The sequence below is a fragment of the Cetorhinus maximus genome, chromosome 7, assembly GCF_964194155.1.
Source record: "Cetorhinus maximus chromosome 7, sCetMax3.hap1.1, whole genome shotgun sequence".
NCBI lineage: Eukaryota > Metazoa > Chordata > Chondrichthyes > Lamniformes > Cetorhinidae > Cetorhinus > Cetorhinus maximus.
This window is the reverse complement of record NC_135885.1, coordinates 3064152-3208330: the sequence shown is the minus strand read 5'-3', so window position 1 is coordinate 3208330 and position 144179 is coordinate 3064152. Positions and strand designations below refer to the sequence as shown.

Here is a 144179-nt window from a genome sequence, read left to right as displayed (position 1 = left end):
TTTATTCCTAAGCTTTACTCACAAAGCTTCATTCGATGCCCCCTCCAAGATATCATCTCTCCTTACTGCAGTAACTGACTCCTTAACTAATAATACAGTGCCTCCTCCTCTTTTACCCCCTCCCCTGTCTCGCCTGAAGATTCTATATCCCGGAATGTTGAGCTGCCAATCCTGCCCTTCCCTCAACCACATCTCAGTGATGGCTACTATATCACAATTCCACATGTCAATCCTCACCCTTAACTCATCTGTTTTACCTGTAATACTCCTGGCCTTAAAGTAGAGGCCATCCAGCCTTGCCTTACTCCCTTGAAACTTATTGCAGCTGTACTCCCTCTGACTTGATTGTTTTACTGTATTATGACGTGTCCCTATTCTGCTAACATTCTATGTCCCCTCCCCCTGCCGAATTAGTTTTAACTCCTCCCAACATGACTAGCAAACCCGCCCGCAAGGATGTTAGTCCCGATCTGGTTCAGATGTAGACCGTCCCACTTGTACAGGTCCCACCTTCCCCAGAAACGGTCCCAGTGATCCAGGAATCTAAAACCCTCCCTCCTGCACCAACTCTTAAGCCACGTATTCATCTGCGCTATTCTCCTATTTCTGAGCTCGCTAGCATGTGGCACTGGGAGTAATCCAGAGATTACAACCTGAGAGGTCTTGTTTTTTAGTCTACTGCCTAACTCCCTAAATTCTTGATGCAGGACCTCATCCCTCTTTCTACCTGCGTCATTGGTACCAACATGTACCATGACCTCTGCCTTATCACCCTACCCCTTCAGGATGCCCTGCAGCTGTTCAGTGACATCCCGGACCCTGGCACCAGGGAGGCAACACACCATCCTGGAGTCATTAGACCCCTGTTTCCCTAACATTTCTGGGAAATTATTTGTGTCCTCTTTTGTGAAGACAGAACCAAATTATGTGTTCAATTCTTCTGTCATTTCTTTGTTCCCCATTATAATTTCCCCATTTCTGACTGTTAGGGACCTACGTTTGGCTTCACTAATCTTTTTCTCTTCACATATTTATAGAAGCTTTTACAGTCAGTTTTTATGTTCCTTGCAAGTTTCCTCTCATACCCCATTTTCCCCTTCTTGATCAATCTCTTTGTCCACTTTTGCTGAATTCTAAACTGGTCCCAATTCTCAGGCTTGCTGCTTTTTCTGGCAATTTTATATGTCTCCTCTTTGGATCTAATACTATCCTTAATTTCTTTTGTAAGTCATGGTTGAGCCAACTTTCCTGTTTTATTTTTGCACCAGCTATTACACAGGACTACTTGTGTGCGAAACAGCGAAAGCAGCAAGTGACAGACATAGTTAAGCGATTGCACAACCAATTGATCAGATCTAAGCTCTGCAGTGCTGTCACATCCAGTCATGAATGGCGGTGGACAATTAAACAACTCACTGGAGGAGGAGGCTCCTCAAATATCCCCATCCTCAATGATGGGGGAGCCCAGCACATCAGTGCAGAAGATAAGGCTGAAGCATTCGCAACAATCTTCAGCCAGAAGTGCCAAGTGGATGACCCATCTCGGCCTCCTCCAGCTCACATACTGAAGCAGTCCATCTACAAATGCAGCAAGACCTGGACAATATCCAGGCTTGGGCTGACAAGTGGCAAGTAACATTCAGGCCACACGAGTGTCAGGCAATGACCGTCGCCAACAAGAGAGAATCTAACCATCATCCCTTGACATTCAATGGCATTACTGGATAAAAAATAAGAGGTCATCTAAAACTCTGTCCTAAGTCACACCAAGCCCCCTGTTTCTCTATCACCCCATGTGCTCACTGACCTACACTGGCTTCTGGTCAAGAAATGTCTTTATTTTAAAATTCTCATCCTTGCTTTCAATTCCCTCCATATCCTCACCCCTCCCTCCCTATCTCTGTAATCTCCAGCCCCACAACCCTCCGAGATCTGTGTGCTCATCTAATTCTAGCCTCTTGAGCATCCATGAATTTTTTCATTCACGGGATGTGGGCTTCGCTGGCTGGCCCAGCATTTATTGCCCATCCCTAGTTGCCCTTGAGAAGGTGGTGCTGAGCTGCCTTCTTGAATCGCTGCAGTCCATGTGGTGTAGGTACACCCACAGTGCTGTTAGGGAGGGAGTTCCAGGATTTTGACCCAGTGACAATGAAGGAACGGCCGATATATTTCCAAGTCAGGATGGTGAGTGGCTTGGAGGGGAACTTCCAGGTGGTGGTGTTCCCATGTGTCTGCTGCCCTTGTCCTTCTAGATGGTAGTGGTCGTGGGTTTGGAAGGTGCTGTGAATTCCTGCAGTGCATCTTGTAGACGGCACACACTGCTGCTACTGTGTGTTGGTGGTGGAGGGAGTGAATGTTTGTGGATGGGGTGCCAATAAAGTGGGCTGCTTTGTCCTGCTCGGTATCGAACTTCCTGAGTGTTGTGGGAGCTGCACTCAACCAGGCAAGTGGAGAGTATTCCATCATACTCCTGACTTGTGCCTTGTAGATGGTGGACAGGCTTTGGGGAGTCAGGAGGTGAGTTACTCATCACAGGATTCACAGCCTCTGACCTGCTCTTGTAGCCACAGTATTTATATGGCTGGTCCAGTTCAGTTTCTGGTCAATGGTAACCCCCAGGATGGGGGTAATCACTCCACGTGCCTTCAGTTGCCTGGGCCCCAAGCTCTGGAATTCCCTCCCTAAACCTCTCTGTCTCTCCACGTCTCTCCCCTCCCTTTAAGACACTCCTTAAATCCAGCCTCTTTGACCACGCTTTTGATTATCTGACCTATATCTCCTGATTTATAATCTTTTATAATGTTCCTGTGAAACTCTTCGGGATATTTCATTATATTAAAGGTGCTATATAAGTATAAGTTGTTGTTGTTGAACAGGACCAGCTGGGTCCCAGCGACCTGTCCATTTGGGTGGCGGAGGTTTCATTTGGATTGTGCGGAACCTCATCTCTCCCTCCACCGTGGGGTCCCGGTCCTGCACGGTGATTCTGGGCGCTAATCCCTGTGGAATTGGAATCCAAAGACTACAAGCCCAGGAAAGGGGAGGGAAAACTAAGATTTTCTATTGAGTTTTGGCACTGTCATTGCAAACATAGCTGTGTGATGGAACTGTCTCCCCAGTGGAATGGGCTGCTGCAGTTTTCTGGTGGTACCCTGTTCTTTGAGAGATAGGATTGTAGCTCCCAAAACACTCAAGAAACTGGACACCATCCAGGACAAAGCAACCGCTTGATTGGCACCACATCCACAAACATTCACTCCCTCCACCACCGACGCACAGTAGCAGCAGTGTGTACCATCTACAAGATGCACTGCAGGAATTCACCAAGGCTCCTTCGACAGCACCTTCCAAACCCACGACCACTATCATCTAGAAGGAGAAGGGCATTCAGACACATGGGAACACCAGCACCTGGAAGTTTCCCTCCAAGCCACTCACCATCCTGGCTTGGAAATATATCGCCGTTCCTTCACCGTCGCTGGGTCAAAATCCTGGAGCTCCCTCCCTAACAGCACTGTGGGTGTACCTACACCACATGGACTGCAGCGGCTCAAGAAGGCAGCTCACCACCACTTTCTCAAGGGGCAACTAGGGATGGGCAATAAATGCTGGCCCAGCCAGCGAAGCCCACATCCCGGGAATGAATTAAAAAAAAACAGAACTCCAGATCAAACACACAGGAATAGCGTGTATGAAATATAGAGCAGGAGGTTTTGTTTATTGTCCTGGTGTAGACAATGACCTCGAATCACTGCGAAGCACATGTACTATCTGCCAAAACTGTGAAAAGAGCCACAGAAAAGCCTTTGCAGTCATGGTCATGTCCAACTCAATCATTTCAAAAAGCTTTAGGTAGAGTTTTTGTGAAAAGGAAAATGATAATTTCTTGGTTCTCATTGACAGTAACTCGATGTGGATTGAAGTAAAGCAACACACCAACACAGAACGGCCACAAGGTGAGTTATGGTCTATTTTTGCTTCTCATGGATGAGCTGAGGAGTTTGTTTCAGATAATGGTCTTCAATTTCATCCTACTCCATTCCAAAATGTCTTGAAGTGAAACGGTATCAAAGAAACCCTCACTCGTCCTTACTATCCAACATCAGCTGGTGTAGCTGCAAGATTTATTCTGATAGTTAAAGAGACATTCAAAAAACAAGTGCTGTGTGGGTCTTCAAAACTCAGTGTGAAACAGCGGCCGCCTGATTCCCTGCTGTTGCGTTGGACAACCTCACACTCCTCTACAAGGTATAAACTGCTTAGCTTTTGATGACGAGTTGGTTAAGGGCTCATTTCAGTGTGGCCCGACGAAACTTGACTGTTAGATTTGAACGCAAGTCGGTCAGTATGACACAAAGCTCTGGAACGCTTTCACCAAAGGCACCCAGAGTCCGTCAGGAGAATTCATCAGCAAAACATAATCACAAGTTACTCACAAACAACGAGGCTCTCCATCCTGCTGGGCTCAGCAGCATAGACGCCACCCTCCAGAAAATTCAACTAAAATGGGCAGACCATGTCTCCCACACAGGTGACTACAGAATTTTTAAAAATTCTTTCACGGGATGTGGGCTTCGCTGGCTGGGCCAGCATTTATTGCCCATCCCTAGTTGCCCTTGGGAAGGGTGGTGGTGAGCTGCCTTCTTGAACCACTGCAGTCCATGTGGTGTAGGTACACCCACAGTGCTGTTAGGGAGGGAGTTCCAGGACTTTGACCCAGCGACAGTGAAGGAACGGTGATATATGTCCAAGTCAGGATGGCAAGTGGCTTGGAGGAGACCTTGCGGGTGCTGATGTTCCCATGTACCTGCTGCTCTTGTCCTTCTAGGTGAGAGAGGTCATGGGCTTGGAAGGTGCTGACAAAGGAGCCTTGGTGAGTTGCTGCAGTGCACCTTGTACAAACACGTTCTGATTCCCCAAAGCCTGTCCACCATCTACAAGGCACAAGTCAGGAGTGTGATGGAATACTCCCCACGTGTCTGGATGTGTACAGCTCCCACAACACTCAAGAAGCTCGACACCGTCCAGGACAAAGCAGCCCCGCTTGATTGGAACCCCGCCCAGCACCTCCAACATCCACTCCCTTCACCACCGATAGGCAGTGGCAGCAATGTGTATCATCTACAAATGCACTGCAGCTTTTCACTGACTCACACACTGCTGTCACTGTGCATTGGTGGTGGATGGAGTGAATGTTTAAGGTGGTGGTGCCAATCAAGAGAATGGTGCTGAACATTGTGCAATCATCAGCGAATATCCTCACTTCTGACCTTATGATGGAAAGAAGGTCATTGATGAAGCAGTTGAAGATGGTTGGGACTAGGACACTACCCTCAGGAATTTCCGCAGTGATGTCCTGGGACTGAGATGATTGCCAAGTTAGGTACTTGTTTGACCAGCGCAGACTCGATGGGCCGAAGGGCCTTTTTCTGTGCTGCAGACCTCTATGACTTCAAGACTCTATTACCTCCAACGACCACAACCATCTTCCTTTGTGCTCGGTATGACTCCAACCAGTAGAGAGTTTTCCCCCTGATTCCCATTGACTCCAGTTTTGCTAGGGCTCCTTGATGCCACACTCGGTCAAATGCTGCCTTGATGTCAAGGGCAGTCACTCTCACCTCACCTCGGGAGTCCAGCTCTTTTGTCCATGTTTGAACCAAGACTGTAATGAGGTCAGGAACTGAGTGGCCCTGGTGGAACCCAAACTGAGCATCAGAGAGCAGGTTATTGCTAAGCAAGTGCCGCTTGATAGCACTGTTGATGATCCTTTCCATCACTTTACTGATGATCGAGAGTAGACTGATGGGGAGGTAATTGGTTGGGTTGGATTTGTCCTGCTTCTTGTATACAGGACATACCTGGGCAATTTTCCACATAGCTGGGTAGATGCCAGTGTTGTAGCTGTACTGGAACAGCTTGGCTAGGGGTGTTACAAGTTCCGGAGCACAAGTCTTCAGTACTATTTCTGGAATATTGTCAGGGCCCATAGCCTTTGCAGTATCCAGTGCCTTCAGCTGTTTCTTGATATCACGTGGAGTGAATCGAATTGGCTGAAGACTGGCATCTGTGATGCTGGGGACCTCCGGGGGAGGCCGAAATGGATCATCCACTCGGCACTTCAGGCTGAAGATTGTTGCAAATGCTTCAGCCTTATCTTTTGCACTGATGTGCTGGACTCCTCCATCATTGAGGATGGGGATATTTGTGGAGCCTCCACCTCCAGTGAGTTGTTTAATTGTCCACCACCATTTACAACTGGATATGGCAGGACTGCAGAGCTTAGATCGGATCCATTGGTTGTGGGGTCGCTTAGCTCTGTCTATCACTTACTGCTTATGCTGTTTGGCATGCAAGTAGTCCTGTGTTATAGCTTCACCAGGTTGACACCTCATTTTTAGGTGTGCCTGGTGCTGCTCCTGACATGCCCTCCTGCACTCTTCATTGAACCAGGGTTGATCTCCTGGCTTGATGATAATGGTAGAGTGGGGAATATGCCGGGACCATGAGGTTGCAGATTGTGTTTGAGTACAATTCTGCTGCTGCTGATGGCCCACAGTGTCTCATGGATGCCCAGTCTTGAGTTGCTAGATCTGTTCAAAATCTATCCCATTTAGCACAGTGGTAGTGCCACACAACATGATGGAGGGTATCCTCAATGTGAAGGTGGGACTTTGTCTCCAGAACGACTGTGCGGTGATCACTCCTACTGATACTGTCATGGACAGATGCATCTGCGGCAGGCAGGTTGGTGAGGATGAGGTCAAGAATGTTTTTCCCTCTTGTTGGTTCCCTCACCACCTGCCGCAGACCCAGTCTAGCAGCTATGTCCTTTAGGACTCAGCCAGCTCGGTCAGTAGTGGTGTTGCCGAGCCACTCTTGGTGATGGACATTGAAGTCCCCCACCCAGGGTACATTCTGTGCCCTTGTCAGCAGGTTGTCTATGGGGAATTGTTTCCAGGCAAACAACATCAGGTGGTCAGTACAATCGATTCAAGGACATCTGGAGAAAGAGCCTTACAAATGTCTGCAGTGCAGACCACCTCTCCTGGGAAAACACAGCAGCTGATGGCCCACAAGGAGCTAAGCACTGAAATCTCGTTCAGCGGGTTTCAGGGACTATCTACGCCAAATCTCAACGTCCAACATGCCCAGAGGAGGGCCAGAGGCTGTGCAGTTATAGTTATATATATAAAAGCTATGGCGTAGAAAGAGGCCATTCAGCCCATTGTGCATTTCCCCCACTCCAAGCAACAACTTCGACAACACGAGCTGCCAGTTCTGTGAATGTCCAGGCTGATTCCACATCAGCTTCTCCAGTCACGAAGTGACCCAGCCAACATGAAGAAATCTCTTACAGCTTGGACATACTTGAATAACAAGTCTAGCACCATGACACAAGATAAAGCAAACAGGTACAGACAAAAGGGGTCTGTTTGTGCTCCATGGCCCCAGCTACAGCTTTATTTGCCCATGTGGATAGGCAGCAATGAGACAGGGTCTGCTGGAGGAGGTCTTTCCGATTTTTCAGCTGTTTGAAGTTCTGGTTAAGAGTTTAAACAGCTCATCAGTAAACAGAACTACTGTACAATCCTTGAGTTAACAATCACCCTGGAAATTTAACATATAATCAAAATTCAAGCTTTGTGAGTTCAATGCGTTATTGTGTCATTTTGATTTTTATACTATTGCCCATGCCTTAAATCCAGAACTAAGATGTCAATAAATATGGCATATTAAGTTAAATATAATTTCTAATTCTGACACCATTACACCAATGACATTAACATGGTTGTTACAGATGATAGGGATGAAAGGCATTTAAGGGTCTGGAATGTGGGCCTCCATCAATGAACTCCCATAGATCCACTTCTCTCACATTATCAACATAGTTATTACTCAATAATCCCAAAACTGAAAGGTCTGAAGGTGGATAAATCCCCTGGACCAGATGAATTACACCACTTCAGAGTTCTGAAGGAGATAGCTGAAGAGATAGTGGAGGCGTTAGTGGTGATCTTTCAGGAATCACTCGAGTCAGGGAGGGTCCCAGAGGACTGGAAAATCGCTAATGTAACCCCCCTGTTTAAGAAGGGAGTGAGGCAAAAGACGGGAAATTACAGGCCGATTAGCCTGACCTCGGTCGCTGGTAAGATTTTAGAGTCCATTACTAAGGATGAGATTTCAGAATACTTGGAAGTGCCTGGTAAAATAGGGCAAAGTCAGCATGGTTTCATCAAGGGGAGGTCATGCCTGACAAATCTGTTAGAATTCTTTGAGGAGGTAACGAGTAGGTTAGACAAAGGAGAGCCAATGGATGTTATCTACTTGGACTTCCAGAAGGCCTTTGACAAGATGCTGCACAGGAGGCTGCTCAGTAAGATAAGAGCCCATGGTGTTAGAGGCAAGGTACTATCATGGATAGAAGATTGGCTGCCTGGCAGGAGGCAGAGAGTGGGGATAAGGGGGTCCTTCTCAGGATGACGGCCGGTGACTAGTGGAGTTCCACAGGGGTCAGTGTTGGGACCACAACTTTTCACTTTATACATTAATGATCTAGATGAAGGAACTGAGGGCATCCTGGCTAAGTTTGCAGATGATACAAAGATAGGTGGAGGGACAGGTAGTGTTGAGGAGGTGGGGAGGCTGCAGAGGGATTTGGACAGGTTAGGAGAATGGGCAAAGAAGTGGCAGATGGAATACAACGTGGGGAAGTGTGAGGTCATGCATTTTGGTAGGAAGAATAGAGGCATAGACTATTTTCTAAATGGGGAGAGAATTCAGACATCTGGAGTGCAAAGGGACTTGAGAGTCCTTTTCCAGGATTCTCTTAAGGTTAACTTGAAGGTTGAGTCGGTAGTTAGGAAGGCAAATGCAATGTTGGCATTTATTTTGAGAGGACTAGAATATAAAAGCAGGGATGTGCTGCTGAGGCTTTATAAGGCTCTAGTCAGACCACATTTAGAATAGTGTGAGCATTTTTGAGCCCTGTATCTCAGGAAAGATGTTCTGGCCCTGGAGAGGGTCCAGAGGAGGTTCATGAGAACGATCCCAGGAATGAAAGGCTTAACATATGAGGAACGTTTGAGGATTCTGGGTCTATACTCGATGGAGTTTAGAAGGATGAGGGGGGATCTGATTGAAACTTACAGAATACTGAAAGGCCTGGATAGAATGGACGTGGGGAAGATGTTTCCATTAGTAGGAGAGTCTAGGACCCGAGCCTCAGAGTAAAGGGAAGACCTTTTAGAACAGAGATGAGGAGATACTTCTTTAGCCAGAGAGTGGTGAATCTATGGAATTCATTGCCACAGAAGGCTGTGGAGGCCAGGTCATTGAGTGTATTTAAGACCGAGATAGATAGGTTCTTGATGGGTAAGGGGATCAAAGGTTACGGGGAGAAGGTGGGAAAATGGGGTTGAGAAACTTATCAGCCATGATTGAATGGCAGAGCAGACTCGATGGGCCGAATGGCCTAATTTCTGCTCCTATGTCTTATGGTCTTATATGTATGATAAAGCACTTCTTTGCCAGTGGCTCCCTCCAGGGCTCCACTGGGGACCTGTGCAGCACCTCCCAGTCAGCGACACACAAGTACATCTGGGAGGTGACAGGTGCCCTCTTCAGCAGAGCGCACCAATTTGTCCAAATCTGCCTGGGTCCCGAAAGCCAGGCTGCAAGAGTTTTGGGATTTCCAACAATCGCAGTTTTCCCCCAGGCACAAGGGGCTGTTGACTGCACACATGTGGCCTTGAGAGCTCCCTGACACCAGCCAGTCACGTGCATCAATAGGAAAGGTTTCCACTCTTTGAACGTGCAGCTGATTTGTGAACACAGGAAACAAATCCTGCATGTTTATGTTCAGTTCACAGGCAGCTCTCACAACGCCTACATTCTGACCCACTCCCAGCTGCCACAGGTTTTTAAAAGACTGAAGGGCTGGCTCCTCGGGGACCCGGGATTTTGTGAGTGTGCGGCCTGGCCATGCATCATGCAGGCCATTACTTGCAGCTCACCATGCTCTGATCTCTGAAAATGTATTCATCGAGGTCGCTGCATCTGCTGCTGCTGTTGCTCTGATGTGAGATGTGGGTGGATGCCCCGAGTACTCGAGGGGAGTTCAATTTGCTGTGTGAGTGGCGAGGAACAGTGTGGATGCAGCTTCAGGGCTGAGAGAGTGAAGCTCTACACTCTCTTCTTAATGGTAGAAAACCAGAGGCTGCCCAATGTGCCTGGGGGAAGCTGTGGTGGACACGTCCAATCGTTACTGACCATCCTTGGCGATTTGTCATTTTGAGCTCACATGCAGGTGAAGGCTGCAGGAAGGAGACAACGAACCCATTAGCTTTGACTGCTCGAGGGATTGAGTGTTGGATTGAAGAGGTGTGTGTGCAGTTGACTGAAGCCTTTGTCAGACCTCACTGGAGATTTGTTTGGCCTGCTCATCTCCTGGCATTAGACCTCGTGTAAAGGGTTTGCAACCAAAGTGTATCATTGATGGACCGGGGTTTTGGTGCATGAGGAGAGAGAGAGTGGAATAGGCCTGTGTGCTGGACTGTGCCAGGAATGTGAGGCTGTCCATGTGAAGTATTAGCAGCTCTAACAGGCCCATGCAGGGTCTGTGCAGGAAGGATGTTGACCTTGGCTAGGGTGTGCACAGTGACAGATCACAGTCTCGCGCTAATGCTAGGGCCGCCTAGGGCTGAGACTTGTAGGAGCCTCTCTGATTGAAGGGTCCGGAGTGGCTGCCACTCAAGAACCCATTACTGTAGGTGAGGGACTCTCAGTGAGTGGACTGCAAAGTAACCTCGAAACTTCTGGGCATGATGAAGATGTGAAGGGATAGGGGGTTATTTTGGGCCAGTGGAGGTCGGGGGGCAGGAACACCGTCTTTCCTGATCCATCTGCATGGAGAAGCGATCTTGAGGGGCCAAATGGTGGTCTCACACTGCTCCTCCCAGTGGACCCATCTACCTGATTCTACCTGAAAGAGCTCTCAGCCAGGGTGACCCCCATTGGAAGCATGTGTAAGGGTGACATCCCTGCCGAGGTTAGATCTCATGTTGCTTTCAATGTGCCATCCAAACAGACTATGTGAGGGCAGGGAATACATTTCAATCCTACTTACAGGTGCCCCAGGTTGCTGGAGGGTGGAGTGTTGTGCAGGTTCTCATGAGTGCAGTTAGCACCAGGGCTCTGTATCTCAGAGATAAAAACAAAAAGCTAAAAGCCACTGCGGATGCTGGAAATCCAAAACAAAAACTGATTTCTTCTCCACCGATGCTGCCAGACCTGCTGAGTTTTTCCAGGTAATTCTGTTTTTGCTCTGTATCTCAGCGCAGTTTGGCTCCTACAAAGGATCAAACCACTAGCAGGGCAGACGTTAAGTAGTGCCATTTAATTCAGATACCATACAAAAAGGTACATTAGATCAAAGGGTAATGTTGGTAACCAAAAAGGGGCAGGGGCCTGCAGCCAGAAAACCAAATAATAAAGACAGTGTTTCAGCAGCTTACTGTGCCTGGAATCTGTTAACTATCAGGTTAGCACGGGTCTGTCTGCTGAGTCATTCCCCCGCAATGGCCTCGTCATGTGGCTCAGCGACATCCCAACCCTCACCAGCACCATCCCCTTCACCATCCTCATTGTCGGGGGAGACAGCTCGCTCCTCCATGTCTCCCTCAGCCAAGACATCACCCCTTCGATGAGCAAGGTTGTTCAGGGCACAGCCCAGACAACGATGATCCGGGGCACTCCCTGTGGTGAGTATTGGAGAGCCCTGCCTGATCGGTCTAAGCATCTGAACCTCGTCTTTAGGAGGCCCTATTGTCTGCTCAGTCAGGGACCTGGGTGAAGCATGTGTGACGTTGTACCTCTCGTCAGCAGCACCCTGTGACCGGCGAACTCCTGTCATCAGCCAGATGTCCTGGGGGTATCTCTTGTCCCCGAGGAGCCAGCCCTTCAGTCTTTTAAAAACCTGTGGCAGCTGGGAGTGGGTCAGAATGTAGGCGTTGTGAGAGCTGCCTGTGAACTGAACATAAACATGCAGGATTTGTTTCCTGTGTTCACAAATCAGCTGCACGTTCAAAGAGTGGAAACCTTTCCTATTGATGCATGTGACTGGCTGGTGTCAGGGAGCTCTCAAGGCCACATGTGTGCAGTCAACAGCCCCTTGTGCCTGGGGGAAAACTGCGATTGCTGGAAATCCCAATGATCTTGCAGCCTGGCTTTCGGGACCCAGGCAAATTTGGACAAATTGGTGCGCTCTCCTGAAGAGGGGCACCTGTCACCTCCCGGATGTACTTGTGTGTCGCTGACTGGGAGGTGCTGCACAGGTCCCCAGTGGAGCCCTGGAAGGAGCAACTGACAAAGAAGTTTAAGGCGGCGGTGACCTTTAATGCCACCGGCATGGGATTGTCTCCAAGCTCTTGGGGTCGCAGGTCATTGTGGAGAAGCTGGCAAGTGTGAGCAACCACATTCTGGGGCACCCCAAAGCTCCTCTAGCATTGCCTTTCACTCTTCTGTAGATAGCTGCACCACCCGTGATACACATGTGGTCGGGCCAATGCCCATCGTTGCAGGGGACCCTGTTTGCCAGCATCCTGATCTTCCTGAGGCCTCGCTGCCCCTTTGCTGCTCAGGCCGTTGCTCCTCCTGCCCCTGTGCCAACCTGCAATGGGTCCTCCACCTCCTCATCTGGACAAGAGCCAATAGAAAGGCAGGGTTGCCTAGAGGCTGCATCATCTGGGCCTGGGTGGATCTGTGAACAAATTGCAGCAATCAATCTGCTGAGCATATTCCATTCAGGGCTGCCTCCATCTCAGAGCCACCAAGCCAGTGCCAAGCCCTGTGCCTGGCTTCTGTCTAGACATGACGTCCTCACCCCACCCCATCTATTTGGCAGATCGTCTGGTTGGCTCTGATGCAGTGGGAGGTGGGGGAGGGCCTTGCCGATCTAGATCATCGATGTAGGCCACCATGAGCTTGCGTCTCTCCTCCGGTACACACTCCAAGAAAGGTGTCCCTTTAGTTGGCCAATTGTGCTCACATCGAACTCCACCCACCTGAAAAGACCCTCCTCCCACTTCAAGGCAGGTTTCAGATCGACAGTGTTGTGTAGGCAAGAGTCACAAAATGGGGTGCGTCACATCTGAGACTCGCTCCACAACCTTCTAGTCTCCCCCTGTCACCCACCAACTTTCCCCCATCACCCTTGACCCACCCAACAGAACCTTTCCTCTCCCCCCTGACACCGTTGAACCTCCCTCTGTTACCTTTACACCTGGAACCATCACCTTCCACATGCCTCTTCTCTCCTCTGAGCCCACACCTGCTACCATCCCCGTGTCCACCCTCACCCTGACCACCTGTTACCATCCCCATGCCCACACTCACCCTGACCACCTGTTACTGTCCCCATACCCACACTCACCCTGACCACCTGTTACTGTCCCCATGGCCCACCCTGACCCTGACCACCTGCTCCGTCCCCATGCCCACCCTGACCCTGACCACCTGTTACCGTCCCCATGCCCCACCCTCACCCTGACCACCTGTTACTGTCCCCATGGCCCACCCTGACCCTGACCACCTGCTCCGTCCCCATGCCCACCCTGACCCTGACCAGCTGTTACCGTCCCCATGTCCACCCTCACCCTGACCCCTCCTGTTATCTGAACCACCTGTTTCATCCACCTCCATGACCGCCTCCCCCTGCTACGAAACTTTCACCTACCCGACCATCACTCTGGACCTACCCCCCGACTGCATCCCACTGCCCCCTCTGACTGTGACCGTGTTCTCTGCCGCTCACTGCTCTCAGTTCAACCCCCCAGGACCCCACAATCAACAGCACCCATCCCGCCCTCTAGGACCATCTCTCCCCCACCGTCCCTGCCCGGAATTCTCCCTCCCCCTCCCCCTCCGCCCAACCACAGGACCCCCCCAGACACGAGAAGCAAAGCGCCTCCTCCCCCACACCGGTCAGTCTGTTTGCCTTCCCCGGACAGAATCCCTTTCCCCTTTAAGCCTGCCTCCCGTGTCCAGCCTCTGCGTGGTTTGGGCTGACCGCACCCCCGGTCTGAGTCAGGAGGCTGAGATTGGTGAGCGGTCCCCGAGAAGGCCAAAGCAACGTCCACTCTCTCCAACGTCCGGGAAGAGCTCGACCTCGGCAGGCGCACACCGTTTATATAGAGTCGTAAACGTCAACGTTCTAATTTCTCGCTGGCGGGGAGCTTAATTTTGGAGGCGGGGGGCTTCATTCCGGCGAGGTGGCCTTTTAATGAACAGGCACGACAGGCTAACGGGTGCAAAATGGCTTCCCGGCATTGTCCCATCGGGAGGGAGGCTCAACCCGCCTTTAACCCCTCTTCAAAATCCCGAGACTTGATTCCTGAAGTTCATCCCGATGTTGGGAAGCTGATGTTGGGCCTCACGCCAAGTTAAGTTCCCCCTGGTTGCTGGCGCACCGGAAGATTCCGTCCCCAGAGTGGGACCCACGCCCACAAAGATTGGACTCAGAGGTGAGGGTTCTCCCCACTGGGCCATGGACAAACCCAGAGGCTGTGGGGTCTGCGTATGATGGAAGTACATTCAAAATTAGCCTTCATAAGTAATATCTCAGTGAGCGAGTGGTCAGTCTGTGCATCTTCCTAGACAAAGTCCTTCACTGAGGGCAGGGAATGGTCAGGAGATTCACCCCTTCCCTCACACTCTCCCCTCCCCCGCTGCCCTCACCCAAACCCTGAACCACATCCCCTGGTTCAAAGGTTACGGGGAGAAGGCAGGAGAATGGGGTTGAGAAACTTATCAGCCATGATTGAATGGCGGGGCAGACTCGATGGGCCGAATGGCCCAATTTCAGCTCCTATGTCTTATGGTCTTATGTTCCCTTGCTCCCCCACAAACCCCCATCCACATCACGCTCCCTCGCATCAGCCAAACCCCTCACCCTCCTCCCTCACCTTTCCCACATCCCAGTGCCCCTCCACCTCAGCCCATGTGCTCGTCATAGGACGGCTTCAAGATCAGAAAGCTCACCTGTGACTGTCTCTCTCTCCCCCCCCGCCCCCGCCCAGCGGCCACCCTCTGCGAGACCTGCCTGTCAGTCGGAGGAGCAGGCTGGATGGAATTAAACAACTGTGGAGCGATACAATGGTTTCTCTGTGCCTGAGCAGTCACAATCCCCCCAGGCAGGAAAGTTCCAGAACCCGTCCTTCAACTTTCTCATCTTTGTTGGTTTTGATTTTCTGCCTTTACTGATGACACCGACTCACGGAGGGAGCGCTGCACTGTCAGTGGGTCAGTACTGAGGGAGTGCTGCACTGTCAGAGGGTCAGTACTGAGGGAGTGCTGCACTGTCAGAGGGTCAGTACTGAGGGAGTGCTGCACTGTCGGAGGGTCAGTACTGAGGGAGTGCTGCACTGTCAGAGGGTCAGTACTGAGGGAGCGCTGCACTGTCAGAGGGTCAGTACTGAGGGACTGCTGCACTGTCAGAGGGTCAGTACTGAGGGAGTGCTGCACTGTCAGAGGGTCAGTACTGAGGGAGTGCTGCACTGTCAGAGGGTCAGTACTGAGGGAGTGCTGCACTGTCAGAGGGTCAGTACTGAGGGAGTGCTGCACTGTCAGAGGGTCAGTACTGAGGGAGCGCTGCACTGTCAGAGGGTCAGTACTGAGGGAGCGCTGCACTGTCAGAGGGTCAGTACTGAGGGAGCGCTGCACTGTCAGAGGGTCAGTACTGAGGGAGCGCTGCACTGTCAGAGGGTCAGTACTGAGGGAGGGCTGCACTGTCAGAGGGTCAGTACTGAGGGAGGGCTGCACTGTCAGAGGGTCAGTACTGAGGGAGTGCTGCACTGTCAGAGGGTCAGTACTGAGGGAGTGCTGCACTGCCAGAGGGTCAGTACTGAGGGAGTGCTGCACTGTCAGAGGGTCAGTACTGAGGGAGTGCTGCACTGTCAGAGGGTCAGTGCTGAGGGAGCGCTGCACTGTCAGAGGGTCAGTACTGAGGGAGTGCTGCACTGCCAGAGGGTCAGTACTGAGGGAGTGCTGCACTGTCAGAGGGTCAGTACTGAGGGAGTGCTGCACTGTCAGAGGGTCAGTACTGAGGGAGTGCCGCACTGTCAGAGGGTCAGTACTGAGGGAGTGCTGTACTGTCAGAGGGTCAGTACTGAGGGAGTGCTGCACTGTCAGAGGGTCAGTACTGAGGGAGTGCTGTACTGTCAGAGGGTCAGTACTGAGGGAGTGCTGCACTGTCAGAGGGTCAGTACTGAGGGAGTGCCGCACTGTCAGAGGGTCAGTACTGAGGGAGTGCTGCACTGTCAGAGGGTCAGTACTGAGGGAGTGCTGCACTGTCAGAGGGTCAGTACTGAGGGAGTGCCGCACTGTCAGAGGGTCAGTACTGAGGGAGTGCTGCACTGTCAGAGGGTCAGTACTGAGGGAGTGCTGTACTGTCAGAGGGTCAGTACTGAGGGAGTGCTGCACTGTCAGAGGGTCAGTACTGAGGGAGTGCTGCACTGTCAGAGGGTCAGTACTGAGGGAGTGCTGCACTGTCAGAGGGTCAGTACTGAGGGAGTGCTGCACTGTAAGAGGGTCAGTACTGAGGGAATGCTGCACTGCCAGAGGATCAGTGCTGAGGGAGTGCTGCACTGTCAGAGGTGTTGTCTTTTGATGAGACATTAAACTGAGGGCCATCTGCCCTCTCAGTTCAATGCGGAGGATCCAACGGCCACTGTTTCAAAGAAGAGCAGGAGAGTTCTTCCCGGTGTGCTGGACCAAAATTAGTCCCTCAATCAACCTCATGAAAGCAGACTATCTGGCTATTATCACGTTGCTATTTGTGGGATCTTGCTGTGCACAAATTGGCTGCCATATTTCCTACATTGCAACAGTGACCACGCTTCTAAAATTACTCCATTGGCTGCAAAGCGCTTTGAGAGGTTGGGTGGTCACAAAAAAGCGCTATGGAAATGTAAATCTTTCTTTCTTTGGTTAGCTGATGGTCCAAGGGCTGAGGTCACAGATTGAAGGTTTTGGGGAAGAGATGCAGAGGGGTGTGAGGAAGAATGTTTTTACACAGCGAGTGGTAATGACCTGGAACCTGTTGCATGTGGGGGTAGTGGAAGGGGAGTCAATCAATAAAGTCGGAAGCAAATTGGATGGGCACTTGAGAGAAATAAATTTGCAGGTTTACTGGGATAGAGCAGGAGAATGTGACTGGCTGGATTGCTCTACTCTGGACTCAATGGGCTGAATGGCCTCCGATTGTGCCCATAATGACTTTATGACTCTCGAGTTAGGCCTCAGCTGGAGGACTGGCCCCGACCTGTCCTGGGACAGGATTCCCATTAGCACGTAGGAGGGGTTCTAGTCGGGAAACCCTCCCCAAAAACTGCGGAGATCTGAATCCCCAGCTAAAGGATGTTTATCAACAGGCTCCCAGCATAGAAACCATTCTGATTGACAGGCCTGGCTCCTTGTTGGGCAAGGAATAGTCCTGTAGAGGGAACGGCCCACAAATAGGTAAGTTTCCCAGGTTTCCAGGTAGGTTTGCTGTGCTAGAGCCGACGACATTGGGTGTGTGTGGATGAGTAAGGCATGACTTGTAGGGTTGGCGAGGGGTCATTGCTGGAGGTCAAGGAGAAATCGGGAGCAGACAGGGGGGCGATTGGGTGGATCCAGTGATCGGAGTTGGGGAGGTCAGCGTTTGAGGGGGAGGGTCTCAGTGATCATATGGAGGAGGTCAGGGTGGGACAGTCAGCTGGCTGGGTCGATGACATCATGGGGGGAGGGATCCGATTGCGGTGAAGGTCTAAATGTGAGAGGGGGGAGGTTGGGAGGGGTTGGATGTACTCCTGCTCCTTGGCCCACAAGCAGTGCTGGGAAAGCACTTACCCTTTTCCAGGCGGGATTCCTCACCATCCTGTAGCTGACGGATTTCCCAAGGCTCAGGATTCCTGATTGGTCAGATTAAAGTTGGAAGCAAGATAGAACCTGAGGCACATCACCTCATGAAAATGTTTAGTTAAGTAACTCATCTCCTAGGATCTGATTGGTCCCCCACACCTCAGCGCCCTGACTCTGTTAAAACCGGGTTTGAGGCAGGTTGGCTTCAGGTTTGAGACTCTTAGATTCCACCTGACCCCGGGTCGACCCGCTTTTAGATGTTGAAGGTGGCAGGACAAGTTGAGAAGTGGACAAAGAAGCTTCCAGACCCTGGGTTTTTATAAATAAAGGCATAGTTCACAAAAGCAAAGAAGTTGCGTTAAACTTCTATAAATCACTAGTTAGGCCCCAGCCGGAGAGTTGTGTCCAATTCCGGGCACCGCGCTTTAGGAAGGATGTCGGAGTCTTGGAGAGGGTGCGGAGGAGATTTAACAGAATGGTCAAAGGGAGGAGGGACTTCGGTTAATGCAGAGAGACTGGAGAAGGCGGGATTGCGCTCCTTGGAGCAGAGAAGGTTAGGGGAGATTTAATAGAGACATTCGAAATCATGAAGGGTTTTGATAGGGAAAATAAGGAGAATCAGTTTCCTACGAACACATGAATCAGGAGCAGGAGTAGGTCATTCGGCCCCTCGAGCCTGCTCCGCCATTCATTATGATCATGGCTGATCTGATTGTACAACCCCACATTCCTGCCTGCCCCCGATAACCTGTAACCCCATCGTTAATCAAGAATCTATCTACCTCTGTCTTAAAAATATTCATTGACCCAGCCTCTCTGGGGAAGAGAATTCCAGAATCTAACGACCCTCTTAGAGAAGAAAATCCTCCTCTTCTCTGTCTTAAATGGAAGACCCCTTATCTTTAAACTGTGCCCCACCCACCCCCCCAAGTTCTAATCACCCCCGTAAGAGGAAACATCCTTTCAACATCTATCCAGCCAAGTCCCCTCAAGATTTTATAAGATCACTTCACATTCTTCTAAACTCCAATGGACACAGACCCAGCCTGTCCAACCTTTCCTCATTGGATAACCACCCCCCCGCCCCGATCTTAGAAATCAGTTTCAAATGGCAGGAGGGTCGGTAACCAGGGGGACACAGATTGAAGAGAACCAGTAAAAGAACCAGAGAGAGAGAGAGAGAGACGAGGAGAATTTTTTTTGACACAGCGAGTTGTTGTGATCTGGAAGGCGCTGCCTGAAAGGGCGGTGGAAGCAGATTCAACAGGAGCTTTCAAGAGGGAGTAGGATAAATATTTGAAAAAGAAAATAAAATGCAGAGTTATGGGGAAAGAGCAGGGGGAGTGGGGCTAATTTGGATCGCTCTTTCGAAGAGCCAGTACCGGGCAAGATGGGCTGAATGGCCTCCTCCTGTGCTGTATGATTCTACGAAATGATTTGAGAAAGTGCCAAAAATATACATTAAAAAAAACACACACACGCACCCAGATAAAATCAGCATGTTCCTGTCCAGACTCTCAGTTTTGGTGTTACTTGTTGCGAAAAAGTATTTAAAGCAGGGAAAAGGTGCTAGATTCAGGAGGGAGGGAGGGAGGGAGGGAGGTGGTGGAGTGTGGGGAGAGAGGGGAGAGTCACTTATTTCCATAACTCCCTCCCATTCGACTATAATATCCTCTCATTATGCAAACGGCATGCAGTTGGTGCCTGTGAGTTTCGGGGTGATGTGTTCCGTGGGCTTCAGTCAGTGCCTTTCCCAGGATGTCAGGAAGACACAGGAGATAAGCTGAGACCCGGCACAACTGCTCATGAACTTTCAAGGCAGGATCAAGGTCTCTTGTGACAAGTCGCACATTTCGAGAGAGGAGCCTGCAGCTCCGGGTGAGATTTAATTTAACCCTTCGCAATGCAAGACAACCAGCCAGCGCTTTAATTAACAGGGAGAGAGAGTTGTTTTAGATTTAAAGTGTGAAGAATGTAAGTCGAGGGGGCCATCAGCACAAAAACAATCATTAATAAATCCAGCTCAAGCGGAATTCAGGGGAAACACCTTTACTCAGGGTGCGGGCGAGATGGTGGGACTCACCACTGCAGGGGAGTGGTTGAGCTGTATTTAAGGGGAAGCTGGATGAACACAAGGAATAGGAGGAAATGGTGTTAGGGCGAGATCAAGAGGGGGTGGGAGGAGGCTCATGTGGAAGAAGAAACCTCAGCGCGTTGAGCCGAGTGGCCTATTTCGGCCCTGTAAACCCGATGTAATGAAGCAATGCATTTCTACAACACTTCACCTGACTTCACGACGTCCCTGAATTCTTCAGAGCCAGTGAAGTACTTTGGAAGTGTAGTTACTGTTCTAATTTAGGAAACACGGCAGCCAATTTGCACACAGCAAGATCCCACACACAGCAATGTAATAACGGTCAGAAAATCTGTTTTTAGTGAGGCTGGTTGAGGATTAGCTCTTGGCCTCAGGACAGTGGGGAGCACAACCCTGCTCTTCTTGGCTGTGGGATCTTTATTGTCCACCTGAGGAGACAGGTAGGGCCTCAGTTTAATGTCTCATTTGAAAGATGGCACTTCCGATAGTGCAGCACTCCCTCAGGACTGACCCTCTGACAGTGCAGCACTCCCTCAGTACTGACCCTCTGATAGTGCAGCACTCCCTCAGTACTGACCCTCTGACAGTGCAGCACTCCCTCAGTACTGACCCTCTGATAGTGCAGCACTCCCTCAGTACTGACCCTCTGATAGTGCAGCACTCCCTCAGTACTGACCCTCTGATAGTGCAGCACTCCCTCAGTACTGACCCTCTGACAGTGCAGCGCTCCCTCAGTACTGACCCTCTAACAGTGCAGCACTCCCTCAGCACTGACCCTCTGACAGTGCAGCATTCCCTCAGTGCTGACCCTCTGACAGTGCAGCACTCCTTCAGTACTGACCCCCTGACAGTGCAGCACTCCCTCAGCACTGACCCTCTGACAGTTTCCCTCAGCACTGACCCTCTGACAGTGCAGCACTCCCTCAGTACTGACCCTCTGACAGTACAGCACTCCCTCAGTACTGACCCTCTGACAGTGCAGCACTCCCTCAGTACTGACCCTCTGACAGTGCAGCACTCCCTCAGTACTGACCCTCTGACAGTGCAGCACTCCCTCAGTACTGACCCTCCAACAGTGCAGCACTCCCTCAGTACTGACCCCCTGACAGTGCAGCACTCCCTCAGTACTGACCCTCTAACAGTGCAGCACTCCCTCAGCACTGACCCTCTGACAGTGCAGCACTCCCTCAGTACTGACCCTCTGACAGTTTCCCTCAGCACTGACCCTCTGACAGTGCAGCACTCCCTCAGTACTGACCCTCTGACAGTGCAGCACTCCCTCAGTACTGACCCTCTGACAGTTTCCCTCAGCACTGACCCTCTGACAGTGCAGCACTCCCTCAGTACTGACCCTCTGACAGTGCAGCACTCCCTCAGTACTGACCCTCTGACAGTGCAGCACTCCCTCAGTACTGACCCTCTGACAGTGCAGCACTCCCTCAGTACTGACCCTCTGACAGTGCAGCACTCCCTCAGTACTGACCCTCTGACAGTGCAGCACTCCCTCAGGACTGACCCTCTGACAGTGCAGCACTCCCTCAGTACTGACCCCCCAACAGTGCAGCACTCCCTCAGTACTGACCCTCTAACAGTGCAGCACTCCCTCAGCACTGACCCTCTGACAGTGCAGCATTCCCTCAGTACTGATCCTCTGACAGTGCAGCACTCCCTCAGTACTGACCCCCTGACAGTGCAGCACTCCCTCAGCACTGACCCTCTGACAGTTTCCCTCAGCACTGACCCTCTGACAGTGCAGCATTCCCTCAGTACTGACCCTCTGACAGTGCAGCACTCCTTCAGTATTGACCCCCTGACAGTGCAGCACTCCTTCAGTACTGACCCTCTGACAGTGCAGCACTCCCTCAGTACTGACCCTCTGATAGTGCAGCACTCATTCAGTATTGACCCTCTGACAGTGCAGCACTCCCTCAGTACTGACCCTCTGACAGTGAAGTGCCGTTTAAATGCTCTCCAATTTTAGACTCGGTGATTCAGCAGGGATATTCAAGCCGTCCGATCAGACATGTGATTAGATCTGCAGCAGACCTGATACTGACAACGAAATGGGTTAAAAATAGCCGGGGACGGATTTGGACGAGAGGGAAATGGTTGGTGGGGAGGATAGTCAGAATGCGAATCCTGAACTGCCCCGTGGGTTCAGCCGATCTGTGAACATGGGTTTTAGTGTGAAAGAGTCCCAATTGGCAACCTTTAAACAAAAACTGTTCCCAGTGTCAATGCATCTCACATTTCTGCATTCCAGTGAGCTCGGGAGCACGCTAGTCAGGTTGAGTTTCTAGCTGCCTGACAGCCCATCTTTTTGTCAGATTGATGTGGGCTGGGTTTCCATGAGCAATCACAGTCAGTTTGACTTCCTGTAAGTAGTCAGTTTCACTCTCTAGGTCTCTGCGCCCCCCTGAGAGCTGCGAGTATATTAAATTTGCAGCGAGTGTAGAACCAGGCGGGTTGTCCGCAGGATTCCTCACCTATTTTTGGATGTCAACCTGTCACTGGATCTTTAAAGTCTGTCAAACGCCCTCGTCGCTTCCACAGTCGCCTGCACCAAACCAGACCTGGAAAGATCAGCGAAACTTCCCTTAGGTGGTCGGAGTTTGAAAAGGAAGAGGGGAGCTGAGGCTGATAGCGTGGAACAGGAGGAGCGCTGAGGGAGTGCTGCACTGTCGGAGGGTCAGTACTGAGGGAGTGCTGCACTGTCGGAGGGTCAGTACTGAGGGAGTGCCACGCTGTCAGAGGGTCAGAACTGAGGGAGTGCTGCACTATCAGAGGGTCAGTACTGAGGGAGTGCCACACTGTCAGAGGGTCAGTACTGAGGGAGTGCTGCACTGTCGGAGGGTCAGTACTGAGGGAGCGCTGCACTGTCGGAGGGTCAGTACTGAGGGAGCGCTGCACTGTCGGAGGGTCAGTACTGAGGGAGTGCTGCACTGTCAGAGGGTCAGTACTGAGGGAGTGCTGCACTGTTGGAGGGTCAGTACTGAGGGAGTGCTGCACTGTTGGAGGGTCAGTACTGAAGGAGTGCTGCACTGTCAGAGGGTCAGTACTGAGGGAGTGCTGCACTGTCAGAGGGTCAGTACTGAGGGAGTGCTGCACTGTCGGAGGGTCAGTACAGAGCGAGTGCTGCATTGTTGGAAGGTCAGTACTGAGGGAGTGCTGCACTGTCAGAGGGTCAGTACTGAGGGAGTGCTGCACTGTCAGAGGGTCAGTGCTGAGGGAGTGCTGCACTGTCGGAGGGTCAATACTGAGGGAGTGCTGCACTGTCGGAGGGTTGCTATTGAGGGAGTGCTGCACTGTCGGAGGGTCAATACTGAGGGAGCGCTGCACTGTCGGAAGGTTGGTACTGAGGGAGTGCTGCACTGTCGGAGGGTCAATACTGAGGGAGTGCTGCACTGTCAGAGGGTCAGTACTGAGGGAGTGCTGCACTGTCAGAGGGTCAGTACTGAGGGAGTGCTGCACTGTCGGAGGGTCAATACTGAGGGAGTGCTGCACTGTCATGTCAGCATTAAAGATCCCATGGCCACTATTTCAAAACAGAGCCAGGGTATTCTCTCCAGCATCCTGGTTAATAATTATTCCTCGACCGACATTACAGAAACAGATTATCTGGGTCAGTATGACATTTCTGTTTGTGGGATCTTGCTGTGCATAAATTGGCTGCTGTGTTTCCCACCTTAGAGTGGTACAAAATTACTCTGTTGGCTGTAAAGCCTTTTGAGACATCCTGGGCTTGTTAAGGCCCATGGAAATGTTAGTTCTTCGTAATTTTTTAAAAATAGAATAAAGAACAAAGAAATGTACAATCCAACACGTATTGCCAAAGCTGCCTGGCAGGTTTCTTCACTCTGTCACGTGGGAATGAGCAGGTAATCTGTGTCACTCAATCATTCTACCCTTGCCAGGGCTGAGAGAAGAGACACCCTGGAGTCTCCTTCAGTAAGATCCCAGAGACCAACTCCACAGCCTGTTCCTGTCAAACTGTCCCAGCAAAACCAGATCCACAAATCCGCAACTTCAGGCTGCCTATTTCCACCTCCATAACACCCCTCGGCACCCCTGGGTAGCAGCGACTACAATATGATTGAATTTAACATCCAGTTTGAAAGGGAGAAGAGTGGGTCTAAGACTAGTGTCTTAAACTTAAATAAGGACCATTATGTGGGGATGAGAGCTGAGCTGGCTGAAGTGAACTGGGAAACTAGGCTAGAGGATAGATCAATAGAGGAGCAGTGGCTGACATTTAAGGGGATATTTCAGAGTATTCAGAATGAGTATATTCCCACTATAAAGGAAAATTCTAAGGGGAGGACCCACCATCCGTGGTTAACTAGAGATGTTAAGGAAGGCATCAAACTTAAGAGAAAAGCATACAACTCTGCAAAGATGAGTGGCAGGACAATTGATTGGGCAGAATGTAAAGAACGGCAGAGAATGACTAAAAGGTTAATCAGGAGAAAGAAATTAGAGTATGAGAGGAAGCTAGCTAGAAATGTAAAAATGGATAGCAAGAGTTTCTACAGATATTTAAAAAGGAAAAAAGTAATTAAAGTGAATGTTGATCCTCTAGAGAGTGACAGTGGGGAGATAATAGTAGATAATAAGGAAATGGCAAAATAAATGAACAAATATTTTGCTTCTGTGTTCACTATAGAGGATACAAAAAACATTCCATAATAGCTGCAAATCAGCAGGTGAATGGGAGAAAGGAACTTGGTGAAATTGAAATCACTAGGGAAATGGTACTGAGTAAATTGATGGAGCTGTGGACTGGCAAGTCTCCGGGTCCTAATGGACTACACCCTTGGGTCTAAACAGAGGTGGCTATTGAGGTAGTTGATGAACTGGTGTTAATTTTCCAAAATTCCCTAGATTCTGGAAAGGTTCCATCCGATTGGAAAGTAGCAAATATAACCCCTCTATTCAAGAAGGGAGGGAGGCAGAAAACAGGAAACTATAGGCCAGTTAGCTTGACGTCTGTTGTGGGGAAGTTATTAGAATTGATCATTAAGGAGGTTATAGCTGGGCACTTAGAAGAGCTCAAGGCAATTGGGCAGAGTCAGCATGGTTTTGTGAAAGGAAAATCATGTTTAACCAATTTATTGGAGTTTCTTGAAGGAGTAACATGCGCAGTGGATAAAGGGGACTCTGTAGATGTGGTGTACTTGGATTTCCAGAAGACACTTGATATGGTGCCACATCAAAGATTATTACCGAAAATTAAAGCACATGGTATAGTGGGTAACATATTAGCATGGATAGAAGATTGGCTGGCTGGCAGAAAGCAGAGAGTATGCATAAATGGGTCTTTTTCCGGTTGGCAGAATGTGACGAGTGGAGTCCCACAGGGGTCTGTACTGGGGCCTCAACTTTTTCCAATTTACATCAATGACTTAGATGAGGGGAGTGAAGACTTGGTAGCTAAATTTGCAGATGACACAAAGATAGGTAGGACAGTATGTTGTGAAGAGGACATGAGGAGGTTGCAGATGGATATAGATGGGTTGAGTGAGTGGGCAAAGATCTGGCAAATGGAGTTTAATGTGGGAAAATGTGAAGTTCACTTTGGCAGGAAGAACAAAAAAGCAGAGTATTACTTAAATGGAGAATGGCTGCATAATTCTGAGGTGCGGAGGGATCTAGGTGTTCTAGTACATGAGTCACAAAATGCTAGTCTGCAGGTACAGCAAGTAATTAAGACGACTAATGGAATGTTATCCTTTATTATAAAAAGGATTGAACATAAAAATAAGGATGTTATGCTTCAGTTATACAGGGCATTGGTGAGACTGCATCTCGAATACTGTGTGCAGTTTTGGTCTCCTTGTTTAAGGAAGGATGTAAATGCATTGGAGGCGATTCAGAGGAGGTTTACTAGATTGATACCTGGAATGAGTGGGTTGTCTTATGAGGAAAGGTTGGACAGACTGGGCTTGTTTCCACTGGAGTTTAGAAGAGTGAGGGGTGATTTGATTGAAGTTTACAAGATCCTGAACGGCCTTGACAAGTTGGACGTGGAAACGATGTTTCCTCTTGTGGGTGAGTCCAGAACTAGGGGGCACTGGTTTAAAATTAGGGGTCGCCCTTTTAGGACAGAGGTGAGGAGAATTTTTTTCCCTCAGAGGGTTGTGTGGCTTTGGAACACTCTGCCTCAGAAGGTGGTAGAGGTGGGGTCATTGAATATTTTGAAGGCAGAGGTAGATAGATTCTTGTTAGGCAAGGGAATCAAAGGTTATTGGGGGTAGATGGGAATGTGGAAATCGAAACGCAAGAAGATCAGCCATGATCTTACTGAATGGCGGAGCAGGCTCGAGGGGGCAAATGATCTACTCCTGTTCCTATTTCTTATCATCTGTTTCTGCCCCTGTCTCAGCCGATCTGATGTTGAAACCCTCATTCAGGCCTTCATTACCTCGAGACTCGACTATCCCAACGCACTGCTGGCTGCTGTCCCACATTCTACCCTCCGTAAACCTGAGGACATCCAAAATTCTGCTGCCCGTGTTTTTACTTACACCAAGCCCAGTTATTCTTTCATGGGATGTGGGTGTCGCTGGCAAGGCCAGCATTTGTTGCCCATCCTTAATTGTCCTTGAGCTGAGTGACTTACCTGGCCATTTCAGAGGGGCAGTTAAGAGTCAACCACATTTCTGTGGGTCTGGATTTTTGTAGGTAAGGATGGCAGATTTCCTTCCCAAAAGTGGCATTAGTGAACCAGATGGGTTTTTACAAAAATTGATGATAGTTTCATGGTCACCATTACTGAGACTAGCTTTCAAATCCAGATTTATTCATTGAATTAAAGTTCCACCAGCTACATTGGTGGGATTTCAACCTGTGTCCACTGAGCGTTTGCTTTGGCCTCTGGATTACTGGTCCAGTGCCCAGTTCTAGTGCCACTACACCACCATCTTCCCAATGCCCCACTGCTCCCTGACCTACATTGGCTCCCCATCTGGCAACCTTTGATTTCAGAATTCTCATCCTTGTTTTCAAATCTCTCCATGGCCTCACCCCTCCCTTTCTCTGTAATCTTCTCTAGCCCCGTAACCCTCTGAGATATCTAATACGTCCTCCAATTCTGGGCTCTTGAGCATCCCGGATTTCAATCGCTCCACCATTGGCGGCCTTGCTTTTAGCTGTCTGGGCCCCAAGCTCCAGAATTTCCCTCCCAAAACCTCTCCGTTTCTCCCTCCTCCTTTAAGTTGCCCCTCAAAACTGACCTCCTTGACCAATTTGGTCACCTGCTTGAATATCTCCTTATGGGTCATGGGGTCAAATTTGGTTTGATAATCACTTCCTGTGAAGCACCTTGGGATGGTTTTACTACATCAAAGGCGCTATCTAGATGCAAACTGTTCTTCTTCTTCTTGAGGCAATGGGATGCCTCATCTGCAGGGCTCTGGCAGGGGCTGGGATGAACTGGTCCCTGACATCGCAGTCACAAAAAGGAAAATTAGTTTTTTTAAAAACCCGCTGACGACCTGAGCGAGATCAGGGAGAGGGAGATAGAAATACCCTCAGTGTTTCCAGGTTAATGAAGAGGCAAAGGATGAGCCCAGGTTTCCCTCACCTCATCCCGACATCAGGGTTAGCATCATGTTAAACACATATCCTCCGAATTTCAGTTCCCTATTTATTCTTGGCATTTTAGAAATTAGAGGGAAACTGACTCAGAGACAAGACAGGAACTGATAGTGTGAAAGCCACAAACTGTTTGGTTTGTCATTTTAACTCTGTCAGTGTGTGTGTGTGTGCGTGAAGATGTGTCTGGGTGTCTGTGTGAGTGTGAATGAATGCGTGAGCGGTAGTGAGTGTGAGTTTATGAGTGTGAGTGAGTGAGTGTGTCTGAGGGTGTGTGTGAGTGTGTGTGAGTGTGAATGAGTGTGTGCGTGTGCGAGTGGGTGTGTATGTGTGTGTATGAGTGTGAGTGAGTGAGTGTGTGTGAGGCTGTGTGTGGGTGTCTGTGTGAGTGTGAATGAGTGTGCTTGTGCGAGTGGGTGTGTGTGTGTGAGCTTGTGAGGATGCGTGCAGGTTTTTTTTATTCATTCACGGGATGTGGGCTTCGCTGGCTGGGCCCAGCATTTATTGCCCATCCCTAATTACCCTTGAGAAGATGGTGGTGAGCTGCCTTCTTGAGCCGCTGCAGTCCATGTGCTGTAGGTACACCCACAGTGCTGTTAGAGAGGGAGGTCCAGGATTTTGACCCAGCGACAGTGAAGGAACGGCGATATATTTCCAAGTCAGGATGGTGAGTGACTTGGAGGGGAACTTTCAAGTGGTGGTGTTCACATCTATCTGCTGCCCTTGTCCTTCTAGATGGTAGTGGTCATGGGTTTGGAAGGTGCTGTCTAAGAAGCCTTGGTGAATTCTTGCAGTGCACCTTGTAGATGGTACACACTGCTGCTACTGTGTGTCAGTGGTGGACGGAGTGAATGTTTGTGGATGTGGTGCCAATCAAGCGGGGCTGCTTTGTCCTGGATGGTGTCCAGCTTCTTAAGTGTTGTGGGAGCTGTACTGATCCAGGCAAGTGGGGAGTATTTCATCACACTCCTGACTTGTGCCTTGTAGATGGTGGACAGGCTTTGGGGAGTCAGGAGGTGAGTTACTCACCGCAGGATTCCTAACCTCTGACCTACTCTTGTAGCCACAGTATTTATATGGCTAGTCCAGTTCAGTTTCTGGTCAATGGTAACCCCCAGGATGTTGACAGTGGGGGATTCAGTGATGGTAATGCCATTGAACATGAAGAGGCGATGGTTGGATTCTCTATTGTTGGAGATGGTCATTGCCTGGCACTTGTGTGGCACGAATGTTACTTGCCACTTGTCAGCCCAAGCCTGGATATTGTCCAGGTCTTGCTGCATTTGGACATGGACTGCTTCAGTATTAGAGGAGTCACAAATTCACAGAATTCGCTGAACATTGTGCAATCATCAGTGAACATCCCCACTTCTGACCTTATGATGGAAGGAGGGTCATTGATGAAGCAACTGAAGATGGGTGGGCCGAGGACACTACACTGAGGAACTCCTGCAGTGGTGTCCTGGAACTGAGGTGACTGACCTCCCAACAACCACAACCAGCTTCATTTGTACTAAGTATGACTCCGAACAGCGGAGAGTTTTCCCCCTGATTCCCATTGACTCCAGTTTTGACTCTTTTGTAAGTGTTAATGAGTGCGTGTGTGTGTGAGGATGTGTGTGGATATCTGTATGAGTGTGTATGAATGTGATGAGTGAGTGAGTTTGTGTGTGTGAGGATGTGTGTGGGTGTCTGTGAGTGTGAATAAGTGAGTGAGTGCGCGAGTGAGTTTGTGGGTTTGTAGGTGTGTAAGTGTCTGAGTGTGTGTGTGGGCGTGTCTGAGTGTGTGTGTGGGCGCGTCTGAGTGTGTGTGTGTGTGGGCGTGTCTCTGAGTGTGTGTGTGTGTGGGCGTGTCTGAGTGTGTGTGTGTGGGCGTGTCTGAGTGTGTGTGTGTGGGCGTGTCTGAGTGTGTGTGTGTGGGCGTGTCTGAGTGTGTGTGTGTGTGGGCGTGTCTGAGTTTGTGTGTGTGGGCGTGTCTGAGTGTGTGTGTGTGGGCGTGTCTGAGTGTGTGTGTGTGGGTGTGTCTGAGTGTGTGTGTGTGGGCGTGTCTGAGTGTGTGTGTGGGCGTGTCTGAGTGTGTGTGTGTGGGCGTGTCTGAGTGTGTGTGTGGGCGTGTCTGAGTGTGTGTGTGTGTGGGTGTGTCTGAGTGTGTGTGTGTGTGTGTGGGTGTGTCTGAGTGTGTGTGTGTGGGCGTGTCTGAGTGTGTGTGTGTGGGCGTGTCTGAGTGTGTGTGTGTGGGCGTGTCTGAGTGTGTGTGGGTGTGTACGTGTCTCTGAGTGTGTGTGTGTGTACGTGCCTGAGTGTGTGTGTGTGTGTGTGGGCGTGTCTGAGTGTGTGTGTGTGTGGGCGCGTCTGAGTGTGTGTGTGTGGGTGTGTCTGAGTGTGTGTGTGTGGGCGTGTCTGAGTGTGGGCGTGTCTGAGTGTGTGTGTGTGTACGTGCCTGAGTGTGTGTGTGTGTGGGTGTGTCTGAGTGTGTGTGTGTGGGTGTGTCTGAGTGTGTGTGTGTGGGTGTGTCTGAGTGTGTGTGTGTGTGGGCGTGTCTGAGTGTGTGTGTGTGTGGGCGTGTCTGAGTGTGTGTGTGTGTGTGTGTGTGTGGGCGTGTCTGAATGTGTGTGTGTGTACGTGTCTGAGTGTGTGTGTGTGGGCATGTCCGAGTGTGTGTGTGTGTGGGTGTGTCTGAGTGTGTGTGTGTGGGCGTGTCTGAGTGTGTGTGTGTGGGTGTGTCTGAGTGTGGGTGTGTCTGAGTGTGTGTGTGTGGGCGTGTCTGAGTGTGTGTGTGTGGGCGTGTCTGAGTGTGTGTGTGTGGGTGTGTCTGAGTGTGTGTGTGTGTGGGCGTGTCTGAGTGTGTGTGTGTGGGCGTGTCTGAGTATGTGGGTGTGGGTGTGTGTGTGTGGGTGTGGGCGTGTCTGAGTGTGTGTGTGGGCGTGTCTGAGTGCGTGTGTGTGGGCGTGTCTGAGTGTGTGTGTGTGGGTGTGTCTGAGTGTGTGTGTGTGTGTGTGGGTGTGTCTGTGTGTGTGGGTGTGTGTGTGTGTGTGTGTGTGAGTGTGTGTGTGTGGGTGTGTCTGAGTGTGTGTGTGTGTGTGTGGGTGTGTCTGAGTGTGTGTGTGTGGGTGTGTGTGTGTGTGTGTGTGGGTGTGTGTGAGTGTGTGTGTGGGTGTGTCTGAGTGTGTGTGTGTGGGCGTGTCTGAGTGTGTGTGTGGGCGTGTCTGAGTGTGTGTGTGTGGGTGTGTCTGAGTGTGTGTGTGGGTGTGTCTGAGTGTGTGTGTGTGTACGTGTCTGAGTGTGTGTGTGTGTGTGTGGGTGTGTCTGAGTGTGTGTGTGTGGGTGTGTCTGAGTGTGTGTGTGTGGGTGTGTGTGAGTGTGTGTGTTTGTGTGTTTTTCCTTTTCAACTATTTATCCAATTCCCCTTTGAAGGTTATTATTAAATCTGCTTCCAATGACCTTCCAGATCACAACAACTCGCTGCATGAAAAAAACTCCTGATTTCCTCCTCTGGTTCTTTTACCGATTCTCTTCAATCTGTGTCCCTATGGTTACGAACACTCCTCCACAACAGTCTCTCCTCATTTACACTGTCAAAACCCCTCATGATTTTGAACATCTCGATTAAATCTCCCCATAACCTTCGGTGCTCTAAGGAGAACAATCCTAGCTTCTCCCAGTCTCTCCTCATTAACTGAAGTCCCTTATTCCTGGAACCATGACAGTAAATCCTTTCTGCGCCCTCTCCAAAGGGTTGACATCCTTACTAAAGTGTGATGGCCAGAATTAAACATGATTCTCCAACTGAGGTCTAACCAATACTGAGGGAGCAATGAACAGTCAGAGGGTCAGTACTGAGGGAATGCTGCACTGTCAGAGGGTCAGTACTGAGGGAGTGCAGCACTGTCAGAGGGTCAGTACTGAGCGAGCACCGCACTGTCAGAGGGTCAGTACTGAGGGAGTGCTGCACTGTCAGAGGGTCAGTGCTGAGGGAGTGCTGCACTGTCAGAGGGTCAGTACTGAGGGAGTGCTGCACTGTCAGAGGGTCAGTACTGAGCGAGCACCACACTGTCAGAGGGTCAGTACTGAGGGGAGTGCTGCACTGTCAGAGGGTCAGTACTGAGGGAGTGCTGCACTGTCAGAGGGTCAGTACTGAGCGAGCGCCGCACTGTCGGAGGGTCAGTACTGAGGGAGTGCTGCACTGTCAGAGGGTCAGTACTGAGGGAGTGCTGCACTGTCAGAGGGTCAGTACTGAGGGAGTGCTGCACTGTCGGAGGGTCAGTACTGAGGGAGTGCTGCATGCTCGGAGGGTCAGTACTGAGGGAATGCTGCACTGTCGGAGGGTCAGTACTGAGGGAATGCTGCACTGTTGGAGGGTCAGTACTGAGGGAGTGCTGCACTGTCGGAGGGTCAGTACTGAGGGAGTGCTGCATGCTCGGAGTGTCAGTACTGAGGGAATGCTGCACTGTCGGAGGGTCAGTACTGAGGGAATGCTGCACTGTTGGAGGGTCAGTACTGAGGGAGTGCTGCACTGTTGGAGGGTCAGTACTGAGGGAGAGCTGCAGTGTCGGAGGGTCAGTTCTGAGGGAGAGCTGCAGTGTTGTATGTATTGTCTTTCAGATGAGATGTTAACCCCTGGCCTTCTCTGTCATGTCAGGTGGTTATAAATTATCTCACAACCATCATTTAAAAAAGAAGAGAGTTCTCCCCCAGTGTCCTGTGCCAGTATTTGCCCCTCAATCAGCATCACTGAAACAGATGATCTGGTGATGAACATATTGCTCTTTGTGGGGTCTTGCTGTGCACAAATTGGCTGTAGCGTTACCTCCATTACAACAATGACTACGCTCCAAAAGTATTTCACTGGTTGTAAAGCACTTTGGGACATCCTGAGGTTGTGAAAGGCGATATAGAAATGCAAGTTCTTGTGTTAATTTCTGGTCGAATTTCTTGCAGGCAGAGTGGTAATCGCCTCCGGAGGATGGTGACCATCAAGGTGATGTTGCTGGGCAATGAGCTGGTGGGAAAGACGTCGCTGATTGTCTGCTTAACCACGGGCACCTTCCCCAGAGACAGTGTGCCAACTGTCTTTGACACGGTCAGTACCCAGGTAACAGTGGACGAGCGGATGGTCATCCTGAACCTGTGGGACACGTCTCCACAGGAGGAGCACCGGCTCTCTATCCGCCAGTTCTATTACCCCCAGACCGACATCTTCATCATCTGCTTCTCCATCTGTGACCCAGGCTCCTTCGACCATGTCTGGAACGACTGGTACCCTGAGGTGAAGTGGCATCGTCCCAATGTGCCAGTGCTGCTGGTGGGCACAAAGAAGGACCTCCGGCATGACCCGGCCACTGTCCTGAGTCTACTCAAGCGGGAGTTGGCACCGGTCAGTTACCAGCAGGGTGCCAGTCTCGCCCGGAAGATCAAAGCGGTGAAGTATGTGGAGTGCTCGGCGCTGCTTCGTGAGGGGGTTGTCGAGGTGTTTGAGGAGGCTACTCGCGCAGTGCTGCACAGAAACCACAGAAAGCGGACCAAGAGCTGTGTGCTGACATAACGGCACCGGGCGACATGACACAGAGCCAATGCCTTTATCATTTTGCGTTGCACTAAATCCTTAACGGGCGGGAAATCTTTAGCGAAGCCTTTGGACCAGACGATGGCCTGGATCCTTCTAACCCAGGGACATCTGTGCCTCTTCTATTGGGCTCCAGGTTGAAATTCCCCGAGGCAGAAACATCTGCTGCCATTTCTCTGCTGGTGTGTCACCCCACCAAACTCCAGCAGGGAGGCTCCTGACCAGCAGAGTGATTCCTGCCACCGGCCGTTAACTGATCAGACTGCAGTAGTTGTTCAATTACAGTTCCAGCCTACAGCTCATGTCAGCTTGACTTAACCAGTTGTCTAATTGGGAATGGACAGCTCGAGCACCCGGCCTTGACCAGCGGTGGAACTGGTCAAAAGTCAACGGACACCATGAGCCACTGGGTTCTCAGCAGTGAGGGACACGAATCCTGAAACAATGCCCAGCTCACCAGGGATAACCAAGCGTCTAGAACTACCCTGGAGATTCCGGAATTAAAGAATTAATTAATCTCCAGGAAACTGCTGACAGGAAGATCCAGGGAGAAAATTCATTCAGACATTAAAAATTATCTTTGTTTCTTAATTATGAAAATATTGGACATGGGTGTTGTTGGGAAGTCAAGAATTAGCCAAATGACTGATGAAGATTCTTCTTAACAGCAAGAGCATACAAATTAGGAACAGGAGTCATCTATTCAGCCCCTCGAGCCTGCTCCGCTACTCAATAAGACCTTGGCTGATCTTCTACCTCAACTCCACCTTCCTGCACTATCTCCAAATCCCTTAGATTCCAAAAATCTATCGATCCCTGTCTTGAATATACTCAATGCCTGAGCATCCACAAGCCTCTGGGGTAGAGAATTCCAAAGATTCATAAACCTTTGAGTGAAGAAATATTTTCTCATCTAAGTCCTAAATAATCGGCCCCTCATCCTGAGACTGTGACCCCAGGTTCTAGATTCCCCAGCCAGGGGGAAACAACCTCTTGGCCTCTACCCTGTTAAGCCCCTTCAGAATTTTATATGTTTCAACGAGATCGCCTCTCATTCTTCTAAACTCTAGGCCTAGTTCTCTCAACTTGTCCTCATAGGACAGTACCTTCAGCCCAGGAAATTTTCTCTAGTTGACTGTGGGAGTGCTTACAACATAGAAGGAGGTCATTTGGCCCATTGTGCCTTTTCCAGCTCTTTGAAATAACTGTCCAATTAGCCCCACACCCCAGCTTTGTTCCCCTTTGGTCCAATCAACTCCTGCTGCTCTGCCCCTGCACTCCCATCATTGGTCGTCTGACAAGCCCATTGTTATGACGCTCTGCCTTCCCAACCAATTAGAAAACAAAATCCTGCTTACCTGATTGAATGATATTCTCAGCCAATCAGCAGTTCTCTCCCCAGCCACAATCTACAATATTTTTTATCAACCAATGAATTGAAACATTGAAGAAAGTTAAGAACTATTTTGAATGCACTCCCCTCCTAATGATGTTTCACCTTTGTTGCTCAGAACAGTGTCCAGACATGATGGGCTGAATGGTCACCCCACTGCTGTAGCAGGAGATTAATCTTCAATTTCTGGAGATTCTAGGACATCCTTGGAAAATTGGCAACTGCCCAATGTCTAGTTGGAAAAGCGATCAACCAATGAAGGCACCAGTTTATAATGTTGAAGAAATAGGGATTATTATAGCAAAATAATTTTACCAATCTGTCACTCATGGGATTGTCGAGGATTCCACCCCTGCCCTCCACCCTCCCCCAACACAACCTCAGTCATTGACCAATCATGGACATCTCCGCCAATGCTAGTTTGGAGCAGGCAATGGGATGTTAGGATTGGCTGAGACCTTCAGAGATGAGCACTGTGATTGGGTGGAAGCTTCCAAAAGGCTATCATGATTGGTCAACAGCTATACCTCAAATAGAGTTTTATGATTGGTTGGCAGCTTGAAGTGGTGCATTGTGATTGGCTAATTAGATTAATAATTAGTTGGAGGGGGTCGGGGGGTGGGGGGGGAACAGCTCCAAACGTGATGATTGGCTGGCCAGATCCAAGAGCTTTCTTGAATCCGACCTGGGAGAAACCATTTCTGGTGGAGGGGTGTGGGGGGGCAGGGAGCAGGGTTTCACTCGTCACCACTACAACAAAAACAACATTTATATAATCATTTAATCCAAATGAAATGCCTTTAACAAAACAGCAAAGGAAATTTAAAACCCTACGAATGAATGACTTTTCTTTTTATTAAACATGATTTGTACCTGTACTGTGCAGAGTGGCCTCTTTATTTCCAGTGATTTTCATTGTTAGGTTTTGCCAGGTTTGGTGTTGAGGAAGAAGCAAAATGGAGCGAAAACTGGGTTAAAATCAGACCTGAGATTCACCTGATAAAGGGAAGAACTCTGACAGAATTAATAAGCAGATTTACCAGAACGTTACTGGGGTTGCGAGACTTCAGACCTTTGGAGAGACTGGATATCAACACCAGCAATAACGTTCATTTATGTAGCACCTTTAACATAATAATGTCCTTCAGGGAAGGAAATCTGCCCTCCTTACCCGGTCTGGCCTACATGTAACTCCAGACCCACAGCAATGAGGTTGACTCTGAAATGGCCTAACAAGCCACTTAGTTGTATTAAACCGCTACAAAGTCACAAAAAGGAAATGAAACCAGGCGGACCACCCGGCATCGACCTGGGCACTGGAAACAACAACGGCAAACTCAGCCCTGTCAAACCCTGCAGAGTCCTCCTTACTAACATCTGGGGGCTAGTGCCAAAACTGGGAGAGCTGTCTCACAGACTAGTCAAGCAACAGCCTGACATAGTCATCCTCACTGAATCATATCTTACAGATAATGTCCCAGACTCCACCATCACCATCGCTGGGTATGCTCTGTCCCACCGACAGGACAGACCCAGCAGAGGTGGCGGCACAGTGGTATACAGTCAGAGGGACTTGCCCTGGGAGTCCTCAACATCGACTCCGGACCCCATGAAGTCTCATGGCATCAGGTCAAACATGGGCAAAGAAATCTGCTGCTGATAACCACGTACCGCCCTCCCTCAGCTGATGAATCAGTGTTCCTCCATGTTGAACACCACTTGGAGGAAGCATTGAGGGTGGCAAGGGCGCAGAATGTACTCTGGGTGGGGGACTTCAATGTCCATCACCAAGAGTGGCTTGGTAACACCACTACTGACTGAAATGGCCGAATCCTAAAGGACATAGCTGCTAGACTGGGAACCAACAAGAGGGAAAAACATACTTGACCTCATCCCCACCAACCTGCCTGCCGCAGATGCATCTGTCCATGACAGTATCGGTAGGAGTGACCACCGCACAGTCATTGTGGAGACCAAGTGCTGCCTTCACATAGAGGATACCCTCCATCATGTTGTGTGACACTACCACCGTGCTAAATGGGATAGATTTCGAACAGATCTAGCAACTCAAGACTGGACATCCATGAGGATCTGTGGGCCAACAGCTGCGGCAGAATTGTACTCGGACACAATCTGTAACCTCATGGCCCGACATATCCCCCATTCTACCATCACCATCAAGCCAGGGGATCAACCCGAGTTCAATGAAGAGTGCAAGGGGTCATGCCAGGAGCAGCACAAGGCATACTTAAAAATGAGGTGTCAACCTGGTGAAGCTATAACACAGGACTCCTTGTGTGCTAAACAGCATAAGCAGCAAGTGATAGGCAGAGGCAAGCGATCCCACAACCAAAGTATCAGATCTAAGCTCTGCAGTCCTGCCACATCCAGTCGTGAATGGTGGTGGACAATTAAACAACTCACTGGAGGAGGAGGCTCCACAAATATCCCCATCCTCAATGATGGAGGAGCCCAGCACATCAGTGCAAAAGATAAGGCTGAAGCATTTGCACAATGTTCAGCCAGAAGTGCTGAGTGGATGATCCATCTCGGCCTCCTCCAGAGGTCCCCAGCATCACAGGTGCCAGTTTTCAGCCAATTCAATTCACCCCACGTGATATCAAGAAATGGCTGAAGGCACTGGATAGTGCAAAGGTTATGGGCCCTGGCAATATTCCAGCAATAGTACTGAAGACTGGTGCTCCAGAACTTGCTGCACACTGAGCCAAGCTGTTCCAGTACAGCTACAACACTGTTATCTACCCGGCTATGTGGAAAATTGCCCAGGTTTGTCCTGCACACAAAAAGCAGGACAAATCCAACCCGGCCAATTACCGCCCCATCAGTCTACTCTTGATCATCAGTAAAGTAATGAAAGGGGTCATCAACAGTGCTATCAAGTGGCACTTGCTTAGCAATAACCTGCTCACTGATGCCCAGTTTGGGTTCCGCCAGGGCCACTCAGCTCCTGACCTCATTACAGCCTTGGTTCAAACATGGACAAAAAAGCTGAATTCTCGAGGTGAGGTGAGAGTGACTGCCCTTGACATCAAGGCAGCATTTGACAGAATGTGGCATCAAGGAGCCTCAGCATGGCTGATCATCCAACTCAATAGCCTGCTCCCGCTTTCTCCCCATACCCTTTGATCCCTTTCACCCCAAGAGCTATATCTAACTCCTTCTTGAAACCTTACAATGTTTTGGTCTCAACTACTTTCTGTGGTAACGAATTCCACAGGCTCACCACTCTGTGGGTGAAGAAATTTCTCCTCATCTCAGTCCTAAATGGTCTACCCCATATCCTCAGACTGTGACCCCTGGTTCTGGACTCCCCCACCATCGGGAACATCCTTCCTGCATCTACCCTGTCTAGTCCTGTTAGAATTTTATAGGTTTCTATGAGATCCCCCCTCATTCTTCTGAACTCCAGCAAATATAATCCTAATCGACTCAATCTCTCCTCATATGTCAGTCCCGCCATCCCAGGAATCAGTTGGGTAAACCTTCGCTGCACTCCCTCTATAGCAAGTACATCCTTCCTCAGATAAGGAGACCAAAACTGCACACAATATTCCAGGTGTGGTCCTGTACAATTGCAGCAAGACATCCCTATTCCTATACTTGAATCCTCTCGTTATGAAGGCCAACATACCATTTGCCTTCTTTACTGCCTGCTGCACCTGCATGCTTACCTTCAGCGACTGGTGTACGAGGACACCCAGGTCTCATTGCACATTCCCCTCTCTCAATTTATAGCCATTCAGATAATAATCTGCCTTCCTGTTTTTACTACCAAAGTGGATAACCTCACATTTATCCACATTACACTGCATCTGCCATGCATCTGCCCACTCACTCAGCTTGTCCAAATCACACTGAAGCATCTCTGCATCCTCCTCACAGTTCACCCTCCCACCCAGCTTTGTGTCATCCGCAAATTTGGAGATATTACATTTAGTTCCTTCATCTAAATCATTAATATATATTGTGAGTAGCTGGGGTCCCAGCACCGATCCCTGCGGTACCCCACTAGTCACTGCCTGCCATTCGGAAAAGACCCACTTATTCCTACTCTTTGTTTCCTGTCTGCCAACCAGTTTTCTATCCATCTCAATACACTACCCCCAACCCCATGCGCTTTAATTTTACATGCCAATCTCTTATGTGGGACTTTGTCGAAAGCCTTCTGAAAGTCCAAATAAACCACATCCACTGGCTCCCCCTCTACTAGTTACATCCTCGAAAAACTCCAGTAGATTTGTCAAGCATGATTTCCCTTTCATAAATCCTAAATCATAAATTTTGAATTGAGTTGTTTTAATTCAAAGTTATATGTAAAAAGGTGTAAGGAAGTGAGATAAAGATAGGGTAAGTTTGTTTTTACAAGTCTAAGAGCTAAAGTAAAGAACGATTTAATCAATTCTGGGGAAAAAGAATTTCTGAAGAGACTGGTTGAGACAATGGAGAGATCAAAGGGAAGGTACACATTTAAGGAAATACTGAAGCCTATGTGAGGGGGTAGTGGCTTAGATCTTCTAGAAGGCAGCAGGGTAGCTGGTCAGAACTCCCAGGAGACAGCGTGAACAAGGCCAGACCGAAAGAAACAGTTGCTGTCAGCCTCAGCGGACACCCCAAGGAAAAAGTAGTATGTGGTTAAAAATTACTGGAATTCTGTACATTCTAAAATCAATAAGAATAGTTGATGAACAGAAAAGGGGAAGGTTAGCTCTGAGGGTAGTTAAGTTAAGATTTGTGGAACTGTTTTAAAGTGCTGTTTACTGTGCGAAGCCACTCGCGTGTTCAAGTGTAATTGTGTTTATTTGTTTTGCTTTTTTTAAATAAATGTTTACTTTACTATAAGATCATCACAAGTAGTCAGGGACATTATTTCCTGATTTCAGGACCGCGCCTCATACTACACAAATTGCAAAAACCATTTTGGCAGCTGTTTCAAGTTTTCCCCCTGGGATTTGAGCAGCTCGGTATTTACCATTTGCTGTGCTGTAACAAGGCTGCGAGGAGGATACAAAGAGGTTGCAGGGGGGGTGCAGACAGTTTGGGTGAGTGGACAAGAACATGGCAGGTGGACAATACAATGTAGCAAAGTGTGAAATTATCCAGTTTGGTGGGAAAAATAACAAAGCAAAATATATTTTGAATGGTGAGAGATTGAATGTTTCTATTCAGAGGGACATGGATGTACTTGTACAAGAATTACAATGTGAACACGTAGGTCCAGCAAACTATTAGGAAGGCAAAGGCTATGTTAGCTTTCATTACAAAAGAATTTTGTGACCCATCTGGTTCACTAATGTCCTTTAAGGAAGGAAATCTGTCGTCCTTACCTGGTCTGGCCTACATGTGACTCTAGACCCACAGCAATGTGGTTGACTCTTAAATGCCCTCTGAAATGGCCAAACAAACCACTCAGTTGCATCAAACCGCTACAAATTCTAAAAAAAGGAATGAAAACAGACAGATCGCATAGCATCGACCTAGGCACCAGAAATGGCAATGGCAAAATCTGCCCTGTAGATCCTGCAAAATGCCCCTTACTAACATCTGGAGGCTAGTGCCAAAATTGGGAGAGCTGTCTCACAGACTAGTCAAGCAACAGCCTGACATAGTCATCCTCACAGAATCATACCTTACAGATAATGTCCCAGACACCACCATCACCATCCCTGGGTATGTCCTGCTGAGCAGAGGTGGTGTCACAGTGGTACACAGTTGGGAGGGAGTTGGGAGTTGCCCTGAGAGTCCTCAACATTGACCCCAGAGGGTGGCAAGGACACAGGATATGATCTGGGTGGGGGACATCAGTGTCCATCACCAAGAGTGGCTCGGTAGCACCACTATTGTCTTTTCTGGCTGAGCCCTAAATGACATAGCTGCTAGACTGGGTCTGCGGCAGGTGGTGAGGGAACCAACAAGAGGGAAAAACATACTTGACCTCATCCTCACCAATATACCTGTTGTAGATGCATCTGTCCAAGACAGTATCGGTAGGAGTGACTACCGCACAGTCGTTGTGGAGACGAAGTCCCGCCTTCACATTGAGGATACCCTCCATCGTGTTGTGTGGCACTACCACTGTGCTAAATGGGATAGATTTCAAACAGATCTAGCAACTCAAGACTGGCCATCCATGAGGCACTGTGGGCCATCAGCAGCAGCAGAATTGTACTCGAACACAATCTGTAACCTCATGGCCCGGCATATCCCCCACTCTAACATTACCATCAAGCCAGGGGATCAACCCTAGTTCAATGAAGGGTGCAGGAGGGCATGCCAGGAGCAGCACCAGGCATACCTTAAAATGAGGTGTCAACCTGGTGAAGCTATAACACAGGACTACTTGCATGCCAAACAGCATAAGCAGCAAGTGATAGACAGAGCTAAGCGACCCCACAACCAATGTATCAGATCTAAGCTTTGCAGTCCTGCCACATCCAGTTGTGAATGGTGGTGGACAATTAAACAACTCACTGGAGGAGGAGGCTCTGGAGGTCCCCAGCATCACAGATGCCAGTCTTCAGCCAATTCGATTCACTCCACATGATATCAAGAAACAGCTGAAGGCACTGGATTCTGCAAAGCCTATGGGCCCTGATAATATTCCAGCAATAGTACTGAAGACTTGTGCTCCAGAACTTGCTGCGCCCCTAGCCAAGCTGTTCCAGTACAGCTACAAAACTGGCATCTACCCGGCTATGTGGAAAATTGCCCAGGTATGTCCTGTACACAAAAAGCAGGACAAATCCAACCCGGCCAATTACCGCCCCATCAGTCTAACCTCGATCACCAGTAAAGTGATGGAAGGGGTCATCAACAGTGCTATCAAGCGGCACTTGCTTAGCAATAACCTGCTCACTGATGCCCAGTTTGGATTCCACCAGGGCCACCCAGCTCCTGACCTCATTACAGCCTTGGCTCAAACATGGACAAAAGAGCTGAACTCCCGAGGTGAGAGTGACTGCACTTGACATCAATGCAGCATTTGACAGAGTGTGGCATCAAGGAGCCCTAGCAAAACTGGAGTCAATGGGAATCAAACTCTCCACTGTTTGGAGTCATACCTAGCACAAAGGAAGATGGTTGTGGCTGTTGGAGGTCAATCATCTCAGTCCCAGGACATCACTGCAGGAGTTCCTCAGGGTAGTGTCCTCGGCCCAACCATCTTCAGCTGCTTCATCAATGACCTTCCGTCCATCATAAGGTCAGAAGTGGGGATGTTCACTGATGTTTGCACAATGTTCAGCACCATTCACGACTCCTCAGATACTGAAGCAGCCCAAGTCCAAATGCAACAAGACCTGGACAACATTCAGGCTTGAGCTGATAAGTGGTAAGTTACATTCACGCCACACAAGTGCCAGGCAATGACCATCTCCAACAAGAGAGAATCTAACCATCTCCCCTTGATGTTCAATGGTATTACCATCGCTGAATCCCCCACTATCAAAATCCTGTGGGTTACCATTGACCAGGAACTGAACTGGACTAGCCATATAAATACTGTGGCTACAAGAGCAGGTCAGAGGTTAGGAATTCTTCAGAGAGTAATTCACCTCCTGACTCCTCAAAGCCTGTCCACCATCTACAAGGCTCAAATCAGGAGTGTGATGGAATACTCTCCACTTGCCTGGATCAGTGCAGCTCCCACAACACTCAAGGAGCTCAACACCACCCAGGACAGAGCACCACATTCACAAACGTTCACTCCCTCCACCACTAACATACAGTAGCAGATGTGTGTACCATTTACAAGGTGCACTGCAGGAATTCACCAAGGCTCCTTAGACAGCATCTTCCAAACCCACGACCACCACCGTCTAGAAGGACAAGGGCAGCAGACACATGGGAACACCACCACCTGGAAGTTCCCCTCCAGGCCACTCACCATCCTGACTTGGAAATATATCACCGTTCCTTCACTGTCACTGGGTCAAAATCCTGGAACCCCTTTCCTAACAGCACTGTGGGTGTACCTACACCACATGGACTGCAGCGGTTCAAGAAGGCAGCTCACCACCACCTTCTCAAGGGCAACTAGGGATGGGCGCTAAAAATGTTGGCCCAGCCAGCGACACCCACATCCTGTGAAAGAATAAAAAAATTTGGAGTTTCAGAGTAAAGGAGTCTTACCATATTTATACCGGACATTGGCGCGACCACATCTGGAGTCCTGTGTCCAGTTTTTACCTGAGCAAGGACATGCTTGCTCTCAGCAGAGCACAATGAGGAGTCACCATATTGGTTCCTGGCATGAAGGGATTGTACATTGAGGAGAGTTTGAGTAGACTGGGGCTATGTTCCCTGGAGGTTAGGAAGATATGAGGTGATCTCAGTGAAACATATAAAATTCTGAGAGGGTTTGACAGGGTAGATGCTGAGAGATTATTTCCATTGGGCGGTGGGGGCGGGGCACAATCTCAGGATAAGGGGTCAGCCATTGAGGACCAAGGTGAGGAGAAATTTCTTCACTCAAAGGGTTGTGAACCTTTGGAATTCTCTACCTCACAGGTCTGTGGATGCTCAGTCATGGGTATCATTGGAAACTGAAGGAGTGCTGCACTCTGCTTTTTGGATGTCATGAGGTTGTGAAAGGTGATATAGGAATGTAACTTCCCTTAGTAATATTGAATGGATTGTAAATCTTACTGGCTAGAAGTCAAATATGCTGGTCACTGTACCTGAACAAGAATGAGGGCCTGGAGTAGGCCATTCGGCCCCTTGAGCCTGTTCCACCATTCAATAAGGTCATAGCTGATCTTTTACCTTGACTCCACATTTCTGCCCTATCCCTGTATCCCTTAATTCCCTTAGTGCCCAAAAATCTATCGACCTCCGTCCTGAACATACCCAACGTCTCCATGGATACATTCACAATGGTTATGGGCTGGTTACCATGAGTTGCAATCCAAGGGCGGTGTTCTGTGCATTGGGTTCTGCAAACATTTTGTGATACAGCTCCACATGTGCATGTTTTGCCACATTTAATAATAAATGCTTGATATTAAGGACTGTTCTTGTCAATGTTATTAACAGCACTCACTATTTGTACAGTGGAATCCTCAGCGTGTGAAATCGCAACAAGGGTGAAATCCGTTCACGTTTCACCGAGTGTGATCAGTTTCGGTTCAGTGTCTGTGTTACTGTCTCCCACACCAACACTTTCCAAAGCCGGTCCCTTGAAACTGGGCAGGACTCAGAAGGCCCCCTCTTCTTCGCAATGTGTCATGGGATCTTTTACATCCACCTGAGAGGGAATAAGGGGCCCCGGCTAAACATGTCATCTGAGAGACAGCACCTCTGACAGTGCAGCACTCCCTCAGTATTGACCCTCTGACAGTGCAGCACTCCCTCAGGACTGACCCTCTGACAGTGCAGCACTCCCTCAGTACTGACCCTCTGACAGTGCAGCACTCCCTCAGTACTGACCCTCTGACAGTGCAGCACTCCCTCAGTACTGACCCTCCGACAGTGCAGCACTCCCTCAGTACTGACCCTCCGACAGTGCAGCACTCCCTCTTTACTGACCCTCCGATAGTGCAGCACTCCCTCGGTACTGACCCTTCGACAGTGCAGCACACCCTCAGTACTGACCCACTGACAGTGCAGCACTCCCTCAGTACTGACCCACTGACAGTGCAGCACTCCCTCAGTACTGACCCACTGACAGTGCAGCACTCCCTCAGTACTGACCCACTGACAGTGCAGCACTCCCTCAGTACTGACCCACTGACAGTGCAGCACTCCCTCAGTACTGACCCACTGACAGTGCAGCACACCCTCAGTACTGACCCTCCGACAGTGCAGTGCTCCCTCAGTACTGACCCTCCGATGTGCAGCACTCCCTCAGTACTGACCCTCCGATGTGCGGCACTCCCTTAGTACTGCACTGGAGCATCAACCAAACTGTTGTGTTTAAGCCTCTGCAGTGGGGTTTGAACACCTGATCTTTTGACTTAGAGGCAAAAACATTAGCCACTGAGTCACAGTCGACACAATTGAACCTCATGAGTTAACAGAAAGACCTGCTCTAGCCCCATGTTTGCACCACAGCCCCGTGTTGTTTATAAAGTAATTGGATTGTAAATGTTTACCAGGGATAGTTGATCCCTGCGAACACAGTAAGCTGTAGATGTCCTGAAGTTACTGATAGGTTTAATTAAGATGTAACTCGGGCTGGGACGTGTAAATAATCTATCTGGCTGTTCAGAGGAAATATAACTGTCCTCGTAGGGTATCTGTTACTGCACGGATTCTTCTAGTCATTCATGGGATGTGGGCTTCGCTGGCTAGACCAGCATTTGTTGCCCATCCCTAGTTGCCCTTGAGAAGGTGGTGATGAGCTGCCTTCTTGAACCGCTGTAGTCTATGTGGTGTAGGCACGCCCACAGTGCTGTTAGGGAGGGAGTTCCAGGATTTTGACCCAATGACAGTGAAGGAACGGTGATATATTTCCAAGTCAGGATGGTGAGTGGCTTAGAGGGGAACTTCCAGGTGGTGCTGTTCCCATGTGTCTGTAGCCCTTGTCCTTCTAGGTGGTAATGGTCGTGGGTTTGGAAGGTGCTGCCTAAGGAGCCTTGGTGAGTTCCTGCAGTGCATCTTGTAGATGGTACACACTGCTGCTACTGTGCGTCGGTGGTGGAGGCAGTGAATGTTTGTGGATGTGGTGCCAATCAAGCGGGGCTGCTTTGTCCTGGACGGTGTCAAGCTTCTTGAGTGTTGTGGGAGCTGCACTCATCCAGGCAAGTGGAGAGTATTCCATCACACCCCTGACTTGTGCCTTGTAGATGGTGGACAGGCATCTGGAGAGACAGGCAGTGCACAGTCTAGGCAAGGTTTTTAATAATACATAAATATGCCTCTACATTGATCACTGGTCCCACACATAAACCAAGTTTCTCCAGTCTTCCCCCATAACTTGTTTTTTATTTATTCTTTCATGGGACAATGGGCATCACTGCCAAGACCAGCATTTGTTGCCCATCCTTAATTGCCCTTGAACTGAGTGGTTTGCTCAGCCATTTCAGGGCCAACCACATTGTTGTGGGTCTGGAGTCACATGTAGGCCAGACCAGGTAAGGCCGGCAGATTTCCCTCCCTAAAGGGCATTAGTGAACCAGATGGGTTTTTACAACAATTGATGACAGTTGCCATGGTCAATGTTACTGAAACTAGCTTTTAATTTCAGATTTATTAATTGAATGGAAATTCTACCAACTGCTGTAGTGGGATTTGAACCCATGTCCCCAGAACATTAACCTGGGCCTTTAAATTACTGGTCTAGTAACAGGTCCACTGTACCACCAATGACTTAGTCATGCCAGTCAGTTTCTCAATCCCATCCAAACAGTTTCCAGCACCAAATAGACTGCTCGCCGCTCCCTCTCCGCTCTTCATCCTATTTCTCCCTTTGTATACCCCCCGCTTAACCTCGTCTCTCCCTCCCTCTCTCTCTCTCCTTGCTTTTCTCCATCTCTCGCCCTCCTCACTTTCTCTCTCCCTTTCCCACTCTTCCCTTTCCTGTCCCCCGCCACGCTCTCCTCCACTCTCCCTCCCTCTCTATCTACCTCGTGTTCCCGATGATTTCAGTTCCTGGCTTCCTGAATTTATGATGTGGGATTGGCTGAGTCGGAGGAGAGCTTTCTATCCTCCTGGAGGCAGTGTTGGGTATGGACACGCTGCTGTTGGGAAAGAGATATTTGGTCTTTAATTATGTAGCCGCGAGTTGAATCCTTTCGAGCCATGAATGTTTTAAAGATTCTTGCAGAAGCTGCTCTGTTATGTCTTGTTTAACATTAATCTATGTTTGCTGTGAGTAAGATACCCTCTCCTTGTTAATTATGGAGAATCAGGGTGACAGGATGTCAATCACTCTCTGAATCATTAATTAAAGACAGAATCCACATAATTAAAAGGCAATTAATAAAGTTGTTTTTCCTCTGTCAGTGCCCCTGACTCAATGTGGTACCGAGCCATATCGTTTTATTCTTACATGGCATGTGGGTGTCGCAGGGATAGCATTTATTGCCCGTCCCTAATTGCCCTTGAACTGAGTGACTTGCTCGGTGATCCCAGAGGGCAGTCACTAATACAGATCTTAAATAAGTGAGGCCCCAGCACTGATCCCTGTGGCGCTCCAATAGTCACAGTTTGCCAATCTCAATCTGACCCATTTATCCCGAGTATGTGAATATTTATAACTGCATGTGCACGTGTTTCTTTGTATAGTTTTAAAACTACTTTACAGGATGTGGGCTAGCATTTATTGCCCATCCCGAGTTGCCCTGGAGAAGATGGTGGTGAGCTGCCTTCTTGAACCGCTGCAGTCCATGTATATGTATCTCTATGTTTTTGTGTCTGTATATCTGTGCACACATGAAAGTGCCTCTCTGTATCTCTGTCTCTGTGTTTATTTCTGAGAGGTGAGTTTATTTATTCAATTTGCATTACATAAATTAGGTTAAATTCCATAAAACCACATTGGGGGCAATTAACTGAAACTCACACTCTCTCAACAGAAGTTTTTGATCGTGGATTTTTGATGAGAATCCACGTCAGCATTGGGGGCAAGTCCCCGGCCCACTGACCTCTGAACCCTGACACCCCCAGCCAGTCCTTGCCCAATACAATCCAGCAGGGGTCACTGAAAAGCAACCAGGAGCTTCAAACCCGTGTCAACCCTCTTCAGGTCAAAGGGGCTAAACATCAAAACTTCGGCTGAGATTTGGTGACAAACCTGTCTGGAAATGTAACATTGGATCTTCCTGGCTGTGACCTGGAGAGGGTGGCCTGGTGGTAATGTCACTAGATTAATAATCCAGCAGTTTGTGTTGATGGCCTGGGGACATGGGATTAAATCCTACCATGGTAGCTGGTGGAATTTAAATTCAATTAATAATTTGGAATTGAAAGTTAATCTCAGTAATGGTGACCATGAAAACTATCATCAATTGTCTTTAAAAACCCATCTGATTCCCCTTTAATGGGAAGGAGAAGGAAATCGGCCATCTTCACCCGGCCTGGCCTACAGGTCACTCCAGACCTCCAGCAATGTGGTTGACTCTTAACTGCCCCTCTGAAATGGCCCAGCAAGGGCATTTAGAGAAGGGCAACAAATAGTGGCCTTGCCAGTGACACACACACCCTACGAAAGAATAAAAAAAATATTTGCCTTGGAGTAGGAACAGCGCAGATTCACCAGGATGATACCGGAGCTAAAAAGGTTAAACTATGAGGACCAGTTGCATAGATCTCCTATTCCCTTGAGTTTAGAAGATTAAGGGATGATCTAATCGAGATGTTTAAGATGATTAAAGGATTCAATAGGGTCAATAGAGAGAAACTATTTCCTCTGAGGGGTGGGAAGTCCAGAACAAAGGGGCAGAACCTTAAAATTCGAGCCAGGCTGTTCAGGGGGGGATGTCAGGAAGCGTTTCCTCATACAGAGGGGAGTGGAAATCTGGAACACTCTCCCCTAAAACAGCTGGAGGAAGCCAACCAGAGTTTAAGGCTGAGATTGATAGATATTTGTTGAGTAAGGGGATTAAGGATATGGATAAAGTACATGGAGTTGAGATACAGACCAGTGTTACAACCACAGCAGGTGTTATCGCTGAGCTAGCCAAATCCCAGAGGGAAACTTCTTTTACTGATCGTAGCATTTTTTTTTCTATTTTGAAAACAAGGGAAATAACTACTGATCCCAGAAGCTTAGAATCCTAGTAACACTTTTAGGATTTTACAATTAAAAGATTTATTAATAAGAAGAAAAAAAATTAAGCACACAAGATTAAAGTTACACAGTTAAAAGAGTCTTACAAAACCTTCTCAAAAGAACCCACTTGGGCAGAACACACAAGTAAACTCCTTCTTGGCAACAGCTCCCTTATAGATTTTTAACCATAAAAATCCAGTAATATTACCCAAGGCAAAAACTGCTGTCACTTCGGTAAAGGTATGCCACACAACATTTCACTCTCCTTCGCTCTGCTCTGGAAACCCAAAAGAGAGTTCAGAAACAGACTGCTTTCTGAAAACAAAGACTTTTCTGGCTTGAAACTGGATGGCTGCTTCAAATTCAAATCCTTCATATCTTTTCTCCACAGAGAGCTGGTCTCAGGACGTCTCACCCACACAGCCACACAACTCAGCTCAACAACTTTCCTTAAACATTCTTTTTCCCTTTCATCTTCAATTACATTGTCCTCAGCACCTCTTTGAATTCAACTTTTCCAAAATATAAAAATTTTGCATGTTTTCCTATTACCTCCATTTTCAGGTCAAATAAAATTGAATAACCTTCCCTTGCTTACTTATGAAACCCATGTAAGTCTCTTACCTATGTAAAAGTCCCTTGTCACTTCTAAACTACCCTTTGAAATTGAACAGCTGAAAAGTCAAGTCCCTACGAATGCAAATTTTAAAACCCAACCTACTTACTTGTACATTCATCTTCACCATAGCCTCTCATTACAAATGCATGCATCCAGCTCACCTCTCAGTAAAAACACAGATACAGAGAGGCACTTTCATGTGTGCATAGATATACAGACACACAAACATAGAGATACATAAATGAGAGGGAAAAAGGATATTTAAGGAAAGATGTTGAGCTGAGTTGTGTGGCTGTGTGGGGGAGATGTCCTGAGACCAGCTCTCTGTGGAGAAAAGCTATGAAGGATTTGAATTTGAAGCAGCCATCCAGTTTCAAGCCAGAAAAGTCTTTGTTTTCAGAAAGCAGACTGTTTCTGAATTTTATTTTGGATGTCCAGAGCAGAGTGGAGGAGAGTTAAATGTTGTGTGGCATACCTTTACTGAAGTGACAGCAGTTTTTGCCTTGGGTAATATTACTGGATTTTTATGGTTAAAAATCTATAAGGGAGCTGTTGCCAAGAAGGAGTTTACTTGTGTGTTCTGCCCAAGTGGGTTCTTTTGAGAAGGTTTTGTAAGACTCTTCTAATTGTGTAACTTTAATCTTGTGTGCTTACATTTTTTTTTCTTCTTGTTAATAAATCTTTTAATTCTAAAATCCTAAAAGTGTTACTAGGATTCTATGCTTCTGGGATCAGTAGTTCTTTCCATTGTTTTCAAAATAGAAAAAAAAATGCTACGATCAGTAAAAGAAGTTTCCCTCTGGGATTTGGCTAGCTCAGCGATAACATCTGCTGTGGTTGTAACACTGGTCTGTATCTCAACTCCACGTACCTTTACCTTTCATCTGTCTGCTCCCACAGACAAGCTGTCTTTACAAACCTTCCCCCAGTTTAATTTATCACGGAGACACTCGCAAACACAGAGTCTTCTTTACAGAATATTCCCCAAAATATTAAATAATAACATCCATCCTCACATCAGCTATGATCGAACTGGTGTCAATGCAAAGAGTAAACCGAAGGTTGGTGTAGAACAGGGGGGTGATTACCCCTTTCACCTGAACCAACCCTGTTATGGCTAAGTATTTTTGCCTTATTAACTTCAGAATTTTCCAGAACATTTAAGTGACTGCTGTGTCAAGTGATTGATGCCAAAATAGTTTCAATAGTTTAATTGGGGAATCCTCTTATCGAATAGCAAGATTGCAAAACAAAGGTTATATAAGATGATATGTAGGTGTACTACTAGAAATATGTATACTTCATACCAAAGTGATCCTTTCCTATCCATCTCTCTCTCTCTCTCTCTAGCATTTTTTCCTCTTTTTTTCTTCTTATTTCTCCCAAGGCAGCCATTCTTATGGAACATGTTCATTGGTTTTTCTTTGGAGTGACGCTCTTTATGAATTTTGGTAAGGGGAGTGAAGTAAGTGGTGCAATGATTTATAGAAGAGGGGCTTGTTATGATCCTGGGTCAGAGCCCGAAATTTTGCTACGAACCTGTTAGGGACCAATAACGTTTTGTTTAAAGTAAACAACATTTGAGATCCCAGGTACTCACTAAGAGAATAAAGCCACAAGGTTTCATGGTTTTTAACCAAACCAAAATAAACTTTACAAAGTCGGAAAAGTAAAACAATTTACAATATCTATCTTTTACTCAAACATTTAAAATTAACATGATGTAAATATGAATTAACAGACAAACTGTGGTAAAACACACTACACTGCACAATAAATGGCAGATAAGACCAAGTCAGATCCCACAGATTTCTCAGCAACCCATCCAGATGTCAGTGTCCACTGTGAATTACACAATCTTGTTAAAGTTCTGTCTCCCTCATGAGGGATTTCCAGTCTTCACCTTTGAAGATCTAAGCTCTGAATTCCCTCCAAAGGTCATCCCCTCAGTGACTGCCTCCATGACTGCTCACCTCTTGATGGTTTAATCTCTTCTCCTGAGACTACTTTCTCTTGGATTCCCAAGGTTGCACTCCAGCACCGACTCATGGGCACAATTCCAGCTCTTCAGCTACACTGAGCAGGACCCCGCTGCTGCAAAGGGTTCCCATTGCCCCAACAGCCCACAGCATGGAGTCAATGACCTTCTGCTTTTTCAGCTCTCCAGGGCTTCTCTGAGCTGGACCTGTATGGACCCAACACAAGGCATCTCTTTCATTGCCTGGAGCCTCCCTTCACCTCTCTCTCTCCAGCGGTTTCTCTCCTTCTCTGGGTCTTCTTCCTGCTGGTTTTTCCCTCTCTTGTGGCCCTTGCCCCAATGGTTCTTCTCCAGTGTCTCAGGACCCCCTCCTTTTATGGCTACATACTGGAAACTGAGATTGGGTTTTTGTGCCATTCTGCGCTCCGAGCCCTTTAACTGCAAGGGGAAAACCCCAGGACAGAGCGCGCATGGCCAGACACGCTGCTGCGCACTGTGCATGGGCTAAAACTCACGGCCTGCCTCAGCTCGGAGCCCTTGACCTCTACCTGGAACCCCTCTACCCTGAGAGGAAGGTAATTCAGTTCGTTAACAGGCTTCAATTCTAGGGATCTTCAGGTATTTAAAGGAACATTGGTTTGGTTTATGTGATTTTTATGGCTGTATTGCCTTATTGATTATTTAAAATTATGTTCCCAGCTGATGTTACCACTGGATAATCCAGATCCCAGGGTGGAACCCAGCTTGATAGATCCTAACTTTTATTTCTTTGTTAAGAAACGTGGAGAGTGGCTACTGAACAGAGTCACAGGAGTCAGCTAATGAACTTTTAACAAAAGAATAAAACATTTATTAAACAAGAAAAGATGAATTATATTGCAATACTCCTTCACCCACAACTATACCTTTACAGATGTATACAGATTTATAAGGATAACGCAAATTATAAAAGCTACCTTATACTCTAATGTTCACAGTAAGTACGTAGTCCATGTAAACTAATGGACAACCTGTGGTCAGACACACCACACTCTGAAACCAAGTGACAGATGCCACCTTAACCTGATGCTATGGATCTCTCCTCAACTCCCCCCAGACCCTTGTCACACCGTGAGCCAACCGGTCTCACTGCACTCCGGCTTTCACACGAGGGTTTCCAATCTTCACTCTCGAAGAACTCGCTTTGGAATCTTCTTCCACGCTTTCTCTTGGACGCTTTCCACATGGGTCCGCCTCCTGGGTTTCGAACTCCCCTTCCGATGTTCCTCTCCCCTGGATCGCCATGTGCATTCAAGCTTCCTCCCATGCACTCTCTCTCTCAAATGCTCAGCGGCCAACAGATCACCACTGCTTCACCTGCCATTAGTAAAGGGCTACGGACCTTTGGCTGGTCTCCTTGCATCTGGCTTCTCGCAAGTGTATTTTGCTTCAAGCCTGCATCCTGCAGCTTCCTCCCTTGAAGCTTGGAGCCTTTCCCTGCTCCTCACTCTGAACTTCACTGAACAGGACCCTTTCTAGATTCTTGTCCTTTGACTTGACTCAAAGGGCATTTTGGGCCTTTCTCTTTTTCCTTTAGGACCTGCTCCCTGCAGTTCCCTCTCCTGTGTCCTGCTTCTCCAGGCAGCTGGCTTACAACTTTAGTTTGGGACTTGCTATCTGTCCCTCTCCTATTCTGCCAGCAGCTGCTTTCAACCTTAGAGCACACTGACTAACTGAACTCAAACTGCTTTTGGTTTCTTTGCCTGTGTGGGACCCCTCTCTCTCTGGACCCCTGTTGCTAGGCAACAGCACAGTTTTTTTCTACCTTGTTTTTGTTAACTCCCCTTCAAGAGTCATAAACCTCATTAAAATGCAGGCATCTTTTATGCGAAACTCAAGTTCTCCCTTTGGTAAAAGAAAGATAAATCAAACTTAAACATCAAAGCTAAAACTCATTCCTAACACCCACAAATACAAATATAACTGACTTAAACTATCTCTGGTTCCTAACAAAATGCACCGAAATAGTTTTTTTTTAACATGTGTTTAATCGGTCAGATTTTTGTGATGATGTATTTATTCTTTTTCATTGTTAATTATTTATTTATGTGTGATTTTTAATGAACAAGCAATGTATCTACAATCAATTGTTGAAAGGAGAATAGCCTCTGAATTGAATTGAACTAAGATGACCTTTTGAACTCACGTGTCACTCTGGTCGGCCAATTGAATGGGGAATTTAAATAAATAGGAGATTTATCCTAATCCGGGTTTCATTTTGTTAGTCAGAAAATTCTCTTTGTCTTCTCTTCTCCTCCCAGGGTCACAGAATGGTCACAGCGCAGGAGGAGGCCATTTGGCCCATCATGTCTGCACCAGCTCTCTGTACGAGCAATTCACTTAGTGCCACCCCCCCCTGCCTTCTCCCCATAACCCTGCACATTCTTCCTTTTCAGATAACCGTCCGATTCACTTCTGGAAGTCTCAGTTGAATCTGCCTCCCCTGCACTCTCAGGCAGTGCATTCCAGACCCCAGCCGCTCGCCGCGTGAAAAAGTTCCTCCTCGTGTCACTATAGCATCTTTTACTAATTACGTTAAACCTGTGCCCTCTGGTTCTCGATCCTTTCCACCAATGGGAACAGTTTCCCCCTCTCTACTCTGTCCAGACTCCTTGTGATTTTTGAACACCTCTACCAAATCCCCTCTCAGCCTTCTCTTCTCCAAGGAGAACAGCCCCAACTTCTCCAATCTAAGGTCGTAACTGAAGTTCCTCATCCCTGGAACCATTCTCATGAATCTTGTCTGCTCCCTCTCCAATGTATCTAACACCCTCCCTAAAGTATGGCACCCGGGAGGGGACACAATAGCCCGGTTGAGTTTTATAAAGGTTCACTTTATAAAGGTTTCTTTTTTATTCTGTGCCCCTAATTATTATAAAGCCCAGGATCCTGTATGATTTATTAACCTGCTCAGTCAGTTGGTGGGCTATCCAATGCTGTTAACTTGTCAGCAATCTAAGGTGTCATCCTAAATTAGTCTCATCAATACAGTAATCTCAGACAGTGGGTTTATGGTCAGCAATCCAGTTAATTGCAAATTAGAGACATAGTGAGCTTTCCTTAGCTGCAATTCAGTAACTCTGTCCATTAATTATTTGTTATTCAGTTGCTAGCTAATCCTGTCTACAAGTATCTATCTCTGCATTAGTGGTTAGTTCACGGCCACTTCTCTTCCAAGGGAATGCCGATCTTCAAGAAGATCTGCTCTTCATTCCGATGGGATTTGTTGTCCCTTTTGCCTCATCACCTTCATAGCTTCCTAATGTTGTGACTGTCACATCTCTAACTTTACCCAGTCCTGAGGAAAGGTTGCATACCTGAAACATTAACCCTGTTCCTCTCTCTCTCTGCAGGTGCTGCCAACATTTTCTGCTTTCAGTCAAAATCTATTAACTATCCGTAGACTCAATATTTAAACCCAAGTGGTGATAACTGTGATCGTGTAACAACTGCTTGCCGAGATTAATCTGACTTTGTTGATGATGTGACAACAAAGGGTTAATGAATTCACTCTGTAACTTGCGATCGTCCTGACTGGGAATTGGTAAAAAAAGCTCTGAATTGGATGATGCAAATTGAACACTGGGGGGGTGCTCATTTCTGAACATCAGATTGGCCGTATGGGGGTCGGGGGTGTTAATCACATGCGGCATCTTAAAGTGAAGGTGGGGGGGTTGCTGCTAAGATTTTGTCAGGCTTGTTTTCCTTTATTTGATGGGAATGCAGAGAGACGGGGAGAAACACAAAGGCAGAGACAGAGGGAGGGAGAAAGGAAGATAACAACAACTTATATTTATATAGCACCTTTAATGTTATGAAACGTCCCAAGGGGCTTCATAGGGGGCGCTATGTGAAGTCAGATGGTCAGAAGCTCAGTTAAAGGGGTTGGTTTTAAGAAGCGTCTTAAAGGAGAAATGTGAGGTAAAGAGGCGGAGAGATTTAGGGAGGGAATTCTAGAGCTTGGGGTTCAGGCAGCTGAAGGGGAGATAGTGAAGAGACCCAAGGCAAGAGGGAGGGAGAGAGAAAGAGAGAGACAGAGAGAGAGAGAGAGAAAGAGAGGTGGAGAGAGGGCGACAGAAAGAGAGAGGGGAGGGTGGGGAGAGAGAGAGAGAGAGAGACAGACGGAGAGAGGGAGAGGCAGAGAGAGGGAGGGAAGAGAGAGAGAGAGAGGGAGAGAAACACGGAGATAGGGAGAAAGCCCAAGTAGTGAGTGGCAGAGGTGGGGGAGAGGGATGATTGGTTTAGAATTAAATGGAATTGGCCTGATGGAAACAGGCCATTCAGCCCAACAGGTCTGTGCTGGTGTTTATGCTTCACACTCATCCCACTCTCTCTCACCCTATCACCATATCCTTCTACTCCTTCCTCCCTGATGTGTTTATCCAGCTTCTCCTTATGCTATCCCAGTTAATTGTATTTAATACTATTCACCTCAGACACTCCCTGTGGGAGAAAGTTCCACATTCTCCCTACTCTCTGGTAAGGAAGCTTCTCCTGAATTTCTGATTGGATTTATTAGGGACTATCTTATATTGATTTCTCCTAGATTTAGATGCCTCATTGGCTGGTGTCAAGGGGTGCAAAGGGTTAAATTAAATCTCACCCAGAGTTGCAGGATCCTCTCTCAAAAGCATTTACCACTAATCTCTCCTTTGCTCCAAGGAGAACAACTCCAGCCTCTCCAGCCCAAACCTTCTAACTAAAGTCCCCCATCTCTGGTAAACCTCCTCTGCACCCTCTCGGGGACCCTCACATCCTTCCTAAAAGATGCTGACCAGAACTGGACACAAAACTCCAGTTATGGCCTAACCAGACAGGTGGAGAGAGCAGTTAATAAAGCATAACAGTGTCCTGGGCTTTATTAACAGGGGCATAGAATACAAGAGCAAGGAGGTTATGTTGATCTTTTCCTAAGACACTAGTTCTGCCTCAGCTGGAGTATTGCATCCAGTTCTGGGCACCGCACTTTAGGAAAGATGTGAACACATTGGAGAGAGCGAGCAGAAGAGGTTTACATGAATGGTTCCAGGGATGAGAAACTTCAGCTATGAGGGTGGATTGGAGAAGTTGGGACTGTTCTCCCTGGAGAGGAGAAGGCTGAGAGGAGATTTGATAGAGATGTTCAGAATCATGAGGGGGCTGGACAGAGTAGAGAGGGAGAAACTGTTCCCACTCATAAAAGGATCATGAACAAGAGGGCACAGATTTGAAGTGATTGGCAAACGAAGCAAGTAACACTTTTTCTCCCAGCAAACGGTTAAGAATGCACCAGAATTGCATTCTGCAATGCACTGCCCGATAGTGTGGTGGAGGCAGGTTTAACTGAAGCATTCTAAAGGGAATTAGACAGAAAAAGAATAAAGGTACAGGGTTTGAGAGGGAAGGTGGGGGAGTGGCATGGGCATCAGAGGGCTGGTGCAGGCACGATGGGCCGAATGGCCTCCTTCTGCTGCTGTAATAATTCTGCGATGCTGTGATTTATAACCACGTTAGATTATCTGGCTGGTGGAGCAGGCGATGATTAAACAGTAAATCAGGCAGTTGGACAATAGGTGAGTTGATCACCTTTCAAATGGGGAAGGTGAAAATGAGCCACACAGGGATGCAGGCTGGCTTTACAGAGCTTTAACCATGACAAGGACACTCAGGCTGATGACCATCAGGACAAAGAGCCACATGTAGAGTCGGTCCAGCACTCTGGCCACTTTCCTCCACTCTGCAGCCCAGCTCCGAGTTTCCCTCTGGTGACTGAGGGAGTTCCTGATGACCTCGATGTTTCTGACCAGCCTCTCCCAGTGAGGGGGGCAGTGACTTCTGCAAGACCCCTGGCCGCGATCCACCTTGACCTCCTCCCAGGCGTCGTCGCAGTTGGCGGACGTGTTGCTGAGGAGTTGCTCCGGCTCCTTCTGGCCGCTGGTCTCCTCTTCATCCTCCTCCTCCTCCCTCAGCCACCGGCCGCTGGCGGCTTTCGGGTGACCGTCTGATTTCACCGCCTCTGTGCTGCCCGCGCAGTTCCTGCTCACCCCACGGACAAGGAGGATTCTGGCCATGTGATGCAGGATGACCACTCTGGCCCAGCTGGGGACAGGCTTGGACTCAGGACTACAGTGATGGATGTTCATGATCAGCATACTCAGGGCTGTGGAGGCTGTCATCATCATCATGGGAGCAATGTAGTACTTCCCTAAAACAACAACAACTTAGATTTATATAGCACCTTTCACATAATGAAACATCCCAAGGGGCTCCGGGGAGCAATCTGAAATAAAGTATGACCCTGAGCCACATAAGGAGATGTGAGGTCAGATGGTCCATAAGACCATAAGACACAGGAGCAGAAATTAGGCCATTCGGCCCATCGAGTCTGCTCCGCCATTCAATCATGGCTGATAAGTTTCTCAACCCCATTCTCCCGCCTTCTCCCCGTAACCTTTGATCCCCTTACCAATTAAGAACCTATCTATCTCGGTCTTAAATACACTCAATGACCTGGCCTCCACAGCCTTCTGTGGCAATGAATTCCATAGATTCACCACTCTCTGGCTAAAGAAGTTTCTCCTCATCTCTGTTCTAAAAGGTCTTCCCTTTACTCTGAGGCTGTGCCCTCGGGTCCTAGTCTCTCCTACTAATGGAAACATCTTCCCCACGTCCACTCTATCCAGGCCTTTCAGTATTCTGTAAGTTTCAATCAGATCCCCCCTCATCCTTCTAAACTCCATCGAGTATAGACCCAGAGTCCTCAAACGTTCCTCATATGTTAAGCCTTTCATTCCTGGGATCGTTCTCCTGAACCTCCTCTGGACCCTCTCCAGGGCCAGCACATCCTTCCTGAGATACGGGGCCCAAAATTGCTCACAATATTCTAAATGTGGTCTGACCAGAGCCTTATAAAGCCTCAGCAGCACATCCCTGCTTTTATATTCTAGTCCTCATGGTCAAAAGCTTGGTCAAAGGGGTCGGTTTTAAAGAGCGTCTTTAAGCAGGAAAGTGAGGCGGAGAGGTTTGGGGAGGGAATTCTAGGCCTTAGGGTCCAGACAGCTGAAGGCACGGCCACTGATGGTGGGATGATTAAAATCGGGGATGTTCGAGAGGTTGGAATTAGGCGAGTGCAGGTATCTCGGAGGGATGTAGAGCTGGAGGAGACGATCGAGATAGGGAGGGGCGAGGCCATGGAGGGATTTGAAAACTAAGGTTAAGAATTTTAAAATCAAGATGATGTTGCTTGACCGGGAGCCAGTGTAGATCAGGGAGCACAGGGGTGACAGGATGACCTCAAGGAGGGTAGAATGTGGGAAACCAGCCATGAGCGCATTGGGATAGTCGAGTCTGGAGGTAACGAAGACATGGATGAGGGTTTCAGCAGCAGATGAGCTGAGACAGGGGTGAGGTCAGGCGGTGTTACAGAGGTGGAAATAGAGTGGTGGTGTGGAGTTGTGGTCAGAAAATTATCTTGGAGAATGACCAAGGTTGTGAACAGCCTGATTCAGCTTCAGCCACTCGCCAGGGAGGGGGATGGAATCGGTTGCTAGGCAACAGAGTTTGGAAGAGGGAACGAAATAATGGCTTCAGTCTTCCCAATACTTAATTGGAGGAAATTTCTGCTCATCCAGTACTGGATGTCAGATAATTTAGCAACAGTGGAGGAGTGGAAGGAGATGGTGGCGAGGTCCGGCTGGGTGTAGTCAGTGTACACGTGAAAACTAACACTGTGCCTTTGGTGATTGATGGCGTGTAGATGAGAAATAGGAGGGGCCAAGGATAGATCCTGGGGTGACACCAGAGGTGAGGGTGCGGGAGCAGGAAGAGCAGCCATTGCAAGTGATTCTCTGGCTACGATGAGATAGATAAGAACGGAAGCAGGTGAGGTCAGTCCCACCCAGCTGGGCGACAGTGGAGAGGTGTTGGGGGAGGAAGGTGTGGTCAAACCGGGTCAGAGGCTGCAGACAGGTGGAGAAGGACAAGGGGGGAAAGTTTACCTTTGTCACAGTGGCAGAGGATGTACTGAAAGAGTTCAGCACCCTTGGAGGTGCTGTCTTTCAGGTGAGGTGTTAAAAAGCCTATCTGCTATTGGAGGTGGATATAAAAGAACAGGGAATTCTCTCTGACTGTTCCGGCCAATATTTATCCCTCATTCAACATCACAAAAAACGGTTTGGTCATTATCACATGACCATTTGTGGGAGCTTAACGTGGGTAAATTCGTGTTGGCTACATTACCACAGTGACTACACTTCAATAAGTGCCTCAGAATCACAGAGTGCAGAAGAGGCCCTTCAGCCCATCGAGTCTGTGCCTCGTCGATTGTAAAGTGCTTTGGGCGCGTCCTAACATTATTGAAAGTTTTCTTTTGACTGCCCTGGGAGTGTTGGCCACCCTGGGACTTGTGCTCAAATCTCCGGGCAGGGGCCTTCAACCCTCAATCTTACCCACCGGGGCTCTGCCACCTGGTGTAGACACAACAAAGGGAATATGGTGACTCACTGATGAGGGGCAGAGTCTCTGAGGGGGGTACGATCTCTGCCACCATCTGCTGGAAGACAGTGAAAGCCAGGAGGATAGTGACACCGAGTGAAACCTTTTCATTTGAGTCGGCCGGTAGATAGAAGCTCAGAGGAACCAGGGAGGAGATCATCGTGCAGGGGAGGAGCAAGTTGTAGATGTGAAAGGCTGGCCGCCTGTGCAGGGCGAGGGTGAAGGTGATGTCAGGGTAGGGTTCCGAGCAGCACCCATACAGGACGATGTTCCTCTCAGTCACTGTGCCCAGAACCTCCCACTCCACATTCTCCACCAAGTCGCTGAGCTCCGCCCCGTCTAAAGCGGGCAACAGGTTGACTTCGTTTCCACTGTAGGTCCAAGAGCCAAAGGTCAAAGGGCACCATTGGCCATCGAATGGGAAGGAGGAGGTGTCGACCTTGCAGGAGGTCCTGGTGATTGCTGGGGAATCCCAGGTCACCCGCCCATCATGCCTGACAACAACCTTCGTTTCCATGGGGCTGGTGAATTGATCTTCAGCGCTGGAGGGGGGAGAGGGGGAGGAGAGGATACCGGGGGGGAGAGGTGGAGTAGGGGAGGGGAGTGGGGTGGAGGGGGAGGAGAGGAGCGGGAGGAGAGGGGGGCAGAAGTGGGGAGGAGAAGGGGAGGAAGAGGAGGGAGGAAGAGGAGGGAGAGAAGGAGAAGGAGGAGGGGGAGGAGGGGAGGGGAGGAGGTTGAAGGAGGAGTTGGAGGAGGGAGGGTGGGGGAGGTGGAGGGAGTGGGAGGGGTGAATGGGGAGGGGAAGGGGATAGGTGAGGGGGGGAAGGGGAAATATATTGGGGAGGAGGATGGAGGAAGAGGTGGGGGGTGGAGAATGGGAGACAAAGAAAAGAAAAGGTGACCAAACCCAATCGACTCAAGGTCCACAGAATTAACCTGGCGAATCACAGAATCTTCACAGCGCGGAAGGAGGCCATTCAGCCCATCGAGTCTGGGCAGGCTCTGAAAGAGCATTCAACCTGGACCCACACCCCTGCCTTATCCCCGTAATCTTGCACATTCTCCCTTTCCGGGTAGCAATCCAATTCCCTTTTGAATACCTCGATTGAACCTGCCTCCACGAATAGATTATTCTAGAAATGAGGTCAGCGTGTCCTGGTCAAAATTCGGCCCTCAGTGAATATCTCATCGTTTGTCTCATTGCCCTTTACTCTTTTGCCCTCTGTCCTGATCAGGACTGTCTGAACTCCGACTCAAACCAGGCTGAGTTTAGTACTGGGCTGACCTACCTGTTATATAGAACGATGTCAGGCCTCCACACGTAGCTACTGGGCACAAGTAACACATCAAGGCCACCGTATTCATCTTTATCCCAGTGTCGGAATGCGTCGGCCCACATCTGTCTGATCCACAGGTATGTTGTCAATATCTGGTTCCTCTCGTCCTGAAATACATCACCCCTGTTGCTTTATGAAATGAATAGCACAAATACAACAACAAAATTAGCATTTACATAGCGCCTTTAACACAGTAAAACATTGCGAGGTGCTTCAAAGGAGCGACTGTCAAACAAAATTTGACGCCGAGCTACGTAAAGAGATATTAGGTCAGGTGACCAAACGCTTGGTCAAAGGAGGAAGGCGAGGTGGAGGTGGAGAGGTTTAGGTGGTGGGGGGGTGGGGGGGGTGGAGGGAGGGAATTCCAGAGTTTGGGGCCCAGGCAGCTGAAGGCACGGCCGCCAATGGCGGAGCCATTAAAATCGAGGATGCACAAGAGGCCAGAATTAATGGAGCGCAGAGATCTCGGAGGGTTGGGGTGGGGCTGGAGGCGATTACAGGGATAGGGAGGGAGCGAGGCCATGGAGGGGTTTGAAAACCAAGTGGAGAATTTTAAAATCGAGGCTGCACAGGGGTGACTCGCTGCGAATGACAGGGGCAGCTGAGTTTTGAATGACCTCAAGAATGTGGGAGACCGGCCAGGGGGGGTGTTGGAATATAGTCGAGTCCAGAGGGAGCAAAGGCCTCAGTGAGGGTTTCAGCAGCAGATCAGCTGGTTCATGGAGGGAGTTGGACGATGTTACAGAGGTGGAAGTAGGAGGTTTTAATAATAACACAAATGTGCGATCAGAAGCTGATCTCCAGGCCAAATATGACATCGAGGTTGTGAACAGACTGGGTTAGCCTCGGACTGTTGCCAGGGAGAGGGATGGAGGGGGTAGATAGGGAACAGAGCGGGTCTGAAAACAATGGCTTCAGTCTTCCCAATAATTATTTTCATGGGTGTATTTAAGGAGAAGCCGGATAAACACACGAGGGAGAAAGGGATGGAAGGATAGGGTGATATGAAGAGGGGGGTAGGAGGGAGGGAGGGGCATGTGGAGCATAAACACTAGCACAGAGAGGTTGGGCTGAATGGCCTGTTTCCATGCTGTAAATACTGGTTAATATGTAACATGGGATAAGCGTTCGACGATATCTCCGATTGGAGAACCTATTCCCCAATCTCTTGTGGATTCACCACCAGCTCAACACCACTCAATGTGCATGAGCTCGAGCAATGAGTTTGGCAGGTGATTTGACATTGGGAGGGAGCATTGCAAAAGAACCTGGCGTTGGGGTCTATGTGTCTCTCTCACCTTAGCCAAATAGTGACTCTATTGTTTAAGTGTGTCAGGACTCAGCTGTTGTTCACACCCTCTCAGGTAGAAGGTTGTGGGTTTAAAACAACCCAGATACTGGAGCACAAAATCCAGGCTGACACTTCTAGTGCAGTACTGAGGGAGTGCTGCACTGTCAGAGGGTCGGAACTGAGGGAGTGCTGCACTGTCAGAGGGTCGGAACTGAGGGAGTGCCGCACTGTCAGAGGGTCAGTACTGAGGGAGTGCTGCACTGTCAGAGGGTCGGAACTGAGGGAGTGCTGCACTGTCAGAGGGTCGTAACTGAGGGAGTGCCGCACTGTCAGAGGGTCAGTACTGAGGGAGTGCTGCACTGTCAGAGGGTCAGTACTGAGGGAGTGCCGCACTGTCAGAGGGTCGGAACTGAGGGAGTGCCGCACTGTCAGAGGGTCAGTACTGAGGGAGTGCTGCACTGTCAGAGGGTCAGTCCTGAGGGAGTGCTGCACTGTCAGAGGGTCAGTACTGAGGGAGTGCTGCACTGTCAGAGGGTCAGTACTAAGGGAGTGCCACAATGTCAGAGGGTCAGTACTGAGGGAGTGCTGCCCTGTCAGAGGGTCAGTACTGAGGGAGTGCTGCAATGTCAGAGGGTCAGTACTGAGGGAGTGCCGCAATGTCAGAGGGTCAGTACTGAGGGAGTGCCGCACTGTCAGAGGGTCAGTACTGAGGGAGTGCCGCACTGTCAGAGGGCCAGTACTGAGGGAACGGTGCACCGTCAGTGGGTCAGTACTGAGGGAGCGCTGCACTGTCAGAGGGTCAGTACTGAGGGAGTGTGGCACTGTCAGAGGGTCAGTACTGAGGGAGCGCTGCACTGTCAGTGGGTCAGTACTGAGGGAGTGCTGCACTGTCAGAGGGTCAGTACTGAGGGAGTGCCGCACTGTCAGAGGGTCAGTACTGAGGGAGTGCTGCACTGTCAGAGGGTCAGTACTGAGGGAATGCCGCACTGTCAGAGGGTCAGTACTGAGGGAGTGCGGCACTGTCAGAGGGTCAGTACTGAGGGAGTGCTGCACTGTCAGAGGGTCAGTACTGAGGGAGTGCGGCACTGTCAGAGGGTCAGTACTGAGGGAGTGCCGCACTGTCAGAGGGTCAGTACTGAGGGAGTGCTGCCCTGTCAGAGGTGCCATCATCTGGATTTGACAGTAAACCATCTGCTCTCTTGGCTGATCCCAAGACACTATTTCGAAAAGTAGGACCACGTAATAACTCCCCAACTATCTAATAATTAACCCTCAGCCCACCAACCAAAACACATTATCTGGTCCTTAATTCTTAGTGGGAGTTTGCTGCTCACAAATTGGTTCCTAGGTTTCCTATGTGCCAGTAGTGACTACACTTGAAAAGTGCTTCATTGTATGTAATCCACTTTGGGAGGTCCTGAGGTTGTGAAAGGTGTTTTGTATTATTTTCTTTATTTTTTGATGTTATTGGGTGTCGCTGGCAAGGCCAGCATTTGTTGCCCATCCCTAATTGCCCTTGAACTGAATGGTTTGCTCAGCCATTTCAGGGGGAAGTTAAGGAACAGCCGCATGATATAAATGCAGATAGAGACAGGACAGACTCGGTAACAGACAGAAAGAGAGATAGAGAGGGGAGAGAGAGAGATGGAGAGGGAACAGACTAGGGGAGAGGCAGATAGATAGAGAGTGGACAGACTGGGAGAGAAAGAGAGATAGATAGAGAGGGGAGAGACGGGGGGGAGGGAGAGAGAGATAGAAGGGACAGACTGGGAGAGAGAGGGAAAGAGAGAGACATAGATAGATAGACAGGGGACAGGCTGGGGGGAGAGGGAAAGAGAGACAGGCAGATAGAGGGGACAGATAGAAAGGGGAAGGACTGGGGAGGGAGAGAGAGAGAGATAGAGGGAGAGAGTGGATAGACTGGGGAACAGAGGGGGAGAGAGGTAGAGAGGGGAGAGAGAGAGAGGAGAGACTGGGAGAGAGAGAGAGAAAGAGAGGGGAAAGACTGGGAGAGAGAGAGAGGGGAGAGACTGGGAGAGAGAGAGAGAGAGAAAGAGAGAGACAGACAGAGAGAGAGAGAGGCAGACAGAGAGAGAGAGAGAGGCAGACAGAGAGAGGACAGACTGGGAAAGAGAGAGAGAGGTGGAGAGACTGGGGGAGAGAGAGAGAAAGAGAATGGACAGACTGGGGGGAGAGAGAGAGATAGAGAGGGGAAAGACTGGGAGAGAGAGAGAGGGGAGAGACTGGGAGAGAGAGAGAGAGAGAAAGAGAGAGACAGACAGACAGAGAGAGAGAGAGAGAGGCAGACAGAGAGAGGACAGACTGGGAAAGAGAGAGAGAGTTGGAGAGACTCGGGGAGAGAGAGAGAGAGGACAGACCGTGGGAGAGAGGTAGAGAGGGGGGAGACTGGGAGAGAGAGAGAGAGGTAGAGGGGAGACAGATAGAGAGTGGACAGAGAGAGATAGAGTTAGAGAGAGATATGGAGTGCATAGAGAGAGAGATAGAGAGAGGGGACAGAGAGAGATAGATAGAGGGGAGAGACTGGGGAACAGGGGTATTTTCAGGGTAACATTGGGGAGCAAAGGGGACATGGAGGGGGGTGAGTTTACCATGTGTATAACCTGGAAGAGTGTGATTTGCAGGGTCACATTGAGCCCCTGATCTGTGTTCAACACTGGCCTCAAAACACTGGACTCATTCACAAATAAATCACCGAGCAGTTGGTTGGCAAAATTTCCCTCGGCGCAAAGCGAACCTGGAATCGATTGAGAGGGTGTAACAAGTGAGTCAGCTCTGTAAACTTTAAACCATGAATCCTGTTCACACCGAGAGCCAGGCACAGGAATGTGGAGTTTCACCCTAACTGAAACCCTCCTCGTCAGTTTGGAGAGCGGAGCTTGTGTTAATCACACTAAATAATTACAGATTTCAGCAAATTCATTGTTGCTCATAATTCACAAGACAGGTTTCGCATTTGTGGGCCAGTGTCAGTGCAGAGAGTTGGCTGGGGTTCTGGGCACGGACAACATCTGTTCCTCTCAATACATCATTAATCTTTCCCTGAAAGGACATTTTTTAACCAAACAGCTGAGGAAGAGAGAGTAAGGGGGAGACAGAGAGAGAGAGAGACAGAGAGAGAGAGGGAGACAGAGGGAAACGGGAAGAAAGAGAAATAAAGAGAGGGAGACAGAGAGAGAGGGAGAGGAATCTTCCCAACTCCAATCCCAGATTCCCACTGACCTCACATCAGACTGGGGGAGACTGGAGGCAGCCCAGTGACTGGAGGAGAGAATCTGACAATGACTGGGGAGAAACCCCAATCCCAAAGACCCCTCCCAGAACCCCCTTAATCTCAGCGTCCCCTACCTAGAACCCCCTCAATCCCGGTGTCCCCCTCCCCAAACCCAAAGAGCCCCCTCCCCGGGATGGCCTGGAGTCCCCAGGAATTGAAGGTCAATCTCCAGGACACTGCTGTGTGTAACCCTGGAGAAAAATCACCGGGACATGAAAACAATTTGTTTTTTCGTCATTTCCTCTGAACATTTCTCTTTATCAGGTATAAAAAATATTGACAAGGGGGGGACAAAAAGGCTGTGTGGCTGACAGTCAAGCATCATCCAATTGGGCAATGAGTCTCTTCCCTGTCCAGTTGCTTCAGCTAGGCAGCAGGTCACTAGGATGGGTGTGTGGGGGTGAGTCTTGTCATGAAACCTCCAGGAATACACTTAATCAGAGTTGGCAACCTTATTCCCTCCCTGAACCCACTCAATCCCAGAGACAGAAACTCCCCTTCCCCCAAACCCCTTAACCCTGGATTTCCACTGCATCTCATTCCAAACACATTCACCTACAGTCAGAGCCTGATCTTGTGAATCTGACCTGTAGCTTCTAGTCTGCGAGAACAAACTGGGGAACTCATTAGGAAATTGAATAAAAAGGGCAACAGGTGAGAGACTGGGAAAGTGGCTCATTTCACCCAACCTAATAAATTTACAGAGTGACCCTGTGTTTAGTAAATAATAAAAAATACTCCTGTAAATTCAGTGGTATGAGGAACAGTTCCTTGTTGACACAGCGCTGAGGTGTGTGCACACACATGTGAGCATCGGGGTGAGTCTTCAACTGTGGATCATGTGCTTATCATATCTCTCTGTGGATGTATAAAAAAAACCTCTCACTACCTCCAACTCCCAAAGCGCTCTACAGCTAATCAAGCACTTTAGAAGTCAAAAGGGAAGGGAATCAAAAGTTATTGGGAGTAGATAGGAATATGGAATCCAAAACACAAACAGATCAGCTGTGATCTTATCCAATAGCAGAGCAAGCTCAAGGGGCCAAATGGCCTACTTCTGCTCCTATTTCGTATATTCAAAACAGAAGTAATTTACACAGAGCAGGATCCCACAAACAGCCATGTGATGATCTGTTTCAGGGATGCAGGTTGAGGGAGAAATGTTGGCCAGGACATCAGAGATCTCCCCTGCTCTTTCTCGTCCACCTGGGAGGGCAGACAGGGCCTTGGTTTAACCGATGATCCAAAAGACAGCACCTCTGACAGTGCAGCACTCCCTCAGCTCTGGTACTGGAATTGGCAGTCTGCGTTATGGATTCCAGTGTGGGTCTTGAACCCATGACCTTCTGACTAAGGTGACCCACCAAGACTACTTCTGCAGCCACAGGGACATGTGTGTATGAGTGGGTGAGCATGTGTGCGTCAAGGTGTGAGGGAGAGAGAGTGTGTTTCTGTACACATGGCAATCATCTCTCACCCTGTGTGGCTCTGTGACCTTGTGCAAAGCGCAGTACTGTTCCGACTGTACAAAAGCAAAATACCGCACATGTTGGAAATCTGAAATAAAAATAGAAAATGCTGGAAATACTCAGGTCTGACTGCATTCTCGGAGAGAGAAACAAGGTTAACATTTCAGGTGGCTGACCTTTGTCACAGATGCTGGATTACATCGGAACAGGAGCTCCTGTTCACCCTTAATCAGATCACAGCCGACTTGTATCTTAATTCCATTTACCCTGCTCAATATCTCTCAATGCCCCTTAGTGAACAAGAATCAATGTTTTTAATGTGGAAAAAGTTCAATCTCCCCAACACCTCCTGCCTTTTGGGGGGGGGAAGTTACACATTTGCCGCACTCCTTCGGAAAACACCTGAAACATCTGGATTTCAGTCATCAGGAAACAAAATTGAATCCTTTGAACCTCGGGTCATCAGCAGACAGAGCTGGAAATCAGGGGTAGTTCTTCCTTAATAACAAATGGGCTAAAAGAATTAAATGATGAGGAAGTGTCTTGATTTTAGAAGATTAAGGTTGATCAAATGGAGTTATATATGATTAAAAGGTAATATGGTCGTTTCTCTATTGACCCTATTTCCTCGGGTGGGGTGGGTGAGGTGAAGTCCTGAATGAGGGGTCAGAGCCTTAAAATTGGATCCAGGCCGTTCAGGGGTGATGTTAGGAAGCGCTTTGCTCAAAGGGGAGTGGAAGTCAGGAACCCTTTCCCTCAGAGTTATGGAATCTGGGGCACAATAAGGGCTTTAAAGACAGGGGTTAAAAGATAGTCAATGGGCAAGGATGAGAAGTGGGTAAGTGTGTAAATTCAATGGCAGAACAGGGTTCAAGGGGCAGAATGACTTCCTTTTACACAATTTATCCTTTGGCTGTTAAAGGCAGGCCTTGTTAACCTGATCGTAAAGTCCCTACGACACCATCTATCTAAGTTCTCTCTCCATGTTCTGGCCAATATTTATCACAATCAACATCTAAAAGCAGATTACCTGGTCATTTATCTCATTGCTGTTTGTGGGATCTTGCTGTGCGCACATTAGTTGGTGTGCACTCTTCATTTCAGTGACTGGCCTTCAGAAGCACCTGATTTCACCCATCGCCCCTGTGATGGCCTACATTGGCTTCCAGTTGAACATCTTTTTTATATTCTTTGGGATGTGGGTGTCACCAGCAAGGCCAGCATTTGTTGCCCATCCCCAGTTGACCTTGAACCAAGTGCTTGCTCGGCCATTTCAGAGGGGCAGGTAAGAGTCAACTACATTGCTGTGGATCTAGACCCATGTGTAGGCCGATTAAGTCACCTGATTTCCTTCCCGAAAGGATATTAGTGAATTTTTACAGGTGGATTTTTTACAACAATCATAGTCATAGTCATACAGCACAGAAACAGGCCCTTCGCCCCATCATGTCCACACCGGCCATCAAGCACCTATTTCAATCCCATTTTCCAGCACTTGGCCCATAGCCCTGTATGCCGCGGCATCTCAAGTGCTCATCCAAACACCCCCTAAATGTTATGAAGATTCCTGTCTTCACCAACCCCTCAGGCACTGTGCTCCAGATTCCAACCACCCTCTGGGTGAAAATTTTCCTCCTCAAATCCTCTCCAAATCTCCCGCCCCCCCCCACCCAAAATCCATACCCCCTGGTCACCGATGCCTCCGCCAAGAGGAAAAGTCCCCTCCTATCCACCCCATCTATGCCCCTCACAATTCTGTACACCTCCAGCAGGTCTGCCCTCAGCAATCTCCACTCTAAGGAAAACAACCCCAGCCCATCGAGTCTCTCCCCATTTTCGAAACGCTCCAGCCCAGGCAGCATCCTGGCGAATCTCCTCTGCACCCTCTCCAACGCAATCGCTTCCTATAACGGGGGATTTCAACTTCCCCAACATCAACTGGGCCAGTTACAGTGTGACAGGCTTAGACGGAGCGGAATTCCCGAAATGCATCCAGGTGAGATAGTTTCATGGTCACCATTACTGGTTTTCAATTCCAGATTTTTATTAAGTGAATTTAAATTCCACCAGCTGCTTTGGTGAGATTTGAACCAGTGTCCCCAGAACATTAGCCAAGGCCTCTGGGTTACTAGCCCAGTGATACACCATCATCTCCCCATCTTGATGTTAAAATTCTCACCCCTCCCTATCTCTGTAATCTCCTCCAGCCCCACAAACCTCTGCATCTCTGCACTCCTTTAATTCTGGCCTCTTGAACATCCCAGATTTAATCACTCCGCTATTGGTGGCTGTGCCTTCAGCTGCCTGGGACCCAAGTGCTGGAATTCCCTCCCTAAATCTCTCCATCCCAATCTCACTTTCCCCCTTTGAGACTCTTCTTCAAACCATCCAGCTTAACTAAGCTTTTGATCATCTGATCCAACATATCCTTGTGGCTCAGTGTCAAATTTAGTTTTCTAATGCTCCTGTGAAGCATGTTGGGGTGTTTAAGTTAAAGGTGCTATATAAATATAAGTTGTGGAACCTCTTGTGGTTGTGAAAGTGCGGTATAAATGGTCATCCTTTTAGGTGAAGTGCTTCTCAGCCATTTACAAAATGAATTAAGGCACCATATAAATAGTGGCAAGTAATATTCATGCCACACAAGTGCCAGGCAATGACCATGAACAACAAAAAAGCATCCATTGCCCCATGACATTCAATGGCATTACCATCGCTGAATCCCCCACTATCGACATCCTGGGGGGGGTTACCATTGACCAGAAACTGAAGTGGACTAGCCATATAAATGCTGTGGCTCCAAGAGGTCAAAGGCTGGATTTCTGAGGTAAGTAACTCACCTCCTGACTTTCCAAAGCCTGTCCACCATCTACAAGGCTCCAGTCAGGAGAATGATGGAATACCCACCACTTGCCTGGCTGAGTGCAGCTCCAACAACACTCAAGGAGCCCAACACCATCTAGGATAAAGCAGCCTGCTTGATTGGCACCCCATCCACAAACATTCACTCCATCCAGCACTGACGCACAGTGGCAGCAGTGTGCGCTCCATCTATAAGATGCACTGCGGCAACTCACCAAGGCTTCTGTGACAGCACCTTCCAAACCCACGACCGCTATCATCTAGAAGGACAAGGGCAGCAGACACATGGAAACACCACCACCTGGAAGCTCCCCTCCAAGCCACTCAACATCCTGACTTGGAAATATATCGCCGTTCCTTCACTGTCGATGACTCAAAATCCTGGAACTCCCTCCCTAACAGCACCGTGGGTGTACCTACACCACATGGACTGCAGCGGTTCAAAAAGGCAGCAGCTCACCACCACCTTCTCAAGGGCAATTAGGGATGGACAATAAATGTTCTAGCCAGCGACACCCACATCCCATGAAAGAAAGCACGCAGGCACACGCACACACAATGATTCCAGCAGTCTTCATTGAAATTTGCACATTTATTAAAAAATATTGCATGTTCCCCTCCCCACACAAAACAGTTAAAAAGAATACCCTCAACAGTCTATGAGAATTTACTTTATTTGCAATTTCTTTTTAATTAAAAACTTTTCAATGCATCCTTTTATATTTCACACCACCTGCAAGACACACCCACCATCAGGCCAGGAGCTGAGAATATCCAGAGGCAGAAAGGGTGAAGATGCTTATTTAGAATATGGGAACAAAATGCTAAACCCAGAACTAATATTGTACTGGTATAAAGTAACAAAAGACATGGTGATTTCCTGTATTCTACTGGTCAAAGACTATCTTTCACATACACATATGGACACTATCTCAACGAGATCAAAGGAAACAATATTTGTTAATTAACTGAACTGACCTTGACACACTGCCTCTTGGATCCTGACCAGAACTGGCTGCCCTTTGCTGAGGTACAACGCCCCTGGGCTACATCAATGGCACCAAATTTCAGCCCCAGGCAGCCCCACAGTTCTCCTGGCCTTTCACATCGGGGAGACTGGATACCGCGAGCAGATCTCTCACTCAACCCTCTTCCCTCTCTAGCAAGTGAAGCCTGGACCTGGGTGGCTCAACAGCAAAGTTGAAGTGGGGAATCTTTCTGATCGTCACTGAAGCCCCCAGGGCCACACTGGAACGTCTCAGGAAGCAGGCACTTCACCAGTTCCAGAGGGAGGGGGAAGAAAGTTCCTGAGAGATTTCAGGGCTAATATAGTGCTATCCCCATGATCATGTTGGCAAACAAGTTCCAAAAACTTAACCTTGACCATTTTCTCCCTTTACCCCACATTTCCCCAGTTAAGCCAGTGCTGTGGTGTTACTAATACCGCACAGTCTCTCTCTCTCTCTGATGTGCTGCTTTTATCATTTATTCATGTAGTCGCTTTCTCTTCAGGCAACAGTCGTCCTTTCACACACTGTTCAGACACTTCTGCCTTAGTTAGTGTCACTGCTAAAATCGTGAATCTGGCTGGGGTTAGTTTCTGCAGCGTTTACAATGGGATGCTGGGGTGGTTGGGGGGTGGGAAATGGATAGAAAAACAGAGAAATCCACCCCCCCACCAAATAGAAAGTCTTAAAAAGTTCCTCAGAAGTCACCATCCACACAATTTTTTAAGAAACATTCGACAAGGGAATGCTACCGGCTGTTTTAATTTTTATTTAAAGTGCTTCACTTGGCCCTAATATGCGGACACCGCAGGTAATGGTCGTTTTATTTAATGAGCACTTACACCAGGCTGCTTCTCCTTGCCGAAGGAGTGGTCGACTTTCATTGATTCGGGAAGCGAGGACCAAACTCAAGCAGTCATGAGGAGCAGGAAGTCAACTGGATTATCTCCCCTACCCAGGGCTAAAGGGAACTCCATTGCACCCTGGGCTGTACAGGTCACTACTGCATGCAGAGCAGCGAGAAGGACACCAGAACTTAGGAGGAGGGTAGTCGAGTATGAAGAGATCACCGTGATTCCTCCTTGGTTACTTTCATGACCTACAATCCCATTTTCACAAGAGATTAATTGGTTAAGTTTGAGTGAGGAGCATATGGTTCTTCAAGGATGGTCAATGAACTCCACACTGACAGATCAAAGAGTCCAGTATTCTCTCCACGTTTATTAACAGCTGATGGTTTGGGGAGAGGGTGTGTTAAAACCACTCACCTGCTGTAGAGGGGTGTTACAGGAGGCTGTGTAAGCTTTATCCAAGCTCGCACGAGTCAAAAATCGGATCTTTCAGACCTATTGTTGACTCCAGCACCCCACCCGTCTGTAAATGGTGTGGGCTCAGCCCCAGTGAGACCTGGGACAAGCCACCCCATCTCCACACTGCAGAGGCACTCTATCCCCCAGCCTGATCTCACTTGTCCAACAGGAGAATCCCTCCCAGCTCCCTTCATTCCAATACCCTCCTCCTCCAGGGGAGAATTCAGGGGGAGTTTACACAAACTGTTTTAGAGGCTACAGCCCAGACTAGATCCAGGATAACTGAAGCCAGTTTCCATTCTCCCTGTCGGGCAGGAGAGAGAGAGACGCTGAGCTTTCTCCACTCTGACTGCTGCTGATCCGATTAGGCACCAACTGGGAACAGTTCAGGTTAAATACCTCTCACTGCGTCCCCCACCCCCGTGTCCAACAATTGCTGCATTCTGATAGCATTGCAGCACTGGGGAATCAAGGCTGGGTTTACAAACTATCCACCAGGGGTGTCAGGAAGCATTTTACAGCTACACACAGAAAAATGTTACTCGAAAGATGTTACCATTGTTTTGTGCTTTGGGCCAGTGAAGCTCAACAGCAGGACAGAGGGGTCTGGGGATTGATTTCCTTTTTGCTGGGGTAGGCAGAAAACAGAAAATCAGAGGGGCCAGAGTTAGGACATGCCAAGAGAATTAAAAAACTATGGATCGGCTCCACTGCAGCAATCAAGCAGACTCAGAATTGTCAGCAAAGAATAAAGAGTAGCTTTCCAGGCAAAGCACACACACGTTTAATGAACAGATCCCCGTATTTCTGAAGGATTGGGAAGCTCTATAGGGAGTGGGGGGTGTGGTTGTTGCAGCTGCAGTTTAAAACGAGTTGTTTCTCCAATGTTTTGCCTGCTTTTGTGACTAAACCAAACTCCAGAGCAGCACATTTTTCTCCCCACATCCTAGACCCGTGGAATCATCTATCATTGGGTGGGGTGGTGAGGTTACTGCACCGCTAGGTAGCTTGCTAGCATTAACTAGTGACAACAGAGGGATCCTCCATCTTGCACTAACGTGTTATTAATAGTCAGATTGTGCAGTTGCAACAAAACAATTTAAAAAAACAATGTTTATTGTCAGTTTGATCCCTCTCAAAGCGACAAGTTGTTTAGCCAGATGATTTTAAGCAAATCAGCTCCCAGTATTGACAAGTTGTGTGTGGGGGTGGGGGTGTCACTGCTGATCTGTCATCAACATTGCAAGTCCTGTATAGTCACTTAGAACAGAATTATTAAAATAAAAAGCAAGAAAGTCCCACCAACATGCAAGGCCACGTGGCACATTGTAACTTTCCAGGATACAGTCCTTGCTCAGGAAGCTGCCTCTCCAGCTGCTCCTCTGTTTAAAAAAAAGGTCTTTAAACGGTTCCTCCATTTAACGGTGAAGTATTGGAGACTCGCAGTAGCATTTCAGCGTTGTCGGAGGAACTTTAGCTCAAAGGGAGAAGTGTACAGGCGGAGTGTCAAAACTGTCCCCTCACCCTTCCGCAAGACAGGGGGCTATGGGCCAACAACCAGCTCCCGCAAGTACGTCTGAGTCAGGCTGCGCAGCTCCTCGAGGGCGTAGTCTTCGGGCATGGGTAGCTTACGGATGTAAGGGGCAAGCAAGCGTAAGGGGACGTGCTGGAGGCTGGGGGCCCTGTCCCCAGGTAATTCCGCACTGTGCTGCAGCCCGAGCACAGTGCGCAGCATGTTGGCAATCTGTTTGGCCATGTCTAGGGGGGTAGAAAGAGAGAGAGAGAAACAAAAAAAGGTCAGAAACAAATCACTCACAGCGACTTCACTGCGACTCAACACCCCATTAAAAATAATCAGAGCCATCCTTCTCACCCCCAGCCTTGCCCACTCAATGCAGTCTCCATTCAGGAACGTTACCAGAAACGAGAGCTCATACACAACAGGAAGGACTGAACAGGCTGGACTCTTATCGCTACAGAAGGCTGAGGAAGGGACCAGATAGAAATCCCTGGAACCGTGAATGGGTTTGACAGGGTAAACAGGGGAGTTTCCATTTGTGAGGGAGATCAGAATAGAGGACGCAAAATATTAGATAATTACTAATAAATCCAATCGGGAATTCAGGAGAAACTTCTTTACCCAGAGAGTGGGTGAGAATGTGGAACTTGCTGCTGTAGGGAGTGGCTGAGGCGAATTATACAGATCCATTTAAGGGGAAACTGGATAAACACAAGGGAGAAAGCAACAGAAGGATATGCTGACAGGCTGAGTGGACGCTCTGCTCTGCCTGGAACAGGAGCACCTGATATGGAGCAGTTTGCCCAATTGGGACTAAATCGACAGTCCTTTGAAAGAGCCAGCATGTACACGATGGGCTGATCGGCCTCCTACCACTGCACTCAGATGGGTACAGTCGCAAGCAGGGTGTGAGTGATACAGCGGTGGCAGTGACAGTGCAGAGTCGATTAGAAAACATAGCAAGAATGCAGCATTACACCCAGGATTGCTCATTGGGATTTTGGGGGATGGTGGGGGGTTTGGTGGAGTCCAGAACAAGGGGGCAGGACTATACAATGAGAGCCAGGCCATTCAGGGGGTGATGTCAGGAATCCCTCCTTCACACAAAGGGGAGTGGGAATCTGGAACACACTCCCCCACTATCCTCCCACTCCCAAAAGACTGCGAATTCTGGGGTTAATTAATAAACTGCAAGTGCACCCAGATGCAAGGTTTTTAATATGTACAGTTGACTAAAAAGGAAGACTACATTTACACTGATAACAGATGGAATTGCTGTGGTTAAAAATCCCATAATTTAACTAAATTTGACCTAACTACGAACCACCTGCCCTGATTTGAGGAGCTGAGAGTACAAGGGGCTGTTACTGAACTGAGCCCAGGCTGTGATGGGCTCTATCAGTGGGTAGCACTCCCTCCCCACCCACATGCCCCAGCCAGAGCTCGATTCCCACTCCAGACACTAAAGCACTAAATCCAGATCCAGACACTTTGGTGCAGTGCTACACTGAGGGGAGGTGCCTATTTCAGATGAGATGGTGGAACATTACTCCATCTTCCCCCAGCAGATGATTGTAAAAGATGCCATGAAACTATTTGGAAGAAGAGTAGGGTAATTCTCCCTGGTGTCCTGAGCCAATTTTAATCCCTTAAATCGACATTGCTTAAAAAAAAATTGCTATCATGTCACCATATGTGGGAGCTTACTGTAGGCAGAATGGCTGCACATTTCTTACATTGTAACAATGCTACACTCCAAAACTACTTCATTGATTGTAGAGCAGGTTGGGACGTCCACAGATCATGAAAGGCACTATATTATTGTCAATCTTTAACTTCCCATGCAAGAACAAAAGAAAGAGAGAGAGAGAGAGAAAGAGAGAGAGAGAAGAGCAAAGATGTTAAAGTGATACCTGACTGGGCCAGTCGATCTTTGGCTGAGAGACAATCGATCAGTTCTATTCGGCTACACAGGGACATCACTTCAGTGTGGATTTGCTCCAGCTCATAAGTCGGATTCTCCACCTACAGAACACAGGCAGTTAACTCTCTGACATACACAGCTTCCGTGTCACGGCCTAGAAACAAACAGTCAGCTCTAGGGCCTTTCCGGAGGATGCGATTGAAAAGGGCATTACAGTGGACCGTGTCAGTGGGAGTCCTTTCTGGATGAGGAGGATGGTGAGACAGCAGCTCGATGGGGTTTCAAATCTCAAAGTGGTGCAGACACCATCTGACACACTCCATACAGACAGGGTGACTTGGGTCACTCCCGCCACCCCCCCCACCCCCCTCTGACAAACAGTGATGTTAACTGCCTCTCAGTGCATACGATTCAGGACACCTCACTTGTAATATGATGGCAGATGAGAAAATTGCGGATCTGGCTGAGAGATGAGGAAGAGCTGCGCTGGTCAAGCAAGTCATTGGGACCTGTGCAGTAAATTGAAATGCTGCCGTACCATTTCTCGCCACTGGATGGCGAGCGCGCCACAGTTTTAACAGCTTACACAGAATTGCTTGTGCTGAGCTCCTCCAGCAACACTTTGCTAGACGAGGCTGTCATATCGCTCTCTAGTAACTTTGCCAATTGGATTTTGTTCAAGCACAGATAGACTATTTAACTACAAGTCACATGAGAATCAAGCCCCATCCGGCCCTCCAAAAAAATAAACACCACATTGAAGTGTGGTCTGGGAACCCTGGACATTACCTCATTGCGGTTAGTGGGAGCTTGCTGTGTGCAAACTGACTGCCCACGTTTCCTACATTACAACAGTGACTACACTTCAAAATGTACTTCACTGGCTGTGAAGCACTTTGGGGTCTCCCGAGGTCATGGAAGGTTGCTACAGAAATGCAAGTCTTCCTTTTCATTCTATTCTTTATCTGCTAACATCTCTTTACTGTGCACTTTCTACCAACACGGTCACATCTCGATTTTTCTAGCGCTGCAGTTAAACCGAGGATTTGTTTGGGTGGATACAGCTGGGATGAGGGGCATATCTTATGAAGAAAGGTTGAACAGGTCGGGCCTATACGCATTGCAGTTTAGAAGGGCGAGAGGTGATCTTACTGAAACATATAAGATCCTGAGGCGATTTGATAGGGTAGGGTAGATACCAGGAGGATGTTTCCTCTTGTGGGACAGGTTAGAACCAGGGGGCACAGTTTAAGAATAAGGGGTCTCCCTTTTAAGATGGGGATGAGGAGAAATTTTTCTGAGTCTGTGGAATTCTCTTCCCCAGGGAGTGGAGGAGATTGGGTCATTAAATTATTCAAGGCTGAGTTAGACAGATTTTTGATAGAAAAGGGTTATGTGGGGTACAACCAGATCAGCCACGATCTTACTGAATGGTGGAGCAGGCTCGAAAGGCTGAATGGTTTCCTCCTGCTCCGAAATCCTGAGAGTTCACCTTCTGTCTTTGGTAATTCACCCTGCCCACCCTGTCATCACCAAAAGCAAAAGTAGCAATCACCTCATTAGGTGGGATCTTGCTATGCACAAACCGACTGCTTTACTTGCTTAAAAGCAGGCGGGCTCATTAAGAGCAGCCAACAAGGATTTGCGAAAAGAGAATCTTCTGGCTTGCTGCCCGAGTGGGATACGTTAACTATACTGTTCATTGTCCCCGCTTAGTCTTCAGAAGGAGGAGGTTACCCCATCGCATCTCATGCCCACCCCACAGCTTGGCCATACCTCGCCGAATCCCCGCACCGTTTCCATCACTCGAATGTAGTCGTAGAAGACCGCTCCTGCTGTATCCCAGTCCTGTATCTGTAAGCTGCACTCTGGCATGGCCAGCTTTCCCAGGAAATATTTCAGGTATCTGTAATTCTCATTGATGATGGCATCTGGGGAGGAGGATGTTAAAAAAAATACCAGTGAGAGAGATGTACTCAGTCAGAGCAATAGCCATTTCACACTCCACTGCTCACACCGAGTTGGGTTGCTCTGTCTCGATTCCTCTCAGGGCGTGCATAACGATGGCAATGATAGTGTTTACTGCCCATCCCTTGTTGCCCTCATAGCTTTAACTGTGTAGTGTGGGGCTGGAGTCACATACAGGACATGGGTGGCAAGATCCTCTCACTGAAAGAAGGGAAGCTGACATCTCTAATCAGTCAGTTCCACACGGCATAGATAATCTGCAAGTTCCCCTCCAATTGGAACTATATCACCATATCTTCACCATCATTGGGTCAAAATCCTGGAACTCCCTCCCTAACAGCACTGTGGTTGTACCTACACCACATGGGCTGCAGCGGTTCAAGGCAGCAGCTCACCACCACCTTCTCTAGGGCAACTAGGGATGGGCAATAAATGCTGGCCCAGCCAGCGATGCCAATGTCCCATGAATGAATAAAAAAAAACTAACTGCTGTTTGTGGGAGCTTGCTGTGCTTTTTCTGGCTGCTGCTTTTCCCACATCACAACAGCAACTACACTTCAAGGAGTGCAATTGGTTGTAAGGTGCTTTGGGACACCCTGAGGTTTGTGAAAACCAGTTGGGTTTTTACGATAATCTGGCAGTTTTCATGATCATTTTATCTGGTGCAGGACACAATCACCAAATTTACTAACTCCCATTTCGCAATTTAGATTTGAACTTAATCATTTCTGGATTGATTGCCCGATCGACATCTGTCCACATATACAAACATAAGCATCATACAATTAAACACAGACTTGCTGTGTACAATAGCCCATCATTCTACCCTGTGTGAACTTGAAGTCATAAATATACATCACTGGCAGATGTTAAGGAGGGAGGCTCCCAAAGTCCGTCTACTACTGCTTAACATCATCCTCTGCTCATCTGTTGCTGAATCCATGTCTTTGTTACCTCCAGACTCAACTAATCCACCTCTCCAAGCTGTCCTCCCAGCTCCCACTCTCCATAAACCTGAAACTCTACCACCCGTGTCCAAACTCTCACCAAGTCCCATTCACCTACCACCTGTTCTCGCTGAACTAGTGTCTCCTGGTAAAGCACACCTCAATTTTAAAACGATCATCCTCATTTCTAAATTCCTCCACCGTATCGCCACGCCCCATGTCTGTAACCTCCTCCAGCCCTACAACCCTCATATCTGTGCTCCTCCAATTCTGGCTTACTTTACATCCCTGATTTTAATCACCCCCACCATTGGCTGTGCCTTTAATCACCCCCACCATTGGCTGTGCCTTCAGCTGCCTGGACCCTAAGCTCTGGAATTCCCCTCCCCAAACCTCTCATTCTTTAAAATTTACCTCTCTGACCAAGCTTTTAGTCACCTGTCCCTAATATCTCATGTGGCAAGTTTTGTTTGATACTTGCTCCTGTGAAACACCTTGGGATGTTTTATTGTGTTAACAGAGCTTTATAAATGCCAAGTTATTGTCTTCAGTCTTGCTGTGTGTTTCCTGGCTACCCCCAATGGGCGTTTACTGCATTTCCTGTTACCTGATGCGAGATGCCTGACCACTAGCTGGTGACACTTGTTCCAGTGACCTGCCTCGATCAGGTGCAGCGCCTCCTTGTGAATATTGCCGCTCTGGTGAGCCCTCAGACTCTTGGCATTGTGGATCCACTCTGGTGGGATGCTGAGCTTCTCCTGCAGAAACAATTCTTTCTCCTTCTGCTCCTCTGTCTCGTCCAGCGTGCAATGCCTGTTCAGCTGCTGCCGCACCGCATTCCCTCGCTGCCTGTGGGAAGAGAGGAGCTTGTTCAAACTGCCTCACCTGATAGAGGTTGAAGCCTTCAATACTCCCCAACCACCGTCAGGACACACGTCAGCATGTAGGAAGCCTGTGATCAGCATCATTGAAACACTGTCTTTTGTACAGATCCCACCTGGCCCAGAACCGATCCCAATGCCGCAGAAATCTGGTGCTCCCTCCACCAAACCAGTTCTCCAGGCACGTGTTCAATTGTTCAATTCTCCTATTTCTAGGTTCACTAGCATGTGGGACTGGCAGTAATCCTGAGATTACTGCTTTAGAGGTCCTGCTTTTCAATCTCCTTCCCAGATCCTTGAAATCTGCTTTCAGGGCCTCATCCCCCCCCACTTCCTACCTAAGTCATCGGTACCAAGGTGGACCGTGACCTCTGGCTGTTCACTGTCCCCCGAAAAACTGTCCTGCAGCTACTCCCTGACATCCTTGACCCTGGCACCAGGGAGGCCGATCATATCATATCGCGCCTACGGCAACAAAAACACCCGTCTCATCCTGAAACCAACAAATCTCCCATCACTACTGCTCTCCCCCTCTTCTTCCTCCATTCCTGTACAGCTGAGTTGCCTGTAGTGCCATGAACTTGGCTCTGACTGCAGTCCTTTGTGGAACCAATGCCTTCACCAGCTTCCAAAATGGAAAACTGATTAGCAAGCAGGAGCTAAGGGGATTCTTGCTTGGTTCTCATGGGCTGCCTGACGATCACCCGTTCCCTTTCTGCCTCCATGCTCCTAACCTGTGGTGTGACCACCTCTCTGAACGTGCTATCCATGTAGCTCTCAGCTTTGTGGGTGTGCCAGTGACTCCAGCTGCTACTCAAGCTCCGAAACCCGGGTCTCAAGTTTCTGCAGCTGGTGACTTTCTGCACGTTGTCGTCTTGGTTATTGGTAGTATCCACGACTTCCCACATACTACAGGACACGCATTCCACACATCTGAGCTTGCCCTGCCATGTCTTAACTTTACTCATGTTAACTTTATTTTACTTTGGTTTACTTACATTAATTTTACTTGGCCTTAACTCAATAAACCTTACAACTATTGATAAGCCTTACTAGTACTGATAAATCTAATACTTAACACACTTTACTAGTTACAATAAACCTTACTTAAAGCACCTCTTTCCCCCATGCACCGAATCCCCACATGAACCTAATTCACTACTCGTTCAGTCTCCGTCTCTCTCAGGCGTAGTCTCCTGACCATGCGCCCCTTACTGATCCACTACCCTGCTCGCTCCAGGTACCTTGTGCCAATCCAAACTAATCCCACCATCTCCCTATAGGCCTGTATCAATCCCAAACTAATCCCACTAACCCACTCTCCTCATAGGCCTGTTCTCTTCTATATTGCATGCATTGTTGCTTTAAACATTTATCCAAGTTTTGCTTAAAAGACAGTGGTCTTTGCTACAAGTACTCGGTGACGAGGCATTCAATGCTCAACAGGCCCTTTAATTAGAAATTTCTCCTAACATCCGCCCTCCAGTTTATTATGATGACTCCACATCACCGACTCCCTACTGAAAGGAGTGTTTCTTGATTCGCTCTATGAAACCCCTTCATAATTTGAAAAAGTTTGGTTACTCCTCCCTTTAGCCTCACTGCTGTGCGAGAATCGCCCCAGTATCTCAAGTCTCTGCTTGTAACTAGAGAATGTCCAATCACGGTACAATTATTCCGCGTGCCTGCTGTGGGTTTTAATGTCAGATCCATAAGGGTCCCAAATCTACACACATTTCCTAACTACCCAATGCCCTGTACAAAATGTTACCACTTTACTCAAACACATGGTGACTAAAAAAAAGGGGAGGATCTCAATATATTTTAATTTATGCTCCAGGAATAAACTTACTGAGAATTGGGAATGTGCAACAAGACGAAGACTGCCCATTCCCAGAGTCCGACTGCCTCAAGCTGAGCAGCGAAGCTGGTGTGCACCATGGCCTGATGTTTCTCCGACAAGTGAGTGTAGTTCATTGCCTGCAGCACCATCCACAGGTGCCAGCTCAGCCGATAGTCCAAGTGGTCGGGGGTCACAGTCCTTGGATTGAGCAGCAGGTGGAGCTCATGGTGCCTGTGAAGAGGGAAACAAGGTGAGTGCGAACCAGGGATGGAAAAACACAAACAAGAAATCGGAATCTAAACACAGTGGAAAGGCAGAGCCGGTCAGTCAGACCCCCTTCGGAGTGGCAGCTCAGGTATAGACGCATCAGATGTGAAGGTGAGCCTCGTCTGTCCACATGTGGGGGGGCAATCGGCATCAATGGAATCTATGTCTAACAGGGGCAACACTGACGAACCTTAGAGACTGTGGCTAGAGCAAATAACACTCTCACTTTGGAGAGCCTCTGATCTGAGGATCCAACACTCAGACTGTCAAGCCTACCGTACCTGTCACTGTAGAGCTTCAGTAAATGGTAGCAGATGTCCTGATGGGGGTCACCTTCCTTTCCACTCTCGGGAACTTCAATCAGGTCAATATCAGTATCTTCCAGGTAGGGAGGGAGTGGATAGCGTGCGTACCTTTGGATATCTTCACTGCCCTGTAAATTCAGACAGATGGATTTGAACATAAGAGAAGTGTGAGGTCATACATTTAGGCAGGTCAAACAGTTACAGGGATTACAAAATAAATGGGGAACATACTAAGAGGGGTAGATGAAGTGAGAGATCTTGGCGTACAAGTACACAGATCCCTGAAGGCAGCAGTTCAAGTAGACAAGGTTGTAAAGAAGGCATATGGAATGTGCTCCTTCATTGGCAGAGGTGTAGAATATAAAAGTAAGGATATAATGTTGGGATTGTATAAAACACTGGTGAGGCCACAACTGGAGTATTGTGTGCAGTTCTGGTCACCACATTACAGGAAGGACATAATAGCTCTGGAGAGAGTGCAGAGGAGGTTTACAAGAATGTTGCCAAGGTTAGAAAAGTGTAGCTATGAGGAGAGATTGGATAGGTTGGGGTTATTTTCCTTAGAGCAAAGAAGGCTGAGAGGTGACTTGATTGAGGTGTACAAATAGAGTGGACAGGATAAAATTGTTTCCCTTGGAGGAGAATTCTAGAGCCAGAGGACACAGATTCAAGATAAGTGGCAGAAGGTGTCGGGGGTACATGAGGAAGAACTTTTTTACACGGAGGGTAGTGGGTGTCTGGAATTCGCTGCCCAAGTTGGTGGTAGAGGCAGAAACTTTAAACTCTTTTAAAAAAGTACCTGGACATGCACCTAAAGTGCTGTAAGCTGCAGGGCTATGGGCCGGGTGCAGGAAGGTGGGATTAGAAAGGGCACCTGGGTGTCCTCGGGCTGGCATGGACAAGATGGGCCGAGTGGCCTCCTTCTGTGCTCTAACTTTTCTATGGTTCTAACTTTAGATAACAGAAATTGCACATTTCTTTCCACCCTCCCCGGAGGCCCATGTGGAAGCAAAACCATCCGGTATCCCAATGGACGGTTAACCATCAACCAACACCAAGGCAGCTAGAGTGAAGATACTCATTGGTGACATTTATCAAAGCACAGATCCTACAGCCTCAGAGTCAGGAAATTGAGAGTTAAATCCCATTCTAGGGGAGAGGCACATACTCCAGACTGATACTCGCACTGCAGTACAGAGGTAGCTCTGCACTGTTGGAGGTGCTGTCATTCAAGGGAGATGTTAAACCAATGTCCTGGGTCAATATTTTATCCACAACCAACCAAAAAAGTCATCTGTCATTATCACATAGCACGTTTATCACCACCGATATGGGATCTGGTTGTATGCAAATTGGCTACCATATTTTCAACATTTCAATAGTAACTACATTTCAGGGAGTATTTCAGGCTCTGAAGCTTTTTTGTTGTCCTGAGGATGCAGGAGGTGATATATAAATGCAAGCTTTTGCTTGGCCCCTAAATGCTGTCTGGTGCAGACAGAGAGCAAAATGCACCAAGAGAAATAACTGCCTTGAGCTGTGTGTTGCACGCAGACAGACAACAGTTCATCATACAGCAGCAGCCGGGGAACTGAGCATTGCTACCAGAACCATTAAACTCATCTTTACACATGAACAGAAAGTTGATTGGTTTCTCTGGGTCATACACTGTCAATGATACCTGAAAGGCTTCACTGTACATGTTGAGAGCATCAGCAATGGAGGCTCTGGGTGGCAGCATATACCAAAGATGAACAGCCAGGCAACGCTTCCAATCCAGCTGTGAGCAGACATTAACGTAACTCTCTGACGATTGCCACACCTAGACAGAAAACACAGACGGCAATCTGAACGTTTGAATCTGAACACAAACTCTGGTGCAATGTCTCCCATATGTTCTCCAAAAGCTCACTGAGAAAATCAGAGTCAACCTTCATCTTAACCTCATCCATAACCAACGCCAAACTGTACAGGCAATTCATCATCACCTACACAGCCCAGTACAGCTTTCACCCCCACTGTACCCCCATTCTACCCCCCCACTACACCCCCATTCTACAACCCCCACTGTAACCCCCATTTTACTCCCTGCACCCACCCCCCCCAGCGCACCCCCCCTATTCAACCCTACACCCCCCCGCGTCCCTCCCATTCTACCCCCCCCACCCCACCTCCACCCCCCCGTGCCCCTCCCATTCTCTCCAGAAACACTGAATTCTCTCTGGGTCCCACTCTGACACTATTTGCTTCAATGTCCCTGCCTGGGAACTGATTCCACAATCTGATTCCCCTTTGGGTGAGAAAGCCCCCTCCCCACCCACTCCCCACTTGTTTCCTGCCCCGCAAGCATCGATCTACATGGGGCATTTACCAGAACTTTCCGTCATTTCTCTTCAGGGTCTAGAAAACATTTTCCAAAAGGAACAATTCTAATGCCTACAGAAGGTTAACATTTCCTGATGAGAGAGGGGATTACTTACTGCTTTCCCAGCCAGGAGGGCAAAGATCTTCAGCCTCTCCTCCTGGATGAAGGGGTCAGCCTGCAGATGGTTCCAGTCAGCCAGCTGCATGCTGAGGAGCTCTCGGACCTCGTGGCCCCCAGCAGCCTGAGCCAGCAGCAAGGCCAGCCTGTGATCCCCTGCAAACAAACAAACAAACACATCAGACAAAAAAATCATCCTCCTCCCCCAGCTCCAGCTGACACAAAACAAAAACAGAAAAAGAAATACCTGGGAAAACTCAGCAGGTCTGGCAGCATCGGCGGAGAAGAGCACAGTTGTCGTTTCGAGTCCTCATGACCCGTTCTGTTGAAGGGTCGTGAGGACTCGAAACGTCAACTGTGCTCTTCTCCGCCGAGGCTGCCAGACCCGCTGAGTTTTTCCAGGTATTTCTGTTTCTGTTTTTGTTTTGGATTTCCAGCATCCGCAGTTTTTTGTTTTTTATCCATGTACTGACACATGCTGACGTTCCCCAGCACCCCTCCTCTCACCCACATCCCCCTCAATCCACCCAAAGGGCTTTCCAGGCCACTTCGCAAGGCAGTTAAGAATCAGCCACATCACTGTGGCAGGCAGGTGCCCTAACTATAATCTCCTAACTTTCTCTCAACTCGGGAACTGCCCCTTTCAATTGGAAAATTGTACATGTCGCTCCACTACTTAAGGTGATAAGAGGAAAACCAGGGAAATATAGACGAGTTAACCTGTTGTCAGGAAGTTATTAGTCTATAACGAAGGATAGGGTGGCTGAACACTGAAAATTTTCAGCTGATGAGAGAATGCCAGCCTGGATTTGTAAAGATAGATTGTGCCTGACTGAGGTTTATGAACAGGTGGCCAAAGTGGTGGATAAGAGAATGTCTGTGCTTGTTATTTATATAGGCTTTCAGGAGTGTTTGATAAAGTCCCTCATAAGAGACAGCTGGCTAAAGTCAAAGCTCCTGGGATTGAAGGCAAATTATTGATCAGGTTCATAACTGGCTGTGAATTAAACATTAAGGCAAAAGGAAAATACAGTGGATGCTGGAAATCAATAATTGGCTGAGTGGCAGGAGACAGAGTAAGGGTAATGGATGTGATTAGTGGTACCCCACAAAGATCCATGTTGGGATCACAACAGGTCACCATATTTATTAATGAGGATGGGAGGGGAAACCAAATATCCAAATTTGCTGATAACACAAAAGATAGGCAGCATTGTAAGCAGTGGAGATGGAAGTGTAACATTATAAAAAGATATTGATAGATTAAGTGAATGGGCAAATGAATTTCAGTGTAGGTAAATGTGAGGTCATCTACTTTGGACCTAAACGGACGTCCTAAATAGACCTCCACTTTTTCTAGCTTTTCACAAAAGAGACTTGAGGTTCTAGGTAGACAGAACATTAAAACATCATGAACAGGTACAGAACAAAAATCATCCAGAAGGCTGATGAAACGTTTGTTTTTCTATCTAGAGACGAGAATCCAAGGGGGTAGAAGTCCTGCTTCAGCCGTACAAAGCCCTGGTTAGACGACATCTGGAGTCTTGTGAGCAGTTCTGGACACCACACCTCAGGGAGGGTATACTGGTCTTGGAGAGAGTGCAGTGTAGGTTTAGCAGAATGATACCCTGGACTCCAAGGTTAAATTACAAGGGGGAATTACACAAACTCAGGGCGTATTCCTGCAATTTAGGTTATGGGGTGACCAGGTCAAAGTTTTCAGGGTATGAAGGGGAACAGGTTGTTTCTCTCCATCTGCCCTAATTTCACTGGTTGGGGAATCTAGCATTCGGGGGAAATAATCTAAAAACGAGAGCCAGACCTTTCAGGGGTGAAATTAAGAAACACTTCCACACACAAGGGCGGCTGTGGTTTGGAACTCTCTTACACAAATGACAATTAATGCTAAATCAATTGTTAAGTTTAAAACTCAGATTGTTAGAATTTTGTTAACCAAAAATATTACAGGATATGGGGCAATGGCGGGTATATGGAGTTAGATTCCAGATCAGCCATGAATGGTCAAACAGGCTTGAGGGGCTAAAAGGTCTCTCCTCCTGTTCCTACAAATCCCAAATGACCTGCTCCTCTCTGGCCCTGGGAGTCAGCAAAGCTGAGGTGACATCGCCAACCTCAATTCATCGCCCCGACCAAGAGCCACAGAAATGCCAGCCACAGTTGAAACCAGCTGATAAACACTGAAAAACGGGTTGTTACCTGACTGCTGTGCGAGTCTGCATGCCTCGCTGATCCTCTTCCCCGTCAGGTAGCTGAAGACAGCTTCCACAGGACTCTTGTGACGAGAGACCGCCACTTCCTCCTCGATCCTCTCCTCCGCAGTGCGTGACAGCCAGCGGGAGAACGCCCTCCTGCGCTCCAGCTGCTGGACATACGGGCTCGGCGGTGAAAAGCTAGCGTCCAGTTCCTTCAGGTCGCCCCAGATGGCCTCACAGAGCGTCCAAGCCAATGACCAACTCCTCACAACACCTAGAACACAGTTAACACTTGGTTTAATGAAAAGAAAAATGGAAAGAAAATATTCTGAAAGGGGCTCAAAGACCCACCCTGGCTGGAACTAAATGCCAGGACAAACAAGGGAGGTCATTCCATAGAACAACTTTCGGGAATTCAAAACTAAGGATTAAGCTCAGCCTGTTCCCAAGTGCTGGGCAGTGCAGCACATCTTTCAGCCCTCAGATCAGAGCTTGATTTTAGGTGTATGGGGCATAGGGCTTCACATACAGACTCAGACTGGGAAAAGGCAGCAGGTTTCCTTTCTAACAGGGACATCAGTGAAGTGGTTGGGCATTTTGAACGATAGTTTTATGGCCTTGCTGCTGAGACTTGAAACCCACAGCTCCTGACCCAGAGTTTAGAGAGTGACCCATCATGCCCCCGTTGACCATTTTTATATAAACACATGGGTTAGAGACAGAGAAGTGCAGCATTGATACAGGTGGTCAGGGTTTGTCATGGACCAGCTCCAAAGGCCCCCATGTACTATTACCACCTTGCCACAGGAGATGATATTAGGACAGGTGTCCAAAACCTTGGGTAAAGAGATAGTGTCCCAAAGGAGGAGAGAGAGATGTAGAGGGATGGAGAAGTTTAGGGAGAGAATTCCAGAGATTTGCACCTTTGGCAGCTGATGGCACAGCCACCAATGGTGGAGCAATTAAAATTGTGAGGGATATGAAGCTGGAATCAGAGGAGCACAGGTATCTTGGAGGGTTGTGGGGCTGGAGGAGATTAGAGAGACAGGGGAGGGGTGAGGCCATGGAGGGATTTGAAAACAAGGATAAGAATTTTAAAATTGAGGCGCGATTCCACAGTTGTAGCAGAGTTCCACTCTTCAATTACCTTCCATCTCCTCAATCTTGTCTTCAACCTCTTGGATCCAAGCTGCATACTCGTGCAAAGCTTTCACACCCTGCTCAGGTTCAACAAAGGGGCACTCGTCCTCAATCTCCACATTGCTATGTCGCAGAGCAATCTTCAGCTGCTCAGTGTACAGGGACAAATCTTGTTTTGCTCGCTCTTCCTTCAGCATTACCTTCTCCAGGTGCACCTTGAACGGAAGCTCAGAAACACTGTAGGCCAAACACACACAACAGCCACAATTCAAAGCCAGGCTGGAAATTGTTTACTCACTATAATCCTCTCTCCAACCATTTACTTCCCCCCTCTCTTGAAGGTCTGTGTCCAGTTCCACAGGCTTCTCACTCGATCCAACCAGCCAATTCACAACTGGAGCTTGGTGCAAAATATTTAACCGGAGGCCACTCCTCTAACAGAATAAAATGCATCAGCGTGCACATCTTCAACAGGGAAGGGCAATGCTACCGTGCAGTTACTGCAATGCTGGAGGGCACGGAGTCAATCACGCAGTGTGTGGTTCGAATAAATCTGGTCATTTTTGTGTTGGCACCAGGGGAGAAAGTGAGGCTGAAAACTCCTGAATAGTTAATTTGAATCCTTCAGACAAGGGAACCTGCAACCCTACGCAGTCTGGCCCAACAAGTCTGGGAGGTTTGGTTTTCTCAGCAGATGCATATCATTTTGTAACAGTTTAGGCTGATAGGGTAGGTTGGGAGTATGGACCAACTGGGACAAGGGACCTGTTGCTGTGCTGTCAGTTCTCTGCAACATGCAAAGTGGGGGTGACACATTGATCTACCCATTCACAAGACAATGCCCACTCGAACATAAATGAGATTAATGACCTTAAGGCGTTTCAGTCCAAGTATGCAGCCAACTGCAGACAGAAGGGGGAAAGTGTTTGGGTGTGCTTATGAAGAGCTTTCCCCCCCTCACCATCCCTTATTCTATTCTTAGGGTGTGGGCACATACCATTTATCTGTAATATGTCTGAAGGCATTAAGGGTTAGACTCTCAGACTGGAGTCACTTGTTGGGCCAGACTGCGTAGGGTTGCAGGTTCCCTTGTCTGAAGGATTCAAATGAACTATTCAGGAGTTTTCAGACTCACTTTCTCCCCTGGTGCCAACACAAAAATTACCAGATTTATTCAATATGATTTCACAACACAACGTATCGGGATGTGGACATGTGCAGCCTGGTAGCGAAGCCAGCTATAAAAAAGATAGTGGATGGAATATGGAGAAATAACTTTGGGAAGGGTTTAGTAGGGAGTGGGAGAGTGCGAGTGGAGTGGTTGACGGTTTTGTCACTCACTGTGGAGAGAGGAGGCGGCTGAGGGAAGACAGGGCCTTCTGTTTGACCTCTCATCCTGAGTTTCCTTAGTGTGGTGTGGGAGTATTGGTCTGGATTCTGTGCGAGGGGGGCTTTGGAGTGGCTCTGCAGTGTTTTGACTCAGGTGGTGAGAGCAAGACTGACTGAGCCACAGCTCACACTGGGGAATAGCCAGGGTCTGGCAGTGGCGAAGGGGCCGGGTCTGGTAGTCTAGTGGAGGCAGGAGCTCAGGTGAACAAAGTTCAAATTGTTCTTGGCAACTCTCTGGCACTCCATCCGCTGCCTAGTCCAATGACTGATCCCATATGGAGAGACATATTGCAGTATGTCATTTCCCACTCTACAGTTCCTGCCTTAAAAGCACCTAATACACTAGGGATAGGTTTGCCAAATTATACAGTCCTTGCTCAACATAAAATTGCCATTAACAAAAATTACCTCACCTACCTGGACAGTGCAGAGGTGACTGACCACAATGATACCAAGGATGAGAGGACTTCAGTTATGTGGACAGGCTGGAGAATCTGGGGTTAATAAAGCTACTTAAAATTATCAAGGACTTTGATGGGGTTAAAAGAAAAAGGAGAAACTATTTCATGTGGGTTGGTAACCAAAAGGACACAGATTTAAGAAAATCGACAAAATACCTGCAGGAGAGCAGGGACAAGACGAGGAATCTTCAATTTAGTGAGCTGTTAGAATTTGGAATGCACTGTCTGAAAGAATAGAATCAGATTCAAAAGAGGAATTGGATAAATAGTTGCAACAGAAGAATTTGTAGAGCCATTGAGTAAGAGCTAGGGGGTGGGAGGAAGAGGGGGACCAATTAGATAGAACCAGCATAGGCACAATGGGCTGAATGACATCCTTCTGTGCTGTAAAACTATCGTTTGAGGGGCGCCTGTAGGGTAGAGTTAAGGCAGCTGATGCTGCACCTAAAGTGGACTGTACCTGACCTTCTGGGACTTTATGTCAGAGCAAATCGATACGGGCAATATGGCGAAATACCCTGCAACAGGAGGGAGCAAAGCAGGAATGCCAGGTAGTGCCATCCTTTGCATGAGAAACAGTACCAAGACCTCAAGTGCCTGCTCGGTTGGTTCAACTTTATTGTTAAAAGATCTCATGAGTATTCAGAGGATGGGAGTGCTCCTGGATAATATTAATCTCCCAACGTATTTGTAAATGGACAGATTTAAAGAGAGGTGAAAGTACGAGATTGGAATGGAACTGACTGGATTGCTCCACAGAGCACCTGCATAGACTTGATGGGCTGAATGGGCTCCTTCTGTGCCTTAAATGACTTTATTTAATCTTTAGCAACCACCATTGATAGCTAACCTTGTCAAGTCATCTTCCTGCTGCCTGTGGAATCTTGCGATGTGAGAAAAATAAAATTTATATAGGATTCAGCCACTGTCTGAAATTTTCACCTTCATTAGCAAACTCCCTAGTTCTGTCCCAAAGGGGATGCAGTGATTTTTGCCTTTCCTCCTCCAGTTTCAAAATTCTCTCTCTAGACCTTGACAAGTTTGGCCAGACGCCACAACAACCAGCATTTCACATCTTTAAAACACAGCAATACAAACTAGCACTGGTCCTGCACATCCCCCACTCTACCATTACCACCAAGTCCAGGGGATCAACCCTGGTTCAATGAAGAGTGCAGGAGAGCACGCCAGGAGCAGCACCAGGCATATCTAAAAATGGGGTGTCAACCTGGTGATGCTATAACACAGGACTACTCGTGCGCAAAAAGCATAAGCAGCAAGTGACAGACAGAGCTAAGTGATCCCACAACCTACAGAGCTAAAGAGGTGAAAGTTCAAGATTGGAATGGAACTGACTGGATTTCTCCACAGAGACTCGATGGGCTGAATGGCCTTAAGCTCTGCAGTCCTGCCACATCCAGTCGTGATTGGTGGTGGATAATTAAACAACTCACTGGAGGCGGTGGCGGCTCCACAAATATCCCCATCCTCAATGATGGGGGAGCCCAGCACATCAGTGCAAAAGATAAGGCTGAAGCATTCGCTACAATCTTCAGCTAGAAGTGCTGAGTGGATGATCCATCTCGGCCTGATCCGGAGGTCCCCAGCATCACAGATGCCAGTCTTCAGCCAATTTGATTCACTCCCACGTGATATCAAGAAACTGCTGAAGGCACTGGATGCTGCAAAGACTATGGGCCCTGACAATATTCCGGCAATAGTGCTCCAGAACTTGTCGCGCCCCTAGCCAAGCTGTTCCAGTTACAACAATGGCATCTTCCCGGCTATGTGGAAAATTGCCCAGGTATGTCCTGTACACAAAAAGCAGGACAAATCCAACCTGGCCAATTACCGCCCCATCAGTCTACTCTCCATCATCACTAAGTGATGGAACGGGTCACTAACAGTGCTATCAAGCGGCACTTGCTTAACAATAACCTGCTTACTGACGCTCAGTTTGGGTTTCGCCAGGGTAACTCAGCATCTGACCTCATTACAACCTCGGTTCAAACGTGGACAAAAGAGCTGAACTCCCGAGGTGAGGTGAGAATGACTGCCCTTGACATCAAGGCAGCATTTGGCCGAGTGTGGCATCAAGGAGCCCTAGCAAAACTGGAGTCAATGGGAATCAGGGGGAAAACTCTCCACTGTTTGGAGTCATACCTAGCACAAAGGAAGATGGCTGTGATTGTTGGAGGTCAGTCATCTCAGTTCCAGGACATCACTGCAGGAGTTCCTCAGGGTAGTGTCCTTGGCCCAACCATCTTTTGCTGCTTCACCAATGACCTTCCTTCCATCATAAGGTCAGAAGTGGGGATGTTCACTGATGATTGCACAATGTTCAGCATTATTTGCAATTCCTGATACTGAAGCAGTCCATGTCCAAATGCAGCAAGACCTGGACAATATCCAGGCTTGGGATAACAAGTGGCAAGAATCATTCATACCACACAAGTGCCAGGCAATGACCATCTCCAACAAGAGAGAATCTAACCATCACCCTTGACATTCAATGGCATTACCATCGCTGAATCCCCCACATCAACATCCTAGGGGTTACCATTGGCCAGAAACTGAACTGGACTAGCCATATAAATACTGGGGGTACAAGAGCAGGTCAGAGGTTAGGAATTCTGTGGCGAGTAACTCACCTCCAGATTCCCCAAAGCCTGTCCACCATCTACAAGGCACAAGTCAGGAGTGTGATGGAATACTCTGCATTTTCCTGGATGAGTGCAGCTCCAACACTCAAGAAGCTCGACACCATCCTGGACAAAGTAGTGTTTGATTGGCACCACATCCACATATATTCACTCCCTCTACCACTCTCGCAAAGTGGCAGTAGTGTGCACTGCAGAAACTCACAAAGCTCCTTAGGCAGTGCCTTCCAAACCCACGACTGCTACCATTTAGAAGGACAAGGGCAGCAGGCACATGGTAACACCATCATCTGCAAGCTCCCCTCCAAGCCACTCACCATCCTGCCTTGGAAATCTTCACTGTCACTGGGTTAAAATCCCAGAACTCCCTTCCTAACAGCAGTGTGGGTGTACCTACACCACATGGACTGCAGCGGTTCAAGGCAGCAGCTCACCACCACCTTCTCAAGGGCAATTAGGGATGGGCAATAAATGCTGGCCCAGCCAGCGACACCCGCATTCTGTAAATGAATTTTAAAAAATCAGGTGACTAAAAGTTTAGTTTTAAGGAGCATCTTAAAGGAATAGAAGGATGACATAATTCCAGAGCTTAAAGCCCAGGAAACTGAAGGCACAACTGCCAATGGTCAAGTAAAAGTGGGTTGGGGGGGTGGTGAATGAGCACAATGGACAGAATTCAATGAACACAATTCTAGGAGAGTTGGAGGCAAGGACATCACCATTAATTGTATGGCTGGGTACTCAACTTCAAGCAAATATTAATGCTTCACATCCTCAGAGTCACACTCAAAATCTCAGCAATTTCGGTTACTTACTGTTTGATCTTTGCTGGTTTTGGAAAGAAGTTATACTCCACACTGCACGGATCAGGATCCTCCTCGGCCACAGAGCTCAGCTGTTTCCCACTGTGACACAGAATGCAACTGGGTGCCCAACCAACCCGGAACGAACGGCCAGCAAAAAGGGCCATGTCCATCAGAAGCTTCCCTTTGCCACTGGTAACTGACTGCTCCAATGGCACCAGCTTCTGCTGTCGCCTAACGCCCACCGTCTTCAGCTGCACCTCAGGGTGCTGGCTGGGCATGGCGAAAGAGGGGGGCAGCTGGCCTGCCACTGGCCAGGAGTGAAGTAATGGTGAGCGAAGAGCCTCCACGCCAGCAGGTGACCGGAAACCCCTCGGCTCCTGCTGCCCGCCGCAAGGCAAAAGTGGTTTGGAGAAGCTGCAATTAAACAGGCCCCCACCTGAAACAAATCAAACGAGAGAGAGTGTAAATGAAATATCCTGCCTCACAATCACCTTCCAGAGAGAGTGATGAACACAGCAGGGTAATAGTTACAGTGTAGGTCTAACAGCTACAAAAATCCAACCTCATTATACTAAGCCATGAAATTCAAGTCAATAACTTAACATGAAATGTGGGGGACTGAAAATTTAACTGTATCGAACGTCGTGTTGTATTTATGGTTCATATCTTTCCTTAGACCCAGAGTAAAGCTCCCTCTACACTGTCCCCAACAAACACTCCCAGGTCAGGTACAACACAAGGTTAGAACAAGAGTAAAGCTCCCATTATACTGCCTCATCCTTTGAAGAGTATTTCTGCTGAACCTGGGTGACAATACCAGGCACTCTGGGCAAGACTGGTGCCAGTGTGCCACTAGCTCTGCTCAATTGTGCCAGACTTAAAATTCCAATTTGAGAACAGCATTTACCCAAGCCCCTTGATCTTTGCAAAGTCTGCCGTGGTAACACCCTCTCACAACCCTCTTCAGCTGTGCGCTGTGTGAAGCACCGATCCTGCATTCCATCCATTTCCTCGTCTTCACTAAACAGAGAGGCCTTCATTACCTGGAGGAGCAGAGAGCAAAGAAAACAGGCGCAGATTTTAGATTCTGATCTTAAGTTGAATAGCTTCACAGAAGTCACAACAGGTATGGTGACTTAGTGGACTAGCAATCCAGAGGGCAAAAGTTCAAATCCAACCAGGCAGTTTGAGAATTTGGTTTTATAAAAGTGACCATGAAGCTGTTAGGTTGTTGTAAAACCGCAAGTAGCTCACTCATGTCCCTTTGGGGAAGGAAACCTGCTGTCCTTAACTGGTCTGGGACTGTACGCAACTTCAATCCAACACCAACCAGTTAACACTTAACTGCCCTCTGAAGTGGCCCATGAAGCCACTTAGTTGCATCCAATCAACAAGGCTCACCATCACTTTTCAGGGCAACTAGGGATGGGCAATAAATACTGGCCTTGCCGGCAACACCCACATCCCCAGAACAAATAAAAAGGAAATGGCTCTTTTGTTAAACATTTAGGTGGCTGCCGCACAGCCTTTACTTCATAAGCCAGCCCAGAAAGCCAATGTGGAAGGCACCCAAAGCCAGATCTTTTCTCACCCAGTACATGCATTTTCCAGGAAAGCCTGACCACAATCAGGAGTAGGAACAATCTTCTTCCTGCCTCTTTCCCCCAATGATGCAGTGAGGACACCAAGTGTCACCCTACAAAACTGCCCCAGCAGATAAGTTAGAAACAGGCCAGGAAACAAACTTGGGTGGATTCGAGTGGTTCTCAGTCCATGCCACTCTGGATGCAGCATCCTGCGAGCTGGACAACAGGCGAGGACCAAGGTTCAGCTGCTATGTGTTTCCATCTGTAATCCTGCACCATCTTGTTATGCACACTCACAACCCACCAAACATCAGGGGTACCACAGCAGAGCACATCTGGCCCTCATTACCTGGAGAGCGTGGGGGTTGATGCCCAAACTGGATGCAATGTTGCTGGAGGCCGACACAGGGTCCTGTTCCTCCGTGGTGTCCTCGTCCAAGAAACTGTCCGGCATGGGCTCCTGGGTGATGTCAGCCATGTCGCTGTCCAGCTCGGCCACACGCCCTATCTGCTGCAGCATAGGGCTCTAGGGAAAAGGCAGACTCCATTACATCACTAAAAGCAGCCATGGTTCAGAGCTCATGTTCAAATCAACAGATTGAAAGCAGGGAGAAATATTTGCATTATTCAATGCCTGAAGATCGAGGAAGAAAAGACCAAGAGATTTAAGCTTTTAAGAAATAAATTGTTCACTTTTCTATAAGTGCCCTCCACAATGTCAGGACATCCAAAAGCACTTTAAAGCCATTGAAACACTTTTGAAATGTGGTCAATGTTGCTGTGTAGAAAACATGGAAGATATTTGCGCACAGCAAGATTCCCCCACACAAATGTGACCAACGACCAGACCAGCCTTTTCAGTAATGTTGATAATGGATATATATGGGCCCATGACATCAGGCAGAAATCCCCCAGCTCTACTTTGAAACAATGTCCCAAGACCTTTTACATGGACCTAAGAGGGCAGACGGGGCCGGAGTCTAACTCCCTCAGCACTGCACTGGAGTGTCAGCCCGAATTATGTGCTCAAGTCTCTGGAGTGGGACTCGAATCCTCAACCTTCTTACTCAAGAGGCGAGTGCGCTAATCAAAGCGATGGCTGACACAACAGGAAGGCCGAAGCATCGGTTTTCATTTGCTGGGTCTTTCGGTGGGGGCCCTGATCCCTGGGAGAATCAGCTCAGCAAGACTGCAGTGTCCAAAATAGGTCAGGCCGTCACAATCCATGCTGCATAAAGGCAGGTCGATGGAGTGGAGATAAAGATCAGCATGGAGTGCGCAGGCCGATAGTTCCACCTTACACTGGGTCTTACATTGGGAAGGAGTTGCACGTAGACAGGCAGTGAAGTTTGGCGTGGCATTACCTCCAGAAGCAGGGTGGCGGGCTTGCAGACCTGCGCTGCCTGCTGAGCAGGAAGAGCTGCCGTTTTCAACTTTTTCGTTTCAGCTTTTGAAGGCAGCTCGGTGTCCTCCTCATCCGAATCCTGGAGCCCATATTTGGAGAAATGTGTCACCTGGAACAGGGAATGCAGGAATTAAAAGGTTAGCTCCAAGTTGCAGTTGTCTTCAGCAGGACAAGTGCAGCTAGATGGGAAGTTGTTTTGCAAGGGAGGGCATTTCCCACGATTGCTTTTGCCATTACGTAAGGACACTGCAGCTACTGGAGGTTTCAGTTAATTGCAATGGTAAGACTGAATTACATTTCTACAGTGCCTTTCACAACCTCAGGACATCCTTAAGCACTTTACAGCCAATCATGTGCTTTTGTAAGTCGCTAAGTTTATTCAAGGCCGAGATAAATTTTTAATCAGCAAGGGAATCAAGGGTTATGGGGAAAAGGTAGGAAAGTGGAGTTGAGTACTATCAGATCAGCCATGATCTCACTGAATGGCAGAGTAGACTCGATGGGTCAAATGGCCTACTTCTGCTCCCACATCTTATGGTCTTATGCAAGTGCAGTCACCATTCTAATGTAGCAAACATAGTGGAATATGCTCAAGCGAGGGGTCACTCATAGATGTGGTAAATCATAAATGAGATAATGAACAGATAGCCTGTTTTAGTGATAATAGTTGAGGGATAAATATTGGCCAGAAGACGGGAGAACAGTCTGTTCTTCTTTGAAGAGTGGCTGTTGGATCTTTTACATCCACCTGAGCATGCAGATTGGGCCCCAGCTTGATGTCTCTTTGTAAAATGACACCTCCCACCGCACAGCGCTCCCTCAATACCGGCACTGAATGTGCCAGCTTGGATGATGTTCTCAAATCCCTGGAGAGGGGCTTGAACCCACAACCTGGGAGCTTTTGGATGCCAAGGCGATCCATGACAAACAGGTCTGCAGGAAGTATAAGCAGCTTGAGGAATTCCGGATCAGGATTATTGATCTGGAAGCCGAAATGCACAAGACAAGGGAGGGGGAGAAATTCCTGGATGATTTGTTCCAGAAGACAGTCACACTTCTTAGAAGAGGGTCATCTGTTTTGGTTAGCAGTGAGGGACAGGAGGATGTGGCTGTCAGTGAGGCAGGTAATGGGATCGAACAGACAGTAGGGGAGGAGCCTCAGGCTTTGCAATCAACAAACAGGTTTGAGGTGCTCACATCCTGTGTGGATGAAAGCAAAGGTGGCAGGGTGAATGAGCAGACTGGCCATGGCGCAATGGTACAGGAAGCCGTTCAAACTGGGGGAGCAAAAAGGAATGTAGTGGTAATAGGGGATAGTATAGTGAGGGAGATTGACACTGTTCTCTGCAGCAAAGAGCGAGAGTCCAGATGACTATGTTGCCTGCCCGGTGCCAGGGTTCAGGATATCTGCTCGGGGTTGGAGAGGAACTTGCAGTGGAAGGGGGAAGGATCCAGTTGTCGTAGTCCACGTAGGTACCAATAACATAGGTAAAACTATGCCAGTATGAGGAGTTAGGTACCAAATTAAGTAGAACTTCAAAGGTAATAATCTCTGGATTATTACCTGAGCCACATGCAAATTGGCATAGGGCAAATAAGATTAGTGAGATGAATGCATGGTTCAAAGACCGGTGTGGGAGAAGTGGGGTACTGGCATCAGTGCTGGTGAAAATGGGGGCCTGTACCGTTGGGATGGTTTACGCCTGAACTGGGCTGGGACAATGTCCTCGCAAATCGCATAACTGGGGAAGAAGAGAGGGCTTTAAACTATGCAAGAGGGGTGAGGGATCAAGCTTGGATAGAGGTAGCAATTCAAGGTGTAGAGTCAAGACAGGAGAGCAAACTGGTGATATGAGAAATGAGGGTCAGAGAATGGCAGGAAAGGACAGAGAAGAAAAGCCTAAAAATACATTAACAGTCAAGTCTTGATGTTACAAAGGTAACAAAAAGACAAAACTGAAGGCTCCCTATCTGAACGCACGTAGCATTCATAACAAAGTAAATGAATTGATGGCGCACATTGAAGTAAATAAATATGATCCGATAGCAATTAGAGACGTGGCTACAGGGAGACAAAGATTGGGTCCTTAATATTGAAAGGTACATGGCATTTAAGAATAGGAAGCTAGGTAAAGGTGGAGGGGCAGCACTGTTAATCAAAGAGGGCATTGGTGCAGTAGTTAGAGATGACCTTGCTTCAGGAGATCAGGATGTAGGTGGAGATGAGGAATAGTAGGGGAAAAAAGTCATTAGTGGGAGTGGTCTGCAGGCCCCAACAGTAACCAGAGTGTAGGACAAAGTATTCAAGAGAAAATATTGTGTGCTTGTGATAAAGGGATGGCAATAATCATGGGTGATCTTAATCTACACAAACTGGAAAAATCAGATTGGCAGTAGTAGCCTGGATAAGGAATTCTTAGAATGCTTTCAGATAGTTTCTTGGAGCAGCATGTTCTGGAACCAACCAGAGGGTAGGTTATATTAGACTTGGTATTGTGTAACATGCCAGGATTAATTAATGATCTCAGAGTGAAGGCACCCTAGGTAGCAGCGACCACAATATGATTGAATTTTACATCCAGTTTGAAAGGGAGAAGAGTGGGTCTAAGACTAGTATCTTAAACTTAAATAAGGGCAACCATGTGGGGATGAAAGCTGAGCTAGCTGAAGTAAACTGGGAAACTAGGCTAGAGGATAGATCAAGAGAGAAGCAGTGACTGACATTTAAGGGGATATTTCAGAGTATTCAGAATAAGTACATTCGCACTATAAAGAAAAATTTTAAAAGGGGAGGACCCACCATCCATGGTTAACTAAAGATGTTAAGAAAAGCATCAAACTTAAGGGAAAAAGCATACAACTCTGCAAAGATGAGTGGCAGGACAGATGGTTGGACAGAATATAAAGAACGGCAGAGAATGACTAAAAGGTTACTCAGGAGAAAGAAATTAGAGTATGAGAAGAAGCTAGCTAGAAATGTAAAAACGGATAGCAAGAATTTCTACAGGTACTTAAAAAGGAAAAAAGTAAAGTGAGTGTCGGTCCTCTAGAGAGTGACAGTAGTAGATAATAAGGAAATGGTGGAAGAAATGAACAAATATTTTGCTTGTGTTCACTACAGAGGATACAAAAAACATTCCAGTAATAGCTGCAAATCAGGAGGTGACCGAAAGAAAGGGACTTGGTGAAATTGAAATCACTAGGGAAACGGTACTGAGCAAACTGATGGAGTCTCCAAGTCCCGATGGACTACATCCTAGAGTCTTAAGAGGTGGCTAATGAGGTAGTTGATGCATTGGTGTTAATTTTTCAAAATTCCCTAGATTCTGGAAAGGTTCCACCAGATTGGAAAGTAGCAAATATAACCCCTCTATTCAAGAAGGGAGGGAGGCAGAAAACAGGAAACTATAGGCCAGTTAGCTTGACGTCTGTCGTGGGGAAGTTATTAGAATCGATCATTAAGGAGGTCATAGTTGGGCACTTTTGTGAAAGGAAAATCACGTTTAACCAATTTATTGGAGTTTTTTGAAGGAGTAACATGTGCAGTAGATAAAGGGGAGCCTAAAGACGTACTGTGCTTGGATTTCCAGAAGGCATTTGATAAGGGGCCACATCAAACATTATGGAAAATAAAAGTACATCGTATAGGGGGTAATATATTAGCATGGATAGAAGTTTGGCTGGCTGGCAGAAAACAGAGAGTATGCATAAATGGGTCTTTTTCTGATGGGCAGGATGTGACGAGTGGAGTCCCACAGGGGTCTGTACTGGGGCCTCACCTTTTTACAATTTACATCAATGACTTAGATGAGGGGAGTGAAGACATGGTGGCTAAATTTGCAGATGACACAAAGATAAGTAGGAAAGTATGTTGTGAAGAGGACATGAGGAGGCTGCAGATGGGTATAGATAGGTTGAGTGGGTGGGCGAAAATGTGGCAAATGGAGTTTAGTGTGGGAAAATTGTGTGAAGTTGTTCATTTTGGCAGGAAGAACAAAAAAGCAGAGTATTACTTAAATGGAGAACGGCTGCATAATTCTGAGGTGCAGAGGGATCTAGGTGTTCTAGTATATGAGTCACAAAATGTTAGTACGCAGGTAAAGCAAGTAATGAAGAAGGCAAATGGAACGCTATCCTTTATTACGAGAGGGATTGAACATAAAAGTAAGGATGTTAAGCTTCAGTTATACAGGGCATTGGGGAGGCAGCACCTCGAATACTGTGTGCAGTTTTGGTCTCCTTATTTAAGGAAGGATGTAAATGCATTGGAGGCGGTTCAGAGGAGGTTTACTAGATTGATACCTGGAATAAGTGGGTTGTCTTATGAGGAAAGGTTGGACAGACTGGGCTTGTTTCCACTGGAGTTTAGAAGAGTGAGGTGTGATTTGATTGAAGTTTACAAGATCCTGAATGGCCTTGACAAGGTGGATGTGGAAAGGATGTTTCCTCTTGTGGGTGAGTCCAGAACTAGGGGGCACTGTTTAAAATTAGGGTTCGCCCTTTTAGGACAGATGAGGGGAAGTGTTTTCTCTGAGGTTTGTGCAACTTTGGAATTCTCTGCCTCAGAAGGTGGTGGAGGCGGCGCCATTGAATATTTCTAAGGCAGAGGTAGATAGATTCTTGTTAGGCAAGGGAATCAAAGGTTATCGAGGTTAGATAGGAAGGTGGAAATTGAAACACAAAATGATCAGCCATGATCTTATTGAATGGCGAAGCAGGCTCGAGGGGCCAAATGGTCTACTCCTGTTCCTATTTCTTATGTTCTGAACCATGGCTTTTTACATAATGGAGGCTTTTAAAACACCAACAAAGGCAAAGAGACTCAGATTTTTCCCTTTGTCCTGTGCCTCTTCAGTTGTGGGGGGAAGAGAAGAGACATATCAGGATGCATCTTGGGATTACCCAGGCTTGGCCAAGTTATGGGTATAAGTTTTAAAAGTGCTCGCAGTAACAAAAATCTTGAATGAACATGACCTTGAATGACTAGCCTATGGATCAGCCCATAATAAAGCTAAAAGAATGTGACATTTGGATCAGGATAAAATAAGTTGATGAATAGTCTCTCAATTATACTGTAATAAACTGGATTGGTTAACTTCAGGGTCAAGCTGAGATATACAGATGAATTAGTTTAGCAGCAAAATATCAGGGTAGATAAGCAAAGTTTATGTTTTGAAGCGAACGGTGAACATAGTTTGTGTTATAGGTCAGGTCATTCCATGATTGTTTTATAAATTCCTCCTGAACTGTGGAGCTGATCATTCCATGTTTATGTTGTAAGCTCATTTGTAATTAAGGATGTAATAATTAGACATACAAGGTAAGAACATTGAGAGTTAATGATGAGTTATCCAAAAGATGGTATATATAACCAACAGAAACTGTGTAACTTTGAATTTCCTTTTAGAGCATTCTGAAAAAGCATTTCCCATGTATGCACACTTGTACTAATTAAAAAATTGCTGCTGAATCTACCTACAGTCGGACACCGTCAAGTGTCTTTTGGATATTCAACAACAGAGGCACAGATAATCAATGGCAGTGGTAATATCACATGGGCTGGACATCATACATTAACCTACATTGGCTCAAGTGCAGCTTTATTTTGGTCAACACTTGGCTCTGAAGAGGGGCAGGGAGGGAGTTGTGAGATGGAGAGGCGAGGAGAGGAGAGGAAACAGTAAGGACAGGATTTTTAAAAATTAATTCACGGGATATAGGCTTCGCTGGCTGGGCCTTCATTCATTGCCCATCACCAGTTGCCCTTGAGAAGGTGGTGGTGAAGCATCGGTTTTCATTTACTGAATCTTTCGGTGAGGGTCCTGACTCCTGAGCTGAAGGTGGTGGATGGGAATAAGCACGCAGGGAAAAACAGTTTAGAAAGAAGAAAGGAGGCAGACAGTTGCACAAGCTGAATTCTGTTGTTCTTAGTGCAGCTTCAGTGCTCTACTTTGCTAAAACAATAGACAAGAGTGAGGCAACAGTGAAACTTGTAAATTAAACACGTCAGGGAATGGCATCTGTTCTCTTTGCAGTTCTCTATTTTCAAAATGGTCACTGGACATACTGTGGAATGGGGGTAAAAGCAAAATACTGCAGATGCTGGAAACCTGAAACAAAAATAGAAAATGCTGGAAAAACTCAGGGCTAACAGCATCTGTGGAGAGAAAAACAGAGTGAACGTTTCGAGCTCTGAAGAGTTATATGGACTCGAAACATTAACTCTGTTTTTCTCCCCACAGATGCTGTTAGACCTGCTGTGGCACCAGCCTCCACATCAGCAGAGAAACTCCGCTCTCCAAGATCGAGCTGTGTGAGCATTCAATCCCAGAGACAGAGCACTTTCTCTTTTGCTGTGCATGCTGGATAAAGAGTTCTCCATTTCACCAAACCCACTGCTGCCTCTCACTCATATACACTGACCTCTCACAATTTATACGTGTATTTTTGGGAGCAGACAGTGCAGAAACAGTGAGTTGTGTGCGGTGAAGCACAGTGATCCAGACCGAAGTTCCAGGTCGAGCAGTTTTGCAATGGGCTACGTCCTGTGTTTTAAGTTGTAAAAGGTATGTGGTGCATTGAAGACTCTTTGTAATTGGCGAGTGTTGGTGGTTTCCGGTTGCCTCTGGTATATTTTATCCTGCAAGCTATATGGGTCTCTGTTTGTGTAAGCAGGGTTCACTGTACCATCCAGGAAGTCCCACTCTGCAATGGCCAGTGAGGTGGGAGAAAGGGACCAAAGGGCAATAAAGCAGAGTAAGCTCGTGCACGGGGTGGGGAGTAAGGAAGTTTTAATAAAGAAGAGCTGAGCAGGCAGGTTCAGAACCAAAACACACTGGGAGCCATGATTCAAACCTGCCCAATTCTGGGCAACGCGCAAATAGGGCGCCGTGTGACCCAGCGACACTTTCTCACTGGTAAACAGGAGGCGAAGGCACGCCAGAGGGTGAAAATGCAACAAGGTCAGTCCTTACCTCAAAAACCCAGGAGCCGGTTTCGGACCTGTATTCCAGGAAGCGGGCGCCCTGCTTTCGCGATGAGCTCTCCAGCCTCTCCTCGAAACCCATCTCCATCAGTCGCTCAGGTGACTTGATCAGGCAGCGAGTGCTCTTATCAGTGGGCCAGACTCCATCTAATGTCACTTCAGCTCGCCTTTTCAAAGGGAGGGGGAGGTGGAAAGAGAAGGAGTGGGAGGGAGGGGGGGAAAAGAGATATAGCAGCTATCAGCCAGGATTCCTGCTCCCCGATTGCTACTCTGCAACTGCTCCTAATCTCAATTGAAACTTAGGATCCAGTGTGAGGCAACGATGCTCAGTTAAAGGAGAGTAAGGCTTGCATTTATAGATTTTTCACAATCACCGGACACTTGAAAGTGTTTTATAGCCAACAAAGTACTTTAAAGTGTTGTAATATAAATTGAAGAGTTCATAAATAAAGAATGGCTACTTGGTTACTGGTGCTCACGGATTTGCACCCCAACAAAAGGCATCATTTGTCGACGAGGTTTACTAAAACGGTACCAAGATGAGGGACTTCAGTTACATTGGAGATACTGAGGAAGCTGGGATTGTTCTCCTCAGAGCGGAGAAGGTTAGGGGTGATTTAATAGGTGTTCAGAATCGTGAAGGGTTTTGATTGTTTCTCCCTAGGTGTTTCCATTGGCAGGATGGTCAGGAACCACAGGACACAATTTTAAAATAATTGCCAAAAGAGCCAAGCGATGAGATTTTTTTTGGACCCGGGTTGTTGCGATCTGGAAGGCGCTGCCCGAAAGGGCAGTGAAAGTAGATTCAATAGGAGCTTTCAAAAAAAGAATTGGATAAATACTTGAAGTGGGAAATTTTGCAGGGTTATTTGGAAAAGGCTGGTGAAGAGGCTGTTTGGATGGCTCCTTCAAAGAGCCAGCAACGGCATAATGAGCCAAGTGGCCTCTTTGCTCTGCATCATCTTACCTTCGACAGGCGAGGATGGAAAATGTGTCAAACAAGGAAAACAAACCCTCACGTAATAACCCCCTGTCAAGATTTTGGTGATGGAATTGGATAAACTGAATGTACTGCAGGACACAAAAACGCAAACAGATGAATGCAATTGCTTATACAAATACAAAGAGGCAAGGAAATGCTGGGTTTAGGTCACAGCTATTAGTGTCGCATGCTGTTGTGGGCATCCCATTATAGAAAGCGGACTAGAACCATGGAAAGGGGGCAGAGAGCATTCAACAGAATTAGACCTGGAAAAGGACATTAGGGTTATGCAGAAAGGTTCAATGAATGGGGAGGGGAATCTAATTGCAGATGAGGGAGCTAGCATCAAGAGGTGACTCGCACTGCATGGTGAATCAGTAACTAAGGGGCACACAATGAAGTAACTTACATTTACATAGCACCTTTAACAAAGGTCACAAGGCCCTTCCCAGGAGCACTCAAACAAAATTATGACACCAAACCATGTAAGGAGATTAGATCAGCTGACCAAAAGCTTGGTCAAAGCAGGAGGTTTTCAGGAGCGTCTTAAAGAATGAGGCAAAAGGAGGAAACTCCAGAATTCCAGAATGAGTCTAAGGCAACCGAGGGCATGGCTGCCAATGATGGAGCAATTAAAACAGGGGATGTACATACGGCCAGAATTAGAGGAGCTGTTTATGGAGAGTAGAACGTGGGAGATCAAAGGTCCTTCGACAGCACCTTCCAAACCCATGACTGCTATGTAGATGGACAAGGGCAGCAGATAGATGGGAACATCACCACCTGGAAGTTCCCTTTCAAGCCACTGACCATCCTGTCTTGGAAATATTTCGCCATTCTTTCACTGTCGCTAGGTCAAAGTCCTGGAACTCCCTTCCTAGCAGCACTGTGGGTGTACCTACACCAGTGGTACAAGAAGGCAGCTCACCACCTGCTCCTCAATGGCAATTAAGGATGAGCAATAAATGCTGGCCTAGCCAGTTATGCCCACATCCCATGAATTAATAAAAAAAAGCCAGGAGTGTTTTAGAATAGTCAATATGGTAATAAAGGTAATGGGTGAGGGTTTCAGCAGATGAATTGAGACAGGTGAAATCAGGCAATGTTATGGAGGTGGAAATAGGTGGTCCTAGTGTTGGCATGTCATCGGAAACTCATCTCAGGGTCAAATATGACAACAAGGTTGCAAACAGACTGGTCCAGCTTTAGACTGATGCTGGGGAGAGGGATGAAGTTGGTAGCTAGGAACAGAGTTTGAAGCAGGGACTGAAAACAATGGCTGCAGTCTTCCCAATATTTAATTGGAGAAATTTCTGCTCATCCACTGCTGGATAATGGATAAGCAGTCTGATAATTTAGCAACAGCGGAGGAGTTGAGAGGTGGTTGTGGTGGTAGGTAGAGCTGGGTGTAGTCAGGGTACATGCGAAAACTAACGCTATGCTTTCATAGATGAGAAATAGGAGGGGGCCCAAGGCTAGATCTTTGGGGGATATACTAGCAGTATCAGTGCAGGAGCAGGAAGAGAAGCCATTGCAAGCGGTTCTTTGGCTACGATTAGATAGATAAGAATGGAACCAGGCGCAAGCAGTCCTACCCAGGTAGATGACAGTGGAGGTGGAGGAAGAGGAGGAGGATGATGCGGTCAAACGTGTCAATGGCTGCAGACAGGTGGAGAAGGACAAGGAGGGAAAGTTTACCTTTGTCACAGTCAGGTAGGATGTCACTTATGACAAGTTTTGGTACTGTGATAGGGATAGAAACTGGATTGGGAGGGATTTGAACTTGGAGTTCTGGGTTAGAAAATAATTTGCAGAAATTTGGGGTTCATCCGTGCTGCACTCATTCTGGGGTTAATATATCATTCTGGAATGCTGTGTGGTGCCCAGAACTGAACATAGTACTTCAGATGGGGTCTCAACAAAGCTCCATACAACTTCAGCCCCCTTTGAATTCAACCCATCCACGTGGCCCAGGGTCTGGACGATCTTTAATCACAATTGCATTTCAAAGATTGTTCCCAGTGACACTATCTCTCACCAGCTCCACCCTGATGTTTACCTGTTCAGGCCCTCACCCACAGGGGGCTTTTTCTCATCGTCCAGGTAAACTATCACTTCCTTCCTGCGTACGTGCACGATCTCATCCAAGTTCATGTTGGTCAGATTCACAATGCCGGGGAAATATACCGAACCATAACCTGGGTTTTAAAATAGACAAGTTAGTAATAAGTGCTGGGGCAGAAGCCCCCTTTCTCCTTGGCAGACACCCTCTTCACAACCACCAATCTCCGAACCCGACAAATATCTCCTCAATCCCTCCCACCGCTGCCAGACAGATTCCGCTTTAAAGTGCGGAGGAACAGGAGATGACAGCTTTCCCAAATCTGAAAGCAGGGCAAAAGGTTCCAAAGAAAGAGCAAGGAACTGTACAGCAGCAAGGACAGCTCACTACACTGGTGTCCACAGCTAGAAAAAAAAAATCAGATAATAGCAGGCCTTTATTGTTCATTCACAGGAATAGGAGTGTCACTGGCAAGGCCGATATTTACTGCCCATCCCTAGTTGTCTTTTGAGAAGATGGTGATGAGTCTTCTCATTGAAGCACCTCATCTAAACAAGTATTTCATCACTAACTTGTCCCTTGTGGAATGGCTTCAGGGAGTCAGGAGGTGATAGACTTACCACAGACTACCCAACCTCTGTCCTGCTTTATTGGCCATGGCCTTTATGTAGCTGGTCCAGGTGAGTTTCTGGTCAATGGATGCTGGTGGGGGTGGGGGGGGATTTAGCAATGCTAATGCTATTGAATGTCAAGGGGAGGTGGTTAGAGACTCTCCCTTGTTGGAGATGGTTGTTGCCTGCTGTGAGAGAGATGTTCCTTGCCACTTATTAGCCCAAGCCAAGATGTTATGCAGGTCTTGCTATCTCCAGGAATAGACTCCTTGGTTCTACGAGTTGCAAATCGAGTTGAAGACTGTGCAGTCAGTTAACAGCCCTCATTTGTCAAGTTCCCATCACCCAGTTTTATCACTCGTTGAGCACTGACCTTTGCGGCCGATGGTGAAGTTCTCCACGATACACTCTCCGTTCTCATTCATCTGCTGGGCCAGTTCGTCCATGGAGGGGATGGTGTAGTAACCAATTCGGGTCAGCACAATGCCTGCCAAAAACACAATCAGCATCAGCACAACTTGGATAAATATGGCAAAAAGGCAAGAATCGTTTGGCATCATCAGGATCAGAGCGATCTCCTGGATGAGCTTTGATCACCCAAAGGGGTTGAAAAGGAATTTCCCTAATATTTATTCCCCTAATTTGGTCTGGTTTCACTTCTCCTGGAAGTTCACATGATTCTGGGTGGGCTGCGGCCAGTTCTTTCCCCCATTTATTCACTCGTGGGATGTGACTACTGCTGACAAGGCCAGCATTTATTACCCATCCGTGATGTGGTTGAGTAGGAGGTGTATGTTTGTAATATTTAACTCTGAATAAATGCAAGACTGAGTAAAGATTGATTCCAGTGTTACCCTTCACCAGCTGGTTTTCTCGAGATAAACAGTTAGCTAGTCCATTTCACAAGTCAGTTAAGAGTCAACCATACTGCGTATAGGTCAGATCGGCCAAGGACAACAGATTTTGAGTATTGTTGAAGGGGAGACATACTGTTGAAGCTTTTCATCTTGCACCCATCAGGACAGATGCAGGAATAGAAAATTTCAAAGGGAGAAACATTTTATATTGCATGAGAAAAGGGGGCTGATTGGTTGGCGAATCAACTCTGATTGGTCAGGGCATTGCCATGGAGAATACACCAGGAAACTATTGCCCCCCCCACACTTCTGTTTAATTCAAAACTAAAGGTGCAATATGCCTGGACATGTTCCTTTTGCCGGCAGAGGACAGGCCTCTGCATATATGTAGCTTTTAGCAAACGTAATGAGTCACATTGAGAGCCTGACTGACGATCTTAATTTATTAGTGCAATTCTTAGCACACTTGGGACTGTTCAGCAAGCGCTGGCCAATTGTAAAATCACATTTAACAATGGACATTATGCTCTCAGTTTTGCAAGTACGGGTTGGTTGAGATGGTTGCCTATTGTGAACAGCCAAGGGATGTGCTGTTCGATACAATTTGAGAGTCATTAGGATGTACGGCCTACGTACCTGGCATTGCAATTGCACTGAAATTCAAGTACATTACTCATTTGTGAGGCAGGCAGAACGCCTTTTTGGCCTGACAACAGGTTTCCTTTCAAAGGACATTAGTGAGTCAGGTTTCCTTTTACAACAGCTCAATAACTCCATTACTGCTGCTAGTTTTTAATTCCAGGTTTATTTCATAACTGAATTTGATGCACAAACTGCCACGATGGGATTTGAACTCTCAACTTCTGATCATTTGACCAGGCATCTGGATTACCAGCCCAGTAACATAACCACTATTCTTGCTGAGATTCTAATATTGGGATCCTCAGGGTACCACAATTGCGTGGAACAAGCTGGACAGACCAGATGGCCTTTCCTTAACTATCCGTGGAAAATTTTACATTCCCCAAGGGGGCTTGGTTTAATGTCTCACATGGAAATTGCTATCTCCAACAGTGCAGTTCACTCTCAGTGCTGCACTGGAATATGCACTCAGATCTCTAGAAAAGGCTCGAACCCACAACTTTTTAATATTCAAGAGACAAAAAGAAAAAACACACTTGTGTCTGCAGCTATGAGTGTGGCTGGTGTTCTGTTCCAGGAAGCTATGTGGGGAAGGATAGAACAGGAGCCAATCTTCACACAGTTTTCTAAGCTTTATTTAGAGAAGATCATATTACAAACATGCACCTCCTAACCTAGTTTAAGTCAATGCTTATTTAGGCCTCTTTTGTAAAATATCAAGTTCAAGATAGTCTTAGGAGACAAATAATATGCTTCAACATGAAGGGTTTAAAGGGATTGAAACTGGGACCTTCTACATGTAAAACAGATGTGAAAAATCACTACGCCCCAGGAGCACAATTGAATGAAGCCCCAGTTCATGCCCGGTGGACAATAACAATATAAAATTAATAAACTCCCTACCCTACAGTGGCTCACCTGCTGGGTGAGGAGGCAAATTGTCATCTATCTCAGACTCCCGCTCCTCATTCAGGGATCCGTCAATGAAACATGGATCCTCACTGCTCCCATCCAACGTGCCATTTCGCAGCCTGTTCCTCAAGTTCATCTCTGTGATGGTGTCATCCATGGCACAGTTCTGGTGCTTGTTGCAGTTCATCCCCTCAGGTGTCTGTGGGATCGGCTTAACTATGGTGTTAGTGTAGCATTTATTCACTTCCTGCTGGTCATCATCCTCTCTCTCCAGCCGGCATTCCCGCTCACTATGAGGAACCACCAAGATATCAATTACCTGGAGCATCCATGTGAAGAAAGGAGGGAGGTGAGAACTAGCTTCCAAAGAGTTCTGGGATGCCAGGGATGGTTCCAGAAGCTTATTTGAATGAAATTTGAAATTCAAACTGGGAACTAAACACTTATGGGGAAAGTTCCTGATCTTACAATCAGCCAGCACAGGTCCGATGGGGCGAAAGGGGTCTTTCTGGGCTATAGGATTCTAGGTGAGTCTGATCCCAATGTGGAAAGGTTAGGTCTCAGAGGGCGCAATGGTGGGAGCCAGCAGGGTGTGGGGGGGTGGGAAGGGATGGATATTGCTTTTGTGGAGGGCAGTTAAAGTTTAGAAAGTAAGCAGATAGCACAAATAGGGTCAAGAGACAAAATGACAAGTTTCTGGACTGGGAAAGGGGTTGAGGCATGTTACAGTTGGTGGGGAAGTGGGGGTAAACCCAGACAGAAATGTGATTGTTGGGTAAAACACGTGGTGAATTTTAACTGCGTGCCATACAACTGCCTTCTTGTTTCACAACAGTAACTTTAGGAAGTTAAATACTAGAAAAGGAGAAATGTGAGGGCAATGGGAAAAGAGCAGAGAAATGAGACGAACTGAAGAGCTCTTTCAAAGAGCTGGAATGGCATGATGAATGATTCTAATGATTCCCCCCACCTCTTGCAGTTTGTTAGATATCAAGTTAAGGCTCCTCTGCAGAATCTTATTAGTTTGGTGGTGGGATTAGTGATTCAGTTCCAAAGACGAGTCACATTGGACTTGAAATGTTAACTCTGTTTCTCAGATGTTGCCAGACCCGAGTTTGTCCAGCACTTTTTGTTCTTATTTCAGATCTCCAGCATCCGCAGTATTTGGCTTTTATTTGAAGAGTTAGTGATGGTCTGGTTAGTGAAGGCTGCCACTGTTTGGATGCACTGAGCATACCTGAGACCAGTTGAAAATATTTTCATTGATCGCAACCCAGGTTTGCTGCAATACGTCTGCCTCACTGGTGAACGCGCTGAGCTAGCCCAAGTATTAGAGACCAGAATGGTAGAGCAACCGGCAAACGACCGTCGCTACCCTGGAAATACCATCTCCCATCACACCAGATTTACACAGGACAGTTGGGATAAAAGCTTCCTCTCAGCTTGGGAAGCACTTTACTCCTCTTTCCAGCACTGAATTCTCTTAGCACTCAACAAAGACACACAGTTAGGAATCACACAGAGAGGGCACTAGCACACCAGGTGTTTGTATTTTGGATTCTGGTATATCGCCTGGTTAGTGCTGAGGGACTATGACAGAGTGCACACCCACTGCGGTAAGCAGAGGCTCCAAGACCAGGTCTGGTCACCAGCCAGGACATGCTCCCCAGCAAACAAAACTCTCAAGACGTTTAGCAAAAGGCCAAGAGGTTGTACTCACTTCTCCCCATTCTCTGGATATTCAGAAGGTGATGCCAGATCATTCGGTTCCTTGCAGAGTACAGGCGAACAGAGAGTGGAGTTATTCATGCTCTTCAGCACCAGTTTCTTGATGCTCTTCCTGCTCACAGGGAAGTTTAGTTAAGTAGGGATTCAAGGGCTGGTGGATATGCTACCATAATGGTTATGTTACTAATAATCCACAGACATCAGTTCAAATCCCAGAGGGGGAACTTAAATCCAACTAAAATCTGGAATAAAAAGCTGGTCTTAATAAACCGATAAACCCTAAACTACTCTCTCCGCCCTGCTCTCCTTATAGCCCTGTGTCAATCGAAAACTAATCTCACTCCCTGCTCTCTCCTCCTAGCCCTGTATCAATCCAAAACTAATCCCATTGCCCTGTGCTCTCCTCATAACCTTGCATCATCCCAAACTAATCTCACTCCCTGCTCTCTCCCCATAGCCCTGTATCAATCCAAAACTAATCCCATTGCCCTGTGTTCTCCTCATAACCTTGCATCATCTCAAACTAATCTCACTCCCTGCTCTCTCCCCATAGCCCTGTATCAAGCCCAAATTAATCCCACTGCTCCACTTTCTCTCCATAGCCCTGTATCAATTCCAAATGAATCCCATTGCCTCACTTTCCCCTGATATTGGTATTCTTGCCAATTGTCCTGATGAGTGTAAGGCAAGAAGTTTTGGCAAATGTATTTTTTCAGCAATATTCAAGTTCTGTACTGCCAAATGACTATTTCTATCTATATCCCTTTGCAGGCTCCTTAAGTCCTCCTCACAACGTACTCTCCTACCTTTGTGTCATCAGCAAATTTAGCAACCACACATTCAGTCCCTAGATCCAAGTCATTGAAACGGATTTATAGATTGTAAATAGTGAGGCCCCAGCACTGATCCCTGTGGCACTCCACTCGTCACATCTTGCCAACCCAAAAATGACCCATTTATGCTTGCTCTGTTTCCTAAGAGCTAACCAAGCCTTTATCCATGCCAATATGTTATCCCCCCACTTCATGAATTCTTATATTGTGTAGTAACCTTTGATTTGGCACCTTGTCAAATGCCTTCTGGAAATCCAAGCACACATCTACTGGTTCCCCTTCACCTGCATCACTTGTTACTTCCTCAAAGAACTCTGATAAATTAGTCAAACATAATTTCCCTTTCACAAAACCACGTTGACTCTGCCTGATTGCACTGAGATTTTCTAAGTACTCTGGCTATAACCTTAATAATAGATTCCAACATTTTCCCCAATGACAAATGTCAGGTTAACCTGCCTGTAGTTTCCCACTTTCTGTCTCCCTCCTTTCTTGAATAGAGGAGCTACATTCACTAGCTTTCATTCTGATGGGAGCTTTCCAGAATTTAGGGAATTTTGGAAAATTAAAACCAATGCATCTACTATCCCAGCAGCCACTTCTTTGAAGATAATAGGATGAAGTCCATCATGGGAATTGTCAGCTTTTAGTTGCACAGTTTTCTCAGGCAAATTTATTATCTTTTGTTCATACTCTCACGTCTTCATTTCTAAAATCTAAAATGTTTTTTTCGACTTTACCCACCTCTTTAGGTAAACCCCGTTTCTCGTACATCATTCAGTATCGTCCCATTGAATCCATACACACTGCTGGCTGTTTCTCCCACATTGTACCACCTGATACTTACCCATAATAAACTGTATCTGCCACTTCTCTGCTGACCTGCCCAATCTTTTGAAAGCTTTATTTTTAAAATAGAAACTCCCTTAATTTTTATAAACACAAAAGAAGTTGGAAATACTCAACGGGTCAATTGACCTCGAACCTTAGCTCTGATTCTGTCCACAGAGATGCTGGGTGCTGTTTTTATTTCAGCTTTTGCAGTATCCATGGTATTTTTCTTTCATTTTCCTTTTTGTGTCACAGCAAAATAGGAACTGTGCTCCTACAGTCAAGTATTCCCACACTCATCATCAGTTCCTGGGGTGCAAAGCATCTAACCCTTTGCCAGGTAACGTTAAACCCATCCCTCCCAATCGAGCCACTACCAAATATGCATTATTACCACAACCCATATGCTCAAGTTTGTTGTAAATATCTTTTGCGACACCTCAGATATACAGATATCCAATAACAAATGCATTGCTTTTTATTGGTGTAATTGGTTAATATCCAAACAATTTACCAAACACAGCTTGCTTACAAGTGGAGATGGCAGCCTAATGTCACTGGACTAGTATTCCAGAGGTCCAGGTTAATGCTCTGGGGGCATGGGTTCAAATCCCATCAGGGCAGTTAATAAATCTGGAATTGAAAGCTAACCTCAGAAATGGTGACCATGAAACTATCATCAATTGATGCAAAAAGCCATCAGGTTCACTTGTGCCTTTTAGGGAGAGAAATCTACCATCCTTACCTGGTCTGGCCTACATGTGACTCCAAACCCACAGCAATGAGCAATGTAGTTGACTCTTAACTGCCCTCTGAAATGACCTAGCAAGACCAGTTCCAGTGCAATTGGGGATGGGCAACAAATGCTGGCCTTGCCAGCGAGGCCCACAGCATATGAACGAATAAAAATAAAAAGTCTAGCACACTTTTCAATAATCAACCATTGATCCACAAATAACTGCCTAGATTCCGGATTTGAATAAGTTAAGAGATGGTGACCTCAGCATTCAGTGACAGGGGTGCAGAGAGAGAGAAAGACATGTTTACCTGGGCAGGAAGGTGCCGTTGGAGAGGGATGTAGGTTCATCATCGTCCAGTCCGTCAAAGAGCTGGGATTTGGAGGATCCAGTGGCCTGCAAGGCTTTTGGCCGTACCCTGGTGGCAGGGCGAGGAGTCAGTTTGTAGTGAGTGGGGGTGGTCAGCGCTTTCTGGGCCGCTGGGTTTGTGGGTTTCAATCGCTGCCAGAAAAAAAGGGGTAAAGAAATTAAATTCAAAGCAAAAGGAACAGGAGACTGCAATTTGGCCCCTCTAACTTGTTCATGCCTGATCTGTATCTCGACTTCATTTTGCCACCTTTATTCCATATCCATCGATACACTTACCCAACAAAAATCAATCTCAGGCTCTGCTGCTTACAGTTAAACAATGCTGTGATTTTAAAATTCTTATCCTCGTTTTCAAATCTATCCACAGACTTATCCCTCCCTATCATCCAGGTAACTTCCTCTAGCCTTACAATCCTCAGAGGTCTCTGCACCCCTGCAATTCTGGCACCATGAGCATCCGCAATTTTAATCATTCCACCAGTAAACACCATGCCTTCAGCTGCTAAGGTCCCAAAGCTCGGAATTCCCACCCTCAATCTCTGCCCCTCTCCGTCTTCAAGTCGCTCCTTAAAACCTATGACCTTTGACCAAGCTTTCCTAATGTCTCATGATGTGGCTCACTGTCAAACTTTGCTTTATAAACGCTCCTGTGAAACACCGTGGAAGATTTTCTACATTAAAAGGTGCTATATAAATGCAAGTTGCTGCTGTCTTGAAAGCTCCAAATGACCAGCAGCATTCACAGTCTTCCAGGGAGAGATTTCCAGATTTCTACTTCCCTTGTTTAAAAAATGTTCCATGGATTGATCCTGAATGGCTTCATTAGAAATTTAAGATTATGCCCCTTTGCTCAAGCAGAGGAAATAGTTTGGAATTCCTGTGTCAATTCAAAACACCTGGATTACATCACTTCCAGTTCAAACATCTGATGTACTGTTGAGTCAGGCTGATTTAAGTTGCTGCCACTCACATCTCAGTCAGAAAGTTGTGGGGCTATATCAGTGCCCACTATTGTTGAGGCACCAATGCTGAGGCACCACAGAGCTACAACAGAATCACCCCACAGAATTATAACTGTATTGTATCACTGAGGACTTGCCCAGCATCACTGTGAAACAGCTGTGAATTTACCCAGGCAAGGGTTGAGGCCGTGTGTTGTGGACAGGTACTCAAGAAATTTACCTCCTCTTTCTTTTTTGGATCAACCATGGGATTTCTGAAGAGTGGAGAGTCTCCAAAAGGGGTGTAGGCCAGAGCGTTGAGCTGTTGTTGCAACACAGCCTGCTGTGTGGCAGAGGCATTTGGATCAGTCAGACCTGTTAACAAGAGAGGGAGAAACAGGAAATAAAACCAGCATAGAACTAACCAAAAAACCTACATTGCTTTTTAAAAAAAAAAAATATTCTTTCATGGGATGTGGGTGTGCCCACCCCTAATTAGTTGAATTGTTCCTTTGGTTGTTCGCAATAGGCAGACTGCACTCAACCACCTGACGCTTGCAAAACCCAAAACAAAATGTCTACGCTTAGGTGTGGTTCTGTGATTGGACAGCACCCTCTGAACAATCCTGAGTGCACTAATACCTACACTAACAATTTAAGATAATCAGTCGAACTCATAACATGGCTCATTTACACTTGCTACAAGTGACATACATTCATACGCAGGGACCCATTCTCTGCGACCAAAAGGAATATGTTCAAATCTTGCACTTTCTTGGAATTACCCGGGAGCTTGGGGAACCTTTGAGTTCCCCGCTGCTTTCTCCATGGCAATGCCTTGGCCAGAGTCAAGCTACCAACCAATCAGCACCCTTTTCACGTTTAATATAAATCGCTGATTGTTTGAAATTTGGCATTCTTGTGTCTGTCCTGATGAGTGCAAGGTGAAAACCTTTGGCAACATGTCTCTCTTTTCAGCAACATTGCTGAAATTTATATAATGTCTTTAATGCAGTAAAACATACCAAGATGTTTTATAGGACCGATTATCAAATAAAATTGGCCATTGGTCGTGGGAGATGTGAAGGAGGGGTTTTATTTTATTTACTTGTGGGTGTTGCTGGCTGGGCCAGCATTTATTGCCCATTCCCAGTTGCCCTTGAGAAGGTGGTGGGGAGCTGCTTCCTTGAACCGCTGCAATCCATATGGTGTAGGTACACCCACAGTGCTGTTAGGGAGGGAGTTCCAGGATTTTGACCAGCGACAGTGAAGGAACGGCGATATATTTCCAAGTCAGGATGCTGAGTGACTTGGAGGGGAGCTTGCAGGTGGTGGTGTTCCCATCTATCTGCTGCCCTTGTCCTACTACGTGGTTGTAGGTTTGGAAGGTGCTGCTGAAGGAGCCTTGGTGAATTCCTGCAATGCATCTTGGAGATGGTACACACACTGCTGTGATTGTGCGACGGCGGTGAAAGGAGTGAATGTTTAAGGTGGTGTATGGGGTGACAATCAAGCAGGCTGCTTTCTTCCAGATGTTGTTGAGCTTCTCGAGTGTTGCTGGGACAGCACACATCCAGGCAAGTGGATAGTAGTCCATTGCACTCCTGATTTGTGCCGTGTAGATGGTGGACAGGCTTTGGGGAGTCAGGAAGCGAGTTACTCACTGCAGAATTCCCAGCCTCTGACCTGCTCTTGTAGCTAGTGTTTATAATGTTGGTCCAGTTCAGTTTCTGGTCAATGCTAACTCCCAGGATGTTGATAGTGGGGGGGATTCAGGGATGACAAAGCAACGGAGTGCATCAAGGAAGCTTAGGGCCCAGGCAGCTGAATGAAGGAATGCTTAAAATCAGGGATGTTCAAGGCCAAATTTGGAGGTGTGCAGAGATCACGAAGAGCTGTAATGCAGGATAGGGAGAGACAAGGCCACTGAGGGATTTGAAAGGATGGGAATTTTATTTTACATAAATTGAGGCGCTGCTTAAATTGAAGACAACATGGGCCAGTTGGGCACAGAGATGATGGGTGAATGCAAGGATATGGGCAGCAAGAGTTTCAGATGAATTGAAGTTTACGGCATTGACTAAATGCAGGACACACACACCTGGTGTGAAGGTTACTTACAGACGGCAGCCTGAGGTGCCCCAAATCCCACACCGGCATTGGCTGCGTTGAAGGCTCCTGCTCCAAACGCCCCTGCTCCAAGAGTAGTGCCCAGCTTGGGCTGAGTACTGCCGAACAAGGATGTCTGTCCAGCACCCAGGGCTAGGAAAAAAAAGACAAAATTATTGCAAATCGAGAGCTACAACACTCCAGACAAAAACTGGTGGATGTGGCAGCACCATTGGGTCTTTTGGCTGCATCTGTCAGGATGACAGGACAGGAGATTGGGTGGGCCAGCCTGTCTGTGCACTACAAGGATAACTGCCTAATCATAATGCTCCACATGTCATGGTGCTCGGGGTAGGTGACAAACCAGCTTTCTGCTTCTCAATTTTGTATGGCTGTTTAACAGAAAGGTTGAGATTGTTGTGTCCTTGTTCTCCCCATCCCACTTGCAACTCTTACAGGGATACTGTTACATGGGCTACACAGCACAGAAACAGGACAATTAGTTGTTTTATGAGTGTTTATGCTCTACACGAGCCTCCTCCTAGCATAACCTTCAAACCCCTTTATACTCATGTACTTATCTAACTCCTGCTTAATCTATACCATTTGGTTCCACCAGTCAATGCACTAGCAAGTTCCAAATTGTTGACTGGGTCCCAGCATGTGTCTGATATCTCTCTTAACAGACCACTACATGGCCCCATCCACTTACTCTGACAGGACATCACAGATCAAGCCGGTCCTCACCCTACACACACTTCCCTGCAAAGTGATCCAAACAAAGAACCATGGCTATTTTCTTCCTCTCACCAACTAAGCCCAATGAAAGAGCTTAACCCTCCTCTTCATCAACCAGAAGGACTCCTGAAGTATGATATATGGCTGAAGGGACAGGGTGCATAAACTTGGCTTCTACTCCCATGAGCCTAGATGTTGCAGAGTGATCTAATAGGCATGTTTAAAACGATAAAGGATTTGATAATGAGAAACTATTTCCTCTGATGGGGGTAGTCGAGAAGAGGGGGGGGGGGTTGGGGGTAGAACCTTAAAACTCGAGCCAGGCTGTTCAGCGGTGATGTCAGGAAGCACTACTTCACACAGAGGGGAGTGTGAATCTGGAACTCTCCCAAACAGCTATGGACATTGGGATCAGTTGTAACTTTCAAGACCGCACTCTGTGTTGGGTAAGAATAAATATTTCCACTAACCTGCACAGCTGCCTGTAAGGTACACACAAGCTCAGTGCCGTGTTAAATACTGCACTTGCAGTGATCACGTAATCAAATCTAAAGGCACTGTGCATTAGAAAAAAAAGCTGGCAATATGTTACAGGGAACACTGGTAAAGGTATCAAAGGATGTGGAGTGAATTTGGGTAAATGGACTTGAGGTACGGATCAATGATTTAACTGAGTGTTAGAATAGGCTCATGGGGCTGAATGGCCTTTCCCGTTCCTCTGGGGCTGTTATAGCTGCTCAGCTGCGATCAGCAATGGTGTCACATAGGCCAGCGCAAAGCTGCTGTTCTTGTGTCCAAGTGCACTGCCCATCCATTTTATCCTGCTTTGGGGAGGGGGGGGTCGTGGGGATGAAGGCGGAAAAAGTGAACTTCTGACACCAGCCTCGACATTTCCATTATCCCATATATTTCACTCCCCCACGAACAGCACACCTGATCCGAATCCACCTCCGAGTGTAGTTCCGAGGGCTCCAGTTGCAGGTTTACTCCCAAACAGGCCACTTGTTGCTGCATTTGCTCCAAATCCTGGAAAAACAGATCCAAAGCAGCAAGTCTCAGCGATCGGCCTTTCAATTAAACCATTGTGTCTCTGTCTCTCACCCTTATCTGTATCACCATGGCCCAGCAATGTGCACTCTCAGTGGCATAGCAATATTCATGTTTGCAACAGCACATGGACATATTAATTTGGTCAGATTTAAACTGGCTCCTGAGGTCCCACAGTGAGCAGTGGCCTAAGCAGCCTGAAGGCCTGGATGGTCAATGGCAATTTGGATGTGGAACTTATTGAATATGAACAGGAGGCAACACTTTAAAGGAAGAAGTGATGACAAAATCCCAACTTCAAGAACTAGTGTAAAACATATCATAGCACTCAGCTGAGTGCTGAACCTCAGCAAGGATACATTAGTCTTACAGGGGGTGTCAAGTTGATACTAGGGCTAAAAAAAAACTATCCAATGCCTTTAACATAAAATGTCCCAAGGCACTTCACAGAAGCATTACAAAACAAAATGTGACACTGAGCCACATGAGGGGATATAGACAGGTGACCAAAAGCTCAGTCAAAGAGGTAGGTTTTAAGGAGTGTCTCAAAGGAAGCAAGTGAGCTAGAGACTGCGAGGTTTAGGGAAGGAATTCCAGTGCTTAGGGCTCAGGCAAAGCCGCCAATGGAGCGATTAAAACTGTGGATGCTCAAGAGGCCAGAATTGGAAGGGCACAGGGATGAGAGGATTGTAGGGTTCGAGGAGGCTACAGAGATAGGGAGGGGCGAGGACACGGAGGGATTTGAAAACCAGGGTGAGAATTTTAAAATCAAGACACTGCTTGACTGGGAACCAGTGTGTGTGTGAGCACAGGGGTGATAGGGGAACAGGACCTGGTGACATGGACACAATGCACAGGCTTGTATTTGCTCGAATTCAAAGATTGAGGGGTGATCTGATCGATATGTTTAAGAAAACCCCACAGCTTCTGTCTGTGCTTCTCTTAACATCCTCCGAATGGCTCACTGAGACACTCTTCACTGCCTGATGAGCAGCAACACCAAATGTCCCATCCCACTCTACCACCCGCCTGCTCTGCTGCTGGTGAATCTCGTCAATCAACTCACCCCTTCCAGTGTTCACCCTGTGGACTGCCTGTGGATTAGCTCTCACTGTCCCTCTCCATACCGCTCTCCAGTTTATCCATTCGCCAGTGAACAAGGCCCTTGCCATCCATGAACTCATTGTGCACCATGGTCTTAACGGAAACCTGGCTGAGAGCTGATGACACCTTTCCCCTAAATGAAGCCTCCTTACCTTCCACTACTTGGCCTTCCAAGACCATCTTAACGGTGGTGTGGCTCTTATCACCAATTAAAAACTGATTTAATCCTCTGGCATGTTCTCTTCCTCTGGCCATCTTGCCTTGTTCCATGTTTCTCGGCTCCCATTAAAATCCTTGTTCTCTACTGCCCATCCAAGTACCGGCATAGCTTCACTGCCCTCCCCTCTCAACCTTTCCACCAACTGTCTTCTCATCCTTGGTGATTTCGACCTTTAGCTCAAATTACTATGCTCTAAGTTCACTGCCCTCCTATCTACCCTTAATCTCTCTCCATAAACTTCTCAACCCAAATTCATGGCCATCCCATTGACCTCTCCCATGGCCTTACGACTCTCATTGTATCAATAACAGAAAAGGCCCCTCTCCACCCACAATTCCTTTCCCCATCCCAACTGCTTCCTTCTGTAGCTGCCGTATATAAACTATCCCCTAATTCACTCAACGACACCTTCTAAATCCTAACTATCTAGTCTTGGCATTGATTCAGCGTAACATTTCTGCAGCTCAACCACACCCACATCTCCACATCCGATGCCCTAGTCTCCAATAAAACCATTACTCTCTCACCCTGGCCTTTCCCCTTTATGACCCCCCCCCCACTCTCTCTGCTCTCTTAAATCCAAGGCAAGCAGAATTGAAAGAGCATGGCAGACAACAGGTTTGGTCATTGTACGCCAGATCCACAAACACTATGTGGTCCTGCTCCTGTCTGCCAAAACTGCTCATTATTTCAGGATCATCCTGGAAAGCAAAGGTAAGATATCCTGTCTCCACCCTCACCACCGGCTTCATTCCTCTACTGCAAACTGTCTCGATAAAAATCTCACACTGGTCATCTCCGCCCTCACATCCAACAACTGTGGATTTCTTTATCATGAAGACGGAAACCATCTGATCAGCTGCCCCTGCCATTTTCCACACTTCTATCTCAAGTGTTCTTCTGTGGTTTCTTGAGCTCTTATCCAAGAGACCCAACTCCTGCACCTTGACCTTAGTGCACTGAACTGATCTTCCAACCTCCCTTCCTGGCCACCATGTTAGCCATTATTGTTAACTGTTCTCTCTCCATTCTGGTGTCCCCCAAGGTTTGATCCTTAGCCCCCTCCTATTTCTCATTCACATGCTAAACCTTGGCGATATCTGAAAATTCGTCAGTTTCTAGCTCTACCTCACCACCTCCCTTAGAACATAAGAATTAGGAGCAGGAGTAGGCAATTCAGCCCCTCGAGCCTGCCCCGCCATTCAATACGATCATGGCTGATCTCATTTTGGCCTCAACTCCAATTTCCTGCCCTCTCCCCATAACTTTTCACCCTGTTACTAATTAGAAATCTGTCTTATCTCCTCAAATTTAAATTAAATTTAAAGTGTCCCGGCATCCACTGCACTCTGAGGGAGTGAATTCCACAGATTCACGCCCCTTTAAGAAAAGTAATTCCTCCTCATCTCTGATTTAAATCTACCACCCCTTAGCCCAAAACTATGGCCTCTCGTTCTAGAATGGCCCACAAGGGGAAACATCCGCTCCACGTCTACTTTGTCTATCCCCTTTAGCATCTTATATACCTCAATTAGATCTCCTCTCATCCTTCTAAACTCTAGCGAGTATAGGCCTAAACTGCTCAATCCCTCCTCATAAGACAAGCCCTGCATCTCTGGAATCAATCTAGTGAACCTCCTCTGAACCGCGTCCAATGCAACCACATCCTTCCTCAATTAAGGGGACCAAAACTGTGCACAGTACTCCAGGTGCGGTCTCACCAATGCCTTGTACAGTTGCAACAACACTTCCCTTTTTTTATACTCTATTTCTTTAGCAATAAATGTCAAAATTCCATTTGCCTTATTACCTGCTGTACCTGCATACTAGCTTTCAGCGATTCATGCACGAGGATAAAAGTGATATAAGAATAAACTTTTCATACAGCAAGTGGTTAGGATCTGGAATGCACTGCCTGACAGTGCTGTGGAGGCAGGTTCCATCAAGACACTCAAAAGGGAACTAGGCTGTTATTTGGAAACAAAGAGTGTGCAGGGTTATGGGGAGAAGGCAGGAGAATGGCACTAAGTAAATTGCTTATTCAGAGAGCTAGTGTGGACACAGTGGGTCGAGTGGCTTCCTTCTGCATTGCAACAATTCTGTGAAATTCCCTGGAAACAGAGATAGCAGGCTGCTTCCATTAGAAAGCATTCTCATTGGCATGAGATTGTCTGCCTTGATGTGAGCTAGTTGTTTGATACCCAGCAGAGGAACTAAAACTCGGACTAGGGGAACTTTGCTCTCACACACCAAAGTTTGAAGTATTGGAACTGGCTCCGATAGCCAGGTTCGGCTTGTTACCAAACAGTCCAGCGCTAGGTGTGCCAAAGGTGGAAGCACTTGTCGTGGCTGTTCCAAATCCAGCAGGTTTATTAGCAAACAGGGTCTGTGGAAGAGCAAGCGAAAAACAGAGTTCACAATCAGATGGTTAGAGCTAATTCTACCCCACCCCATCTGTCCATGGTACACCACCCTATTTTACAGCCTGGTTAGCCAGAAAGTTGCACAATAACCGATCCTCCACCACCCCATCCAAGTTCCAGATACTGTAACACTCACTCTTGTCCATCCATGTAGACAACCGTTAAAGTCAAGACACCTCACGCAGTCCCCAATCCTCAGCCTAACAGGACGATGCCAATGTTTACGCTCCACACGAGCCAACTCCAATCCTTCATCGCATCCTATCGGCAACTCCTTCTATTTCTGCCTCTGTTTATCTATCTTAACCACTCACTGTGGTAGCGAGTTTCACACTCTCAATAAAGGTATTTCTCCTGAATTCCCTACTGGATGTATTAGGGATGGGTAATAAATGCTGGTCTAGCCAGCAACGCCCATATCCAATGAAGGAATGAAAAAGAAATCTTATATTTAAAAGTCCCTAAGTTCTAGTCTCTGCGACAAGTGGACACCACATCTCTACATTTACCCTATGAAACCCTTACATAATTTTAAAAACCTTTTTCAGACACCCCCATCCACCTTCTCTTTTTTTAAGTAGTAGTCACCCCAGCTTATTCAATCCTTTAATAGTTTAACCTCCGTTTTGGTGTCACCCATGTGAATCTTTACTTCACCTTTGCCAGTGCCTTTAATATCCTTTTTATAGAGATCCAAACTATGCCCCGTACTCCAAGTGTGGTCTAACCAAGGTTCCATACAATTTAATATAACTTCTTTGCTTTTCAATTCTATATTCTATGGCCTAGTTTAATGGTTTGCGAATTTCAAAGCTTGTCAGAGTCGGAGAGATTGAACCCATCACTTCACTTGTTCCAGCGTGGCCATGGGCTCAACTCAGTTGCAGAACATCAAAGCAGGTCACAAACCTACAATAACCTGGCACTCTGGGACTTACGTTGTTGACATTGGTGAAAGCAGCGTTGGTGTTGCCAAAAAGGCCGCCCCCTGTACCAAACGCATTGCCGGTGCTTGTGTTGGTGTTGGTTCCAAAGATCCCACCTGACTGCGAGACTGGAGCAGTTCCAAATAAACTCTGTGGGGAACAGAGGAACAAGTTACTGCTCAGAGAGAAATAGAAAGAACTTGCATTTCTATAGCACCTTTCATAACCCTGGGATTCCTTAAAGCACTTTACAGAATCATAGAATGGATACAACACAGAAGGGGGCCATTCAGCCCATTGCGCCTGTGCTGGCTCTCTGCAAGAGCAAGTGATCTAGTCCCACTTCCTCACCCTTTCACTGTGGCTCAGCAGGAAGGATGGTTTTCAGATTCCTGAGATATTGGACCAGTTCTTTGAGGGGATGGGGGTGGTGGTTAAGACTAGTCCAACCTGGATGGCTTGCAGCTAAACAGAGCCAGGACCCATTTCCTTGTGGGGCGATTTGCTAGTGCTATTGTGGGGAGGGCTTAAACTAACCTCCTGGTTCCCATCGCCTTGCCAAGTAACATTAGAGAGAAAAAAAAGGTGCTCAAAGAATGAGGAAAGACAGATAGCACTAGAGTAGGAATTAGTAAGGCATTGGGGTTGGATGGTCAGAGTAAGAAGGAATGCAGTAAGGTTTAAAGTCGGTTCTCAATACATGAATGTGAACACAGTGCAGTAAATAGGGTTGGTGAGCTGTAGGTATAGGTAGTTGGTGGATTGGGCGGACAAAGGGCAAATGAAATTTAATCTAGAGAAGTGCAAACTGACAAAGAACAAAGAGGCCTGAGAGTGTGGCGAAGGCAGATTCAATTTGGTTTTCAGAAGCGAATTGAATAGGCACTTGGAGAAAAAAAAAATCATAGAATGGCCTCTTTCTGTGCCGTAACCATTCCAGGCACAGGCACAGGAGGCCTTGAAGCCCCTTGACCTCAGTCAACCCATCAGTTGGATGGAAGCTGATCTCCACTGCAACTTCACCCACCTCGGTTCCATTTACCCGTAATATCCAAACCACTCCCCCACTCCACACGTCATCTCCTGCCTTGCTTAGGAATGGTTATATCTCGGAGTGCTCCCAGCCCTGATGAAGGGTCAGTGACCTGAAGCGATGCTGCTTTACCATTTCCTGTTCTTATTTCAGATTTCCAGCATCTGCAGCATTTTGCTCTTGTAAAAATCTATTAATCCCAGTTTTGAAATTTTCCATTGCCCCACAGCCTCAACAGCTTTTTGGCGGGGGAAAGAGTTCCAGATTTCCACCCCGCCCTTTGTGTGAGGAAGAGTTTCCTGACATCATCTCTGAATGGCCTGGCTCGAATTTTAAGGTTCTGCCCCCATGTTCTGGACTCTCCCCCCCACCAGAGGAAATAGTTTCTCCCCGTCGACCCTGTCAAACCCTTTAATCATCTTAAATACCTCAATTAAGTCATCCCTTAATCTACTAAACTTGAAGGCATACAAGCCTGGTTTACACAACCTGTTCATGCAATTTAACCCTCTCAGCCCACACGGTTGAAGTGGTTGCGGAATGAATGAGCGCACAGGCTCTTGATGCTCTTACCATGCTGCTAGTGTTGGGCTGACCCAGGGTGTTAGCATTGCCGAAACCAAAGCCGGTGCTCTGTGTAGTGGTGGCCAGTCCGAAGGGTTTGTTCCCAAAGAGGCCAGTGCTGGCCTGCGGCTGTGCCTGACCAAAGAGGCCGCCTGTTGCTGTGCCAAAAGCGCCGGTACCTGAAACACAGACACGCCAACATCAATGGAGAGGACTGATGACATCCCGACGACAGGTTGGAGAGACAGCCAAGCGCTGCAGGTCATCCGTCCCCAGTGGGTTTCACCTCCACCCCCTGCCCACCTTCTTGTAGTTGTCAGACATCCCACGACCCCCACCCGCCCCCCCCACCCCCCAAGCAGAGGCACTTTCAAACTTGTTTCCACTGTTGCACAGACTTGTCTCTCCACTTGTAGCTTGACTGGAGCTGTTGCATTTTCTGTAAAAAAGACAAAACACCCAACAGACAGCCCCCCACAAACATACACAGGGTTAGCTACATCTAGACAGGAGTGTCTAGGACACTGGGTCAAAGTCTCTGAGATGAGGCAAAATTTCTTTTGCGGGCTGTGAATCTTTGGAGTTCTCTACCCCAGTCATTCAGTATATTCAAGACAGAGATCGAGAGATTCTTGAAAAGTAAGGGAACCGAGGAAAATGGGGATAGTATAGGAAGGTGGAGCTGAGGTTGAAGATCAGCCGTGATCTTAAATGAATGGGGAAGCAGGCTCGAGAGGCTGAGTGGTCTACTCCTGCCAATGTTCATCAACTCCCCAACACACCTTCCTGTAGTACATGGTAGTGCAGTTACTTGAGGAAAATCTGTACAGCTTTTTTCATTAACGTGACCATGGACTGTGCTCCTCCTGTGTAAATTCCCTAGTGGGAGACTATGAAGGGAAACCTTACCAAGTACCAAGTTATGCCTAAATCATTTATTCATAATCAATTTCTAATTTTTAAGGGAGTTCAACCAGGGGACCTATTTTGTGCAGCAGCCTGTAACAAGCTGAATGACAAACATGGACCCGAGCTCCACAAACTGGCAACAATCTGGTGAAAGGTGTCACAAGCGAATACCCAATCAAGATCAGCTTCGGTGTGTAGGTTCTCCCACCCTACACCCCAAGTGGTGAGGAGTTCTGACACTATAAAATGCAACAAACCAATCCAATCCAATAAATTGTGGGCAGCCAGTATTCCTGTCAAGCAGGGGTGCAGGGTTGTTTTAACCCACCCCCACTATACCCATTGCACCCTGAGTTTATCAGAAAGCACCACAGTTATCTGGTTGGCAGAGGGCTAGATTAAACCCTTTCTGAAATTTGTGGTCAATAGCTGATAGATGCGAGAGTCACTCTGAACCTTCCTCTCCATTCCCAAGAAGTGTCTCATTGGGAGAGCCTTTCAGCTCTACTGCAGTGTAGAGGTATTGAAAAGCCATGCAAACTGACACCCATGATGTCAGGATGCTTAACGCTTCACACCCATTCACACAGCAAGTTTTCTGCTGCTCCACTTAACCCAAGCCTGCTGTCCTTACCCAGACTGAGTTTAAATGTGACGCCAGTCCAGCACGAACATGTTGAACTATTAACGGCCCTCTGAACTGCCCTAGCAAAGCACTCAACTGTAACAAACAGAAGGCCCACCATAACCTTCTTGGGGACATCTAGGGGTGGGCAATAAACGTTAGACTTACAAGAATGAATTTAAAGTAAAAGGATTGTTTGGGTGAAGAGGTGTGATTTCCTACTATTACATTGAGTTCTGTTCTTTTCTGCAAAACAAGTTAGCTTGTCCAAGCCTGGCTCTCTCCGCCCCACAACCCCTCTTCCCCCCAACAAACCTCTCTCCCCCACTGTTAAGACAATGCAAACCTCCGCTCCATGTAAAGCTAGGTTGGACAGGAGAAGGATTGAATAGCTCTGCACATCAGAAAGCTTCTTCACTATTCCTACCTCCAATAGCTCCTTTCATTCTCAAATCTGTGGAGTACTTTCAAATTCCACAGAAGGATATTTTCCTTGAACACAATCTAGTACAGCAACTCCTGTTACTCTCTGCTCATCCCACAAAATACTTACAAAACCACACGCACACAGATTGTAAAAAGCATGTGGGACATAACTGTTAAGAGTTGCGTTAACAAGACTGCAGCGTTTTCCAAGAGGGTTGAATTGTTTGACCCATGGTGCACACTCCCAGTAGCTGGGCACAGAGTGACCCAGCGCTGCAATGTACACACACATGGACACTGGGCAAAAATGAAAGATGGGGTTCTGTTGCGAGGCAGTCACAATCGAACAGCCTGGCAACACAGCCTCTGAAGACTCTCCAAAGAACGGCCACGTGGGGAGGGGAAGAGAGAGCAGTCAGATAGCTGCCTGTGCCCACAGGACTCTTATTTGCAAGGGAGCCAATGCTTTCAAGAGAGGAGGGGGATAGTAGTAGGGAAACAGGGGCTGGATCCCAAAGGAGTAGGTTCCAGCTTTTGCTGTTGGTTGGTAAGTGCTTCCAGCGCAATTGAGCAGTGTAGTTTATACTTCCTGTAAAAAGACCAAACCACTACCTGGTCTCAGCTGTCATCAAAGCTTTTCAATCTCACGATGAAAGTCCCTACCTGTTTTTTGAAGACTGGACCCACAGACTGTCCCCAGCACACCCACTTGGGAAAGGAGACCAGTGTCTGAGGAGAGGAAGTCACTCGTTCAATGTTTGATTTTTTAAAAAAAAATTTAAAAACACATCTAAAGCGCCAACAAAGGTGACAAATCGACATCTGTGGAGCCCGTGGGCACAGGTAGCTCGCCATCAGTAACTGCTGCTCCAAAAGAACCATGCTAGACAGAGCACCCCCACCAAAAATCATAGCCTTCAGTAAAGGAGGAGAAAAATCAAATAGCATTTTATAAATGCTGCCGTACATATTTTCTTAAATTAAAAAACGTGTATGACGCCCCCTCAAGTGATTGGGCATGGATTCAACTTCAGTCCAGTCCATTTTTGCAGAGGGTTAACAGGAGCGTGGTGGGTATGTTACTGTTCTATAACCCAGAAGCTTGGACTAGTAATCCAGAGTTTTCAAATCCCATTGTGGGCAGTTTGAGAATTTGGATAAAGTTTTTAAAAGAGAATCCAGAAATCAAAAGCCAGTACAAGTGACCATGAATCTGTCAGATTGTCATAAAAATCCAACTGGTTCACTCACATCCTTAAGGCAAGGAAACCTGCCGTTCTTACTTGGTCTGTGTCTGTGTGTGACTCCCCTCCCACAGGAACCTGGCTGACTCAATGCCCTCAGGATGGGCAATAGCTGGCCTTGCCACCATCATCCACAGAGAACAAACCAGTTAATGCATCACTTAGGGGGAAGTTCCTGGTCGAGCGACTGGTGAGTTAATAAGATCCCATCAGAGTGCAGGAAAAGGTGCCCTATTTTACCTTAGGCTTTGTGCTATAAAAAGCTGGGGAAATAAACACTAAAGAAAAATTCTGTGACAAAATAATCAAATAAAAAAGAGCAAGCATGCACACATTTTTAAACATTGCAAAGTGCTTTACATACACTGAAATATTTTGGATTGTACTGATTGTTTGTGCAGTTAGGTAGGACAGATGACTCTTTTAACATACACAGCAAGATCCACTAAGATAGTCAAACTGTTTTTTTTCACTGTTATTTTGAAGGAGGAACCTGACCCAGGACAAATCTCGCTCAAGTTTACTTTGGTGTTGCCCCGGCACTAATAGATATAGATGGGTTGAGTGAGTGGGCAAAGATCTGGCAAATGTAGTTTAACGTGGGGAAAATGTGAAGTTGTTCACTTTGGCAAGAAGAACAAAGAAAGCAGAGTATTACTTAACTGGAGAACGGCTGCAGAATTCTGAGGTGCAGAGGGATCTAGGTGTTCTAGTACATGAGTCACAAAAAAGTTAGTCTGCAGGTACAGCAAGTAATTAAGGCGGCTAATGGAATGTTATCCTTTATTATGAGAGGGATTGAACATAAAAGCAAGGATGTTATGCTTCAGTTATACAGGGTATTGGTGAGACTGCATCTCCAACAGTTTTCGCAGTTTTGGTCTTATTTAAGGAAGGATGTAAATGCATTAGAGGCGGTTTAATAGACTGATACCTAGAATGAGTGGGTTGTCTTGTGAGGAAAGGTTGGATAGACTGGGCTTGTTTCCACTGGAGTTTAGAAGAGTGAGGGGTGATTTGATTGAAGTATACAAGATCCTGAACGGCCTTGACAAGGTGGATGTGGAAAGGATGTTTCCTCTTGTGGGCGAGTCCAGAACTAGGGGGCACTGTTTTAAAATTAGGGGTCACCCTTTTAGGACAGAGATGAGGAGAAATTTTTTCTGAGGGTTGCATGACTTTGGAACTCTCTGCCTCAGAAGGTGGTGGAGGCGGGGTCATTGAATATTTTTAAGGCAGAGGTAGATTGATTCCCTTGCCTAACAAGCACTTAAGTTATCGGGGTTAGATGGGAATGTGGAAATTGAAACACAAGGTGATCAACCATGATCTTATTTAATGGCATAGCAGGCTCAAGGGGCTAAATGGTCTACTGCTGTTCCTATTTCTTATGTTCAGCACCTGCGCAGTGTTAAAACTGCTTAACGTACGACAGCTAAGCAGGGGTTGTTGGGAAATCTCACCCCCTCAAGCCCATGATGGACTGATGGAAAAACAGCATCAGCAAGTGCTGCAGCATCCCCAGTGAGGTCCCTTGCTGCACATGCATGGGGGGAAATCACTGCCTGATGTACATCTTTGAAGGGGTGCAGCACAGGAGAATGAGCACCTTGCCCTAAGAATCTCCACAGTGATAGGCTCAAGCGTGACACAGGTACCCTGATTCCTAGTGAATGCATGTCAGGAGCCAGGATGATAGGGGTGGTGATGGGGTTGCGTGCAGCATGGAGGTGTTTTGATTATAATGAACAAACCCAAAATAAAGACCCCTAATGATTCCAACTGCTCAAGGGAGTGAGCAGTTGAGAACGAGAGCCCAGGAAAGCGCACAGTTCAATTCCCAATCTATGTGGAGTTAGCCAATCCGCATGTGCACAGTATTTTGGGTGCATGAATTAGCCCCTATGCTATTTGGGCTTGTGGAAGTAGAGCAGGAGGGAGACGGTCACTGTTTCTGCTCATTCCCTGAGCACCCCTGCTCAAAACAACAATGTGCACGTAATGGTGTAAAATGTCCCAAGATACTTCACAGGAGAGTTATCAAAACAAAATTGGGCACAGGCCATAGAAGGAAATCCAAGAAGGATGAGAGAGGGGCACAGAGGCAGAGAGGTTTAGGGAAGGAATCCCAAAGCTTAGGGCACAGGCAGCTGAAGGCATGGCCACTAATGGTGGAGTGAGTAAATTGGGGATCAGTAAGTCAGTAATTGCAGCAGTGCAGAGATATCAGAAGGTAGTGGGGTTGGGTGAGATGCAGTGATGGGGATTGGCAAAGCTGTGGAGAGATTTGAAAGTAAGACGAGAATTTTAAAAACGGAGGCATTGGCAGGCCAGGACCAATGGAGGTCTGTGAGTACCAGGGGCGCTGAGTGAACAGGAATGGTGCGAGTAAGTATATAGACAGCTGAGTTCTGGATAAGCTGAAGATGAGGGGGACATCCAGGACTGGGTCCCACTCGGTTAACCATCTGCAATGGCTAAACCTCCTTCCAATACTCTATCCAGAGCTGGACAAATGGCACATGGGCAAAGTATCAGGGAGTTACTGGGACTGGGCATAAATAGAATGACATTAATAGCATCAGGAGGTAGGAGGGAATTAATTAACGCATGATGCCACACATCCATATTGTAGGGACCTCAGATTTAACCATCACCTTACCCCTCAGTACTCTGATATTTGCAACTCCCCCACATATCTCCCCTAAATGAAAGCCCCAATCTGGAATGTACCAGGCTGCAGCCCATTCTGAACAGTCAATGAACTCACTTGCTCCAAAGCCGGTTTTGGGCTGTCCGAAGTTGAATCCTCCAGTCGGGTTTGCTGGAGTAGCTCCAAATAGCCCAGTGCCAGCGCTGGATGTTGCAGTCGAGGTGCCAAACAGACCACCACCTCCCCCAAGGGGGGCCTGTGGCCCTTTACGGCCGGCTGTGTAATCCTCCAAACGCAGCTCCTGGACAAAGCAAAATCGCACAAAGTGTTAACGGGGGGGAGAATAAGCAGTCAGTGATCAGGAATAGGAATCCTACTTGATTTATTGCTCCATTCTTTAGCCTAGAGGTGCTGAGATCAGTTAATTCAGTATGATGGAGAGTAAGGCAGTGTAGTGAGAATGTTACTAGACTGGGAATCCAGAGGCCTGCACTAGTAATCCAAAGAACACGAGTTCACTTTCTAGCACAGCAGTTTTGGGAATACAAATTCAGTTTTGTTTTAAATCTAATCAATAAAAACTTGGTTCCAGTTAAAATGATCCTGGAGCTGTTAGATTGTTCTAAAATTCCAGAGGATTCGCTCATGTCCTTTATTGAAGGAAACTTGCCATCCTTACCCAGTCTGGTTCTCTATGTGACTCCGGTCCTGTACTGTGGTTGACCTACCAAGTGTCTTGGTTGTATAAAATTACATAATTATTGTTATGATCCATATGCTTTTTGGAAAAGCCCATATTTTTTGTTTTTGGAAGGCCCCTTTAAGACCAAATGAAACTAGGATAATTCTGCAAAAGGGGATAATTAGTTTTCCTGGGTGTGAATTCATTAGACTTCTGAGAAATACCCACGTGACCCGAGGTTGCTATGGGTATGAAAGCAAAAAGGCAGAGGGTAAATAGACAGCTTTTTAGAGATTACAAATGGTATCAGAACTGCAGTTCAGAACAGATCCCGCAGAAGAATAGGGAGAAAACTCTTAAGAATAGAGCACAGACTGTATGACTGTGTGTGTGTGTTATACAATTAGAAAGGACAGAGCCTGAAGACGGGGAGAGCAGGGATTGTGGAGTGGACAAGACACTTACTGCTGCTGTTTCAGATTTGCCAAAGTCACCCAGACCGTTTAAAGGGTTCAGAGAAGGGAGTCTCTGGGGATTCTGTGCCATCAAGAGTGTAATGAACCTAGCTAATGAACCTAGCCATGGAGGTTCTGCAGGGGGGGGTTGCTGTTTGGATGTTGACCGTTTCCGGGAACTTCGGATGGAACACAGCTGCCAATGAAAGCAATTTGAGGGGCAAATCCATTGAGTGGGATGCGAGCAATCTCATGTACCGGAGGTCGGGTTGGAGAGACAGAGATTGCATGTGGCGACACATTTGTGGGGGAAGTGATGCCTCGCTTGAAACCATGCGAGGCATATCGTTGTTGCATGGACGTTTAAGGTAAAATTTACCTTTCGATTTGAAGTATTGTTTGCCTTAATGTTTGAAGTATGTTGATTTTAGTTGGCTCGCTGAAAGCATTATTTTTAGAAAGTGAAATCCTGTCCATCTGTTTTCTTTCCATTGGTGTCGTGGAAATTCCTTTAAAAGTCATCAGTCTCTACAGGGATCGTAATACTACGCATGAGCAATAAATGCTATTCTTACCAGAAGGCAGGAAATGCCACTTCCACAAAGGTACTCACCTCCAGTGACTTGGTCTCGTACTCCTTCATGGCTGTGATACACTGGTGTTTGGTGCTAATGTTGGTGCTGACTCCAGACTTCACCATTGTGTCTGTGCCTGTTGGGGGCTGCAGGTATAGGAAAGGCAAACAAATATAGTGGAATTAATGCGGCACGACACTTGGATGAGATACTGCGCAGAGCTTTAAGCAACTAAAGTCTGTTGAAAATAAACTCCACCTCCCCCGCACCGCCTCACGTCCCCCGACATCCTGCTTGTAACCAGCTCACCTGGAGGTCTGCTGATTGAAGCTGGGACCTGGAAACTCGACTCTCTCAGTACCATGATGGTTGGCCGGCAGAGCTGCCCAAATTCACATTGTTCAGCATTTCCTGCTCTCAATCTGACACCAGTTGAGAGGCGACGATTATTAAAACGTGCCATCAGCCAGTTCAGAAATTCCCAATGCAGTCTCAGAATAATGGGGCTGTTAAATTCCTACTCGGTGCCTCGGAGTTGGATTAACATGTATTTTACTACTGAGTGCCAATAAGTGTCCCTGGGCCATGGGCTGCAATACACTGCTACAAGGCTAAATATCCACTGCAACTCCTTTCTCTCCCCTCAACTTGCACAGCATCTAATTTACCCCACTTAAAACACTAGAAAACTTGGGGAGATGGTGGTGTAGTGGTAATGTCACTCTCGGGGTAGGGGCTCAAGTCCCACCATGGTACCTGGTGGAATTTAAATTCAATGAATAAAATCTAGAATTGAAAGCTGGTCTCAGTAGTGGCGACCACGAAACTATCATCGATTGTCGTCAAAACCCATCTGGTTCACTAACGTCTTTTGGGAAGGGAATCTGCCGACCTTGGCTGGTCTGGCCTACACATGACTCCAGATCTACAGCATTGCGGGGGACTCTTAACTGCCCTCTGAAATGGCCCAGAAAGGGCAATTAGGGATGGGCAACAAATGCTGGCCTTGCCAGCAACACCCACATCCCATGAAAGAATGAAAAAGAAAAGTGCACAGTTCAACACTGCAGAAGCCTTGAGTTTCCTCTTTCTCACCCACCCCGCCCCCCCCCCCCACCAAGACCACATCATACTCACGTTGAATTTAACAGTAGTTCCTGTAGGGGCAGCCGTGGTGAAGGTGGTTCCCCCAAACAAAGTCGCCGAGGTCCCGCCGAAAGGATTAGAGGCTGTGCTGGTGGTGCCAAACAGGCCGCCTCCAGTCGTGCTGGTTCCGAAAGCTGAAAACAGGAATGCGGAGTCACTGAGTTCTCCCGAATACACAAAAATGATAAGTGGCCTTGCACATCGCAGCAAGTGTTCTGCTCACCCCACCGCTATCCCGCATGAACCATGAAGCCAGCCACTCCGGAGGTGAGGCTACAAGTTCACCACTGTGAACTCAAGTTGCTCAGCACTGGATTTAAAGCCAGACTGTGAAAAGGGCTCACAGAAGATGAACAGACTGTACACAACAGACAGTACCTGGGAACTTTCAACTCTCAGAGGCGCTTAAACAACAACAAAAAAAAGACTTAAATTTAAATAGCTCCATTCAGGATACCCCAAGGCGCTTTCCAGCCAATGAAGTACTTTTGAAATGTATTCATTGGTGCAATGGAGGAAACACAGCAGCCAATTTTCACACAGTAAGATCCCACAAACAGCAATCAAATAAATAACCAGATAAATATTAGCCAGGTCACCAGGAAGGACTCCTGTGCTCTTCTTTGAAATATTGACCATGGGATTTTTTTTTACATTCACCCAAGAGGGCAGATGGGGCCTTGGTTTAATGTCTCCTCTGAAAGACAGTATAGCACTCCCTCAGTTTTGCACCAGCAGTGTCAGCTTGGAGATTATGACTCAAGTGTCTGGATTGGGACTTGTACTCACGATGTCCTGACTAAGAGTTGCGACAGTGCTACCCACTGAGCCATGGCTAAACCTCCAAATTCAGCCCATCATGCCTCCGACCATACCATACTAGGAAGGCCTTGCATGTACCAGACTCGCTACAACTCTTCACATTCAATGAATTATCGTGCAGTGACCACCTTGTATGCCAACTGTGCAGCCACCTGGTGTTACAATAAAATCCAGCAAGGAGATGACCAAGTTTCCCCAGGGCAGTTAGCTGAGGTAGGTAAATTGCACTGGTACCCAGGGAGAACTCTTTAGAGTAGGCATGGGACCTGTAATGCTCAAATGAACATCCAAACCCAGGCTTGTTTGAGGCACCGTGTGTCTCTGATAATGCAGTGCTGCCCTGGAACAGAGGCTACATGAAGTAGTCAAGGCCAAGATAAATCTGCCTTCTCTGCTCCCCAATCCCTGACAAAAGCCATGCTTACTTCCAAAGCCTCCGGCAGGCTTGCTCTGTGTGAAGGCATTGCTCTGCTGATTGGAGAAGAGGCCCCCGGTGCTCGTGCCCCCAAACAGGCTGTTGGGTGTCGGCGTGCCAAAACCGAAGCCGGCATTGGTGGATGATGTTGCCGGCTGCCCAAAACTATTGGAGCCGAACAGTCCTCCTAGAAAGATAACCAAGATGTTAGTAGGTTTGACAACAGAGGATGTGCAGTTGATGTGATGAGTTTGTGCTCAACATAAGAAACAAAGATGTTTTATAGTTGGAAAGAAATAACTTGCATTTATTTGGCACTTTTCACAACCGTAAGATGTCCCAAAGCACTTTACAGTACTTTTGAATTGTAGTCACCATGGTATTTTTCACACAGGAAGCTCTCAAACAGGAGTGATCACCTGTTTTTTGCAATATTATTTGAGGGATAAATATTGGCCAGAGCACAGGGAAATGCCCTGCTCTTCTTTGAAAGTGTGTCCTAGGATCTGTCACATCCATCCAAATGAGCAGACAGGGCCATGGTTTAACATCTCACAAGAACATAAGAACTAGGAGTAGGAGTAGACAATTCAGCCCCTCGAGCCTGCCCCGCCATTCAATACGATCATGGCTGATCTCATTTTGGCCTCAACTCCAATTTCCCACCCCCTCCCATTTCCCACCCCCTCCCCATAACCTTTCAACCCATTACTAATTAAAAATCTCCATCTCCTCCTCAAATTTATTCAGCGCCCCCGGCATCCACTGCACTCTGAGGGAGTGAATTCCACAGATTCACAATCCTTTAAGAAAAGTAATTCCTCCTCATCACTGATTTAAATCTACCACCCCTTAGCCTAAAACTATGGCCTCTCGTTCTAGAATGCTCCACAAGGGGAAACATCCGCTCCACGTCTACTTTGTCTATCCCCTTTAGTATCTTATATACCTCAATTAGATCTTCTCTCATTCTTCTAAACTCTAGTGAGTATAGGCCTAAACTGCTCAATCTCTCCTCATAAGACAAGCCCCGCATCTCTGGAATCAATCTAGTGAACCTCCTCTGAACCACCTCCAGTGCAACTACATCTTTCCTCAAGTAAGGGGACCAAACTGTGCACAGTACTCTAGGTGTGGTCTCACCAATGCCTTGTACAGTTGCAACATCACTTCCCTATTTTTATACTCTATTCCTTTAGCAATAAATGCCAAAATTCCATTTGCCTTCCTTATTACCTGCATACTAGCTTTCAGCGATTCATGCATGAGGACACCCAGATCCCTCTGCACTGAAGCATTCTGAAGTTTCTCTCCATTCAAATAATAAGTTGCCTTTTCATTCTTCCAACCAAAATGGATAACCTCCCATTTATCCATGTTAAACTCCATCTGCCAAATTTTGGCCCATTCACTTAACCTGTCCATATCCATTTGTAAATTTCTTATTTCTTCATTGCAACTTACTTTCCCACCTATTTTGGTGTCATCTGCAAATTTAGCTATAGTACCTTCTATCCCTAAATCCAAGTCATTAATACAGATTGTAAATAGTTGGGGCCCAAGGACCGAACCCTGTGGCACCCCACTAGTTACAGCTTGCCATCCAGAAAAAGACCCATTTATCCCGACTCTCTGCTTTCCGTTGGTTAGCCAATCCACTATCCAAGCTAATATATTACCCCTAGCGTCTTGTGATCTTATCTTGTGTATTAATCTCTTGAGCGGCACCTTATCAAAGGCCTTCTGGAAGTCCAGATATACTACACCTACAGGATCCCCATTATCCACTTTGCTTGTTTCCTCTCTCAAAGAACACTAGCAAATTAGTCAAACACGATTTACTCTTCATAAAACCATGCTGACTCTGATGGATTGCATTTTGACTTTCCAAATGCCCCATTACTACTTCATTAATAATGCATTCCAACAATTTCCCAACAATAGACGTTAAACTAACTGGTCTATAGTTTCCTACTTTCTGCCTCCCCCACTTTTTGAATAAGTGTGTTTTTAATCAGCATTTTTCCAATCCACTGAAACCTTTCCAGAATCCAGGGAATTTTGGAATATTATAGCCAATGCATCCACTATCTCCACTGCCCCTTCCTTTAAGACCGTGGGATGTAGGCCATCGGGTCCTGGGGACTTGTCAGCCTCTAATCCCAATAGTTTGCTCAGTACTTTTTTTCTAGTGATGGTGATTGTTCTAAGTTCCTCCTTCTCTATACCCTCTGCACTACCTGTTACTATTGGGGGTGGTACTAGTGTCCTCCACTGTGAAAACTGAGGCAAAATATCGATTAAGCGTCTCTGCCATTTCTGCGTTCCCCATTATTAACTCCCCAGTCTTGTCCTCCAAGGGACCAACATTCACTTTAGCTACTCTCTTTCCTTTTATATACTTGTAGAAGCTTTTGCTATCAGTTTTTACATTTTGCGCTAGTTTTCTTCCATAATTTACCTTTGCTCTTTTTATTATTTTTTTTAGTAACCCTTTGTTGATCTTTAAAAGTTTCCCAATCTTTCAACCTGTCACTGACCTTTGTAATTTGGTATGCCTTAGTTTTTGCCTTTAAGTTATCTTTAACTTCCTTGCTTAGCCATGGATGCTTTTTCCCTCCTCTTACCACCCCGCTCATCCGAAAGGCTGCCGATTCGACAGTACACAGAAACTCTCTCGGTACCGCACTGAGATCCTACATTTTGTGTTCAAGGCCTGGAGTGAGATTTGAACCCACGACCGTCTGATTCAAGAGGCAGGACTGCTAGCCAGAGCTGGCACCTTGGCAAAAACCCAACCTCTTCACTGATATTCAGTAGCCAACCCTATCCAGTCTAGTTTACATGATTCCAGTGCCACACCATGAGGGTGATTGGAAGCTTTCTTGCAAAACAGGGAGAGGAATCACATCTTATGAACACACAATAAAATAAAGGGTTTAAATGCCGTTTCCAATTGTCAACATTAATCTTCAACCAACATAACAGAAATAGATCATATGGTTATTTATTTGTGTTTGTGGCAATAATGAAGTGAAGTTAAACCTGTATAGAACGCTGGTTCAGCCTCAGCTGGGGTGTTGCGTCCAGTTCTGGGCACCACGCTTTAGGAAGGATGTGAAGGCATATGAATGAATGAATGAATGAATGAGTGATGAGTGAGTGAGTGAGTGAGTGAGTGAGTGAGTGAGTGAGTGAGTGAGTGAGTGAGTGAGTGAGTGAGTGAGTGAGTGAGTGAGTGAGTGAGTGAGTGAGTGAGTGAGTGAGTGAGTGAGAGAGTGAGTGAGAGAGAGAGCGAGAGAGAGAGAGAGAGAGAGAGAGAGAGAGCGAGAGAGAGAGCAGAAAAGATTCACAAGAATGGTTATAGGGACAGGAAATTTCAGTAACATAAGATAGACTGGAGAAGTTGAGGCTGTTTTCTTTGGAGAAGGCTTGGTGAGATTTGATAGAGATGTTCAAAATCACGAGGGGTCTGGACAGAGTAGATCAGGAAAAACTGTTCCCATTGGTGGAAGGATCGAGAACCAGGGGGTACAGATTTAAGGTAATTGATAAAAGAAGCAATGGAGGCAGAAGAAACATTTTCACACAGTGAGTGGCTAGGAGCTGGAATGCACTGCCTGAGTGTGTGGAGGAGGAGGCAGGGTCAGCTGAGGCTTTCAAAAGGGATTTGGATCATTATCTGGAAAGGAAAAATTTGCAGGGGTAGGGGCAAAAGGCAGGTGAGTGGGACTAGGTGAAATATTCCATCAAGGGGCCAGTACAGATATGATGGGTCGAATTGTCCTCTTCTGTGCTGTAACCATTCTAATGATTTTGCTGTGCTCAAATTGGTCGCTGTGTTTCCTACATTCCAACAGTGAATACACTTCAAAAAGTCCTTCACTGGCTGAAAAGCTCTTTGGGATCACCTGAGGGTCACCATAGAAATGCTTTCTTTGTCCATGGTCAAAAACACCACAATCAAAGGTTAGCAAGAAGCAGTAGAACGAGAACCCATTCCCCACCTGGTTTGTTTTGAGTGCTCCCAAAGAGTCCGCCACCAGTATTAGCGGCTGCACCAAATCCAGCTGTGGCTGCACCGAATCCACCAAAGCCTGGAGTAGCCGTATCTGAAAAACAGGAAATCACAGGCCTTTAGGTTCCTGCTGTGGAGGGACCAGAGAAGATAAGAAAGAGGAGGAGTGGGCCATACACTCCCTCCAGTCTGCTCCATCACTTAATAAGATTATGGCTGACCATCATCCTTAACTCCGCTTTCCCGTCTTATCCCCAAATCTCTCGCTACCCTTAGCATCTAAAACTCCAGCAATCGTGACAAACTCAACAACTGAGCGGCCACAGCCCTCCCATGTCGAGAATCCCAAATCCTTAGAGCTAAGAGGTTAATAGTGGGGGGTGGTTTTAATAGCGACATTTTGATAGGTAGGTAGGTGGTAGGTAAGCCCAGGCCACAGATTTAAGCTAGTTGGCAAAAGAACCGAGGGAGGGATATGGAGGATTTTTACTTCCACCCACCTCAGAAGAGAGAGAAATGTAGAGAGTGAAAAACTTGTCCTGCTACTCCAACCTACAGACTTCCAAGTCCAGCCTTGGCAACACCACCAGCAGATTTAGCTCAATTCCACCTTTTCAACCTAGGCAGTCTCCTGCAATAAAAGGAACCCTTTAACCTGACCCCTGCCCCAAGAACAGTGAGGAGATTGGTGTAACGGAGATTGTGCGTGGTGCAGTGGTTACAGCACTGAACTACTAGTTCAGAGAAGACAAGATCATTTCCCAGTTTGAGAATTTCAATTTCAGTCTTAAATAAATTTGGGCAAATAATCCGGTATCAGTAAAAAAAAGTGTCCAGGAAGTGGCCGACTGTTCCAAAACTCCAACGTTATCATGAACGTCCTTTAGCGTACAGAACTGGCCCCCTTAACCAAAGAAGAGTCAACTTGCCTTCGAGAGAAGGTGCTAGAAAGGTTCATGAGATTAATTTCTGGGCTGAGAAGGTTGCCCTGTCAGATGGAGTAGAATGGGCCTATATAGAATGAGAGGGGATCACATTGAAACATACAAGATTCTGAGAGTCCGTAACAGGATAGATGCCGAGGAGACCATCCCCACCACTTGTCATTGTGTACGGCCCATCCAGCCCAGTGTGCAGGGGTACCTTCACACACAGTTTCACAAAGCAGCACACACGCAGCATCAGGGGAAGAAAAGCCTGAGTGACTTGTACAATAGCTTCCAGGTTGCTGACCAGCCATGTTGAGCGCAGCTGACAGTGAACGTTGACATCAGACTCATCGCCTGGCTGCTGGACTGTTGTGAAGGCCCAGCTGGTTAACTGGCATCTTTCAGGGAAGGGAAGCTGCTGTCCTTACTTGGTCTGGTCTAAATTGTGACTTCAGTCCCACACTATGTGGCATGCTGACCAGCCGATGGATAGTCAATGCTCACTTCACCCACTTCCTGAAAACAAAACGTAGAGAGTCAACTTACTTTGTCCGAATGCTGACGTGGTGAATCCACTGGTGTTGCCGAAGGTGGGCGTGCCAAACTGTGACTTATTAAACATCTTGCCAGGTTATGAAGATCACAGGACTGTGGAGAAAAACAGACCCAGCGCGGGAATCAATCACCTAGAATATCAAAAAAGCCTAACAATGCTGCCCTGAGGATTTCAGTGTAAGGAGTGAAATATTGACAGAGTCTCCCTCTGACCCATGAAAAACACTGAACACGAGAATTCTCTCTCTCCAAACTTGGAGTATTTGTGTTAGGTACAGATCTGTTACCGGGGGTGATTGGGAGTAGTTTAAAAAGGCATAAGTAGAGCATTGTAATCCATTAGGCATCCAATAAGGTGCCACACAAAAAGTTAATGCACAAGACGAGGACTCATGGAGTTGCGATAATATATTAGCATGGCTAGAGAATAGGTTAATGCACAGGAAGCAGAGATTGGGGGTAAATGGCGCAATTTAATGTTAGCAGCCTGTAACTAGTGGAGTACCTCAAGGATCAGGGCTGGGGCTTCAGCCATTTACAATCTATATTTAATGACTTAGACAAAGCAGAGAGCAATGTATCAAAGTTTGCTGATGATACAAAGCTGGGTGGAAATGCAAGCTGTGGGGAGGATACAGAGCCTGTAAAGAGATATAGAGAGGTTAAATGAGTGGGCATCAAGGTGGCAGATGGAGTTCTTGTTAGAACGTGAAAGTTTATTCACTTTGGTTGGAAGAATAGAAAAGCAGAACTTGTTTTTTTAAAAAGATGAGCAAGTTGGAAGTGTTGATGTTGTTATGACCAATGCAGTTGGTAAAACGGAGTTGTTTAAAAATCCCAGAGGGAAGCTTTAAACAACTGTCATAACCTATAATTTTAAGTGTCATGTTTGAGATGCGGCTGTAAATTCAGGAATCAGGCATCAGTTCTTGAGGTTTTACATTAAGCTAATTGAAACATTTCATTAATTTACACAGGTTAAAAATATATATACACATGGCTACAAATTACTATCCTAACTTAACAAATTCCCAAACTAATCTCCATTAAGACAACAGCAACTCATAGACTTAACCAGACACCAGGCAAAGCATTTTCACCTTACAGATTCAAAATGAGGTTCTTTTCACTGTGGAGCCAGTTGGAGGTTTGCAGCTGCCTTTTGATCTTACATTGCCTCTGCTCTGCACACCCGAAAACTACTGAAGTTATACCTACCACCACTCTCATTGTCTCACCATTCTCTTTGAACGTCACCTTTTAACAATGAAACCCCTTTCATTGTACCAATTGTATTAGTAATATAAACATATTGCTTGGTATCTGCTAGAAAAGCGTCAAGTTTTCACCCCACTTCTTGAATGCTCTATTCAAAAAATGCAAATGCACTCTACCTCTGTTCACATCTCAAACTGGTACATATCAAAGCACCCAGACTAGCTGTCTTTAATCCAATTAAGACACACCCGCAGACTAAACCTCTATTTTAAAAGAAAAATATTTTCCAAAATATTATATACATTAATAGCTTCATGACAATATTCAAAGAGACTTGGCGTGCTCATACAAGGATCACAAGGTAAGCAGTTCTGTTGAAGAGTCATGAGGACTCGAAACGACAACTCTTTTCTTCTCCGCCGATGCTGCCAGACCTGCTGAGTTTTTCCAGGTAATTCTGTTTTTGTACAAGGTAAGCATGCATGTGCAGCAAGCATTAGGAAGGCAAATGACATGTTGACCTTTATTGGAAGGGGATTGGAGAACAAGAATAAAGAAGTCTTGCTACAGTTGTAAAGGGTTTTGGTGAAACCACATCTGGAATACCTTGTGCCGTTTTGGTCTCCACATTTAAGAAAGGATATACCTGCATTGGAGGCGGTACAGTGAAGGTTCACTAAGTTAGTCCCTGGGAAAGAGAGGGTTATCCTATCATGAGTGACTCAGTAAACTGGGCTTATATTCTCTGGAATTTAGTAGAATGAGAGACAATCTCATTGAAACAGTCAAGATTCTAAGGCTGATATTTAAGACTGAGGAGGAGGAGAAATTACTACACTCAGAGGGTTGTGAATCTTTGGAATTCTCTACCCCAGAGGGTTGTGGATGCTCCATCATTGAATATGTTTAAGGCTGGAATAGACAGATTTTTGGTCTCTCGCAGTTAAAGGATATGGGGATTGGGAGGAAAAATGGAGTTGATGCCCAAGATCAGCCATGATCGTATTGAATGACAGAGCAGGCTTGAGGGACTGAAAGTTCCAGTCCTGCCTCTATTCCTTATGCTCTAATTAAGTGAACTGGTTGCAGTAGGGTGTTTTCTAGTTTACTGGTGCCGATACATTCAAGAACTCAACGCTGCCACAATAGGTTACATTTAAATTATGAAGTGTCTTCCAAATACACCAGGCCTTGAACTCCAAAAAACAACCCAAAGAGCCTTAGGGAAGATAACCAGAAATGAATAGACACTGAGCCAAAGAACAGGTGACAAAGCCCACAGATTCTGGGCAGATTTTAAAATCGAGGTGGTTAAAGGATTAGTGAAAGGTGAACTTGAAAGAGAGAGAGATGGAGAAGATTACAGAAGGAATTTCAGAGTTTAGGATGATGCACAGCTACCAATGAGAATGGTAGCAAAGTGGTAATGATACTGGGTGAGTAATCCAGACACCTGGACTAATGCTGTAGAAACATGAAATCAAAACCCACCATGGCAGCGAGAGAATTTCTGTAACCCCACAATCCTCCCAGGCTACTGCATTTCTCCAACATTTTCCCAATTTTTAAAATTCATTCTTGGAGTGCATGCATCACCGACAAGGCCAGCATTTGTTGCCCATTTCTAATTGCCCTTGAGAAGGAGACCAATACTGCACACAATATTCCAGATGTGGTCTCACCTGTACAACTGGAGCATAACCTCCCTACTTTTGTATTCAATTCCCCTCACAATAAATGATAACATTCTATTAGCTTTCCTAATGACCTGCTGTACCTGCATACTAACCTTTTGTGCTTCATGCACTAGGACACCCAGATCCTTCTGAATCTCAGAGCTCTGCAATCTCACAATTTAGATAATATGCTTCTTTTTTTATTCTTCCCGCCAAAATGAACAATTTTACATTTTTCCACATTATACTCTATTTGCCAGATCTTTGCCCTCTCACTTATCCTATGTCCCTTTGCAGCCTCCCTATGTCCTCTTTGCATCTTACTTTCGCACCTATCTTTGTGTTGTCAGCAAATTTAGCAACCATTCCTTCTGTCCCATCATCCAAGTCATTTATATAAATTGTAAGGAGTTGAGGCCCCAGCACCGATCTCTGTGGCACTCCACTCTGTTTTCTACCAGCCAGTCAATCTTCTATCCATGCCAATATGTTACCCACTATGCCATGAGCTTTTATTTTCTACAATGACCTTTGATGTGGCGCCTAATCAAATGCCTTCTGGAAATCTAAGTACAGTACATCCAACAGTTCCCCTTTATCCACAGCACATGTTATTTCTTCAAAGAGCTCCAATAAATTGGTTAAACATGATTTCCCTTTCACAAAACCATGTTGACTCTGCCTGATTTAAGCGTTTTTCTAAGTACCTTGCCATAACATCTTTAATAATAGCTTCTAACATTTTCCCTATGACAGATGTTAGGCTAAGTGGCCTATAGTTTCCTGTTTTCTGATTCCCTCCCTTTTTGAATAAAGGGAAGGTTCCAATCTAACAGAACCTTCCCCAAATCTAGGGTACTTTGGAAAATTAAAACCAACGCATCAAATATCTCACTAGCCACTTCTTTTAAGACCTTTTAAGATGAAGCCCATCAGGACCAGGCATTTTTCAGCCCGCAGTTCCAACAATTTACTCAGTGCCACTTCCCTGATATTTGTAATTCTCCCCAGGTTCCTCCATTCTAATTCCTGATTTACAGTTATTTCTGGGATGTTACTTGTATCCTCTATAGTGAAGACCGATGCAAAATACCTGTTCATCTAAATACCTGTTCATCTACCATCTCCTCATTTTCCATTATTAATTCCCCAGACTCACTTTCTGTAGGGCCACGCTCACTTTATTAACTTTTCTTATTTAAACATCTACAGAAACTCTGTTTTAATATTTCAAGCTAGCTTTCTCTCTTACTCCTTAATAATCTTTTAGTCTTTCTTTGGCGATCTTTATATTCTGTCTAGTCTTCTGACCTGCCACCCAGCTTTGCACAATTATATACTTTTTCTTTAAGTTTGATAGTATCGTAAACTTTTTTGGTTAACCACAGACGGTGGGTCCTCCCCTTGGAAATTTCCTTTCTTGTTGGAATG

At 47.1% G+C, this 144179-nt stretch overlaps 3 protein-coding genes across 4 annotated transcripts; 1 reads left to right on the top strand and 2 right to left on the bottom strand.

Moving 5' to 3' along the window:
• Positions 1–19579: 19579 nt before the first annotated feature.
• Positions 19580–35409, top strand: LOC144682531 (rho-related GTP-binding protein RhoG-like). Its single transcript, XM_078544951.1, has 2 exons — positions 19580–19779; positions 32528–35409. The coding sequence occupies exon 2, from the start codon at positions 32553–32555 to the stop codon at positions 33129–33131; it is 579 nt and encodes a 192-aa protein (XP_078401077.1). The 5' UTR covers positions 19580–19779; positions 32528–32552; the 3' UTR covers positions 33132–35409.
• Positions 35410–56525: 21116 nt separating this feature from the next.
• Positions 56526–71524, bottom strand: LOC144683097 (neuronal acetylcholine receptor subunit alpha-10-like). The gene is made up of 5 exons (XM_078546114.1): positions 71485–71524; positions 64620–64765; positions 60672–60826; positions 59392–59924; positions 56526–57094 (listed from the first exon to the last, which is right to left on the bottom strand). Exons 1-5 carry the CDS (start codon positions 71522–71524, stop codon positions 56526–56528), a joined length of 1443 nt encoding a protein of 480 aa, XP_078402240.1.
• A 1525-nt stretch (positions 71525–73049) lies between these two features.
• nup98 (nucleoporin 98 and 96 precursor) lies at positions 73050–139947 on the bottom strand. 2 transcript variants are annotated; one of them, XM_078544949.1, is made up of 33 exons: positions 139846–139947; positions 138360–138464; positions 134363–134539; positions 133107–133249; positions 132008–132115; positions 130375–130558; positions 127024–127089; positions 124410–124579; positions 122816–122953; positions 121705–121840; positions 118017–118109; positions 116358–116498; positions 114478–114611; positions 113237–113427; positions 110518–110637; positions 108804–109087; positions 106760–106873; positions 105773–105911; positions 102721–102898; positions 95706–95855; positions 94691–94867; positions 93663–93798; positions 92765–93191; positions 87447–87676; positions 86304–86573; positions 84085–84242; positions 83286–83426; positions 81581–81732; positions 81042–81263; positions 78916–79157; positions 77170–77324; positions 75383–75494; positions 73050–73708 (listed from the first exon to the last, which is right to left on the bottom strand). In XM_078544949.1, the coding sequence occupies exons 1-33, from the start codon at positions 139919–139921 to the stop codon at positions 73494–73496; spliced, it is 5484 nt and encodes a 1827-aa protein (XP_078401075.1). In that variant the 5' UTR covers positions 139922–139947; the 3' UTR covers positions 73050–73493. The 2 variants fall into 2 exon arrangements, with proteins under 2 accessions (XP_078401075.1, XP_078401076.1); XM_078544950.1 differs by lacking the exon at positions 127024–127089 and having other exon boundaries at positions 139846–139946.
• Positions 139948–144179: the final 4232 nt, after the last annotated feature.

Coding starts and splice junctions, on each gene's coding strand:
- nup98 (XM_078544949.1), bottom strand. CDS start 139,921: ATGTTTAATAAGTCACAGTTTGGCACGCCCACCTTCGGCAACACCAGT. Junction 122,954..124,409: donor AGCCCAACACTAGCAGCATG/GTAAGAGCATCA, acceptor TGTTCCCCACAG/AGTTTATTTGGAACTGCTCC. Junction 87,677..92,764: donor AAACCAGCAAAGATCAAACA/GTAAGTAACCGA, acceptor TTTGGCCTACAG/TGTTTCTGAGCTTCCGTTCA.
- LOC144683097 (XM_078546114.1), bottom strand. CDS start 71,524: ATGAAAGTCGACCACTCCTTCGGCAAGGAGAAGCAGCCTG. Junction 64,766..71,484: donor CGGCAAGGAGAAGCAGCCTG/GTGTAAGTGCTC, acceptor AATCGATTCCAG/GTTCGCTTTGCGCCGAGGGA. Junction 57,095..59,391: donor AGAGACTCTGCCCCTCATCA/GTGAGTCACCAT, acceptor TTGTTGTTTTAG/GGAAGTACTACATTGCTCCC.
- LOC144682531 (XM_078544951.1), top strand. CDS start 32,553: ATGGTGACCATCAAGGTGATGTTGCTGGGCAATGAGCTGGTGGGAAAG.